The sequence below is a fragment of the Canis aureus genome, chromosome 5 (assembly GCF_053574225.1).
Source record: "Canis aureus isolate CA01 chromosome 5, VMU_Caureus_v.1.0, whole genome shotgun sequence".
In the NCBI taxonomy this organism is placed as follows: domain Eukaryota; kingdom Metazoa; phylum Chordata; class Mammalia; order Carnivora; family Canidae; genus Canis; species Canis aureus.
Window position 1 is genome coordinate 19767158 of NC_135615.1, and position 111116 is coordinate 19878273.

Here is a 111116-nt window from a genome sequence, read left to right on the forward strand (position 1 = left end):
ATTTAGAAACCTAATTCTCAATAACAGTGCCTTTGTTGAATTCTGACTTGAATCAGTGTTACAGAGGAAGATCTGGGAAAATCATGCAAGTCACTATGAGAAAAAATTCATTTTATACCTGGTGTTTTAGTGACATATCTTTTTTCCAAATAGATGGAGGGTTTAAAGAATTCCTCTTGCTGATCATACTGTTTATTTTCAGAGTAAAGTATCAAGTAAATAGATAAATAAGTCACACTTAAAAGAAATTTTACATTTACCAAGATCACCAAGATACAAATATATTAAAAATAGACCTTGTCTTTGATGTTTATTTCACATTATCTAAGTACATTCAGTTATGCAAATTTACATTTTTATGTCACATCTTTGCGTTCCTGATATACATACATATAACAGGACAAAGAACACATTTGCAAGATTCAGCCTGGAAAGCCCTGCTCCGGGCAAACAAGATTCTCAGCTGCCTCATTCTTTCTGCAGGTGTACAAATATAATTCCAAATAACTGAAGTAAAACATCAAAATTGGTAAGAGAAAAAAGTGACTAAATTTTCATGCCCCCTGAGGATATCTGTACTTGATTTTTTCATCAATGGTCTTCTAATTACTGAATTACAAGTCAATAGGTAACATTTCTTTCTTCGGGAGCTCCTTAAACTATTTCAGGAATCTTAGGTATTTGGGGTTCTCCTAATCCACAGGCGGTTGACACTAGCTGCACATCAGTGATGCTTAAATGTTGGCATTCTTGTGCTGTGTATTCACCTAAGATATTTTTTAAAGTGGTAGTCAATATCCTTATTCTTCTTTTGTGAATATACCTTGCCAGGCTAGAAAATGAGCAATTATTTCTTCAATTAGGCAAAGAAAAAGGACAGGTCAGTTCAATACAGTACTAATTTTAAAGGAAACAATCACATTGAATTAAAGACCTTAACATTTTAGTTATCATGTTATAAAATTCAAAAATACCTAAATCACATTATGATACTAGATGCCTGCATGTTCATTCTGTTCAATGTTGCCCACGAGATCTTTTGTGTCACTAGTTCCTGGACTCGATCTGCTGTTAAAATAGAGAGTGTTTTCAAAAGTGTTTTCTTGAGGTAAGTGCACATGTCTTTTCTTATGAAAGAAATATGCAGCGAGGCCAGCACCCGTTATGATTAGGAGGACCACCATCACCACGACTCCTGCCACGCTGGAAGACGGCTTGAAAGGGTCCATCTTCCTTGGGTCAGCTAGAAATAAATAAAACCATGAGGATAAAGGTGGAGGGAGGCAAAAGGTAGAACACTATGGAGAAGAGTACAACTTTCTTTTTTGAAAGGCTAAAATGCATCACTGTCCTTTCATGTCCAATATTCATTGACATTTGTCAGATAGAAATGCAGGGCATGAAAACAAGTCCATGTAAAGGATTATTTTCAATATTAAGATTATTATACAGCTGCAGGAATATTTCATCTATCAATGTTTGTTTTGTTTTTTAAAGTTTTATTGACTTGAGAGAGAGAGTGAGTGTGAGCGAGAGTAGGGGGGGAAAGGGCAGAGAGAATCTCAAACAGACTTTGCACAGAGCACGGAGCCCTGCACAGGGCTCGATCCCACAACTCACGAGATCACAATCCAAACCAAAACCAGGAGTCAGATGCTCAACCAACTGAGCCACCCAGGCACCCCAATTAATCAATGTTTTAAAATATTTACACCTGTTTCAAAACAATTTAAGGCTGTTCACAAATACATCATATGAAGATAAAGAGAATAGTAATTATGATGATTTTTTTAAAAATGCAAGGGAGAAAATTAGGGAAAAGAGAAAACAAGAGTAGTGGGAATCTGAGCTCATGAGTATAACTAGTTAACAAACAGCACCCAGAGGTTAATAAAGAGGTTGAAGACAAACCATAAATCATACTTTGAGTTTTTTTAGCTGCCAACAAAATTGGTGAAATAAGATCAGTTACCTGATTCAAGTTGTCTATAAAAAAAAATTTAAGCTATTGCTTTTAAAAAAGGTAAAAAACCCACAAGGATTCCTGAGAGAAATCTCTCTCGGGGTTTTCACAAGGCACCTCTGTAATGCAGCAATGTCTTCAATAATATCTATGGTAAAAACACCAATCCAGTGCTTGATTTGGCCCCACATATACTAAAAACACCAACCTGACTCTAAGGTCTGCTTTCCTAGAGCATCATTCAAGCAAGACTGATGACGCAATGGCAAAGGCTAAAGTAGCCCAAGCAATTCTACTGAGCGTACAGGGGGTGTAGGAAGGGATCATTATGGTTTTTTAAATGAGCAAACCATATTGATATATTACTAACAGAGAACTTAAAATTTCATATTGGTCTTACCTTTTGTTGCAATTAATGTGTGAGTAGGCTCAGCATCAATAACTGTGAAATAAAAAAATAATTAAATACTTACAAAAACCCATAATAATTGCATGCAGATAGTGACTATTATGTGGTTCACAAATACATGAAATCCTCCATATTTGGTTCATGATGGATGGTATGATATATATGTATAGATAATAGATGATACATAAATAGAATCTACGAGACATATATACATATATATGTATCATCTATCTATCCATCCGTCCATCTGTCCATCCATCCATCCATGCATGCTGCATCAGAATCCTAGAGCTATAGGAGTTTAAATACAATGAAAATTCTGAAAATATAATCCACTGAGTTGCATTTGACCCACTGATACTGACCCTCAAAATTTATCCAATCTATCCAAAAATAATGTATTCTAATCTAGCTGTTTTTGAAGCCTAAAGTACCATAAGGCATTGGGATGAAAAGTAAAATAAGATTCTAACTCTGCACCAAAGTGTCTCAAACAGAGTTTTAAAAGCCTGAAGAACTACACAATTCCAAAATAATAAAATCTACTGAGGATAGACTCTTAATTTATCTAACTCACTTATTTAAATCTATTATCTAATTAATAATTTCATCTTTTGGGAAGGATACTGTGTGAAGTGGAATGGCATAAAAATAGTCTTAACGTCTAGACAGTACCACATCACGGGTATGTAACACTATTAATTCCCCCAATCCCTGTCCTTACATGGTCTGCCACCTAATCTCAGAAGGAGATTTAATTGGTCTTACATGATTTATTCTATACTAAGTTCTGATTCCTCTGCAGAACCCTAATCCCTTCTGGTTTAGTGGAGATGACTATTTTAACCCCTTTTCCTTTTATGCTGTAAGACTTTTAAGCTGGTTCTCCAAACTGCCTGGAACTCCACAGTCTATATGCATGGGCATCCCCTCCCAAATGTACTGATAGACCAAAATCATTACATCAGCTAAGAAGACAGAGTATGCTCACTTGGAGCTGCAGCCAACAGCTGATCACTAGGGCAGATTGGATTTTTCACTTACAAAAGGGGAAAGTTTGCAAAAGACCTATAATCGTATTATAATCCCACACATGACCCCCTAATATCTGAAAGAAATGCTGGCCTGTGAACATGTGTACTGCAAGGAAAATTCTTACTGACTTTTTGGTCTTTTACAAATATATCCTTTGTAGGAAGAACAGTGAATGTTATTCCAAAATCCAGAAGATGCAGACAAAGCCACACAATCATTTCGTTCACCAGAGGGATCTCCTGTGTTCCAGTTGACAAAGGAGACTGGATTGTTGTTTATCCAAAGCCACATTCCTGATGATCAAATAAAGTCAATAAACACAGAAGTTAAAAGCCACTCTAAAATAAATTCAGCCTATTCATGCAAAATTTCTATGCATCTTGTATCATATTATAATCAATAGTTGTTTACAACTAGACTTTTAGTATGCAAGAGCATAATAATGACCAGTTGCTACAGAGAAAACAACAAAAAAGAATATGTTTCTCACATAGCTTTAGTTGAAAATGTATTCCCACTTAGAACAAATAGATATGCTTTATCCTTCCCTAATTTTTTTTTCTGGCAAAAGATAGAAACTATTTTTTCAAGCTTCTTAAACTACCTTAGCTATGGAAAACACTCTTTTAACCAACAACTTTCAAGATAGCGTAACATGTGAGTCATTTAAAATTTCAGTTCTTATTTTTTTTTTTTAATTTTTTATTTATTTATGATAGTCACAGAGAGAGAGCGCGGCAGAGACACAGGCAGAGGGAGAAGCAGGCTCCATGCACCAGGAGCCTGATGTGGGATTCGATCCCGGGTCTCCAGGATCACGCCCTGGGCCAAAGGCAGGCGCCAAACCGCTGCGCCACCCAGGGATCCCTCAGTTCTTATTTTAAATGAAAATATAAGTTTGAATTTTCAAACTCTTCACAAATCAATCATTATTTAAGGCAAGACTTTCTGGAACAGAAAACTGTTTTGCACAGAACATTTTGAAATATTTGTTACTAAATTATTGTTCTGCAAAGTCACCTTCAACATTTCTGAACAATCCTATCCAAAAGTTGGTTTTGCTTTGAAGTGGCTCTACTCGATAGGACAGAAAACTTGATTCAGCAGCACTTTCAATGGAAGCCAAAGAGGAACCTGTAAAGTATAAAAAAAACAATGTGATGGAACTGCATTTAAGGAACGAAAAATATTTTTATAAGGACAGTATTGATAGTAACTAGAGCAACAAAAATCACCCCAACATCTCCACTTAAGGGGAAGGATTTCAAAGAGTGGACATTTGACTTCTCAAAATTTCAGTTTCCCTTCTGAAAATCTGATTTTCAGGGTGTGCCTGGCTGGCTCGGTTGGTTGTCTGACCCGTGGCTGCAGCTCAGGTCATGATCTCAGGGTCGTGAGATTGAGCCCTGCACTGGGCTCCACGCTGCATATGGAGCCTGCTTAAGATTCTCTCTTAAAAAAAATGTTTTTTTTTTAAGCATAATTTTTGTACAAGCATTGAATGAGTTGTGGCAGGATATGCAAAGACCAGTAGGACAATGTGTCTTTTCTTTTTTTTTTCTTTCTGAAAACTGTTTTAATGTTTCATAGGCACTTCAAGCTCCACATGTACAAAAGGAAATGCATAACATTTTTGTCTAGAAATCTTATTTCTCTGTAGCTGTTTGCATGTTAGCGAGCAGCAGCATCTTCCCACTTGCTCAAGCCTGAACGTGAGAGTCATTCTTGATTTCCACCTTTTCTGTTGCCTGTGCCTAAATTCTGTTGATTTTACTATTTAAATATTTGTCACATCTGCCTGCTTCTCTTTGTTTCTATTACTTCTACCTTAAGAATGGCCACTAGCATCTCATACTCAAATTATGGCCAGGACTTTTGGGGTAGACATAATCTAAGATGGCTCACTTTGATCCTTGCCTCCTAATATTTACACATTTATGTAACATGCCTCCTCTTGAGTGTGGGTTTGGGTATAGTGACAGGTGTGTGAGTGATTTCTTTTATTTGAATATATCTGACACACAATGTTTCATTAGCTTCAGGCATACAACTTAGTGACAAGTTTACACATTAATTACGCTATGTTCACCACAAGTGTAGTTCCCATCTGTCCCATCACATCACTATTATAATACCACTGCATTCCTTATGCTCTGCTTTTATTTCCTTTACTTCCTCATTCCATAACTGGAAGCCTGTATCTCTCCCTTCCCCCACCTCACCCACTTTGCCCAAACCTCTACATCCCCTTCCCTTTGGCAACCATCAGTTTGTTCTTTGTATGTAGAGATCTGATTTTGAGTTTTGTTTGTTTATTCTTTTTTATATTCTATTTATGAGTGGACTCATACGGTATTTTTAGGCTTATTTCACTTGCAAAATACCCTCTAGGCTACGCATGTTCTCTCAGAAAAAGCACAAACTTATCCTTTTTATGGCTGTGTAATATTCCATGTTTTCCTTATCCATTCATCTACTGATGTACCCTTAGTTGCTTCCATGTCTTAGCTATTATAAATAATGCTGCCATAAACAGTGGGGTGTGTATATCTTTTTGAGATGGTGTTTTTGTTTTCTCTGGGTAAATACCCAATAGTGGAATTATTAGATAATATGATAGTTCTATTTTTAATTTTTGATACATTTCCATACTGTTTTCCATGGTGGCTGTATCAATTTACATTCCCACTAACAGTGCATTAGGGTTGCTTTTTGGCAACACCTTGCCAACACTTATTATTTATTTTCTTTTTTGATTTTAGCCATTCTGACAGGTGTGAGGTGATACCTCATTGTGGCTTTGATTTTTATTTCCCCAATAGTTAGTGATGTTAAGCATCTTTTCACATGTCTGTTGGCCATTTGGATGTCTTCTTTGGAAAAATGTCTATTCAGGTCATCACAGAGTATGTCCTAACAAGGTTATGTTATCTACACTATACTATCAGGAGATAGATGGATGTATTACAAGAGAAAATAAATACAATATGTAATTGACATGTCAAATAAGGAGATTTGTTTTAGGTGGAACAACTAAAGGGGAACATGGAGAAAACAGAATTTAAGATATTAAGAAGCATAGGATTTCAAGTGGAAAGAATAAAAAATAATTCCAAGAAGAGAAGGAATAAGAGAAGAGACAGAGAGAGGGGAGAATAGAGCTTCTTTAAGAACATGGCATACAGATACATGGATTCCTCCATATCTGTTTTATGATGATATGATACAGACAAATGATGGAAAGATAGATCTGACTATTGCAAGGAACTTAGAGTGTTAAGAGATGTCTGTTTGGCTGGACTAATCTGGTTAACAGGTGAAAAAGGCTTGAGTTAGGCCTCATTGTAGATGGAAAGAGATTGGTATTCAGGGTAGTGATAAAGAACACTTAGTTTTTTTTTAGGCAGCAGAATTAATTATTAATCCTGTTGTTAGGTATAGGACCGTACAGAGTAAAAAGAGAGAGGAAAACTGAAAGCCTGGTTAGATTACTATGGCATCAACATCTCACATTACATTAGGGTTGACTCAGTGTCAGCATTAGAGTTTATAGTAAAATATATAGCTTTATAATAATAACAACTAATATATTTTAAGCACTTCATGCCAGACATTTCACATTGGGCTTTACAAGAATGATCTCACTAGGAATTTACAACCACCTTTTTAAATGAACGCTACTGTTACCCTACTTTATAGATAAGGAATGAAAATTACAGAAGGTAAGTAATTGGTCAAGATCCCAATGATAGGGGATCCCTGGGTGGCGCAGCGGTTTGGCGCCTGCCTTTGGCCCAGGGCGCGATCCTGGAGACCTGGGATCGAATCCCACATCGGGCTCCCGGTGCATGGAGCCTGCTTCTCCCTCTGCCTATGTCTCTGCCTCTCTCTCTCTCTCTCTCTCTGTGACTATCATAAATAAATTTAAAAAATTAAAAAAAAAAAAAAAAAAAGATCCCAATGATAGTAGTGAGCTGAGTCATAGCATGATCCAGGCATTCTGAATCTCAAACCCTACACTTAACCATGTGCCTGCATCCCATGTTACTGCGTCCTGGTTGATCCTCTTGATTATTGCTTTTATTGTATAATTTTATGTTCCATTGTTTAATATATTTCAGAGATAATAATCATTTCAAAATATCTGTGACATGCTTTGATATATGAGAATCATTTATTTTATTTACAGGAAAACATAGTCACCTAAAATTGAAAAAAAATGTTTCCCATATTCATTGCAAGTTTTTTTAAAAAAAACACTTAGCAACATGAAGGAAAAAAAAATTTAATTAAAAAGTTCCAAAGCAGACTTCGGTGACACCATAAAGAATGGCAGAGTAACTATCCATCAAAATCCTCTCCTCTACAAAAGTGGTAAGAACCCTGAAAAATTTCAGACCCCTAAAAATTAAGCAACAGTTGTAACAATACAGGAGGTATTTATATAAAAAATATTCAATCTTTGGATGAAGTGTGAGATTCATGGTGTTTAACTTGTTCTAATTTCATTGCCTTATCTTCAGGTTTCTGTTTACCTTAAAAACAATTGGCACCCAAATCACAGTGAAAACCAGCAGCCCAGAAGCCATTGGAATAGTCAGAATGGGGTTGGAACATTTTCAAAGTCTCAATTCAAAAAATTTCCATTATTTTATCTCTCTGACAGTTCTGTGGAAAGTCTCACTTGCAGAGCTTGGCTTTGCTTGTCCTAATTCAAAACCCAACAGCGTAAACAGCCTTCTTCCTGAGGGAATTTTTCAAAAACTATCAGTGGCAACTGTCTAACATCATAGACACCTGAGGCAGGGATCACAGTTGAGGAAAAGAGGATAACAAAGAATAAAAGCATAAAAGGAAAAATGGGAATAAAATGACCATATTGAGCTCCAAAAAACTTTGATCCATTCTAGGGAATCTAGAAGGCCACAGACATGCACTAGAGTGTGTACACACCCAGGACTACATGCCTGCTTATGAAAAATTTGAGGGATTCCCAAGCTCTCACCCCTGGCTGACCTTGAGGGTCTGCACAAACAGGAAGTGAGGACTAAGACAGAGTTGTAAGCTAGCTGAATGAGTGTAGAAGGCAGTATTTTCAGGCAGAGTCCCTTAGGAAAATCTGGGAAACATATCGGTTTTAAGAATTTAAGAAATCTGTTCCCAATCATTAGCTGACCACTAAACTAGCTAAGCAGTGACTACAGTGACTACCCATGAAAAAGAATACAATCTTTACAGAATTAATGATAGAAAATCACTAAACCAGAAAAAAAAAAGAAAACAGCAACAACAGCATACTCTGGAATGGAAAGAATCTCATCTCCAGAGTTGCCCATATTATTTAAAATGTCTAGTTTTCAACAAAAAATTACAGGAAATGCAAAAAAAAAACCCCAAAAAACAAAAAACAAAAAACAAAAAACCCAAGAAATTATGGGCCATACCCAAGGAAAAAAGCAGTCAATATCAACGGTTTCTGAGAAAGCCACACCTTCAGTTTACCAAAGACTGAATCAGCTATGTTAAAGAAATGAAGGAAAATGTGTAAAAAATGAACAAAAAAGTATGAGATAATGTCTCACCAAATGGAATATTAAGAGAGAGAGAGATAGAAATTATTTCTTAAAATTCAGGAGATGAAAATTATAACAATTGAAAGGAAAATTTACTAGAGTAGCCTAACAGCAGCTTTGGTTAAGCAAAAGAAATAACCAAAAACCATGGAAATAGGTAAATTGAAATTATCCAGTCTGAATGATGGGGGAAAAAAAGAAAAACTTACAGAGCCTCAAAGATTTGTGGGACATAATCAGGTGTATCAAAATATACATAATGGGTGTCTGAGAAGGAGAAGAAAAAGAAAGAAGCAAAAAGAATACTTGAAGAAATAATGGCCAAAAATTCTGAAATTTGATGAAAACCATTAATGCATACATCTAGGAAATTCCACATCTATTTAAGCTCCAAGTGGGATAATTGCAAGGAAATTCATATTGCAAACTGTCAAGATAGAGATTCTTAAAATCAGCAAGAGAGAAGTGACTCATTGTGCACAAGAGATCCTCAAAAAAAACTGGCACTGATTCCTCAACAGAAACCATGGAGGCTAGAGGGCGATGCATAAGATACTCAAAAGGCTGAAAGGAAACAATTATTGACCAACAACTTTCTATCCAGCAAAACTATCCTTCAAAAATGAGGGGAAAATTAAGACATTTCCAGATACAAAAAAAAAATGGAGAGAAATTATCACATGGAGAGAAATTATCATGAGCAGATTTACTCTACAAGAAATACTAAAGAGAGTTCTTAAGGCTGAAATGAGAAGATACTTGACAGAAACTCAAATCCACATGAAGATATAAAAAGCACTAGTAAAGGCACCTATGTAAGTAAGAATATGACATATTAATTTATTTATTGTTTATAACTCATTTTTAAAATCTTACATGATATAAAGACAACTACATAAAGTTAATAATTATAAATCTGTATTGATGGGCATACAATATATAAAATACGTTTGTATGACAATAGTAACAAAGCATTGTGGAGGGAATAGACTTATATAAGTGCAAAAATTTTATGTATTATTAAAATTACATTTATATTAATCTGAACTAGATTGTTGCATATTCAAGTGGTAATTATCAGCCCCAGGTCCACCATTAAGGAAATAAACTATATATATAGTAAATAATTAATAAGAAAATTTAAATGGTATACTAAAGAGCATGAAAATAGAGAAATGCTGGCAAAAGGGTAAAATGTTTCACTTATAAGATAAATAAAGTTTTGGGATAGAAATGGATAACATAGTGACTACAGCTAATAATGCTGTATTGTATAATTGAGATTTACCAAGAGAGTAGAAGTTAACTGTTCTTACCAGGAAAGAAAAAAAAAAGTAAATATGTGATATGATGGATGTGTTAATTAACTTGATGGTGACAATCCCCTCACAATATACACCTATATCAAATCATCATGTTGTAATGATGTAAATCATCATGTTGTACACTAAATATGTGATATGATGGATATGTTAATTAACTTGATGGTGATAATCCCTTCACAATGTACACCTGTATCAAATCATGTTGTAAATGATATAAACATCATGCTGTACACCTTAAATGTCTCATAATTTAATATATTAATTATACCTCAATAAAGCTAAAGAAAAAAAAAACCTAATAGGAAAAAAAACAAAATCCAAGGTTAACTTTTGAATGAATTCTAGGAAATGAGAATAAAGCTCTTGTATGAATATATATATATCACTATTGGATAAAGAACAATGACATACAACATAATCAAAATTTAAAAAAGAATAATTCAACAGTTTTTCAAAAAGTAGGATTTAATTAAGTATTTTTAAATGCAATCTGAAAAATTAATTTTAACATTTTTATTTTGAGAGGAAAATTATCCATCTCTGTCATGTCTTTTTGAGTTTTGTTTTGTCTTTCTTCACATATAAAATAATCAGAACTAAAGGCTTTTCTATTAATGGTAAAGCAAATGACTCTTAGGCATTTGTCGAACCTGAGCTTATAGTGATAAGAGCTGACCACAACACTCTACAACTGAGAATGACAATCCCAACAATTGAGAATATTAGGACAGAAAGTAAGGAAGACTTATCCAGCAGATGATTACTTTCTACTGTAATTCTTTAAAATTTTGAGTCCATGATGTTATAAATTATATTTGTGTGGGACATGATGTTGACTATTCATTCTGTTATAAAATACAGAGAAAAATAAACAGGTATTTTTGCATTCCATATGATTTAAATGTACAGTGTTGTTCATATCATGGTAGTCCAGAATAGGTGATTATGGGATTTTTTAGAGTAAATGTGACACTTACCCATTCGGAGGCATTCCAGAGACGCTTGACCCCAGTTTCTTGTAAATGAAGATTCAATATAGTAGCAGTGACCGTGGAAAGGAATCCATGCTGTGTGCTCGGACTCTGGGCATCTGCCAGGCAGTTGTGGGGGTTCAGTGGCAGGGATTTCTGTTAATAAAATGACATTTATAATAAAATAAAACCTGAGGTTTCTATATTAGCAGCTAAGAAAAATTTCATCGCCAATCATTATTTGTAAAAAGTTCTAATGGTAATCATTTGGATCTGCCATTTTTTGTTATTGGGTGTTCTTTTTACTTTATCTTTTTGTTTTCATTTTAAATATATTTCAATAGACTGTATTCTGGTAGAGTAGAAATCACAGTCATAATGAAGAAGGCAGATCTATAAATACTTACAAAGATGTTACGTTTCTTAAAAAGTCACCTAAATATAATTTGCAAAGCGTGTCCCCCTTCAAGACACTCTTTTCTGGAACCCTAACCCCTATTAATGCTTGTTAGCTATGACTGATGTCTGTGATATAACGAAATGTGACCATGAAAATTCTAGAACTTTATCCCTGTCCACTTCTAAGACTGTATTCTAAGAAAGCTAAAGCCATAAATCACTGATTCTGTTTAATCTATATGGATTCTGATAAAACTATTTTGATATAGTTGTGCTGTCAACATAAAAAGTCATCATAATTTCCTGACAAATCTGACATCAGAGATTCAGAGGATAATCTCAACAATAAAAATTCAAAAATCTACAAAGTGCAAAGAAACCCTAGCAATGAAGAAAATTTTCGACCTCCATTATTTGCCTCTTTATATATTTGTTTATTACCAAATCAGCCTTTCATTAGGTGAAGGGATATGTTCTGTTATCTTACTCTTAAGATACCTAAGACATGTTACGGTTTAATAATGTCAATAATGGTGTATATTAGCTCATTGAGAAAATATCAGATCCCTTGATTGGCTTTGTGTATTTGATTACCATCTGATCTTTTGCAGAGAAAATAAAAACTTTCATTGCAATACGCTGTCTTCCAGTGACCATCAATATCCAGATAAACACATGCTGATTTCAATTTGGGCTCATCAGCAGCCCAATTGGTGTATCTCATCCTCCATTTATCTGTCCAAGCATACTCATTATTGGTCTGCAAAGACAAAAAAAAAAAATTAACATGGAGTCTTGTTTATTTAGAAAACACCAAAAGAACCAAGTGAGGAGTAGAAGTATATTTAAGACTGTGATTTGACAAATCTTCAACATTTGAGAACAAAAAGGACATTATAAATCATTTCTACCAACTTAAATTCAGTTTAATGTCACCTTTCTTTTATAAAGACCCTTGGACTTCTCCATAAAGACATCCTTGAAAGATAATTTGTAAAACATAGACTTAAAAAAACCCTTATGCTGGGGCAGCTGGGTAGCTCAGTGGTTGAGTGTCTGCCTTTGGCTCGGGTCGTGGTCCTGGGGTCCTGGAATTGAGTCTCACATCAGGCTCCTCATGGGAGCCAGCTTCTCCCTCTGCCTATGTCTCTGCTTCTCTCTCTGTCTCTCTCATGAATAAATAAAATCTTATAAAAAATAAAAATAATTATAAATGTCGGTATAGTGGAAATGTTGTTTAATCATTCTAAAAATAAATAAAAGCCTATTTCAAACTCATGAGAGAATTGTGACCATGCCTATAAGAAGAAAATGAGTGAACTATCAAGCAAATTAATTACTAAAATTAGAGTCAACATAGACATAAAAATGTCCTGCCTAAGCTTAATCACAGAAATAATTATGGAACTACTTACTTTTAAATATTCAGTTCCCTACTTAGGAAGTTCTCTGCCCATAAAGTGTACATTTTGATCTCTGTAGCACAGCATTAGAAGCTCTATCAAATCTGACATCAACCTACTTTCCAGTTTTATCTCCTTCTGTCCATTTCTCTCATCTTAGTACTCCTTATGTTCCACCATCCCAGACCGTATCTATAAAGTCCACTTTCCCTAAGAAGCCTTCTTGGCCCTCTTTTCTGACTCAACCAATCCCTTTCCTCTCCTCTTTAAGCACTTTTATAGACTTCTCTTCAACCTTTCTGATCTTGTCTCTCTTAGTTACTTGTAGAAATCTCTATTTCTTCTACTAGGAAGTTTGCTGGCTGACTAGATAAGTGGATGGAGGATGGATGGGTCACAGACCATCAGAGAAGGCTCATTTTAAGAATATTTTGGCAACTCCATCACCACTCTTAGTTCTGTGACCCCACCCCCACCCCAGTTCTCTGCTAACCTGCCTTTTTCTTTTATGGAACACAGAGAATTGACTGCAGTGAAATTCTTCACATAACTTTAGGACTGATAACTCTAGAATGGCTTGCCACAGAAAATAAAAAGTATCCTCATCATCTAGGAACTATGCCTCTGATCTGGTTTCTTAATTTCCATGGCACAGCTATAATTATGACACTAGAGAGAAACAAGTTAATAAAAAAGGCTTAGATGTAGAATCTAAGTTTAACATTCAAAAGCAGAATTAAAGTTAATATAAGTTATATAAATCTTAGTTTGATTTCTGACACATATCACTAGCTTGCTAGATCCTTGAAGGCATTGGATCCTGCAAGATTGGATCTAATTCACATTAGCATCACTCACATTGCCTGGCTCAGCGTCTTGCAGTTATATGTAAGACATAAATAAAGAAATAAAACTTATTTTAATTGATTAATACAATTAATTTAAATTTAAATACATTTTATAGTATATAATTTGATTTATTTAATAAATTGATTTAAATTAAGTTTATTTAAAATAGATTCATGTAAAAGATTTTATGTAAATATTCAACGGAATGAACAGAAAGAGAATCATGCTTAATCACAATTTATCAATCATGTCAAGTCACACATGTTTCCAGTATCTTACCAAGTTACTGTTCAGGGCGATCCACACAGGTTCATTAAATCTTTGCATTTGCATCCATACAAATGCATTGCTATAGGGATCTAGAATGCTAGCAATAAGGGAAGTGTGAAGCTTGCAATACTTCTCTGCTTCATGCCACTCTAACTTTAATCTCACGAGTGAATAATTACTTTCCCCATATTTAATAAAGCCATCTGTTGGAATTGTTGTTGGAGAATTAGGCAAGGAAGAGTCTGGAATAAAAGATTTGTTTTTATTAGCATTATCAATGAACATTACTTTGAGTGTTAATGGTACATTATATCTATTACCATATCTCATATATTATAAAAATAATAAGGGTAGCATAAATCTAAACCATCAGGTGGTAAAAATATTTCCATGAGTCATTTCATACCAAACACCAAAAAAAGCTCTGTTTTTTTAACCAGTATGTCTGGTTGAATGAAATAATTTCCAAACTGTATTTAGATCATTAATATAGATATGTAATCAAGTTTCTAAACTATATAAAAAAAAAAACCCCAAAAGGCTTGCAAATTCAATGAGATCTAGTATCTGAATGAAAGAAACAACACAGTTTAATTCCATCAATTAAAAATATCTATCATCCTGTCATTACTAATCTTTAGTTTTACCATCTTGGGCATATTTCAAGGTTATCAACCATCTTCTTCCCCCTCCTCCATCTGTTGCACCCAATGCATGAATTTGCATCTATTTGTATCTATTTGACTCAACCTGTTCATAAAGTACCTTGAAGAGACTGCTTTAAGTTCTGGCATGAGGCCAGATACCAGCCCTGGATTCATTCAACCTTTATTCCAGCATAAGTCTTTTCTCCTACTGATGATTGTCAATGCCTTTCATCCTGTACCCTCATATCTCAACCAAACTGACTCAGGGACCAGAGTCACTTTGACTTTCTGAACTCTTCCTCAGTCTTCTAGCATGGGTTTCTAAAGGCTGTTTGGGCCCACCCATTGTTTGTGACACTGTCAAGACCCCCCTCCAAAAAAAGACCTTCTTTCTGGGCCCCTTAATAGATGGCCTAGGGTGAGAGGTTAGCAAATGACAACCATAAGGTGAAATCTGTTGTCTGTTTTTGTAGCCAATGAGCCAAGAATGGCTGGACAAAAAAAAAAAAAAAAAAAAAAAAATTCAAAGAAGATTTTGTGACATGTCAACATTGTATGAAATTCAAATTTGTGTCCATAAATTGAGTTTTATTGGAACACAGCCACGGTCACTTATTTAATGTTGTCTGTGATTGCCTAGTATCACAGCAGAGTTGAGTAGTTGCAACAGAGAATGTACATTTACAGCCTAAAATATTTATAATGTGTCTCTCTACAAAAAAAAAAAAAAAAAAAAAAAAAAATTTGCCAATCCCTAGTCTAGGATTCTAGATGTCCTTGCCTACCAATTTTGTCTTGGCTAATTCTCAGACATGCTCCACTATATACGGACCTAATCTACCATCTGCCTTGTTCTGTCACTGTACAATGCCAAACCTGGTTTTGATTATGCCTAGTATGGTAATGACTTTATTTTGGCCGGGGCAGCTTCCCCTTTCTTTTGCTGTTGCTGCCACCTTGTGTTGGTAGAAGAATATCATTAAACCAAGAGACCCAGACCAGCACCCTTCCAATGGTACAGCCTGTAGAGACTGAATAACCACCATTTCCCAGCTTGGGGAGCTCTGAATTTGTCTTAATACCACTGGAAAATTTGGGGAGCACTAAAAATGGCAGAGGAGGCTTGACATAAAGCTTAAAAGTTTCTTGGAAGGCTATATGCAATTAGGAAACAGCTCATCTGTCCAATTTGCTTGTTTATTAAAACATTCATAAACCAATTATAATGAAAAACTAAACTAAAATACTGGGAGGTTTTTTTCAGGTGGTTTGATCATGGGTACTTTTTTCCTTCGTGCTTTTCTGCACTTTCAGAAATGTCAACAAAGAACAGGTGTTATATATTTTTTAAATGATGGGTTTTATATTCATTGATATGAGTAAAAACATGAATGAGTATGTGAATATGGTTACCAATATTTATTTTTTAATAAGTTTTGATGAGTGGCAAATTTCTATCACTTATTGTAAGAGAAAGATTTTCAAAAAGCTTGTAAGTCACTATTCAGTCCTGGAAGGATACTTCTTCCTTTCCTCAAAACAGAGGCACAGATGGCATGTTTGGCATTTCTGGTGGCCTGAGATTCTGGTGCCATAGGACATAGCATAGAGGGAGAAGCAACACGTCCTGTACATAAATTAATGAATTAATGAAATTAATTCTGAATTAATGAAAGTTTAGAATTTCTACAGTACTTTTTAACCATCCAAAAATATCTTGTGATTTCCACTCATTGTTATGAGTTGACTTAGTTCCCTGACTCCCACGAGAATATAGAAAAATCAGTTTGATGCAGAAGAACAAGTACCTTCCAATTCCCACTCTAAGAACTGTGCTCAGGATGAGAGAAGCCCACCCCACCCTACCTCCTCCTCTCTAAACCACCTTTTAATTTCTGGCTCTTTTTGTACAGGAAGACATTTGTATTCTTCTTTCACTGGAGGCTAAAGTACAAACATAATCTTGACTCAGTAACTATGCACATTTTCTGTTTTATTTTTCTGTAACTATAGGGCTTCCTAAGATACGAAAGAAACATAAATCAGATATCTAGGGATACAGAGTTGGCTTAGTCAGTAGAACATGCAATTCTTGATCTCTGGGTTGTGAATTCGAGCCCCGATGTTGGGTAGAGAGATGACCTAAAATCTTAAAAAAAAAAAAAAAGATATCTACATTTTTAAAGGCAGAGAGTACAGAACCAATGGAGCATATATAATGTTCTGTGCCAATGGTTCTCAAATTATGCAAGCAGAACTGTAATATTCTTACTGTGACATTTTTTAAATGGTGTACCATCCTAAACTTCTAATGAGGCTAGAAAAAGTTCCAACCTCAAGTGTAAACTGCACAAAATGTTTGTAACGGATGAGGCGGTACACCCAGGACAAGGTCATAGGTGTCGCCCTTTTTTTCTGTTATAGACACACATGGAATGAGGTGAGAAACAATGTGCAAGGCAATGGCCATTCTTTAAATAAAACTTTATGTTTTTAGAGCAGTTCAAGGTCTACAGCAAAATTGAGAAGGTCGTTTTTTTAGACTGTTAAATAACCTCAGCTCTTTGGGACGGCGAGGTTCAGTACAGCTTACCAGGAAGTGTCTGGCAAATGTAGCCCCGCTTGCTGTCACACGTGTCATCCATCCATTTTCCTGCATCTCTTGACTTCCCTCCAATAATAACAACACAGTCAGCCTGTACATTTGTGGAGAAAGGGGGGGGGGGAGCAGCGTGAATCAACAATTGTTTAAATAAATTAATAAGCCAAAAAAAAAATCCCTCATTCCCAACCACCAAATTTAAAGACATCATCCTAATTCATTGACAGTTCTGGCCAATTCACCCTTACTTTCCACGCAACTGCTCACACTTTCTATGTGGATCTCTCACAATGAACTCTTGCTATTGTTTTTAAAGATTTTATTTATTTATTTGAGAGAGAAAAAGAGAGTGAGGGAGCATAAGCCACAGGGAAAGGCATAGGAGAGGGAAAAGCAGTCTCCCCACTGAGCAAGGACCCCTATGTGGGGGCTCAATCCCAGGACCCTGAGATCATGACCTGAGCCAAAGGCAGATGCTTAACTGACTGAGCCACCCAGGCACCCCTGAACTCTTGCTGTTCTTAATCAAAAGTCAGATAGATTTGGATAATTTTAGAGACAGGTTGGAGAAACTTTGCCATCAGAAATTACTTTAATCCCTATCAAAATTTAGCAATCAAATGTTAGAATACAATGTCTTCTCCATCTTAATTCTCATGATTCAACCCCCCAAACAGGTATCCTACTGTTAAAGGGAAATAAATATAATCTATATTTTTTATTGCTAATTTAATTCATAAAATATCATTATGGATTCAGACCAAATTGTTGGCATGTAGCTAGAAAGCTTCCCATCTTATTTGCAATCTTACAGGGAAGTATGCCAGGCTGCAAAGAGTTTTCTATTTTTTGTTGTGAATATGTTTGCAATATCAAGCTTCCATAGGATAGTCTGAGCCAAAGCAAATAAAAAAGTCATAAGATCTGCACCTGCCAAAGTTTTCATCCAGTGTTTCAGATGAAGATTTTGATTTATTACATGTTGGGCTTCTTTAACCTATCAGTTCTAATAATTATATTTCACACCTATAATATCTGGCATTGTTCTAAGTACCATCTATGTATTAATTCCTATAAACTCACATCCATCCGATGTGGTTGGTATTATGAGTATGCCCATTTCATAGCTGAGAGCTCTGAGGCACAGGTTAATAGAGGCACAGGTTAACTTGCCCAAGGTTGTACAGCTAATAAATAATAGCTAGGATTCAAACTCCAGGCATTCAAGCTCCTAGCACAGGCCTTAGTCACTGCACTACCCAGCTTCTCAACAAGTGAGGAATGCAAAGCATGCTATGAGCAGGAGTGGCCCCCCAGGAAGGGTTTCTTGTTGATAAAGAGCCACAAAGGAAGGAAGATTGGGTGTTTTCTTGACTGGATAGAACGACTGGAACTTCTCTACCATGCAGTAATGAAGAGCTAAACCAACATACCAATGATGTAGAGCAGAAAGATGGAAAGAACCCCAGTTATTAGTTATTAGTTACCCCCTAATCCCTGATCCATAGCTACCACTGCTTGCAATGCTGCACCAACTGCCTTTGTGACCTCCATGCCTCTAGCCTCATTATCCTATGAACCTCAACCCCCAGGAACTCCTGATCCTGCATTTACATGCTCCACTCATTCCCATCTTCCTTCTTAGCTTTTCTTATCTTCCATTACCCTGGCTTACACCCTACGCTCTACTTCAGAAAACCTGTACAGAACAAGTATGTTTCCACTACAAAAGACATATGAAAAGCTCTCTCACACTCTCTTTATCACACCGTGTTTAATCCTCTTCATTTTTCAAGTCCTAGAAATTGTAACAACACAGTATGTGTGTTTTGATTACATTTTTGTGAGATAAACTTTATATTTTTCACATACGAAGAACAAGTCTACAAATAAATTCAACAAAAAATTGTTTTTTCCTGGATGATGAGATTACAGATTTTGCTTTTATTGTTTTTGCTTGTCTTTATGTTCTCAAAACAAATGAACAAAAACCACTTGAGCAATAATTTTTACACAAAATTCATGTCTCATCCAGAAATTTTTCTAAGCAAACCTTGCCTCATTCCATTCTGCTTGAATTTCTTCACTAAGTTTTTAGCCTTCGTGAATGTAATGAAGATTCAAACAATTTCTCCACAGAAAATCACCAACCCATCATCTAAATGTATCTGCCCTACACAGAGCTAACCCAATTAGTTATCGTAAAGGCACCATTGTGATCAGATAATTTTTCTGCTCTAACCTTTTCTTGCTGCCTATCTGACAAAGTCCAATTTAAATGGGGCATTTAAATTTCTCTAAATTCTGCATCAACCTTTCAAAGTTTACTCCTACTTCCTTTCTGTATAAAAGCCTTGTTATATCCAAAGTCATGTACTCCTGCCCAGCCCTACCTGGTGTCTTTTTCCTGAAGACTTTATTCACCTTGCCCAGTTAGCATGGCCTTCCCCACCCCGCACACCCGATCATTGTTTTAAACCTCTTGAGAGATCACTCTATCCCACAGTAAGCTTCTTTCCTCCTAACTACTACAGGGCTTTATAACTGATCCCGCCATCACGCCCTTGCATTTCTCACCATCTTCTTTCCCGTGGAAGACTTGTAGTCTAACAAAAGTGTGGGCTTCTTTAAGACAAGAACAAAATCTTTTGTTTCTTCATGTTTTTCCTCAATGCCTAGTGCGGTGTTTAACACTGATGGGTTGACTGTCCAATGATACAAGATTAAAAGTACTAAAATAAAGAAACAATTATCTGTCTCTTAGGTTAATATATGAGAGCAGCGAGCACAGTGGCACACAGTAAGTGCTCTACAAGTAGTAACTCAATCATGATAATTTCTATCTTTAGAAGTAGTAGTAGCTGGGCATCTGGGTGGCTCAGTGGTTGAGCGTCTGCCTTCGGCTCAGGTCCTGATCCTGGGGTCCTAGCATTGAGTCCCACGTCGGGCTCCCCACAGGAAGCCTGCTTCGCCTTCTGCCTATGTCTCTGCCTATTTCTGTGTCTCTCATGAATAAATAAATAAGAATCTTTTTTTAAAAAAAAAAGTAGCAGTAGCTGCCAGACGTAAACCCCTAATGATACAAGCTTCAAGAGTTTAGAGGCAGTTGATACAGCTAAAATTGATAACTCTGGGTTCAAGTGTACATACTGACTGCAACATAGGCCCAGATTGGAGCTGGCTTTCCCATCCATTGAGGCCGCCACCACCTACCCCACAAGCTGAAGAGTCCATAACTGAATTTACACCCCTTCCCTCGAGGTTGGCTCAATCTAAAACACTTAAGATCCGCAAGAATGAACCAGATCAAGGAGAACTCTGGTAGATTTTTCACAGATTAATCACTAATATGATGACTCTAAGTAGGCTGACGGTGCATGGAGAGGTGACCTGAAACTGATATTTACATCTTCATAGGAAAGACTGCTCCTTCTTCCACCAGGGTAACCTTTCCCCCAGTTTGTAAAATGAACTCCTCGCCCATCCGTCCAAAGGAATGTGTGCTCTGAATTCACATCATTCAGCCCAATCCAGGCATTAAAAGTGGAGTCCTTCATATGATAGGTAAGAAATGCTGAAAGAAAGTTCCACAGGGTAATTTTAAACTTTGGTGGGGGAGGGGAGGAAGATACTCAAACTACGGAAAATATTCAAAATACGTAATTTTAAAACATTGAGTACATGATTCATGTCTTTATTATGATTTCAAAGCACTTACCATGAAAACAAACACATTCTAACCTAACATCACGTTATCACTTCACTTTGTACTTTGGAAAGTTTCGTATAATAAAAGTCTGGGTATTTATCCGGGCCGCTGCAGATAGTTGTGCAGGCCGTGCCCTGCCCAAGGGCAGTGGGGAACTGGGACAGGGTGGCTGAAATCCATCCCAGGCCCTGTGCTCCATTTCATACAGCCCAATCTGGGTTGTGGCTGCCTGCCATCCTGCAGGAAGAGGCACTGTTTCTAATTCATACGCAGTCATCCCATGAGTTTGCAGGTGTCCTGATTCTTTAAATAAGACAATCTGATTATAATAATGAGGGGGCAAACAGGGTGCTTCATCCAGAAAACTTCTAAAAATGAAACCTACTTGTCAAAACAAGAAGCATTAGGCTGTCACATTATCACTACTTTGGATTTCCAAACCAAAAGAGCCACCCAATTAGAACTTCTCCCGGGGAGCAACTGTCAGGGGTTGGTGGCCGTCCACCAGGTGTGCTTGGACCAAGGGGGCATCATGATGCTAAGCACTCCCCTCAGTAGGAGAGAAGATTTGGAAAAATGCACAGAATGTAGAACAAGTGTGGCCTCTTGCTTCCTTGCCAGTTCTGCACAGAGAGGTTGGTGGCAAATATTCAGATGCTGTAAGGGGCTTAAGTGAAGACATGCCCCATCCCCTGTCCATTTGCCCTTCTGCACGCCTCCCACACCACACGCTGCCTTCCATGGCTAGTGACCTCATCTGCCAGCAGCCACGGACACCTAGGTGAATGAACATCAACTCTACAGAATATTTTCCAAACATGCTTAAATCCGACTCCCAAATGCAAATAGGATACTGAATGACTAAGCATTTGGGTTATTAAAAAGAAAATGCAAAATAGAAAGAAGCCTGAAGAGATACAATTATCTGTTTATTCATGAACAAACATTCCACAGAAGGGTCACTGTTACGTGTTTATTCTCCTGCCAGACTAGCAGACGCAGTGACCACTGTGCTCAGGGATTTGCTTATTTCTCAATCAAAGGTGAAAAAAATAAATAAATAAAAATTAAAATTAAAAAAACAAATTCTTTCAACATTTTTTAGAGCGAGAAGAACACAGCTAGATATTTATTTTGGTTTTGTTTTATTTCCTAAATAAGATCAGAACTTTCCCCATCCCCAACTTGAGATGAATGTGGAAAAGCACTACCTGCCAGGATTTCAGCACTGACTTTGTTTCTGCCAACAACCACAATAAGAATTCAACAACGTGTGTCTGTTTTGCCAGGAATAATGTTATTTTATCTGAAAATTGTTTCCTTCTGCACATCTCTATTACCCAGGTTCTAATTTTGTGATGCCAGGAATCAGCACTTTGTGGTTAAGAGAAGAAATCAATTATTATGTTTCTCTGCTGGGTAGCTAGGTCCAAAATGTGGTAGGCCAGTTAGAGAAATATGAATATTATATTCTTAAAACGTTTCTATTGTGTGCTATGGTTTGACCCTTCTCTTTCAATGTCTGGCAAGCTGCTGAACTTGACAAAGGCTCTCAGTGAAACTTTGTTTGATTTATTGTATCATGTGTTCCAAGAGAGCACATGGCGGCATTTACAGAGTAAACATTTGAGACAGTGCCACAGAGGGTTTTCCTGTGTCTTTCTTCTTTTGTATATTTTGTACCATGTTTTCTAGTAAATGATTCTGGAAGTCAAAGAATCTCAGAACCAAAAGGGAACTTAGAAATTATGCAGTTCCTCAGCTCCCCCTTAACATCTCACATAAACTCATTCGTACAAACACTCGTTGTAGATCTTTCGTGCTTTGTACCAGTCAGCATGTGTGACTCTATGACATCCCGTTGAGAACTTCCCAGTGTAAGCATTTCACAGCCCCGTAGAGAGCTCACAGAACAACTTATTTAATCAGTTCTAATTGTTAGAATGGCTTCCCAATTTTGAGCCTAAACCTATTTCTTTGCAACTGCCATCCATTGCTTCCTTCTGGAACTATACAGGTTTACATCTTCTCTTTTCAAAGCCCACAGCCTCTCTTTCTGGGGCTGTGAAAGCTGAGGTTCCTTCAAACAAGCCTCACTCAATGCCTGCTGTGGCTTCCAAAACTTCCATGAATTTAGTTACTTCATCTGGCTGGTCTGTAGGTGGGCAGCATCCTTCTTAAAATGACAGGTCAATAATATACTGTAAAATCTATTTCAGGTAAGGTGGCCATGAAAAGACCATTGCCAAATTGGTCAACTATCTTTCTCTTGACAGTATAATAAATTTTCCAATCTGTTCTATAGATATGGTGAGTTTTCTCCTTCAATATTTTCTTCAAAGCTCTGGTTTATCCTTACATTTTATGGGGGGGGTGTCTCCATTTGCTCAAAGTTCATATTTAAAAATTAGTTTTATTGCATTTTAAGGTATGTGATCAACCAGTTAGAGGCACAATAAATGGAAAACAAACAATTTTTCCGTTTTACTTCTAGAACTACTCTACTTCTTTGACTGCTTGTAGGGTGAGGATAACCTGCTTCACACAGTTGTCCTAACAATGAAAAGGGACTTTTTCAATCGGAGAAGGATAAACATTATATGTTCTCATTCATTTGGGGAATATAAATAATAGTGAAAGGGAATAGAAGGGAAGGGAGAAGAAATGGGTAGGAAATATCAGAAAGGGAGACAGAACATAAAGACTCCTAACTCTGGGAAATGAACTAGGGGTGGTGGAAGGGGAGGAGGGCGGGGGGTGGGGGTGAATGGGTGACAGGCACTGAGGGGGGCACGGGATGAGCACTGGGTGTTATTCTGTATGTTGGCAAATTGAACACCAATAAAAATAAATTTATTATTAAAAAATAAAAATAAAAAAAAATAAAAGAGATACCACCTCACACCAGAGAGAGTGGTGAAAATTAACAAGACAGGAAACAACAAATTTTGGAGAGGATGTGGAGAAAGGGGAACCCTCCTGCACTCTTGGTGGGAATGTGAACTGGTGCAGCCACTCTGGAAAACTGTGTGGAGGTTCCTCAAAGAGTTAAAAATAGAGCTACCCTATGACTGAGCAATTGCACTACTGGGGATTCAACCAAAAGATACAGATGCAGTGAAAGGGCAGGACACCTGCACCCTGATGTTTATAGCAGCAATGTCCTCAATAGCCAAACTGTGGAAGGAGCCTCGGTGTCCATAGAAATATGGAAAAAGAAGCTGTGGTCTATGTATACAATGGAATATTACTCAGCCATCAGAAATGACACCCACCATTGGGTTCAATGTGGATGAAACTGGAGGGTATTATGCTGAGTGAAGCAAGTCAATCAGAGAAGGACAAACATTATATGGTCACATTCATATGAGGAATATAAATAATAGTGAAAGGGAATAAAGGGCAAAGGAGACAAAATGAGTGGGAAATATCAGTGAGGGAGACAGAACATGAGAGACTCCTAACTCTGGGAAACGAACAAGGGGTAGTGGAAAGGGAGGTGGGTGGGGGGTTGGGGTGACTGGGTGACGGGCATTGAGGGGGGCACTTGATGGGATGAGCACGCACTGGATGTTATGCTATGTTGGCAAATCAAACTCCAATAAAAAATATGCAAAATAGAAAAAAAAAGAAAAAAAAAAGGGACTTTTGTGTTAAATGCCCAGCACAGTGCCTACAACTGAATAAAATAGTTCTCCACGTGTGTTTGGGTTTTCTTCCCTGCCTAATGTTTACTCTGGAAAACCAAAATATCATTTACTATCAGCAGGAGAAAAGAATTACATATTTAAGGGCATCACTGATTATACAATGGTTGCATACCTTGTTCTTTCTCATTGTGGATTGATACCAGATTTCCCCCAAATCCTATGCAAGCTTTTCGCGCCTCTTGCCAATTTTTTCTTTCTTCTTCAACAAATCCAAAGATTTTGAAACACTTGGATGAAAGAAAAAAAAAAGGAACTAAGTAAAGATAATAGTGTTTGCTTTAAAGAAATTAAAATTCTTCATGAAGATTATAGCTAAATATAATTTTTTTTCCAACCAAACAGAGATCCAAAAGGCTAAGTTAGTTTTATCACCCACAAACTTCCTTTGCAAAGTTGTTTTCTTCCTCAGAACAAAGGACACATCCATTTGGAGAGTATCTTCAAGTATACTCTCAATTTCCATAGAGAACTTGAAATAGCAACCTCTATCCTTGCCTAAAATTTTCTAAAGTCACTAGAGAAGCAAAAGTTACCACCATACTGAAAGATTCGCATTGTCAATCCACACACTGATCAATGCCACAGCTACAACTAATTTTTTTAGTACCTTGTTATTGTAAAAATGCCAGCCCTCCTTACAACCTCCTGGGACAGAAGGCACTGTAGGAACAACTGTGGCATTGATGCTGCTGTTGTGTCTCTGGCAAATGAAGGCATTTGGATAACCACAATTAATGTCATTCCAAAACCCTGGCAAAGAACAAAATAGCTAAGTTAGACTTACATATTTGCATTTAAAAACACTCTTTTTTTAAAAAAATGCATTTTTTTATAGATTTTATTTATTTATTCATGAGAGACACAGAGAGAGAGGCAGAGATACAGGCAGAGGAAGAGGCAGGCTCCCTGTGGGGAGCCCAATGTGGGACTCAATCCCAGGACTCTGAGATCACAACCTGAGCCAAAGGCAGATGCTCAACCACTGAGCCACCCAGGTGCCCCAGTGCATTTATGTTTTATAAGGAGTCTCAGAAAATGGCTTAGACTACAACCATCATTTTTACACAAGTAACTAGAAAGATCCATGCCATATTCTTTTGTTCTTTCACTTAAACTGATAATAGTTCAACTTTATAGATAGCTTCCTATGAGCCCAGAATAAACTTAGTGTTGCAGATGTATTTTTTTTTTAAAGATTTATTTATTTATTCATGATAGACATAGAAAGAGAGAGAGAGAGAGAAGGGGCAGTGACACAGGAGGAGGGAGAAGCAGGCTCCATGCCGGGAGCCTGACGTGGGACTCGATCCTGGGACTCGATCCTGGGACTCCAGGATCGCGCCCTGGGCCAAAGGCAGGCGCCAAACCGCTGAGCCACACAGGGATCCCCTGCAGATGTATTATCTATATCACTATTAAGAACTAATAATAGTAATCTAATAATATCTAAACTTATATATACGAAGCATTTGTTTAGTGTTTTAGATATATTACATCTTTAATCTTCTCAACAATAGGTAAATTCTATCATTATTCTCATTTTACAGATAAAGATGTGGAGAGAGAGAAGGGAGATAGATAAACATTCTGGATATTTTGCTCAAATCAAAACATAAAGAAATGTTTCATAAAATGAGAAACGACACAATTGTGTCATGTATTAGAGCAAATGTTAAGCATCCATTCTCACAAACAGTTAACACTGCTGAAATTAAACTTCTTTATTTTCTCTGCTTTTCTTGCCTGATTTAAGTGCACGACTTGCTACTTTTAGCCTAGGGATGTAGCAGATGACACATCATACGACAAGGCAAATTCACGAAGATTTTTATATTGTCTACCTGAATTTGAATACATGGTCACGCAGTTTTCATCGTCATTTGCAAAATTAGGTTCACCTGTGGCCCAAGCCACGTAATCCACTTTGCTTCCATCCATCCAACTGGAAAAGAAAATTCAGGCATTTAGCAGTAATAATACAAACATTAGGATAACTGGCTGCAGTTTGGTGTGGGAAACAGATTAGTCAATGAAGATGAAGAGAGTATGGAATTTTAAGCAAACAGAAGAGAGGAGTCTACAGAGACTAGCAGGAAAAAGCCCAAGAAGTTGCTGCTTCCCGTGGCACTGGGCTCCTCTGCAGCAACCTGATGCCTTGGCTAGTCTGTCTTCTTTTCCTTCCCTGGAAGAAGCTACCTTTAGTCTTGAAGTGAGAGAGATAATGGAGATCCCAGTTTCTCTGGAAGTGGGTCAGAAGCAAACAGCCTCTCACAGTACTTATTAGACATGATTCCCACAAAACAAAACCACCCATAGAGAGAGACCAAGAATTCAGAGTTTCTCATTAAGCCCATACTCTGATTTTTATGTTTATTCTAGGTTTCTCCTAAGGTATGTGGGTCAATACTTATTTTCATAAATTATAGAAATTCAGAGACTGTTAGCTGGAAAGAGAGCAAGAGATCATCAAATTCAACCCTCTTATTTTAGAGATGATTAAAATGGGTGCTTGTCCAAAGAAGCATCAAACATTTCTGATCTTTAAAAATAATGAGTGTGAGTTTTGTTCTCTATTGCTCAAAAATGGCAATTAATGGCCAAGCAGAACATATGTGGCTAAAACATCCGTGCCTGAGCCAGGAAGACATATCTGCTCTTCAAGCTTAGGAGAACATTGTATTAATGAACAAGGAAAGAAACCCCAAAAATGTACTAATTTCCTCCCTCCCACAGCTTTTCCTGGCCCCTGTATCTAATGGAAAACAGTACAGTCATTCCTTTGAAGGGAAAGCATTTCGTGCAGTTGAAAGGGGATTTCAAAGTAGTGCTGTGAAAGCAGTAAGTGGGGCATCTTAAAGGCCCCTTTAATCCTGTGCACCAAGGATGGTCTAAATGGGAATCATAATTTTTAAAATAAGTTCAGTATTCATATATGTATAATATATCTTCTTCGTAGATCATTGGCTAACATGTGACAAAACCCTAAAACAAAGACAGGTGGAGTTTTGCAAGATTAAATCAGACTTTGAGTTATCTGTTTGAGAATTATGATGCTGAAAATATGAAACAGGATTTTTAAAAATTCCTTTTGTTTTTTTAAAGACGCATTTTAGATTGAGAATTCAGTAGGATTTTTAAAAATGTATTCAGCAAAACTAAAGTCTTAAAAATAACTCTTAGATATTTATCAGATTAGTCTCTGAAGCAAAGTTGTTTTATTTTGATGTACTTACATAAACTTTTTATCCAAGCTGATCATTAAGCCAATAAAATATGCTGGCTGTGCATCATTCCTGTTTACCTAAAGGATGGAAGTTTACATATAGTTCAATCCATACTTATATGATAGGAAAATTCTTTTTTTTAGAATATTTATTTATTTGTGAGAGAGAGGGCAAGTGGGGTGAGGGACAGATGGGGAGAGAAAGAGAATCTCAAGTAGACTTCATGCTGAGCACAGAGCTGGGGCTGACATGGGGCTGGATCTTAGGACCTCAAGATTATGACCAAAGCCAAAACTAAGGGTTGATGCTCAATCAACTGAACCACCCAGGCACCCCTATAATAAGAAAATTCTTAAACAAAATGTACTTATTAATGAGGCAGCCCATTTGGAACCTTTTCTAAGAACAGATTCATGCAGAGATTTTGTTGTAAAAGTTATGTTTTTCATAAAAATTAAAAGAAAAATATTGGGGTGCTTAGCTGGCTGAGTCAGAAGATCATGCAACTCTTTATCTTAGGATTGTCAGTTCAAGCCCCACATTGGGTGTAGAAACAAAGAAATAAGCTTTAAAAAAGAAAACTATGCACACTATATAAGAATGTGAAGTTATAAAACAAATACCTTAAATCATTCTCTATAATACCAAATGGCTACAGTAATTATTAGGTTGTTGGAAGATATTCTTGAAAACAAAGTAACCACATGGTATTTTGTTTCTGAAGAAAGACTTCATCCACATATATATTTGTGCAAATTAGGAAATATCCTCAAAATTTCAAACCAAAATATATCCACAAAGATGAAGGTAAGTCAGACTATACTCTAATCCCTTTGTCAGCAAATGAATTTTTATTTTTTCATTACGTTAACTTTATTTTTTTCTGCTCTCCCTCTTACCTCCCTTCTGATAAGCAACAAGGATGTCATGAAGATTTTTAAAAAGAAATACTAAGCCAAGTGCCTTTGGAAAAAAAAAACCCTATACTTTCTATGTTATGTGACAATTTCTGTACAACCAAGAAAGATTTTTTTAAAAGATTTACTTATTTATTCATTCATGATAGACAGAGAGAGAGAGAAAGAGAGAGAGGCAGAGACATAGGCAGAGGGAAAAACAGGCTTCATGCAGGGAGCCTGATGTGGGACTTGATCCCGGGTCTCCAGGATCACTCCCTGGGCTGAAGGCAGACGCTCAACTGCTGAGCCACCCAGGCATCCCAACCAAGAAAGATTTTTATGTGAATAATCAAGCTTTTTTTTTTTTTTTTTTAATAATCAAGCTTTTAACCAACAATTTGGTCGAAATAAGATAGGTTTTTAAATAATCAACCTACACTGTACACCAAGAGTCCAGGATTGATATATAACAACGAGTTAAGAATTATGATATTTGAAAATCAAATTAGTGAACTCAAAGCCATCATGTGTAGGTCTTCACAAAGCCTCGACTAAAAGCTTTCTGGGTTCTGTGACTCTGCATTGAATATTTAAGCAATCAGGTCACTTGTTTCTGTTACGGCCACCACTTGCCTGTCCTCCTCTGGCATTCACATCTTCCCCAACCTTAGAAAATTCAAATACAGCACATAACTTGAAATTGCACCATGGGGTACCAATAGTAGGCATTATCTTTGCTTATCACATCACTGTTTCATTCTTAAATTAATCAAATTCTTACATATTTCCATAGAAACTTCTTTTTACTTTCACTTTGAATAGAAACAAGATCGCCAAAGTTCTTCTTGCAAAATTCTCTGGCTTTGTCCATGGTTTCCTTCTCTTTGCTAAAATAATACTGGTAGTCTTTGTAAATAACCCACCCATCTTCAGTGACTGGCGGATCTGAAAAATTAATGAAAAAGGGTGATGAATTTTACTTAGACAAATTCAAGAATCTGGTATGTGTGGTTCACAAAAGTGAAAAGGACAGAGTCGCTTTATCAGAGGTATCTGAAACTCTGAGAACCCAAATAAGCAAGATATTTAAGCCAAATACAGACTGCATTGCCTAAGGCCAGATATCCACCTTGCATCAACTCTGGAACTTTTTCTTCTCAATTAAATTCCATGTATCATCATTGGGTAAAGGAACTCTTAGCGTTATTTTTATCAATAGGATCACAGAGCTGGCAGGAGTTACATACCTGCACCCATGATGTTCTGAGTTCAAGAAGTGGAAGCTGGGAGAAATCAGCTTTCATCTCAATATAACAAAGAGCCTGTAACAGATGGACTTGGGTGCTTCAGTGTATACCTGGAGAATCAAGGAATTCACATACCAGGAGGGCTCCTAAGCCTTCTTCCAAACCATGGTATTCTACAATTCTGTGCTATTGTAGGCTGAATAAGAGTCCCCAAAGATATCCATGTCCTAATCTCTGGAATCCATAAATGTTACCTTATGTAGAAAAAGATACTCTGTGCATGTGATTAATTTAAGGGTTTTGAGATGGGGGTGAGATTATCCTAGATTATCCAGCGGGCCCTAATATAATCACAAATATCCTTAAAGAGGGAGATCTGACTACAGAAGAAGAATAGAATGTGATAAATGAAGCAAGATGCTACAGTGCTGGTTTTGCAAGATGGAGAAGGGAGCCACCAACTAACAAGTGCAAGAAATGAAGTTCTAGAAGTTAATAAAGGCAAGGAATCAGATTCTCCCTTAGAGCCTCGGGAGGAAGCATGATCCTGCCAATTTTGACCCAGTGAAACAGAGTTCATATTTCTGAATAAGTGTGTGTTGCTTTAAGCCACGGGGTTTGTGGTAATTTGTTACAGGAATCATTGGAAACTAACACAGTACTAAAGAGGCGATCCAGCCCCTTGGATTTGATTCAAGTGCCCTTGAGATATTGTATTAAAACTCCTTGTGTTTGTGCATGTGAGCATCTAGAGGAAAAGGTCCAGACTTCCACAAGATTCTCAAAGATATTAAGAACTCTGCTCTTCCCAGGTTAAGTATGTCTCATAGAGAAAGGAAAGAGAAGAAAAAAAGGCTACCGATATGGAGTTCACAAAATATGAAAACACCTACTGTCTTGAGGAGCTGGCGTTGGCTCAGGTTTTGGTGTTTTTCCTGGAAAACAAAAGAAAATCAAATCATAAAGTATGCTGGAACTTCTGCAATCACATGTCCTTCTAATTTTACTATTTTCACTGGGTCAAAATAGCTAAAAATATAACTGCTCTCTCTGTCTCCTCCTCTTCCACTCCCTAATTCTCTTACCATGTCGTAGAGTTAGAGAATGAAGGACAGCAGAATTAGGTAAGTAACAGCCACCAGAAATTGGAAGACACTTTTCAGGCCCAACAAATAGTGTCATATAAAGAAAAAAAAGGAACACAAGTTTTGGATTCAGAAAGCCTAGGTTCAAATCCCAGACTAGGGCTTAAATTGCCTACCTTCAATTCTTTCAACTGCAAAAAGGAGTTAGTAGTATGTGTAGAGAGGTAGGGTAAAATATGTGTGCTATTGGTATGTAGAAGGTACTCAATAGATGATAATTAGCTGTGAAATTACTTAAAATTTTATTATTTGAAACCATTAAAGATGAACTATTTGTTTATAAAATGTTTTCTTCAAAAGAATCTCATTTTTATTAAATGTATATTTTACTAAAAGTTAAATAAACTTTCTGTCCAAGTAGTTAATGATGTATCTGGACTTTGTTGGAACCTGATAAAAGGACTCAGGTTACCCAGCTTGACTTAATGTATTTAACATCTGTTAAGAATAGAGCTACTAACAATACACAAAGAAACTAGTCATTGGGAGTTAGGAGACCTCTAAAGAAAAACTGGTCACCATTTATTCCTCCATTTGAAAAACTTTGAAAACACTAATCTATGCAGAAGTAGGGAAAATAAGCAGACAGACAGTGGGAGAGCAACAGGGTTGTGTCTCTATCTAAGCAGTGGCGTTGGGACAGTAGCCAAGGTCCCCAACAGCAGAGGGCAATGTGGTTCCACTTAACTGTTTACAAAGGAGGAAGATTATGTAAAGTGTGGTTCCAGGGAAGATCTGTTTATTCCTTTATCTGAACATAAGAACCTGGATCCTCTGACTTCAATGCCTGACTCGGATATGCGGAACTTTCTGAGTCCCAAATCATAACTGATAGCATGCAGTGATATTTTTTGACCACCAATAGCATGGTGGGTGTAGTAGTACCAAGCACCTCAAAATGGTGCTTGTGCTTTGTGCTGAACATTTATTTAAGAAATCAATATTTAGAATATTTGGGAAATTTTCACCTACTGGATGGCTGACATAGGTCAGGGGGTAAATATCCCCAAAAGAAATGGTATTTGCATTACACCCACTCCTACCCCTGTAGAACGTGAGCCAGAATCACAGCTCGTGGGAACTCTTTTAGAGGACGTGACTCTTGTCCAGGATTCCCGGGTGGCCTTTTGATCTCCTGTTCCTTTGGAACATTTATCTGTACTCAGTGACTTCATTCTTATCCTGTGAATTGATGGACCCTGCCAGTTCCCTTATTTTGTTATTTTGTTTGTTTGGTTCTTCTAATAAAGGGAAAATATTAGGATATCAGGAGGTTAGTTCTCCAATCTAGGATAAAATAAAGCACAGGTTATCATACCTTTTTGTATCTGGCATATCCAGTTGTTAAGATGTTCACAGTTAATATCATTCCAGGACATACCAGAGTCACCTTTCAACTCACCACAGTATTCAACATTTTGATAATTGTTAGGTTCTCCATAAGCCCAATTTTCATATGAAACCTATGTTAGAGACATTACATTGTAACCATTAATCATTTATATCAGGCCACTGCCTATCATTTATCCAAACAGGAAAAGAAAGGTATATTAACATTTTTTAAATCCTTTTACTTTTTTTTGCAGTACTTTGTTTTGAAAGCAAGGTTGATGAAAATGGGTAGGAAAGAAATAGCACCCATTACATAGAAAGTTTCAAAGTTTAATAGAATATGCTATTAATTATTATAAAATTTTCTGTGGTCTGGGGATCCCTGGGTGGCTCAGCAGTTTGGCACCTGCTTTTGGCCCAAGGGATGATCCTGGAGACCCGGGATCGAGTCCCACATCAGGCTCCCTGCATGGAGCCTGCTTCTCCCTCTGCTTGAGTCTCTGCCTCTCTCTCTCTCTCTCTCTCTCACGAATAAATGAATAAAATCTTTAAAAAAATTTTTTTTCTGTGGTCTTATTAATAAAATGGATCCAGGGCTGCAAAAGTGGGATTTAGGGATCCCTGGGTGGTGCAGCAGTTTAGTGCCTGCCTTTGGCCCAGGGCGCGATCCTGGAGACCCGGGATCGAATCCCACATCGGGCTCCTGGTGCATGGAGCCTGCTTCTCCCTCTGCCTATGTCTCTGCCTCTCTCTCTCTCTGTGTGTGACTATCATAAATAAATAAAAAAAAATTTTAAAAAGTGGGATTTATATATATAGGGAAAACTTAGCAAAAAAAGCCCCATTTCTCAGTATTGGGAATCCCTAAATCTGTCATATCCCTACTGCTTAAAGGATAGTATTTCACTGTGATGTTGGAAACTTTCTCTTTTTAGCTAGGCAGGATAGAGAAGTGCAATTAAAAAAAATTTTTAAAAAAAGAGAAGTACAATTAGTTCTTCTTATAAAAGAAAAGGACTTATGAAATACTCCTAACAAAGCTACCACACTTCACCTAAATTAACAGTGAAAATCAATGAAGGGGATGGGTTCAGGTTCCCTTTGCAGTTTTCAGTGTGGAATCAGAGCCAAGAGAGTTTTAGATGAAGCATTTTCCAAAAATATCAATATGAAATCCAAGTGCCAATGGAGCTATGAATTAAATCACTTTACTTCAGTGCCTTGAAAAATTGCTGATGGTTTATAAGAGGAGGTAGAACTGAAATTACACAAAATCACTTCCTGGGATGACTGGAACACTAAATGCCGCCAGCATGTGTCCTAGCCTCTCACTTCTCCATTCCCGAGAATGGGGAAGGCTGACAAGGCCTAGTGGTTACTAATGGATTCTTGAAATTTGTTCCCAGATCTCCTGGTCTATAAAAGGCTGTAAACACTCAATTTTTCATATAAGTTTTTAATTTTAATTCCAGTATAATTAACATACAGGGTTATATTAGTTTCAGGTGTACAATGTAGTGATTCAACAATTCCACACATTACTCAGCACTCATCATGGTAAGTGTACTCTACACCTCCTTCACCTCTTTTACACATCTTCCCACCCTCCTCCCTCTGGTGACCACCAGTTTGTCCTCTATAGTCAAGAGTCTGTTTCTTGGTTTGTCTCTCTTTTTTTCCTTTACTCATTTGTTTTGTTTCTTAAATTCCACATATGACTGCAATCATACAGTATTGTATGACTGACTGGCTTATTTTACTGAACTTATACTTGCTAGCTCCATCTATGTTGTTGCAAACGGCAAATTTTCATTCCTTTCATGGCTGAATAATATTCCATTATATATAGTAATTTACACCCCACATCTTCTTTAGCCATTCATCTATCAACGGACACTTGGGCTGCTTCCATAGTTTAGCTATTGTAAATAATGCTGCAATAAACACAGGGGTGCATGTACCCTTTGAATTAGAGTTTCTATATTTTTGTTGTAAATACCCAGTAGTGCAATTACTAGATTATATGGAAATTCAATTTTAACTTTTTGAGGGACCTCCATACTGTTTTTCAGGGTGGCTATATTAGTTTGTATTCCCATCAATGGTGCACAAGGGTTTCTTTTTCTCTACATCCTCGCCAACACTTGTTTGAAACTCAATTTTTAAGAAGTTGAACTACTCGCACAAAATTTTGCATGATAGAATGAAAACATTATTTTATTTAAACTAGCAAAATGAGTTTTCTAATTTTTTTTCATCCAGTCCACTATGCTTATAACCTTGGGTGAACAGGAAAACTATATTAAGGCAGGAGCAGAATAAAGATCCAAAATAGCATTTACTTCTGCATAGAAAAATGTTTCTAGTTATTAATAATAATCTGTTTTATGAAAAACTTGGATTAAGCCATAGGATAGCATGAAAATAAATACATGATAAACCAAGAAAATGGTATATAATTAAATTACTCACAGGAGAACCATCACTCCAAGTAAAGCCCTCTGAAGGACTGCCATATGTCAATCCCAACCAAAACAGTTCATGGTAGCTTCCACTAGCCCTGTAATTTACAAGACACCAAGAGAGCTTATACTATTGGATAAAACAAGTCTAGTTACCTAGAAGAGCTAATCAAATTTAAACTACCTTCCAAACTTAAATTAGTATACAGGGAAAGAGATTCAATGAATAAATAAAAGCATTATGCAATTGCTGTGCAATTTGGTACACCTCATAAATATATTGAAAAGGAGCCACCGATTGAGAATATTTAATTATAAAGCACTGAAAGATATTAATTTATTGATTTAATAACATGTATTGAGTGTCTGGTACTTTTATAGAGCAATTTGTCACAGGATTTATACCTACAAAATTAAAGCATTTGGAAGTGAAGCCAGATCAAAAAGGTCCTATGGATTTGGTATACAGTATAGGCACTCAAAGTAGCATTATGAGCCAAAAATTTCAGAAATATAAGAATTTTCTCAACATCATTAGCATCAGATAGGTAAAAGAAAGGAGTATTATATAAAAGACACTTACGTTATTAATCGCCATATTGCTTGCTGTTCTTCTTTATTATTGATACTAGCTAGATCACCACCCAGAGCTCTACAAAAATCTCGAGATTCAAACCATGTTTTCTTCTCATGTTTTCCTTTTGCAAATAGCTAAAGATGATATAGTTTCAAAAGTTATTTTTCACTTCATTGCTTACCAAATCAAGAGAATTAATTATTTACTTTTGATGAGATTTCACTTTAGAGAAATAAGACACCTCTATGGTGCAAAACAATGTAATTCTCTTGGTTGAAAATCAATTTAGAAGTAAGTATTTGGGTAACAAAATGTGCGAGATGATTTTGTTGAGAAAACCTTAAAAAATAAAAGCATGTTATGGCACAAGAGAAATTAGATTAAAATCTTAGAAGTTTCAGAAATATGGGAAAGCATACAGCTCACTGTAGAAGGCAGGCTTAATTTGGTTAGGTGTAGAAAGCAGCACTGAGATGGGAAAGAAAGAAAAACTTTTGTCTCTCTCTCTCTCTCTCTCTTTTTTTTTTTTTTTTTTTTTTTTGAGAGAGAGAGAGAAAGCTTGTGCAAGCAGGGGGAGTGGAGGAGCAGAGTGAGAGGAAGAAAGAGAATTTTAAGCAGACTCCACACTCAGCCTGGATCCTGACTCAAGGCTTGATCTCATGACCCTGATATCATGACCTAGTCCAAAATCAAGAGTCAGACACTTAACTGACTTAGCCACCCAGGTGCCCCCAAAAACTTTTGAGAGATAGCAACAAAACACAAATAAGGAAAACTTCAAAAACAACAAAAAATGTGCCATAGTTTGTTATCCTGTTTAGCTTAAACAATGAATAACCTGGCAGTATTCCAATACTCTGTAGCTGGTGTCCTTTACAATGGTCTTGTCTTTTTTTTTTCTTATCATTGCCTGTTTTAACAACTTTTAAAGCACATGCCACAAAAGACATGTATTTGGTAAAGCATCTAAAAAGGTTATGAGCTGAACTAAATTTAATAGATCATATAAATTAGGGAATATCTCCTATTATCCAGAAGCCTACAGTGAAATGGAATCCCAGACTGGGAAATACCTGTCTGTATGCAAATATTGTAGGAGTCCATTGTATCCCCCAACTTTTCTAATTTTCATTCATTGTTTCTCATGAGTCATGGTCCCTACTATCATAGGCCTGTGGGAAATAGGATTTGCTCACAACTGACTATGGCTGCCCAGATGTCACCACATAACTCAAGGCAATCTTCACCCTGACCCTAACTTGAGCTATCTAGACAAAAAGTACCCTGAGCAACTTTCCACATCAATAACTCCCAAGATTCCTGTGAGCACCTCAACCTGCTCAACTGTGATATAAGATTTTGTTTTTTCTTAAAGATTTTACTTATTTATTCATGAGAGATACAGAGAGTGAGGCAGAGACACAAACAGAAGGAGAAGTAGGCTCCCTGCAGGGAGCCTAATGCAGGACTCAATCTCAGGACCCTGGGATCATGACCTGAGCTGAAGGCAGACGCTCAACCACTGAGCCACCCAGGCACCCTAAGATTTTCTTAAATAAATTTACTATCACCTAAATTTTATTAATAACTCCTATATCTTAATATGTACAAAGATGGTCCATATATTTCCAAACAAATCCTATCTAAGCACCTCTAAAGCCATATAATTTTCTAACGAAGCACATATTCTAATTTGTTGAATATCCATCTGGATAACATCTCTACCAGAACCCTTGTTCACTTCCCAGCTCTGAAGAATTCTACCACTTTTCTCAAAATCCTGCAACAAATCTCCACAGCCTACCACCCTCCAGTGAATGGCCATGTATAGGATGAAATTGGCCTTTGTGTACTTAATTCAAAAGTTTCCAGATGCCACAATAAACACCTGATTTGCTTTATGTTCATCTTCAATTAACTCATTTACAAAATCCTCTTCTATCTTGGCCCCAAATGGTCCCTTCTAGGCAAATTATGCATTTAGCCCAGACTGTACTGAACAGGTTAGCAGTCTCCATGGCTAGTAGTGGGAGTGGCTAATCCAACTAGTCATGCCCCATGAGTTCCAGAAGACTAACCAGCCTCATTCTGATACATGTTAGTAATTCAAGTTTTCCCTTAGCCTTGCCTAAGTGTGTACCAAGGCATGCCATGGCCATATGCCACTCAAGGGACTCAGTAAAAGAGGTCCTGAGAGTGGGACATTAGAGAATAGTATCATTAAGCAGTAGATAAACACTTTTCTGTATTTGACTAAGTCTAATTTTCTCAAGAAAGGATGAAAGAGTGAAAAAAAAAGACACAAATGCGTAATTCACTGAAGTTTTTATCTCATTCATTTTAGTCAACTTGACTCCCTAAGTAGAAAATGGATGGTGTGATCTTGGAATGGATAAAATGATAGCAGAATAACAAATTGTCATCGAAAGGGCACGGAATGCCTTCACATCCCATCAGGTGTAACAACCAGGCACTAAACCAGAAAAATGGACCATTACCTCTAAGATGTCCATTTGGCATTATCAGTGCACTTACCTAAAAGCTTGGGCTCTAAGAACAGGGGTAAATGAGATGCAGTGGGATCACATGAAGTGAAACAGAAATTTTCATTTGAGATGCAGACAAGTGAGAGCTCAGACTAGGGCAAGGAAGCCTGGGAGCAAGGAGACACAGAGGGGGGATCCCTGGGTGGCGCAGCGGTTTAGCGCCTGCCTTTGGACCAGGGCGTGATCCTGGAGACCCGGGATCGAATCCCACGTCAGGCTCCCGGCATGGAGCCTGCTTCTCCCTCTGCCTATGTCTCTGCCTCTCTCTCTCTCTCTCTCTGTGATGACTATCATAAATAAAAAAAAAAAAAAAAAGGAGACACAGAGGGAGGGTGATGAAGGCAAAGCACGTGAAGAAAGCTTCTGTGAGTTGGGTTTGTTAGCTGAAATGCAATTGGTCATTGACATGCACTCAAGGAGAGCTTTTTTAAAAACTGAAGCCCAGCTCCCTTTCCAAATTAATAAAATTAGAATTTTCACGGGTAGAGCCTGAGCACTGTGGTTTTTGGTCCTGTTTGAATTCCTCACATGATTCTTTATTAGCTTAGCAATCGATACTCACCTTGAAACACAAGCTTGTTTTACTGTTGGTGCCCCAATCCTCTGGACATTTGGGTTCAGGGGTTGTTGTGGGCTCCGGCGGGCGAGTTACTCCTTCTGCCCAGTGTTTGCACACAAATTTAGCCTTTTCTTCACATCTCAAAACATCCCACAAGCCCCCTGCAAGTCCCGTTCTCATGGCAACACATCCTGTTTTTCTGCCTGTATTAAATACATAACAGAATTCACTTAACAGGTGCTATTAACGGTAGACCACGCTCACAGAAGAGAGTGCAAACCCGAGTGTCAAACGACATGGTAAAGTCTGTATGTGAAGACAACATATAGGTGAGAAATCCAGCAGCATTTTGCAATTCATTTACACTATTTTGAACTGCTATTTACCTTTTATTTCTGTGGCCTAAATCCCTGAGCAGAACTTTGATATCATATGTCAAGGTTTTGATAACATTTTGTATTTCTAACGTCTGACAAGGTGCCCCGCATATAGATATTTAACGATACAATACTTTTGGTATGATGAAATTTACCATCATGGTAAAAATAGTGGTTTAAGGTGAGTTATTTAAGGGTTTTTTTAAGAACCCCTTTTTTTTCCATAGGTCTCTCAAAACAGAAATTCTTCACACACTTCAAAATGAAATACAACTGAGAGAGAGATTTTAGTTATTCATAGATAATGTAACTATGTTGAACTGGTTTCCTCACCTTAAAAGGCAAATATCCCTACCTACCTTACAGAGTTATAATGAGGGCCAGCTTTAGTGGATAAAAAGGCACATAAAATAAAATAAAATCTGTTTTACAGTTGTGATTATTTCCAAATAGTAATTCATTAAGATGGAACATTGAAACCAGCAGGAGTCTTTGCTGCTAGAATGAGATAATCTTTTATTGCTATTCTTTTAATGGACTTCAAGCTTTTAGAGGTAACTCTCAAAGTTCTGGGGAGGCATATCTTTTCCAAAACATTTTCTCTAAGATCTCTCCTTCTCCATGGCTCTGATTTCATCCATTTTTATTTCCAGCACATTCCAGGATGAATCTCTCGAGGTCCCCTGCTGAATGAGCAACACCCGTGAAAATAAGGAGTTTGGCCTAGAGAGTAAGAATTACCACTCCTACTGATGTTTTTTTTTTTTTCCTACTGATGTTTAAAAAAAAGTCTATACTTAGTTTTTAATATCCTGTCCAGTTAATAATTTAAAAATAAACTGGTTGTACTGCCTTTCAGAACATTCAACAATTAACCAAGAATCACACTATCCAAATTACTCATCTATTTTTTTGTCAATAATTTGTGAATACAAATTAAAAGAACTTTTGAAGATTGGGACTTATTAGGGACGCCTGGGTGGCTCAGTGGTTGAGCGTCTGCCTTCGGTTCAGGGTGTGATCCTGGGGTTGCAGGATGGAGTCCCACATGGGGCCCCCTGCAGGGAGCCTGCTTCTCCCTCTGACTCTCTGTGTCATGGATAAATGGATAAATAAATAAAATCTTTAAAAAAAAAAGATTAGGACTTATTAGGCCAAATAGCAAATTCATGAACTTAAGCTAAGGGTCTTGCTTTAGCTTTTAGCCCAGACACAGTGAAACATTTGCTATAAAGGATGTGGAATTTCTGGGCGGTGTTACACTGAATAATGTCACATGCTATAGCAGTATATAAAGAAGGCAAACAATCTTTCAGAGGCTATTTCCAAAACTACTTCCCAGGGAAGGCAAATCAAAATTGATAGGGAGTCATGGCAGTATTAGTGCAAGTAGTACCGATCTGGGAATTACATAGGCTAGTCTAAATCCATGCTTGCAATATTTCTAGTCACATAAATTTTCTGAGTTCTAGTTTCCACATCTTTAAAATAAAGATACTTAAATTTACCTTGCAGGTTTCTTATAAGGATAAAATAAAATCCAGGATATATAAAAGGCTAAGGGCAGTACATACAAGACAGTAGAATAATGAGTCCCATGTAAGCACAATTCCTTGCCCCACCACTGAAGCACAAGAATAGTTCCATTCATCGCTGCACTGAAAAGTTTAAATCCCTTTAATATAATTTTAAGGTTACAGAAATAAGTTAACCATTTGGAACATCTGTGGCCATTTAGGATTTCCTAAATATTTTTCAAACAAGGTCATACCAGACAACCAGTAGTTTTTCCTTCCCTGTTTTTACACCACTGTAAACGAATTAGAAAATTAGAAAGAAACAGAGAATGAAATATAAAATGCTGAAAGCATAATTAGTGCACACAGTCTATCTGGAAAGGCACATGGAAGGATAATAAGCTTTGCCCAATCGATTTGGAGGTTGAATGAAAACCGCAGCCCCAAGTACTGAACATACCTGGCATATCTGAATTCCAGTGGGTGAACAGAACCTTTTCCTCAATGGTCCACTGAAAGGTCCCTTTGTTTTGCACATCTGAAAGTCCTGTCCAAAAATATCTTTCAGGCCTCAATCCAACCAGACTAGTCAGAAAAGCTTGTTCATATCTTTAAAAAAAAAATTTAACTAAATTTTAGAAATGTGAATTTTTCTAATTAGCCACATGAAAAGTATCTCAATTGTATGTTTGAGTTAATGATTTAGTTGGTAATTCAAACATAGTGTGTCATGTTGATATGTCATTTAGATTATGCAAACTTGAGGTGCCTAAGTGGCTTGATCGGTTATGTGTCTGCCTTCCACTCAGGTCATGATCTCAGGGTCCTGGGATGGAGCCCCACAGCTGAATTTCTGCCCAGCAGGGAGCCTGCTTCTCCCTCTCCCTCTGCCTGCTGCTCTCCCTGTTTGTGCTCGTGCTCTCTCTCCCTCTGTCAAATAAATAAATAAATCTTTAAGAATAAATAAATAAATAAATTACACAAATTTCTAATAAGGAAATGAGGGAAAATACCATAGGGCTGAGTGAATAAAATCATTCATATATATACAAACCATTTATCCCTATTCCTCACCAGTCCCTATGCCCATCCTCAAAATGTAAGAGAATTCTGAAAACGCAAAGTAGTTCTTTAGCCTCTTTGAAATACATTGTTTAAAAAAATTAGTTCTTTAGCTATAAAGAGTTCTATAGCCTCTTTGAAATACGTTGTTTAAAAAAATTAGTCCACTTTTCAAATATTTCAAATGCTCTACACAGTTCTTAGTTAAGTAAATCGTGAGGCTGTAACATTATCAAGGATGATACAGATGGAAAAATCTGTGAGGATTTCCCCTTCAATTTTATTCTCTTATCTCAGGTCTGAAACAAAAGAGGAAATTATTGAGAAAAACAGAGAAGCAGAGATTCAATGTCTAGAAAGAACTGGGAGCAGAGTCACAAATTTCCCCATTTTCTCTCCCTTTAGATCTTATCCACCACGTATTTGACATAATCTGGTAATGACACAATTTGGTTAGTAAAGCAACCAAAGTTTGTCTTCACTGACAAACATTACACAATGAACCAGAAACATGGGCAAAAATCTTTCTTTGGAGCAAAAGAAAAGTGAAGGGATCCCTGGGTGGCTCAGTGGTTTAGCGCCTGCCTTCAGCCCAGGGTGTGATCCTGGAGTCCCGGGATTGAATCCCACATCAGGCTACCTGCATGGAGCCTGCTTCTCTCTCTGCCTGTGTCTCTGCCTCTCTCTCTCTCTCTCTCTCTCTCTTTTGGTGTCTCTCATGAATAAAGAAAATCTTTAAAAAAAAAAAAAAAGAAAAGAAAAGAAAAGAAAGAAAAGAAAAGAAAAGAAAAGAAAAGAAAAGAAAAGAAAAGAAAAGAAAAGAGAAGTGAAGCTCAAAGTTTCCAGCAATGAAGAGAGGTGATGGCTCCAGAGAGAGCAGAGACGGAAATGTGGAGGTTACCATAACAGAACATTGATATGACCCTAATCTGAGTAATTTCATTCCCTACATTGAAAAAACAAAAAAATGTCAAAGTCCTAAACTCAATTTTTCTCAAATGTCTAGAAATCAAATTTAACCACAGAGTTAGGGAGCTCCTGAATATAAATATCATAGAAAACACAAAGGAAAACAAACCCAAAATATAAAATATAGGGAAATCTCTGCTCTGATGAACCAAAAGATCAATTACAATGCAGATCAGAATATATTCCCATAACACTTAAAGATGTAAAGTTCATCTTGTCATAAGATAAAAAAGGATCTATGTTCAGATTTTCAGGCATTAGCATTATATGAGTATGCAACAATATATTAGGTATTTAACTGCACATGAAAAAAAGAATATGGTTGAAATACAAGCTCTTTTACAAAGACTATACAAATTCTATGATATCTCTTTTTTGTTTTTATCAAAGAATTTTTTAAAATATCAATAGCATTCTCTACATTTTATTGGGTGTGCCTTAAAAGGCCAATGGATATAACTTCTTGCATTAAAACACAACTTGTTTTTATCTTTTTATTATAAATCAAATGCACATTTTAAAATTTCTTTTAAGTTTCTTCAGTGCCTAATCCAGTGCTTTGTAAAGATTATGGGCAAGATAAATAAAAACTAAAACCTCAAAGATGGTTGGGACGCTAGAAGTCAAAAGTTATATAAAATATCCTCTATGTCTATGTTATTTTTCTGGACCTAACAGTCTAGCAAGCATAGCAAAGCAAAAAAGAAAGCACAGAAGGATATAAGGGAATAATAAAAAATTTATATTCATTAAATCTCTCTATCACCTTTTTTGGTGCAGATAGTGGTAAGATAGAAAGCAGCATTTTTTGAACTAATAAGTTTTACTCAGTTTCCTTGCCTTAAAAAATTTGACATATACTAGATCAGAAAAAAGTCAGACCCACAAACTATGTTTACTAGAATATTAATAAACTGTCCTGAATATTGCTTTATAGTTCTAAAAGAAGCAAAATACTTTATAGTATTTACAAGTGAATAATTCCAAAAAGAATATGATTTTTTTAATGCTCCTACTTCTGCAAGCCATACCTCAGGATAGATCACATGTAACTTCCAGAAATTTAGAGCATGTTGATATTTAGGCTTCTCTGAAAACATTTCATTATTTGACATACGTTCAAATAAAATTAAAGTAGTTGCATACCTGTCTTCAATAGTTGTTAAGTAAGCCTTCTCATTTATACAGGTTTGGTTAGCTTCTGTAAATGTTGAAAGTGTGTGTCCAATCAAATAGCAGTAAAAGCCATGTCTTTTCCAGCCCTGTTAATGTTATCAAGCAGATTATCATGGATACTGATTAAATAATATTATTTCAGTAATTCCTATACCATGAAACATAAATTGATAAATAATAGGAGTATGTGGAGAACACAAATCTGGAAAATTTGAAATGCAATGAAAAATATTTATATGAATAAAGAAAACAGTAGTACATTGTTCCTCTTAGGACAAATTATGCCACAAAACTAGAGGCAGGACATTTACTCTCACCACTCCTGTTACATCTTCCAACAAAAGTGATTTTTGAAATGCTTACTGAGGACCCTGAACAGAATGGTGAAGATTTCAGTGTTAGAATAAGTAACCACAGGAAATAATTTGCTGAGTAGCAAGCCTAGTTGCCTACTGAAGCCAAAAGTAGGTAGTGACTGTAAAGCTGTATCATCTGGTCCTAGGAGAATAATTATCACACTTATGGCAACATGATTCTGCATGGTTCTTCTCCCATACTTCAAACACACAGAAATGCTAAATAAAAACATAACAATAAAAAAAACCCATGCCTGAGGAAACCTTCAGGAACCAAAAACATATAGAAAACTAAAATGGTAGAATGGGAAATGCTCAAGCTGAGACTGTAGTTGTCCTGTCATGTACTAGACCTAGACTAGGGTCCTAGGGTCTCAGGGTAGGGGTACTAAATGTCCGTATAAATGAGGGTATTTGGCTATCAGACCACCTGAGGCAGGGAAATGGAACTGAAGTCCTTACATAAAGATCATACTGACTGGGGTGCCTGGGTGGCTCAGATATGTGGCTGACTCCTAATTTCAGCTCAAGCCATGATCTCAGGGCCCTGGGATCAAGCTCCCTGTTGGGTTCTGCACTCAGTGGGGAGTCTTTTTGAGAATTCTCTCTCCCTCTGCCCCTCCCCCCACCCACTTGAGCGCTCTCTTCCTCTCTCTCTCAAATAAATGATTTTTTTTTAAAAAGATGATACCCACTAAGGGGAGCCCCTCCAGGAAAGTAGAGTGAGAAAACTATATTCACAGAACCAGGCAGTGGCAGATTCTTGTCATCTGCTTGGGCTTCTAGGTACAGGAAAAATAATTCTTCAGTTAAAAATAAATAGTGATTATGTGTCAGAGATGGGTGCTGGTCCCCAACTTGACATTGTTCACGTTGTATTAGAATCCACAGCCAAGGCATAAAATAAATCTTGGTTTACAAAAGGAGAAATTCCTCGGTACTCAGGTAAGTAAAATGCAGAACACAACTGAAATATTTCTGCAATACAGGTCATGTATGACTATGACATTTGAGGTGTAGGGTGGAGATGAGATGGGAACTAATCACAGTTGAAAATTATCAATCATGTGAGGCTCATTTTAAGGGAAAGTCAGCAATGTAACATAATAAAACAATTTGGAAAGAATATAAAAATAAGCATGTTTCTGATGATTTAACAAAAGAAGGCAAAAAGAAGCAGAACCAATAATGAAAGATCAAAATGCTATGAACAAAGAACAAAGAACACAAGTATCTGAACACACAAAAAATAGAATTTCTAGAAAAGAAAAAATATAAAGTTAGAAACACAATGACCAGATTAAATATAGAAAATGTGGCTTAGTCAATCAAATGAATGCATCAGAGAGATGAACAAATGAAAAGAGATTTTAAAAGCATGAAGAGAAAACAAAATAATACAATGAGAAGTTTCAAAATCAACCCAAGAAAAGTTTCTGAATCACCGAATAAAATTAATGACTGATGACTTTCAAGAATTAAAAGAAAGAGACAAATTCCAAAAATGAAGAAGCACATGGAGTACCAAACAGAAGAAAATAAATCCAAATTTCAACATATTGTACTAAAAGCCTGCATATTGACAAAGACAATGAGGAGATCTTAAAATCAGAGAGAAGATACAGAGTTCCCACTTTAAAAAAAGAAGAATTAGTCAAATAACAGGAATTCCAATGGCAAAAATAAAGGCCAGGAGAGGGGATCCCTGGGTGGCGCAGCGGTTTGGCGCCTGCCTTTGGCCCAGGGCGCGATCCTAGAGACCCGGGATCGAATCCCACATTGGGCTCCCGGTGCATGGAGCCTGCTTCTTTCTCCCTCTGCCTGTGTCTCTGCCTCTCTCTCTCTCTCTCTCTGTGACTATCATAAATAAATAAAAAAAATAAAGGCCAGGAGAAAATGAAATGATATATACACAGCACTCTATGAAAACTACTGTCAACCTAGCATTTAGTTATTATGTAAGATGAAGATGGATCAAAACATTTTCAGATAAAGACAGAGAGTTTTCTACTCCCATATCATTGGTGAAAAAAAATCACTAAAAGATTTACTTTGGCAAGAAGGAGTTTATTAAATCAGGAGGAAGTGGGCTAAAAGTCTACACTGATCAAAGAAACCAATAGATGCCTTAGTGAATCCAGGTCTAAATGCTTGTAGGAATAGCAAAGATAACTAATTGCAGGTGGGAGGTTAAAGAATGAGAAATTAACAAGATGTATAGTTTAGTTAACATATTGAATCCCTGTCAGTTACCTAGCTGTGATCCTGTACTCTAATTACATAAGGGGTTCTCACTGGAGGGAGCAGAGTAGATGGCACAGGGGAATTTTCTGTACTCTCTTTTACAGTTCCTTGGGAGTGTAACATTAATTCCAAGTTAAAAAAAATTTTATGTTTACGTGGAATAATAAACTTCATTTTGTTCAGGAAGCTGAGAGAGATGCTGCTTAACTTCAAGTCAGAAATGTGTGTTAAAAACAGAAGGTTAACCATTAAAAAAAATTAGAAGTGGAATATGATTCCCATACGTGTAGAGAAGGAAAAGGTGATAAAAACATTCCATAGAACCAGTGGAATGTAAGAAAGGACGCACCAGAAAGGAAAGAAAACAGAATGGTAAACAAAATAAAGCCAAAATAAGATGCTTAATTAGTCAAATAACAGGAATTCCAAATACATGAGTATACAGAAACAAATACATGAGTGTGCAAAAAAAAAAAAAAAATCTAAACTCATGTTTGCCAGGAAAAAGCCAGAGTTCCTCCAATTAGATTTTAAAAAATTAAAATGCAGATACATATTTACAAGAGCCATTCCATGACATAGAACGATTAAAAAGAACTAGTTGGAAAAAAGAGATTCTAAGAAAATACCAAGCAAAAGATAGCTTCTGTGGGCATATTAATATTATTTAAAATTGATTTTACGGTTAAAAGAGCATTATAAATAGGGAAAGTAATTGCATAATTAAAGGATGGATGTATCAGGAAGATACAACATAGACTAAAGTATATAAAATAAAAACTGACAGAATTGCAAGGAGAATATTTTGTCGAACAGACAAAATATTAGGAATATAGAACATCTGAATAATATAAATTAGCTTTTTATCTAGTCAATATCTATAGACCCCTGAAGCCAACAATCAAAGATCATCCTGTTCAAATACACTGAATATGTACAAAAACTATGAATTAGATCATAAAGTCTCAACAAGTAATAACCAAACCTTTATATGATCACAATGCAGTGAAATTAAAATCAACAGTTTCTAATTATTTAGAAACTAAAAACCAAAATTCCCATCCCTACCACCAAACTGCCATCAATATCAACACACACATAAACACTTCTAAATAATTCAAGGATCAAAGAAATCTTAATGGAAATCAAAAATATTTGGAAGTGAATCATAATGAAAGCACTAGACAAGAAAATTTGGTTGAATGGTCCACGGTTCCAAGTTCATCTCTCATTTCTGTGAGAATTCAAAAACACATTCATTTGAATGTCACATCCATTAATCCCACCATTTAAAGTTCCTGATATAATTTCAGATTTCATACTCATCTGTAAGATTCCTTGTCAGCCTGGCAGAGGGAACGTCTGCATAAAATGGCTTAACATTTGTATCTGTCAGATATCCTGAAATATCAGAGACTCAGGACCACTTTGCCCCGGATGTCTCACAAAGGTAGCAATGAATTGAAAACTGATCCCAGATCTGTAGAACACATCTGCGGTTTTGAATTCTCACAAAGATCCCCACACCATGAAGTGCCCAGGCACAGATTAGAAAATAAATAAATTAATTTTTAAAAAATCTTATCTTCCTTTGCTAGTGAGTGGATTTTTTGCTGTTATTGTTGTTGTTCCAGTCTTCTCAGCTCTCTAAGGAAGCTACCTATCACAGGTATTTTTAATCTGGTCAAATTATTTAATGTCTCTGAGCTTCACTTTCCTCTTCTGTCTAACTAGGAATATAATATTTATCCTTTAAGATAATTAACTGTACTCAGCAAACAGTTGTGGATATTTTCTTATTTTTCTTATTACCACCTTAATGATTAAATTGGATTTTATCAGACATTGTAGATATGACAATTACTAGACTATACATATAACTTTTATTATACATAGAAACTGTTACATGTATACAGACTTTGATCCATTGTACAGAAGTAATAACATCTAAGGATTTTTTATTATTTATAGAAAATTACAACAATATACACAATCCTGTATATCCATCCCTATGATTAGACAAAGAATATGTAAGTACACTGGTAGTGAAACCAGTAATCTCAGTGTAGAGACATAGGGTTGGGAGACCAGAGTTCTAGCCTTGCTTCTGTCACTCTAATAAAGTCATGGCTTCCCTGGGCTGAATTCCCAGAGCATAATAATTAAAGGGGGGATTTTGATTATCACAGAGATATCGTGAACTAGCTCTGATTTTCTGTTTCTGCTCATTGTTTCTTTATGATTTATTTGGACAGTTCTAAATTATGTTTCATGAACTCTCAGCCTTCTGGTGTTTGTTTATAAGATGATCTGATCACAACATGACATGCTTGGAAAGAAAATTAGTTTCTACTTTATTTTTATCCAAGAGAAGTGAGAAAGGTAAAAAAGGGGAAGACAAGACAAAGGAAAAAAAGGGGAAGACAAAAAGGAAAATGATAACCATACACCCTGTATTTTGTAGTTTCTGGATGCTTTTAGAAATTGTTTCACAGAGATCATTTACTTCAACCTCAAAGAATTATAAGAGCTGCAGAGAGGTAGTATTAGCTGACATACAAGTGGGGACAAAGCATAATAACTTGGCATGGCTTTATAACCGGCTATTACCAGCTAATCTGATCCCCTGCTTCCCACTGCAGGGATCTACGGGAAGAATCCCTATCAGAAGCAGCACCCTCAGAAATATTATAAATGGAGAAAATGACAGGACAGTTTGCTATCCAAAACTTGCAGTTATCTATGGGAAATGTTTCTACAAACCATAGGATCACTGACTACCAATGCCTCAATGACCCTTCTTCCATGACTATAACTCACTATAGTCTCATTGCCCTCACCAGGCTCCATAGAAGTGTGGTTTTATTTTCTGTTCTCATTCCCCCATTTGGGGCAGGAGAATTGCCATGATGTTCTTTAAGCTGCTACTGACCACATGCACCCGTATTACCTGTAGAAGACACCCAAAGATGCTTTTGGGGAGAACAATGATACCAAACACTAATGATAACCCATTGGATGGTTAAACAGTTAGAACACATGGCTGGCTACCTAAACAATAATAAAGCACTTTCACAGCCAAAAAATAAAGCCAAGGCATCACATAATATTTTCTACTCTGAAGTTATTGTGCATGTTCTATACTCACTTTCTGGCAGCCTGTTTCTGCTTTCACTGTTCCTGTGGGCTGGGTTTGAGATTTCATCTTACAGATGTAGTCAAGAGGTCTCTCGCAGGCTCGATCTGCCCAGTACCCATCCTGCAGAAAGCAAAGAGAAAAACAATGAATGATTATCAGTTGTTTGGCTCTGAGGCTGTTTCCTTACAATCAGGCCTCAGGAAAAAAAATAAATAAAAAGGTTCTTAAGAGAAAAATGGTATCTCTGAAAGGAAAGGTAAATTGACATTTAATAAGTGAATAGCAAATTTGATTCTGGCTGCAAAGATGTGAAAAGAGATTGCAGCCCCAATGTGTTTTTCTATTTTGGCTGTCCATGCCACTGTAGAGTAGGGATCTAAAGAGAAACTAAGAAAAGCTTGTAAGTTCTTAAGTGATGGTGTCAAAAGAAGGTCTATACACAGCCTCTTCTATCAGCTGCTTTCAAGTGGTTTCAAGTGGTTTCCTCTTCCTAGGACCCACTTCTTCCTATCCTTTCAATAGTTAACACCTACTCTTTTCTTTAGCTTTCAATTAATCACAATGAAAACAACCCCAATGATGAAATAGCCTCTAATACTTACTGAACAGTAGGTTTGGGCCAGTCACTGTGCTTGTTCTATGCATCAACCCATTTAATCCTTTGCCCATCATTAAGTTGGGTACAATTATTATGCCTATCTTATAAATGAGAAAAATAAGCCATGCATCAAAACCCAGCCTCTTGCCACCATGTTCATCATCCATTAGCAAAAGATAATTTGATGATATTCTTTAGTCACTAAAGTCGTATTTAAGGACATGGAAGCAATCTTCTCATACATCTCCATGTAACCTAAAAGAACAAATGTAGCTCTCCAAGTACAGACTGCAGACCACATGTGGTATGTGGATGTACTTAACTCAGAGCAACCAGTCAGAAATAGAACCAAGCTCTCATTTGACCAATCAAATCTACTCAGAGCAACCAGTCAGAAATAGAACCAAGCTCTCATTTGACCAGTCAAGCTCTATATATTGCCATTTAGAACCCAGCACAGGAACAATATGAATATGGGTTATTGGTTAATTTCACCCTTGAACTGAATGTTTCTGTCTCTTGCTTTTTTTGTCCCCTTAGAAATTTGACCTTGCTAAACAACTGAAATGTAGATAGATCACCTAGACTAGAAACAATCTAAATGATTATATGAGTGAGTGAGGCAGGAGGGAAAATACCCTCAGGCTTTTGCTAGGTATCAGCAAATACAGTTGCCTTACCTTGCCTTTCATGACGACACAATCTTCCTGCCTGTTGTTTTCATGGCTTGGTTCCCCACGAAGCCATTTAGTAAATGTTACAGGGGTCCCATCACTCCATTCAAAATACATTTGAATCTTGATGTCATTTAAGCCAATCCATAACTCATCATTTGGCTCTAAACAGGAAGAAAAACAGAAAAGTAACATACACATATTTTCTTTCCAAAAATCAGGTTATCAGGAAAGAAAGGTCCCTGTTTTATTAGCAGAGGTCTATTCCCTTAATATTATAACAGATAAAAGAGCATCCTCTTGAGTGTTAATCTGAGTTGCCTACTACATTTTATGTTGTCAATATTAGTTTACACAATGTATTCTTTATATTATGAATACAACTTTATTCTTTTATTGTGTGAGTATAACTTATATCTCATGGCAGTTGCTAAAATGAAGCTGAAATTGATCCATCATTACTCCCTATTTTGTGAAGTTACTTTTTTGGTTATAAATAACTTTCCATATCTACTGCACACTCTCAGTGTTGGATATATGATAACTTCCTTATATATTAATCTATTCGACTGTTATTAAACTCATGAATGTTTTAAAGTACTATTAAAAACCACTTCTAGGGATGCCTGGGTGGCTCAGCAGTTTGGCGCCTGCCTTCGGCCCAGGGCATGATCCTGGAGTCCCGGGATCAAGTTCCACGTCGGGCTCCCTGCATGGAAGTTGCTTCTCCCTCTGCCTATGTCTCTGCCTCTCTCTCTCTCTCTCTGTATATCTCTCATGAATAAATAAATAAAATCTGTAAAAAAAAAAAACAAAAAAAAAACACTTCTATTTTATTACTATGCTATTTTGAAGAACATACTGGGTGTTCCCATTAAAGCTCAATATCTATAATAGGAGTGAGAAGATATATAAACTGAGGGGTTGAACTGTCTCTCCTGACATTTGGGACTTATTTATTCGTCTATAAATATAAATGAATATGAAGTCATTTTCACTATAAAATACCAGAAAAAATTCAAACAAGTAAAGGTTAAAACAAAAACAACCAGGTACAGATATAAGATGTGACCATTTTGTTTTATTCTATGAAGAACATTGATGATCTTATCTGTAGTTAGAATTCTAAAAATTCTAAATGTTTTAACTAAAATGGGATAAAATTTAAGGCCTAAACTTTCATGGCTAGAAACATATATATTTGCAAATTCAAAAAAAAGAAAGAATAGACAATGTCTATTTAGTTTGTACTACTGGAAATGTCATTATGAATGTCTGACTTATGTTCTTTACATGGTAAAAATAAAATTACTCGCCAAAGGATTACAAACATGATGTTGCAGTAGAAAATGAGAAAAATGCCATACCATATAGGAATTTCCCTAAATGGTTTCATCTCTTCCTCCTAAAAGTTGTCAGTCAACTTTGCTTTTGGAGAAGTCTCTATTGGCCCATTGCCAGCCCCTGCAGATGTTTCCAGTACCATGAAGCATGAATGACATCGCCAGGATGATCCCCTTTTCCTTTCACTTAATTTGGCAGATCATGATCTTTTGGGCAGAAAATATAAGCTTCAAAATGACCTCATGTGCCCTTCTAGGATTTAGGTTGAAGACTAATAAAAATGTAAACTCTCAAGTCCCACAATTAAAGTATTAAGAGTTCCCTATAAACATTTTTTCTCACTAAATTGTGCACCTCCCTCTAGTTTTTATAATTCCTAAGCACAATCTAGATTCTATAAAAATACACAATACACAAGTTTAAAAAGTTGTTAGACCAATTGTTATGAATCAGTTAGGGAAGCTGTCTTAGTTGATGTAGTCATAACATGTGGGCAAGTGTCAATTTCTCCATTGCGTTTCCACAATTAATATAAAAATATTTTTTAAAAAGAGATATTGTCTCAACTACTTAAAGAGTTTTCTAGGCTTTAGATTTAGAAACAATAATTTTGTTTACCTTTACTTTTATTTGTTTTTATCTATATTATTGTTACTGTTTTAAATAAATCAGCCTATCAACAATAAAGAAGGGAAGATTTCCCAGTGAAAAAGTATTAATTCCTAATCTGAATTGTAGAACAACCTTTGCCAGAGGCAGCTCCAAACAGCAGCAGCATATGAAGATCCTGAACTCAACTCCTCCAACGGGTACAACAAATCTATAGCTACCTATGGAACAATTCCTCTGAAAGGAACCTGACAGCTAGCTGAACCACTATTCTACAACAAAAGATAAAAAGGCCATGTTGAGATGGCTAGGAGAAGCAGAGACTTAGTCCTGCCAAAAACCCACAAGGGTGTAGTGACCCACCATCAGGAGGGGTCTCACAAATATGGAACTCCTTCCTAAAGAGCAAAGAATTTGTGTCTCACATCAGGCACCCCAACTCTCAGGATGTGTACTAGAAATGAGACCCTAAAACATCTGGTTTTGAAAACCAATGGGGCTCAAATCCAAGAGAACCATAGGGTTGTCAGAACAGAGGTTTCACATGCAGTGGCACTCAACCCAAAGCCCAAGGCAAAAGCAGCAGTTTGAAAAGATCCTAGACCATGTTCAAAAGAGATTCATTTGCTAATCTTAAAAATTGCTGGGGGTGGGGGGGGGGTGGCAAAAGTCTGTTGGAAATCTCTCCAGAGAAAACAGTGCAGAAAGGCACCATTCTTACATTCTTCCTCTACTTTGCTAGTGTGGGGACTTAATAGGTGCTATTTTTGTACTATCAATCTAATCAGGTAATGCCATTCCATCACACTGATGCTGTAGCCCTGCCAGAGGCAGTAGGTGAGGGCCCCACACCTCCTTCCACTACTACAGCCCCCTCCCAAAAACAGCAAGCAGCACTTTGCCTCCCTACATCCCTTCAATGCACAGCCCACACAAAGGATGCCCCTTGAGTCCTGGGCTTTGGTAGCCAGAGTTGGGGGACAGTTTCTGGGCCCCGTAAGTCTGAAACATTGGAGAGACAATTCAAGAAACAGCTAATGATTAAAGCAAAGTTAGATGGTAAGGATCATCACCATCCTGTGTAAACACAGGGCCACCACTTTAAGACAGAGAGGTAGCTGATTCCTGACACACAGAATCCAACAGAGAGTTAAACAAATTGTAGAAACAGAGGAATATGTTCCAAGTTTTTTTTAAATGAAACTCCAGAAAAAACTTAAAGAAATAGAAATAAATAATTTACATATACAGAACATTCCATTCCCAAACAGCTGAATATATAGTCTTCTCAAGTACACAGGAATCTGCTCAAAGATAGGTCACATGTGAGGCCACAAAATAAGTCTCAATAAATTTAAGAATACTGAATCATATCAAGCATTTTTTCAACCACAATGGTATAAAACTAGAAATCAACTACAAAAAGGATACAGGAAAAAATCAGGAATAAATTGAGATTTTAAAAAATGCTACTGAAAAATCAATAAGGTAGTAAAAAGATCAAAGGAGATATAAAAAAATACCCTCAGACAAATGAAATGTAAATAAACATACCAAAATCTATGGGATACAGCAAAAACATTCTAAGAAGGAAGTTCACAGCAATACAAAGTTTCTACCTCAAGAAAAAAGAAAAATCTCAAATAAATGATCTAACTCTACACCTAAAGGAACTAGAAAAAGAAGAAAAAAATGAAGTCCAAATTTAGTAGAAGGAAGGAAATAATAAAGATCAGAACAAAAATAAATGAGAAACTAAAAAGGCAACAAAAAGACCAATGAAACTAAGAGTTAGTTCTTTGAAAAGATAAACAAAAATGACAAACTTTTAGTTAGATTCAATCAGATAAAAAGAAAGGTGCAAATAAATAAAAATAGAAATGAAAGAGGAAAAATTACAACTGATACCAAAGAAATACAAAGTATCATAAGAGACTACTGTGAGTAATTATATTCCTACAAATTAGACAACTCAGAAGAAGTGGATAATTCCTAGATATATACAATCTTCTAAGACTGGACATGAAGAAATAGAAAATAGAAAATCTGAACAGACCAATTACTAGTAAAAAGACTGAATCAGTAATCAAAAGAAAAAAAAAAAAAACAGCAAACTGAAGTCCAAGATCAGATGGCTTCACCAGTGAATTCTACCAAACATTCAAAGAAGACTTAAAACTTATTTTTCTCAACTCTTCCAAAAAATTGAATAGGAAAGAAAACTCTCAAACTTATTTTATGAGACCTGTATTACCTTGATACCAAAATCAAAGGCATCACAAAAAACAAAAAAAAAGAATCCCTGATGAACACAGAAGCAAAATCCTCAACAAAATGTTAGCAAACAGAAATCAACAATGCCTTAAAAGGATCAAATACCACGATCAAATGGGATTTATTTCAGGCATGTGAGGATGGTTCAGTATCTGCAAGTCAGTCAATGTAATACACCATCATTAACAAAATGAAAATCGTATTATCATCTTGAGGCATCTGGGTGGCTCAATTAGTTAAGCATTAAACTATTGACTTTGGCTCAGTGTTTTGAGCTATTGGGCTCCATGCTGGGTGTGGAACCTGCCTAAGATTGTCTCCCTTTCCTTCTGCCTCTCCCTCCACTCATGCTTGCTCTCTAAAAGAATTTTTAATTTAATTTTAAAAATAATATCAATAGAGGCAGAAAAAGCAACTGAAAAATCAATATTTATTTATGATAAAATCTCTCAATCAATTGGAAATAGACAGAATGTACCTTAACATAATAACACCATATATGGTGTGCCCACAACTAAGGTACTCAATAATAAAAAGCTGAAGGCTTTTCCCTTAAAACAAGAAAAAGAGGGGCATCTGGGAGCCTCAGCGGTTGAGCATCTGCCTTTGGCTCAGGTCATGATCCTGGAGTCCCAGGATCAAGTCCTTAATCAGGCTCCCCATGGGAGCCTGTAATTTTTCCTCTTTCATTTCTATTTTTATTTATTTGCACCTTTCTTTTTATCTGATTGAATCTAACTAAAGGTTTGTCAGTTTTGTTTATCTTTTCAAAAAACTAATTCTTAGTTTCATTGGTCTTTTTGTTGCCTTTTTAGTTTCTCCCTCTGCCTATGTCTCTGTCTCTTTCTCTGTGTCTCTCATAAATAAATAAAATCTTTATTTAAAAAAAAAAAAAGAAAAAGAAAAGGATGCTTGCCCATTTTCCCCAGTTTTACTCAACATTATATTAGAAGTCTAGCCAGAGCAATTAGGCAGGAATAAGAAATAAAAGGTATCTAAATTAGAAAGGAAGAAGTAAAATTATCACTATTTGCAGCTGACATGATTTCATAGACAACTCTAAAGACTCCACCAAAAAAATTGTTAAAATTAATAAACAAATTCAATAAAATTGCAGGATACAAATTAATACATAAAACTTTGTTGCCTTTTTATATGCTAACAATGAACTATAAGAAAGAGAAATTAAGAAAACAATTCCATTTTCAATTGCATCAAAAAGAATAAAATACCTAGGAATAATTTAACCAAAAAGGTAAAAGCCTTGTACACTGAAAATTATAAAACTTGATGAATGAAATTGAGGAAGAAACAAATAAATATAAAGATAGTCCATGTTCATGGATTGGAGAATTAATATTATAAAAATGTCCCTATTACCCAAAGTAATATATAGATTCAATGCAATCCCTATCAAAATATCAATGTCGTTTTTCACAGAAATATAATGAACCTAAAATTTGTATGGAACCACAAAAGATCCCAAACAACAAAAGCAATCTTGAGAAAGAACAAATGTAGAGGTATCACACTCCTAGATTTCAAACAATATTACAAAGCCAAAGTAATCAAAACAGCATGGTTTCAGCATAAAAGCAGACACACATCAATGGAACAGAATAATGAGCCTGGAAATAAACCAATGTATATATGGTCAATTAATTTACAACAAAGATGGTAAGAATATACTTTGAGGAAAGGACAGTCTCTTCAGTAAATTATGTTAGGAAAACTGGAAGCCACTTACAAAAGAATGAAACAGGACCACTATCTTACACCATAAACACAAATTCATTTAAAATAAAGACTTAAAAATAAGCCCAGAAACCATAAAACTCCTAGAAAAAAAAAAACATAAGCAGTAAGCTCCTTAACATTGTTTTTGGCAGTATTTTTTAGCTCTGACTCAAAAGGCAATGGCAACAAAAGTAAAAATAGTCAAATGGGACTACATCAAACCAAAAAGCTTCTGCTCAGCATAAGAAAGCATCAACAAAATGAAAAGGCAACCTACTGAATGGAAGAAGATATTTGCAGACCAAATGTTCATTAAGGGTTTATATCTAAACTATATGAAGAATTCATACAATTCAATAACAAAAAAAAATCTGATTTAAAAATAGGTAGATAACGTGAATTGACATTTTTTCAAACAGTACATAAAGATGGCAAACAGATACATGAAAAGATGCTCAAAACCGCCAGCCATCAGGGAAGTGCAAATTAAAACCATAATGAGATATTACCCAATGTGTGTCAGGATGACTATTATCAAAAGGACAAGAAATAACAAGTGTCGGCAATAATGGAGAGAAAAGGGAAACTTTGTGGGCTGTGGTCGGAGTATAAATCGGTGCAGCCACTATAGAAAACAATGTTGAGGTTCCTCAACAAGTTAAAAATAGGTCTACCATATGATACAGTGATTCCGCTTCTGGGTATTTACCCAAAGAAAACACTAACTCAAAAAGACACATGCACCTCCAATATTCCTTGCAGCATTATGTACAATAACCAAGATATAGAAGTAGTCTAAGTGTCTGTCAATGGATGAATAAATGAAGAATACATTTCATATATATATTCCATTGTAAAAAAAAAATATATATATATATATATTCCATTGTGTATACACACACACACACTGGAATACTACAAAACCATAAAAAAAGATTAAAATCTTTCCATTTACAACAACATGGATGGATGGAGCTTGAAGGCATTATACTAAATGAAATCAGAGACAAATACCCTTTAATATCACTTATATGTGAAATCTAAAAAAGTAAAACAAATGAATAAATAAAATAAAACTCATAGATACAGAGACTGGATTTGTGGTGGCCAGACATCATGGTGGGCGGTTGTTGGGGGAAGATGGGTGAGAGGGTCTAGAAGTACAAATTTCAGGAGCACCTGGGTGGCTCAGTCAGTTAAGGACCAGGTCATGAGCTCTAGGTCCAGGGATCGAGCCCTGTGTTAGGCTCCCCCACTCAGCAAGGAGCCGGCTTGTCCCTCTGCCCCTCCTCTCACTCATACTCTCTCCCTCTCTCAAATAAATAAATAAAATCTTTTTTTTACAAAAAATATGAACTTCCAACTATAAAATTAAAAAGTTATGGAGATGTAATGCACAGCATGGTGACCACAGTCAAAATTGGTAAATAGGTTTATTGTGGTGATCACTTTGGAATGAATACAAATGTGGCATCATTATGTTAGATATCTGAAACTAATAAAATGTCAGCTATACTTCAATAAAAAAATAAATGAAAGCAACCTTTGTCAGTCAACTTCCCTACATAACTACAGTAATAAACATAAGCTGCTTCTTTTACTATATCATGTTATATAAAGTAGAGAAAGATTTGCACTTTGGGTCTGTGGTATCTTAACTAATCTGTTTTCCAGATTCATTTGCAAACTTTATTACCTGCTGTAAGTATGATGACTTGGATACTATGATATTATTCAGACATATCAGTCTTGATTACATTATTATCTTCTAGTCTGAATTCTCCAGAATGCGTAATTAGAGAATATGAAGAAGTTGTTTACAGGCTGCAGCAGGCTATTATCAGGGCCTATTAAATGGAGTCAAGTAGACAGAGGGGAAAGAATTCCGTTTGGCACAGGTGCTAGGAGCCCTGGTGTTTTGGGGTCTTTGCAAAGGTTCTCTGTGACTACTCTGCTAATTCCCATCTTTTGTCAACTGCTGAAAAAGCCCTCCTTCACTCCCCCTGACTCCTATCAATTTTCAGGCAATAAGTGTCAGGAAGCCTCCCCCACCATTGCCACCATCCATTTCCTCTTGTTTTGCTGGCTGGAAATGAACAGCTGTCGCTAGTCAGTAGGCTCGAGGGGGAAGCACAAAATGAGCATCACTGAACCAGCAGGTACCCAAGTGTCAGTTAGCATTCAGTTCCTCCTCTCTTGCCTCCTCTTTGGGATAAGTGTTACCAGTTCATTTTTCTTTGTTTTCTGATAGAATCAATTTTTGAAAACCTTCCAGTATTTTGTTTAGTACATTCTCTGTATAATCTTTAAATTACATACCTAAAATCGAGGCATACCTTTCTTTAAGTTTAGGCCACCACCTAACCACCCCAATAAAATATCCTGTTTCTTTCACTGCTCAACACTGTAGCAGTACTAGCTAGGTCAATAAAGAAAATAAAATCCACAGTACACTATGGCTCATTTAGAGATATTTCTGGTGAGAGAAACTATGGGTGTCAAAAAAGAAAATACGTACACACCAGTACTTCCAATAAATGAAATATTAATGACAAATTTAAGGTAGACTGTTCTGCATGCAGATTATATAGAAAAAATAATATTTTAAAAACTATATGTCAGTTGATTATGTATTAAAAGAAAAATAAGTCAAATTATCTTCTTGATAAAAGTTTTTAAAATTTTGGGTGCCTGAGTGGCACAGTAAGTTGGGTGTCCAACTCTTGATTTGAGATCAGGTCATGATCTTGGGTCCTGGAATCAAACCCCGAGTTGGGCTCCCTGTTCAGCACGCAGGCTGTTTGGGGTTCTCTCTCCCTCTTCCCCTGCCTCTGCTCATGCACTCTCTTTCTCTCTCTGTCTCTCTCTCTCAAATAAATAAAATCTTTTAAAAAAATTCTTTAAATTTCTAAATAATTTCTACTATGCATGATTCATATTTATTATATTTATCAAATAATCTCACTATTAATCTTCAATTATTAAATTAAATTTAACATTTATGATTAAATTTTCCAAGAGATGGGTGGAGAGTGGGGGAGAGCCAAGCATATTACTGCTATAAGGTTTCTCACCATATCCGAGCTGGGAAATGATAAAGTCAAATTCCTCGATGCTGTGGACACTGGCTAGATCACCACCTTCCTTCCGACATGCAGTTAAGGCATCTCTTTGAATTTTCTTCTCTTTTCTATCAATCTTATAGCAGTGACCTGCATATGGCCACCACTGACTTGGACAGTTAGTAGGCACATCACTTTCTAGAGAAAAAAAAAAAGAGTTTGGAAAACATTTAAAAGGGAAGATGTTTTTAAAAGTATAACAAAATTTTCTAAGCATTTAAAGGTAATGTTTACTTTTCCTTTTTGGCACACATCCTCACAAATGATAACTAGGTGGAGACAGAAGCGCCACCAATGAGCCACAGAAACCACAAGAGCATAAGCCGGCCACTGGTGCCTCTACACTGACCCACTGGCTCTGGCTTGTTTCAATGAGATGGCATATGACACTGTAGTGACCACAAAGCTTTAGATTCAGAAGTCTTTCAGGCCAAACCCGAATGTGCCACAAGTTGTGTGATCTTGGGCAAGTCATAGCACATGAACTAAAGCATCCATATATGTAAAAATATTTCAATAATGTCAATAACAATACTAATATGAAGCTATTCATCTTCACTGTGTTCTTCTGAACTAGAAAACACTTGGGATAATGTCACTATAGATGACAAATATCATACAATTATTATTTAAATCAAGAGTAACAGTGGCCAACATCCTAATTATTGCTACTAAGAGTTATGGTCAAATTTCATAAATCTTGATTTCGCATTGCAAAATGAACTAATCGTAAAGAGCTGGGGAAATGGAAAGGAAGGATGTTTGAAGACAGAAACTCAAGTTATCCATCCTTGTATGTCCCAGAATTGGCATGGGGCCTGGTACATGGCAGGTGTAATGAATGTCGGTTGAGAAAATATATTTGATATATAGCAGCTCATCAGTTCTCTTCACAGATACTATTTCAAACTGCAATTTCGCAATAGACCTTGCTTAAAAAGGGACTATATTACCAAATGAATGTTAATTTATACATTTGTTTGGTAGTGAATGTTCTCAAATGTGCTGCCTTAGTAAATGCTCAATATAGTAAATGTTTGCTATTCATTTAATGAATGCTGTACAGCCATTATCCCGAGAGACCAGGACTGTTTGCCGTATCTTCAAGTTACAGGATTGTGTTTACACAGTCATATAAGTAAACAGTCACTCATGATGACCAAATGCTCTGTTATTGTCATAGAAAAAATGCATATACTTAAAAATTCTGGCCCCTCAATACAATTTAGATGTTCAACATTGCCACGTTACAAAATAAATAAATAAATAAGTTAGTATAGCTCTGGAGCCCTCTGGTGGGATATTTTGACTTTGCTACCTAGGAAGCTAAAAATAATGTCAGCAAATGCTGAGGACTTCAAAATGTGCAGATGACCTTTAAAAATGTTTAAAACAATCAATGAAATGGCATTCCATGGGACAGACACAAAACATCACTTGTTCCTGTAGAGCAACACTGTCTATTAGAGATACAATGTAAGCCACAAACAAGAGTTCCATACATAGTTTTAAATTTGCTAGCAGCTATGATAAATTCTCAGAGGGGGAAAAACAGGTATTAATATTTCCCTTTACGGATGAGGAACACAAAACTGGGGGTTAAGTATCAAGGCCAAGTTCTAGAATTCTACTTCCCATACCAGGGAAGCTGTAAAACAACCATTTTTCTCTTCCCCTAAGTGGCAATTCCAAATCTTCCAAAGGAGAATTGTATGAGCTTTTCCAAGGAGAAAGAATGATACTATTTCTCCTATGGGAGGAATAGAGGAGATGAAGTACTGAGGCCTCCTGCACATGTGCTTATAATCATCATGGTGTCTCTGGAAATATCACTGAACCCAAGAACCAGGACCCTCATCTGTACCCACTGGACATCTTGACCATATCTGTATCTATTAAATTTGCAAAGGTACCTACTCTTTGGTCTGGCAACTCCACTTCTAGGAATGATCACTCGCATGAAATGACACGTGTATAAAGTTATTCATGATAGGAATGTTTCTGATAATAAAAAAAATTGGAAGTAAACTGAAGGTCATATGGTGACTGGTCAAAAAGTATACATGGTCTCTCTCTGTAATGGCTATCATGCAGCCATAAAAGTAAACCAAGAGGCTATTTGTGTACTGTATGGAAAGATGTCCAAAATTTTTATCTGAAAAAAGTGAAGAATATACATAGAGTATGCTTCCATTTGCATACTAAAACAGACAAAAATGATTATAGACATATTTGTTTATATATTTATACAATAACTACATAAGGATAAATATCCAGAAACAGTTTACCCAGGAGGAGAACTGGATGTTAGAGGTTAAGAGGTGGAAGGAAAATACTATTGCTTCCTATCATTTTTATACCTTTTGACTTCCCAGGCATGGAAAAAGTCAAAGAGAAAAGCCAAGAATGCCACAGTGTCAGATTTCTCAAGCAGAATACATACATACATACAACTAGAGAATTTCTGCAAAAACAGCCGATAGTGAAAAAAGTGTAGGTTGCTTGCTTTTTGCCAGTTTGAAGAAAAAAAGGTGCATTCTTGTGTAACTTAATTCTTCTCAAAATTATAAGAGGGAGCATAATTGAATTCTTTCCCCAGAGTCTAGCCTATATATAAAATTCATTGAGTACTTTTTGGATGTTTTATCTCATTTCTGTGTAGACTGCCATTGAAGATACTAAACTTACAGCACTAGAGCCAGATGGATCCTTAAATAGCAAGAATATAATAAAAAAAAGTCCCTTGCAGAAATCTATTTCCTAGCTTGGATTCCAGTTTTGTCACATGTGCAAGTTTTATAGATCCTCCGAATATCCTCTTCCTCGTCTAGAATGTGTGAATAATAATGCCTAGCTCACAGAGCTCCTATGAGGATAAATTCTTATTTATGTTCTTTCAAAGGCTTTGTACATGCCTGAGCACCATAGCACACTAGTTGGTTACTAGTAACCAACAAAAAGAAATTCCATAGGGATATCATTACGTTTACTCCATAAATTATCAACAAAACCTGTCATTTCACACAGTTATGGCTAGACTATAAGTTTTCTTCTTTAAAATACAATATTTTATACACTTCAGATCAAATAGATCACTTACCTGAGGGAATCACAAAAGAATTCAAAGTTGTGTTGCCCTTTTTACAAATATAGCCTAGTCTCTGAACACATTCCAGATTTTCCCATTTAGCATTTTTCCCAGGATTTAGGGACACACAGCTTTTTCCAGGTTCTGCTGATGGACTTCCTTTGGGGAAAAGGAAAAATCAAAGTGGATTATCATAGGTTTTACAAGCAGATAGCCCCCACAATGGCACGGCTTCATCCTTGGTATTTAATGGATCCCATTCTGTCACTGGCTTCACATTCACCAAGAAATCTTTACTGACTGCAGAGAAAAGACATGTTGGGTGTCTATTTCTTTTCTTGTCATTGGATCATTCCAATGTTTAAAATGTTGATTATACAAATTTACTTCTTTGAAACAACTTTTTTCACAATATCAACAATAAAGCTAGACCATATAATCTTGAACAATCTTCATGTTGGGTTTCGTGATGTATAACCAAGAGATATCTAACAAAATGCAAAACACATGATGTTCCAAACCAGTCATATTGAACACTGTCAATACCTACCAAAAATCTAAGTAATGCTAACTGTGAGGAGCAAACTAGAGAATTTCTGAAAGTGGGAATCTTTCTCCAACAAGAGAGAGAAAGACAGCAATGAGGAGAAAGACAAGGGGAAAGGGAGCTTGAGGTGCAACATGACATGGGAAATGCTGATAAGATACACCCCCAAACTAAGACTCTTCCTCAAGATTTTCTACCCAGCCTACTGAAGATTTTTAACGACTAACCCTTCATCCCATATCTTACAGAAAAGTGATAAAAGAACCAGATAAAGTCAACTTCAGGGATGCAATGGATACATGCATTGATGCCCATATTTCTCATGCTTTTTCACTAGTTAATATTCTGCAAACTAGCACTCCATCTCTCACCTGAAGACAGGGTGATGAGCCACATTGTGTTAATGGCTCTGTTTTGTGACCTCTGACATGTGTATAACCTGGACCTGGACCTCACTTTGCCTTCTTTCTAGATGGGAATCATATCACCTGCTCCATAAAGCTTTTGTCAAAATTTTTTGAAAGTTGTGGAAGAGCACACAAAGAAAGACATTGTTAGTGATGAGGACTTTAACATATCAATCAGTAGTGATGAGGACTTTAACATATCAATCAGTTGTCTTTCAATGGCTACCACAGTTCTATATTTGAATTCACACTTCTACATCATTTGTGTAAAATATCCTCACTTAAACTGTGAATGTATTTCAATAGACACATTATTACTTGGTAAGTACTCAATTGAATGCTTGATCAAATAATTCATGCAATGACAGCTTCTACTATTCCAAAAGATTTCTGGTTTTAGTTTGAAGAAACTCTCATTATTTCAGAAGGGATTTAACCTTGCAGCTACTACTTCTCAGGAATTTGGTTTAACAAAGAGAGAATTTTTCTTTTCCTTTCTCAACCATATTCCAATTTCATTCCTTACTTTCACTGAAGTTAACCTCTCAATTTTCTTACTGAACTCTTGGAATGCAAGTGGTTAAATATTACAATAATTATTCCAAAATTGCACAATAAAGTGACTTGCCTAAGATGCAATAATAAGCAGCAAAGAATATACTCTAGTTCCTTAAAAAAAGAAAAAAAGATTGGGGCACCTGGGTGGCTCAGTGGTTGAGTGTCTGCCTTTGGCTCAGGTAGTGATCCCAGGGTCCTGGGATCCAGTCCCGCACAAAGCCAGGAGACTGCTTCTCCCCCTGCCTATGTCTCTGCTTCTCTCTGTGTATCTCTCATGAATAAACAAAATCTTTATTTAAAAAAAATCATTATTATCTAAAGATCTGATTGAGCCTAATTGGCATTCTCCAATTTAATCTGAGTAGGCAGGCAAATCAAATCCTCATCCACAAAAAGGACATTTTATATTCCCTTGCAGTAATGTTTAGTTCCCACATTGTAAAGGAAAATAAAGCCAATTCTAGGACAGCCCTGTAAATATGCACTGAAGGAATGCACTGGAAGTGGAATTTCATAGTAAAAGCCAGTCAATTTAAACCAAAATGTATCCTCTAAAATTTCCCTCTTGTGTTTTAGCATCTATTCTGAATATCCTTCCTTCCTTCTTTTCTTTCTTTCTTTCAAGTTTTCATTTTCTCTAAATACCATAAATCAGTAATACAGAAGAGTTTAATTTCCTAAGCCAAATGCAAAAACCATTCAGTGGCTTTTAAGAAAGCAGTCTGACCATATGAAGGAACACTGTATCATTACTTTCTCATAGCAGAACTAGTAAATGAAAATGTGACTCATCCTTTCCCACATCCATGGCATTCAGTAATCATTAATTATTGTACTTTTTGCTAATAAACCAACATTAATTAGTACAGGGGTATGGGTGGAGAGTTCTGAATCACACTTGATAGAGCACCTCAAGCAGCTACTAATGGTTGGCATTTGTGAATAAGATAAAAGTTTTTTTTGTCATCATTGGTCCTTTTTTATTTTCTCTGAATGATTGCCATGTATGTAAAACACATTTATTATTTAGCCTCCTTTATGTTCTGTTACCTGTATGTTATGAAAATGTAGACATAATTAGTTCACAGCATTTTCTGTCCTCCAAAAAATTTGACAGCTGTTGAAGTCTTGGTCATCCCCCAATAGCATTTCTTTATAATTAAACCACAAATTGCCAACGAAACTGGTAATGAATTATTATATTACCTTGGAATATTATCATCTGTCTGAAATATTATTTTAATGCAGCTCTATTAGATTAACAACAGGAAACAATGAAGTTAAGATCATTATAACAATGACAATCAGAGCAAATATCACAAATATCTCAGGGCTCAAGATAATGAGAAATTTTCCAGCCCCAAATAATCCACACTCACTTAAATATGTGTGTGTAAATATAAATAAATACATATAAAGTCTTTGAATATATAATATAGCATTATATAGTATATATCTCATAAATATACATTTTATATATAAGCATTTTCAACTGGAACATTGTAAAATTAGAAAATTTGATTTTGAATATAATACCTAGCCAATGAAGAATACTCAGAGAATATATATACACTTTAACAGTGTCCTGTATTGATTGGTGTCACAATCCTTCCAGACAAATCCATATCCCAGGAGCCATAAAAACTTTATGGTTTTAGTATACACAAATCTAGTTGGCAGATTTCAAAGCAACATGAGAAATGGACTATATTCGGTAAAGTTTCCCAATTCTTTTCTTTGAGCTCTACATGTGAGATGATGAAGATCCCCATGGTATCCAGATAAATTAAATTTAGATGAATTTATTCCCAGGCAAGCTGAACCCTACCTGGTAGCCAGTTCAAATATCGGAATGGACTGCCACCACTCCACTGCCACCCACTGTTGAAACTCAGGCTGTTAAGTCCAATCCAGAGTCCTGAGGTCAAGGAAGTAGTTAATCCTATACAAGAAAAGCAAAAACAAAACTGACATTTGGAAAAGACAATGGAATCGCATTTAGAATTAAGTGCTTGAATCAAAATGTATTTGAGAGAAATGATTAAAACACCATGCCCAACATTTCTCCTTGCATTCTCTTGAGGTAAGTACAACTACTACCTCCACTGGCTGATAAACAGAGGTGAGAGCCTAAGTAAGATTCTTAGTAAGATTCTTGGTAAGCTTCTAACCCAGATCTGACCAGGCTTTACTCTATTGTCTTGAATACTCCTATAGAATGGTATGAGTGTGCTTTTTTAATTTGGATAACACTCTATCATCAAATAATAACATTCTTACTTCACTTTTGAGTACAAATAAGTTTTTTTTTTAAAGATTTTACTTATTTATTTGAGAGAGAGAGATAGAGAGAGAGAGCAGGGGGAGGAGCAGAGAAGGATGAGGAGACTCCATGCCAAGCGCAGAGCCAGAATACGAATGTGGGGCTGGATCTCACGACCCTGAGATAATGACCTGAGCCAAAATCAAGAGTCAGATGCTTAACTGACTGAGCCATCCAGGTGCCCCAAGTGTACAAATAACATTTATTATGAATAAAATTCAAAATATTCTATCATAAAAATGTTTACTAAACATTTTGATCTATCATGCCCACAAATTATTACCTAACCTTACATTCTAGAACTTATTCTAAGAATTTTATTTTATAAAAAAAAAAAAATTTATTTTATGGCATCTTTTAAGATCCATTTTTCTCTCATTAATATTTTGCTTAAAGTCTAAGCAAAAATCTTTGGCTAACATGAACAACATTTTGTTTAGGCACTTCATAAATTGTAATTACAATGTTCCAAACTGTGTGAGGTTGGCGGGTGCTGATGTAGACTTAAAAAACAAGCCACAGGCAGCTCAGCCCTCTGGTGTTAAACACTCTCATTTGTTACTATTTATACTTTCTAAAAACCACACAGATTCTCTGTTCTCTTCACATTCTTTTTAGTTGATTACAAAGAGTTCATAAAAAATAAAACTATCCTCTGTCTTTAATAAAGTACTAAACTTAAGTTGGTATTCTTGTCAATGGCAAGAATTAGCACTTATTCTATTCAGAGCACTGCCTGTGTTCATTTAATCCTCACTAGCTATGCTAGGTGTCTCGTGACACCAAAGTGCAGACACTCCAGTTCTCCAACTGAGCTACCTCAAAGTCATTAACATTTTCCCCAATTTTTCATCAAATCATGTATGCATGCACACATTCAAGTCACCAATTCAAGTGAATAGGGGTCAAAGTGACTCAGTGCCAAATAATCAGATCTCACATTTATTGCATCCACTTCCATAAAAGTGAAGACAATGGTTTTAGAGATAATGTGACCTCATGTTGCACTCAGATTATTCAGCATCTGGCAGAGAGGCACTAGCAAAGGGCAGTCCAAATATCCACTTGAAGATATGATTAGGTTGATATTGATTAGGTAGGCTGATTGCTTAATAAACTGAACTGAATTCAATGCAGGAATTACTTACTGAAAAGTAAACTTGACTTTACTTTTCAGGAAGTAAAATAAACTCTACTGTGTGATTTTTTTAAATAAAGTGATAAAATAACAATGGGATGAAATAAAATACTGGAATGTAAAAATGGGTGAAAATGAATTCAGACTCACTCATTTTTATCAAATGTTCAAGAAAAAATGTTTGAGTTAGCACAGCTCTTACAGGCAGGTACTTTAAGTACCTTGGGAGGCATCTAGTTCAATCTCTTCATTTTACAGAAAAAGAAACCAAAGACAGAGAGATTAAGGAACTTTTAAAGTGAAGGAGATTAGCAGATCAGGATTGGAACCCAGGGTTCAATGTGGTTTCTCCAGTGGCTTCAATTCCTGCTTAAATTAATCTTGCCTGTGAGTTACTACTAATACCTTTTCTAGATAACTTTAAACATTAGAGCACCTTAAATAAACAACAGTGAACTAGACAGATATTTCCAATACATGCCCTTCCTCTCCAAACAATAGCACATGCCAGAACTCATTCCTATCACCTGCAAAGATGCAGCTTTTGGTTCTCCAAAGTTGGAATTTTACCAAAAAATAGAAATGTTTATTGTAAACTACCAAGGAGATGAGATTATCAAAAGGACAAGTCTTGAAATTTCTTTAGCCTTAAATCTCTGGGATGAGCATCATCAAGTATGATTGCAATCATCTGAAAAAATAATAATGTGATAAAAATTCATTCATATTAAATCAATTTCATAATTATTCATCTTATCAATGGTTTCTTTTTAGTTTGTTAATTATTTTTTACATGTAGTTATTTAAACTATTTTGAGTACTATTTTATTACTTAGGTCACTTTTGGATAAATGAAAGAAATCAACTTAAAAGTTCTGTCCTCCCTCATTTATGTAATAGGTAATTTGTGTCAAGAGGAAATACTTGCTTACTGGTCTGTGCATTAGAAATGTTATTCTGGGATCAACGTCATACCGACACTACACTTTATGTTAGTAATTACTTTGTTAAATACTATTGGGCACTGAATGATTTTTTTCCATAAATTATTTAAAGTTGTAGTAACCTGGAAAATAATTATCTCTATACTTACAGAGGGGTATACTACAGAAAATGATGCTGAAAGTAGCATTTCACAAATGTTAAATATAGCTATTTATTCCCTCAAATCAAATACTCTGGTATTTTTTTAATTGTTATTAAGAAAATAAGCATTTCTAAGCTTTTAAAACTATAAGTAATTCATGGACCATAGGAAGAATTAAAGTAGATTTTGTCTGAGATGGCTTAAATTACTGTGTTTGGCAAAATGAGAAAAGAAGATAGCTTCTTATAGGAATTATCTATCCTCTGATAGCCTGAGTCTGCTCTGTGTACTTCTAGGCTTGTTTTAAAGTATTAAATTAGTAAATACTTCTTAAATCAGGGCCTAACACATAATATGTACCCAATAAATGTAAGCTGCTATTGTTATCAGTATTAGTACTCTATCTAGAATCAGGGTTGGCAAAACCTGTGATTAGAAACAAAATTCAAATTTTGTGTTAAATATATCATCACCACTTAAAGCAGATGAGCATTGTCTACAAATTTCTTTCTCTAATGTGCTTTTGTAATATCATAGAGAGACCTAGGGTTGTTTTTTGTTGTTGTTGTTGTTTTTAGCATTACTATACAAAGTATCGATTCCACACACTGAACTTTTTAATGCTTTATTTTTCTGCATGTGCATTGTCTGAAATGGTTATGCACCTATTTTTGAACCTAGTTATAACAGAAGATGCATTCACGTCCAATGTTATCCTTCCCTTTCATCTTTCCTGTACTGTGGTCCAATTCACTTTCCAACCAGCACCAAGAACAATCAGGGAAACAAGCCAACTTTCACTTCCTACAGCTTATTTCAGTTCTGTAAACCCTAACCTGGCACATATGCTGTTATAACTCTGATTCAGAAATTGAAGGATAAATAGCTTTCCAGCAGAAGTTGAGGATGATGCAATGATCATAAATGATATAAGAAGTTGCCGGTGGGCAGACGCAATAAGCCCTGCACACAAGGGGAAATCAGATCACCATTTTAAACTAAATTCACCAGAATGATTTGTTGATACTTAAATTAAGGATTCTCTTTAGTGATTTGGAAATCACCAGATCCTGGCTCATTTCATGAGTAGGACCGGGACAGAGCAAATGGAAAGATAGTGGGCAGCTCCAATCCAACTGTTTTCTTAACAGGAGGTATTAGGCAAATTTCTAGCTTCTTCCTTTTATTTCATCTATAATATGGAGACATTTAAAAGTTTGGTATGAGCTTTAGAAATAAAGCCCAGTGTCTGGCACACAGCAGCTGATCAATACATGACAGCTCAATGGATCTGAGTCATAAAAACGGTTTACACCTTTTAAAAAAAATGTTATTTACACTGCTTACAGTCCTCACATGGAATAAATCTTATTTTGAAAGTATAACTATTTATGGGTATACATTTTTTTCCTTTTAGTGGCATATTACCTCAAATGGAGTAGATCTACAATTCTTCACTCACACCATTATTTTCCAGATTCTTTCCTACTACCTCCCAATGAGTCCTGAATGCCATGACTATCTTCCCTTCAAAAAACAAAGTTCTGTTTTACTTTATGAATTCCCCTTTAGACCTTCCCCCCCATCTGTGATATTTCTGACTTAAAGAAAAGCAGGAAATGCTACAAATCTCACTAGTGAAATCATTCTCATCCAGATTTCAGTTAAAATTTGCTGACTAAAATTCCGGAGGCTTGGATAAGATTCAAACAAGTATCTGAGGTGAACTCGGCCTCTGAGCCTCTTAGCGCCTGTCTGCGCTCCTGAGGGACCCAAGAATAGCACTGGCTGATTAGGAAAGCATTTCCTGATGCCGGAGCTGGAGCCGCTGCACTCATATCACCCCTTGCCTCCATGCAGCTGGTAAGGCAGGTAAAAAGTCACCTGCATTCTGTACCTTGGCTTCCAGAAAGCCAGAAACCAAGTAAAACTTGGTAGAGTCTAGATAATACAACGCAGAGTCCCTTAAAAAAAAAAAAAAAGCCAGCTCAAATCATTTCAACTTTTTTTTTAAGTTTTTATTTTAATTCCATACATCACCCTCTGCTCATCACCACGAGTGCCCTTCTTAACCCCCATCACTCATTCTCCCCATAACTCCCATCCTCTGGCCACTGGTACCTAGCAGTGCGTTCTCTGTGATTGAGGCTGTTCCTTGGTTTGCCTCTCTCTCTCTCTCTCTCTCTCAATCTCTCCTCTTTGCCCTTTGCTCATCTGTCTTGTTTCTTAAACTCCACATATGAATGAAATCATTTGGTATTCATCATTCTCTGACTGACAGAAACCACTTCACCTCTGATAGTTTTCTCTCACCCAGGCCAGCTCACACAGAAAACACCTGACTTGTCTGATGTCATCTTTTCTCTTCCTTGATCATCTACATGAATTTAGTTTTGTCTCCGTCCATGCTTTCTGCCCTGATTTTTATACATGGTCGTAAATATTAATCACTCTGATACTCTGCCCTGATACTAGGAAGGCCTCCCAGACCAACATGAAACAGAATAACTGAGGAGACATGAGGCATAATTCTTTCTCTGAGTTTATGAACACACAGGTCAGGTTGCTTTTCTACTATTGGTCTCGGTCATAATAACAGAAATAAAATGGTCAATTGCTGTCTGTACTGAAAAGAGACCATTAATAAATGCTAAGCTTGGCACCCCACTATTATTGCAAGAAAGATTCTATTACAGTGGAGCAGCTCATGATTCAGTTCTCAGGAATGGAGGAAGAGTAGAAAAATGCATTTCATGGGGCTCCTGGGAAGCTCAGTCAGTTAAGTATCTGCCTTCAGCTCAGGTCATGATTCTGGGTCCGGGGATCCAGCGGGCTCAGCGGGGAGTCTGAGTCTCCCCTGCTTATATTCTCTCTCTCTCTCTGTCAAATAAATAAAATCTTTTTTAAAAAAATGCATTTCACAAGGCTGTGCTAAATAAATGTGTGTTACCTCTTTTCTCCAAAAAGAGAATGGAATAAACATCTTCTAATTCAATTAAAAATAATAATAACTTACAGGGGAAATGTGTTCCAGTCATTGAAGACCTATCATCCAAAAAGAGAAAAAAAGGCCAAGCTGGGGACATGTTCCATCCCTTGTATTGGTTTACACATACTCCCCCCTTTAACAGATGATGTGACTGAGGCCCAGAAGCTTCAAAGCTTCGAAGAGCTGAGACCCAGGCTGTCTGGCTCCAGAGTTTACTCTCTCTCTCTCTACTCCTACCTTCTGCTGCCTGGTGGCTAGTCAACTAGACTGTGTAGGCATTGCTGACACAGCAGGCACTAACACAGTGGTCCCTCAACCACTTGCCCCAGAAGTACCTGGAAGGTTGACAATATGTAGACTCCTGGGCCCCACATAACAGCTACTGATCTAGCATCCCTGGCATTCATGCCCATGTATCTTCATTTTAACAAAGTGGCCCAATGATTCATATGCAACTTTACATTTATGAACCACTGCATTAACCATCTTCTTGCCATAAACTGACCACCTGTCCACACATGAGGCTGAATTTCTAAATAATTACTCTTATTGTGTGACACCATCAATTGTCATTTAGCAAACATTCTTTGAGACTCTCTTCCTTGGACGTTTCTATGTGAATCTCTATGGGGGCTGAGGGACATCACTATTCATAAGACATTCCTCATTTTCAGCGATTTGCTCCTATAATCCATCCTTCACATGTCTTTAAGTTTTCTTTTTTCATGGCACTCACTAAAATTTGTATTTATCTATTTGTCTTCTGGTTCATGCTGGTTTTCCCCACTGGACTTTAAGCAACATGGAGACAGGACATGACTGGCTCTGGTCACCCTCATGTCTCTAGGACCTATCATAATACCTCACACACAGATACCAGCCACCTGGTTGAATAAATGAATAAGAAATAACAAATGAATGTATTTATAGTCTTGTAGGGGAAGTGAGGCATATACATACACAGCTATTATAAAAGTAGTAAACAAATAAGAGAAATGCAGATAGAAATGAATAAAATTGCATTTCACCTGTATGAAATTTGGGGATTCCAGGTATAAAACAGCATGGGAAAAGATATGGCAATGAGAAAGTATTAGATAAAGATGAGAGACCCAAAATTCTTCTGTCAAGACTGCAAAATACCTAAAGGAGAACAGCAGTCAGGGAAGAGCCGTCAGCCTCTAAATGCCAGGCAAAGGTGTTAATTATTTGATAGGAAATAAACAGCCATGATGGCTTTTTTGAACACGATAGGCATAGGATTAGAGATATATTAATCTGGTAGCAGTGTCAGGGTGAACTAGAACTGCTCCTAATCTCTCGGCTCCCCAAGTGTGGACTTCAGAAGCTAAAACAAATAGTTTGATCTCAAGCAAACACTGGTTCTCTTCCCATCTTCACAATCCTATAAGAACAAATGCTTAAAAAACAAACACATTGTGGGATAATGTGTAAATAAGGCCTGAAAAATCAGTAGAGTCTGGGAGTTTGAGAGGCAGGAAGTAAAAAGGACTCCAAGTTTCAGAGCTGCTCTTGACTCATCCCTGCTTGTGGCAAGAACATATGATATACTTCCTTCTCTCCTTTTGAATTCCGTGATGCTGATGGAAAATCTTTGGCTTCAGGTTAGATCTGGAATGCTTGACCAGCATAGTACCCCTGCCATGTCCAAGAACATCACTGACTGATTGTGATGCCTTCTACTCTGAGCCCAGGTCAATTCTCAGAATCCTTCTCAACACAGGTTCTTGAAACTGTCATAATTGATGGAAGAAAGTTTGCTCCTGAGACAAAACCTACTTGCCATTCCGGGGGGCAAATCTATCCTACCCTTGTAATACCTGCTCAGGACTGGCTCTCTCCTGATGTCTATAATCAGATGCACCATCTGCTTTTAAGCTAAACTAGATAGAAATAAAATCAGCATGATCTTACAACTTTCTTTTCTTTACCCGTCATTACCTGTCAGGTATGTTTGCTCATGTATCTCCGTGATACTCAAGAGTTCAGCACTCTGTTGTTGGCAGCTCCTCCTCGCCTGATGCCAAGTTAAAGCAGATTTGGAGTTTATCTGGTAGGAAATGCCAGTCAGCGGGTCTTTATTCCATAAGCTTTCACTGCCCTCAACTGTAAGAGAAGTCAATGGAATTGGCTGCATTAGGCATAAAAAGACTTTCAGAAAACAATATTTTTAAACAATTCTAATAGCATTTTTGTCTGAAATATATTTATTTTCTTTTCTCTTACTTATTTTAAAAGCACCTGTGAGATTTTCTTCACGCCTTTGATAGAGAAGGAGAGTTTTCAAAAGATCAACCACACCTAATTTTTTTTCATCTGCCTAAGAAAGGAAAGAGAGGTATTGTCTCCCTATTTTTGTGTCAAGATGTTTGGGATCAATTGAGTTGAGAAGTGAGCCAATGCAAAAACTAAGAATAGAGATGCCAGCCCAAACTCCTGGGGAAATGTGGGGAAAGAGAATATATGTATCTTCTCTCAGGAGGTGAATATTTTGCCTGGACATTCTATTTGGGTCTTCTCAGACCAAAGGCATGGGTGTTAGAAGGCAAAGTCGTGGACTCTACCTGTATCCAGGCAGTGGCACTCACTAGTTTGTCCTTAGTTTTAAAGTCTTTTTCCCATCTCTAGAATATATTAAATTTATGTAGCCCCAGCCAGTAGTAGATGGTTAGTTTTCCTTCCTTTAGAGTAAAAAATAATTCTTTGAGCTTATTTCTGCCTTTGCTGTTTTACAATTCCCAATATACTCTATAAACTTAGTTATACTTTATGAAAGGCCAAGAGTAGAGACTGATAAATATTATTTGTAGTGTGTTACCTACAAGATGTTTGGCAAATTAGTCAACAAATGAAATATTTCTGTGTGCTTCATGTTATGAAAATGTCCCTTTTTTCTCTCTCTCTCTCTTTAAAAGATTATATTTATTTGAGAGAAAGAGAGCAAGAGAGGGAGAGCATAAGCATGGGGGGAGGGGCAGAGGCAGAGAGAGAAGCAGACTCTGCTGTGGAGCAGGAAGGAAACCTGATGTAGGGCTCAATACCAGGACTGCAAGATCATAACCTGAGCTGAAGGCAGATACTCAATGGACTGAGCCACCCAGGTACCTCCCTCTTCTCTTTTTAATAATATAAAATTCTATTTACAAATCCTAGGGAGTAATAATTTCTTCACTTATTCCTAAGGAAGAGGAGGAATCATGTAACTTCCCAAATTTTCTGAGAAGTGTTCAACCTGCCAAGAAGTTGGCCAGTTTCCCATAAGCATATAACCTACGCTGCCATGAATCTTTGTATGTGACAAGGAAGTAACCTTTTTCATACACATACCACATAATGTGATATGAAACTTGTGGTTCTATGAAACATCAAAGAGGAAGAAAAACAGATAAAACTTCATTTGGGCAACAACATAGAAATTTCTATGTTGGGGATCCCTGGGTGGCTCAGTCATTTAACATCTGCCTTCGGCCCAGGGTGTGATCCTGGAGTCCTGGGATCGAGTCCTACATCAGGTTCCCTTTGCCTGTGTCTCTGCCTCTCTTTCTCTATCTCTGTCTCTCATGAATAAATAAATAAAATCTTTAAAAAAAAGAAATTTCTAAGATGTTTTCATTATAAAATGACTATATATTTACATAAAGATAAATTTGAATTGATAATGTTAAACTTAAATGATCAATGATCATGATGTGGGGCACCCGGGTGGCTCAGTCAGTTAAGCATCTGCCTTCAGCTCAGGTCATGATCCTGGGTACATACCCTGTACCCAGATTCCTGCTCAGTGGGGAGTCTGCTTCTCCCTCTCCTTTTGCCCTTCCCCCTGCTTGTGCTTCTCTGTCAAATAAACACATAAAATCTTAGAAAATATAAAACAAATGATCATGATCTGAGATCTTACTAGTTCTCAGATTCTTCTCCACTAAGTGAGACCATCCATTCACATGAGACTGGTTTAAGGGTTATTTGAAGATGGAGATGTTTTAAATACATATTTTTAGAAATTTGGAGATCTAATACGGTAAACAATGTGAGACTTCTTTTTAAAAAGAAGGGATTATTTTCTTGCCCAGAAATGGAAGTAAGAGATATACATGATCAAAGAAGGAAATGTGATTTGACTCTTCTCTTCATTTAAAGAGTATATTTTGCACTGTAGATCAAGGAATTAAAATCTATTTCCCAATGAATATATAGGTTTGCTGACTCTACACCTCCCCATATCGTTCAAATTCCCACAGTAAACCAGTACAACTGATGTGGAAAGCTAAAGTTGCAAGCTCTGGAGAACTGAGAGAAAGGGTCTTTTCCTTTTCCTGTTCTCATGATACTTTAAAATAAATGTCTAAACAGAAGGAAAACATTACAATAAACAACACAAAGGACAATGAAGATTAGGTCAATAACTGGTACCTTATCTTCCTGTATTAAACCTGCTAGTTGAAGGCTAATATTTACAAAAAAAATGCTCTTTTGAAAGGAACACAAAGTAAGGAAAAAAAGTAGATTGGGAAATCACAAAGCCCTTTAAGAAAGGCATGAATGTATTAAATGTGCTTTAAATTTTTAATGCACACTAAAGTCAAACAATTTTTTAAATTTCCTATAGTTATTTTACTTTTACATTTACCAACTACACACACACACACACACACACACACACACACACACACTGGTTTTGAAGACATAAATTAGAAGTAACAAGACTAAAAGATTATTCAAGAAAATACTCAGGATACCCCTCCAACACACATGGATCCCAAGGTCGTGAGGTTTTTTGTGTTGTTTTTTTTTGTTTTATGATTAGTGACTAGTCATTTGTCTTCCATTTAATGATTGACTAAATCATACATACATCCAACAACTAACTCCTTCATCAATATCACTTAAGTGCAAGATGCTGTAGACTCATGAAATCCACACCTCCAAGAAATTCCTTGATAACAGATTTATAAAATACCATTTCTACTAAGTAAAGGTGAAAGACACTCCTCAATCATTGGAATACAAGCATTACTTTATCTTAGGGGAAAAATATCTCAATTCCAACAAAAAAAGACATCTAATACAGAGGTCAGACATCTATTAACTTTTCGTGGGAATCAAACTTCTGAAAATTGTTATAAGAGGCAGATACAATTACTTCACCCAAGAACAAGTTAGCAGCATCGCCATAAATGGGAAGCCTATGAGTTTTTGCAGATATTAGCCCAGAACATGGGAACTGCACACAGAAGAAAATTATAATACTATATGGGGCTGAAAAATAAAATTTATTTTAAGTGGGATTATAAATCTAAAAAGAGAAATAAGCATGATTCTTAGGATTCTGGCTTTAATGTGAGACACTAAAACATTTTTAGCATTATTAATTTATTTGTTATTATTTTTATTAATATTACATTCATAATTAATTATTAATTCACAATAATGCTTGTGTGTAGTTCCCAAAATTCAGTGGTAAGTGATGCTATTGCAATTCAGGTGGCCTTACAATCATCCCAGACTGCATCTGCACCTAACTCCTCTCCTGCACCCATCCCTCTGCAGGCCAGCAGGAGAAAGCTCAGGAGAATAGCACAAACAGGAGTTGCTGTGCTCTATAAAGTCTGAGGGAGCAAGAGCAAGGGTGAAGTTTAGGGGGTAGAAAAGGAAGAGGATAGCTGGCAGGAGGCTGAGGAGGGGGGGTGATAGCCCTGCCTCCTTCTTCAGTCTCAGCCTTGGCTTCCAAGGCTCTTCCACTCCCTTCTCTCCTGTACCTCAACCAGCTACACTGTTTCCTTACAGATTCTTGAGTGTGGAGAAAACACAGGAGAATTCTTATGTTCTGGCTGCTTCCTATCAATTCCATGCAATGCCACTTATTTTGTATTACTGCGTAATACGTTTTCATTTTAAAAATCCTTCAAGCATAAAAATAATCTACTTCCATTTGATTCATAGCAAGGTTAAATTAAACGACACTGTTCTTAAATTAAATTTACTGTCATTACTATTCATTACTATCACTTTCACAGGAAGGCGCCCTTTTCATTACATTGGCAAAACATCAGGAGTCCCTCACATCTCTCTAGCCCCATCAAACCACATGCTTATGGCATTGTTTAAATTTTGGTTTTGAGGAACTCCTGGGTGGCTCAGTGGTTGAGCATCTGCCTTTGGTTCAGGGTGTGATCCCGGGTCTGGGGATCGAGTCCCGCATCAAGCTCCCTGCATGGAACCTGCTTCTCCCTCTGCCTGTGTCTCTGCCTCTCTTTCTATGTCTCTCACGAATAAATAAAATCTTAAAAAAAAAAATCTGGTTTTGATCTATGGTTTAATAAAGGTAAGTCCCAACGGTGACAGTATTCAGTATATATAGCATCAGCATAATTTGCCCTAAAGTCTTAAAAAATAACAGATAGAACAGTAATAGTTGAAGGAAAGAAGCAGTTGATGGAAATAAAGGAGTCATGTATGCAGCCCAGGGCTGAGAAGTCAGAAGATCTGTGTCCTGGTCTTCAGCCAATATGGATCACTTTCTCCATTAGAAAGTGGGGACAATGATATCTGTACAGGGTTGCAGTGGAGTGTGACAAGATGATAAGTGGGAAATAACTTTGAGAGAGAACGTAGTCCCAATAAACACAAGGTCTTATCGCCATGTTGCTGTACTAAATGTGGCAAATTTTCTTGACGACAACACTACTTACATTTCAATGGACAATATCCAAATAGCTTGTCTGCGTCATAATCTGCGGTGGTTCCACACCAGAGCCATCCATCTGATCGCCCAGCACTTGTGCAATCTGCATACCACTTGTTCTCAAACTTGAATGGAAATGCACATGCTGCCCCATTGGCATTGCCCAGCAGTGTGTACATGTCTAGAAGAGACACATTGACCACACTTAGAATGTAAGTCAATCTTCTGAACGGTGGCTTTGCAATAAGAAAAATGCCGAGGATGGGTCTTACTCTTCTGATCACATTTAATGTTCCCACACAGGGAATTCATTTCTCTTTCCCTTCTCTCTGTACCCCAGTCCCTTTCTGAGTACACACAGCTGTCTGTGTTAGGAACAACTCTAGTTCCACTTCATTTCTGCTGTCTTTTAGGACAGATTTTCCTCTTTCCTCATGTTAGGCAAAAGTAGTCAGCTCTAGTGACACCTGCCTTGACTTCTGCATTTTCCCTCAAACAGAGAAGAGGCTATCCTTCCTCTTGCTTGGTATCACAGAATTACTGAATCTCTACATTGAAAAATAACATTCTAGCTGTGTAACTCTAACGCACAAATCCCCTCCTACCACTTCCTGTCAAGCCAGCCTCTACTGGAGTCCCTCAACAATGACTATGAGGAAGGGTCAGAATTTGAACATAACTCTCTAATCCACATCATAGAAAGAAAGCACTCAAAACCATTGGATACCATTTATAATCAATATTTGTCCTTCTTAAAACTGAATTCAAACAGAGCAAAATGGGAAGCTCTGAGCTTACCTAGAAAAGAATACTGAAATAAAAAAATCATTGTTGATTATGGTTTGGCTTAAGCCAAAGAATTAGAGAAGCTCATATCTCCACTGACAACCACACCACTCCTCTAACTGCATTCTTCAAAATGTTTACTGTCTCTGTCCCTGTAAAGACACCGCCCCCCCCCCCCCCCGCCCCGGGAAAACAATAACCCTCTATAGGGTAGTATTTTGCCTATTGCCACCTGATGATACTCAGAATTTGTCCTAAATAAAAATACTCTTTTCTTCATTAAGTTTTGTAGATTCATGACTTTAAAAGGAGTCCCTAAAAGATATCTCAAAATCCGATTTAGACAATATAAAATGTATAAAACGTAGCACAACACCTAACAAATATTAAAATTGTAATTCATGCTAAGTTCCTTACTCTCTTTCCTTTCTCTTCAGTCACTGAGAAAAAAACATGGGAATTAAGGGTTGCCAGATTTGGCAAGTAAAAACAGGATGCCCAGTAAAATTTGAATTCCAGATAAATACTGAATAATTTAATACCATTATATCCTAAGTTTAGTAAGCTGTGCGACCTTTGGGATATACGTACACTAAAAAGGTATTTGTTGCTTATTTCTTTCTTTTTTTTTTTTTTTTGCTTATTTCAAACTCAAGTTGAACTGGCCTAGATTTTATCTGATAACTCTTGAAGGGTTGGTGCATGAGCCTCCTGGGGACACACATGTGTGCTCCTCAGACCAGTCCATCTGGTCTCAAGTGAGTGGGGTTACTCACTGGGAGTATTCAATGTGTGGACAAAGGTCTAGTGTGACCCAGACTAGAAGCAGGGGCTGTAGCATCCCAGGGACCTAATGGCCTTGTCCTCCACACCCAGCTGGGTGAGAACCCCATGAGAGAGGGGCCATCACCCATGACCCTGTACTCATCCAATCCTCCTGACAAACTAGGCTTATTTTCATTTACTAAAAAATTAACTTTTTTGTCAATTAGCTAGTTGTTAGGAACTTCAAAATACAGTCCTACCTTTGGTTCCACTATATTACAGGACCAGTTCTCCAACTCATATATTGTATAAGGAACATGCTGGATTTAGATATAATTGTGCCACCCTTAATCACTGGGTATCCTGTTCCTTCATATGAAGAAAGCCTGTTAAAACCACTTCAAGACCAGCTGTACTCTTAATTAAATTAGCCAAGAAATTTTCAGGGCTGGGTTTAGAGCTCTCAATCAGAAATGGCATTTTCAGAACTAACCCTATTTATTTAAACATAGCCCTGATGAGGCCAAAAGAACCAAATTCCATTCTAGCCACTTCACTGACAAATCATAACTACCGTCAATTTTTCTTCCTATTTGGTCCAAACTCCCAGATAACAGTTTGATTCTACTAAGTCTACAATTCTGATTCTCTTATTCTAAAATAATTCTTGGCCTCAGCCAGTTATCTTCCTCAAGTGTTCTTTTAGAGAGACAGATTCTATGTATACCCTCTCTACATTATCTTCAGATCAAATGTGTATACCAATGAGTAGATTCCAAGATCCCTTTGAAAGGCTAGATCTTCTAGTAGGAATAGCTTAAGCTCTGAGAGAGACATGAAGAGCAGACAAAATGTGGTCAATGGACCATCTTCATCCAACCACCGAGGTGCTCATCAAGATAATTCAATAGATTCTTAGATCTTACCCCCTATATGCTAATTTAGCTTCTGGGTAGGAGGGGAACCTTGGTATCTGCACTATTAACAAGCTTTCCTGGTGATTTGTAAACATATTACAGTTTGAGAACCACTATCCCAAACCCTGTGCATCTTTTTCTCAAATAAGCAGGAGAACACAAAGGATGATTGGATTTGGGGATTGGGGTCTATGTAACTTCAGTGATATATTTTTAAATAAGAAGTCTGATGTCTTAGCACCAATCTTCCTTGTTTTGAATCCCTCAATTAGGATTATTGTGTCATCTGTAGAATTTGACTCCATCAAGTTTGGTTCACTCTTGTCTTGCTGAAGTTTTCTATTGAGTTTCTCCTGAAAGGTTATACTACTTAGGTTGCCTCACCTATAATTTCTAAAACTTCATTATGTTCATTAAGTGGCTCAGGAGAGCCTCTTTCTGAACCCTTCTTCTCATTCTTCTACAATGCCTACCCTCCCTCCTCTTTATAAAAAAGGAAAATGGAAAGCTTATGGCCTTAGAAAGAGCTGAACTTCCCAGCTCTGATTAGCTACGGCAACTAGCTAATCAACCAATCTTTGTAGCCTCAGGAACATAGTAATTTTGGAAACAGGTAATCTCTCATCCCAAAAGGCAGGCTATTCCTCTGACTCTGAGGTTGTTCTAGATAACACTTCCAAATAACCAAGTGTCCAAACCTGGAATGTGGTTATCATATCATCCGACACAAGAAGGTTTTGTAAAAGGTTTCAGTTCTGTTTTATTTGTGTTATGTTGTTTCTGTGCAGCCACCAGAGAATGAAATTTGGCCAAGATAAAACTAAATACTCTGGTTTTATTTAACCTTCAAGAGCTTAAGGAACCAACTTCATATAAAATTATTTTCTACCCCACAGGTGCTATCACTTTCTAAAATAGCTGACTAAATATGTTACATGTAATTTGCAAGCTAATTCCTTAGATGTTCTAATCTTGTGATTATTATATTTTTTAATGCTCATAAGGGGACAGAGAAACATTTAGAAATTTAAGAGATCAAGAAATGCCAAGCTTTCGTTTTAGGCAATTTGACTCGAGAAAGAATGTTGTTCCATGTGTCATTCTCTAGGGAAACATAAACCAAAGGAAAAGAAACATCTGGTTAGATTCATTTATCACAATAACCAAATAATGTCAAATGGGAAGCTTCTGGTCAAAGACTACAGTGCAAATTCATTTCTAAGAATTGCAATCCATAACTTAAAAAATATTTTAAAAAGTTAAAAAAACACAAAATAGTCATTCCATTAATTATAAATAGCTAAAGTATCATTCACTGTCATTTATTTATAGAACGTAGAATAGTCTAAAACACAACCAATTAATAATTCTAGCACAGACTAAACAATAATATACTTATTTTCTTGAATTAGATTCCAGCTATAAAGATGAGAAAAACTTGACAGAAAGGCAAGACATTCCATGCTTCTTACCTTCATAACCTCTGGAGCATAAGTCATCTGTAGTTCCATAGACTTTCCATCTGCTCCATAAACCAGAACCCTTGTAAAGCATAATATTCTTTTCTTGTTTATTGCCATAATTAAAAAATAAATCTTCTCCCTTGATGCCCAAAAGTGTGTCATTTTTGCACTCCCATTTCTGAAATTCGCTCTTCGGGTCACAGGCATACAGAGTGACAGCAACCCAATCAGTTTTTGATGGCACCCCCAAACATAATTTAAAAGCAATACTCATAATCCGGGATTCAGACACCCATCGAAATTTCTGTGCTTCATTGTCCTGGTTGCAAGTAGCTGTTTGGACTGCACTGGGACTTACTGCTTCCACACAGCGCTTGTGATCTTCATTGTATATTAAAAATTGCCTAGTGTCTGTTTAAAAAAAGTAATAAGAAAACATGCTTAAGTGGATACATATGACAAATAATATTTTTGGTCAAGATTCCCAACGTTTTTATTTCCATAAAACTCATGATCCCAGGAGAAGGGGAGAAGTGGACTCTACCTGGGCCAGCTCTGCTCCCTCTGCTCCAGGCGGGGAGGAGGGTGGTGCAGGAGACCCAGAGCGGGAGTGTCCTTGAGGCTAGGGGAGAGACTAGGGGGAGAGGCTCTCCCTGGAGAACACAGGGCCCCCAGCAATCGGCTGGAAATCCTGAAGACTTCCTAGTTCATTACAGGGAGCATTACAAAAAGGTTTGCCTTAAATGCACACAAATTATAGTAGAGTAAGCATAAAAGGAAGATAACAGAGAAAGAAATAACATGCATTTGAGAAAAGACAATTTAGAAATATATCCAGGGGATCCCTGGGTAGCTCAGCAGTTTAGCACCTGCCTTCGGCCCAGGGCATGATCCTGGAGACCTGGGATTGAGTCCCACATCAGGCTCCCTGCATGCTTCTCCCTCTGCCTGCCTGCCTGTCTGTCTGTCTGTCTCTCTCTCTCATGAATAAATAAAATCTTTTAAAAAAGAAAAGAAATAAATCCAAAAAGCAGTAAAATTAAATATATGTGTACCCTGGAATAGAATTTTGAAGTCTGATTCAACCCTACTCTCTTTGAGATAAAGGAAATACACACATAATTATTCTAATTACAACATTAATGAAGCTTTTCTGTAACTTAAAAAGTAATTTTATTTTAGGAAATGTTACTTTTATGTCCAGCCAATCTTTGAACTAAGTGCTTTCTGGATAGCCCTACAAGAGCAGTGTTTTGTTTTGTTTTCCCTTGCAACAATAGGTAACTTAGAGATATAGCACTGAGATAGAAGTTAGTATCTGTTATATAATTTTAACTTTCATTTTATTGGCATACTCAAGCTAGCCTTTGTATAACAAAAAGAAACAATGAATTTGTCAAATTCACAGTAAAGTTTAATTAAGTATATACATCCTTACTTCATTTGAGGTAATATTTTTTAGAATAACTACAAATAACAGTGTTGTTTTATACTTACAACTTGGGACTGGTAATGTAAATAAATATATGTGGATGGCTTATACTTATCGTACAAAGCTGCTAGCTGGCAAAACTGAACTTCCATTTTGCAAAAAGAAAAAAGAAAAGAAAAGAAAAAAGAAAAGAAAAAAGAAAGAAGAAAGAAAGAAGAAAGAAAGAAAGAAAGAAGAAAGAAAGAAAGAAAGAAAGAAAGAAAGAAAGAAAGAAAGAAAGAAAGAAAAGAAAGAAGAAAGAAAGAAAGAGAAAGAACGAAAGAAAAAGGAAGGAAAGATGGAAGGAAGGGAAGAAGAAGGAAGAAAGAAAAGAAAAAAGAAAAGAAAGAAAAGAAAAAAGAAAAAAGAAAAGAAAAGAAAAGAAAAGAAAAGAGAAAAGAAAAGGATCTGGCAAGTTTCCCCGCCCCCCCCTTAAATCAAAACTGAATTCATGGAAAGGTTTTTTTCTTTTCTGTTTATTTTTTTTTTAAGAATAGACAAATGAAAAGAACTGACTTTTCATTTTATGACATAACTATCAAACATTACTTCTGAGAATTTACTAAATTCCTTCTAAGTAAGTGTTCTTTCAAAATGAGCTGCCAGTATTGCAGATATTTGAGGGTCTGACTAAATTAATTCTTTATTTTTAATCAAATCATCCCAGTGAAATGTCTTAAAGTAATAAAAGTACCACTAGCAGAGTGTACATTTACAGAACCTTTTCACAAGCCATATTCTTTTTACTGTCTCAACACTCCTGTCAGGTTAGAACCACTTACATCCTGAGATCAGTTATTGGACCATTAATTTGCCTTGAAAGTTTATTTTTCCCTGCCCTGCTCCTGCATCTGCTCTTGCCCCACACTTGTTAGAGACCTCCTGCCTCTAATCCATCTGGGTTCCTAATTTGGTGCTACTTTGAACCTTAGCCGGGCGTCCTCGGCTGGGTTTCTCATTTCTGCTGGTTTGATTTCTTGGAATTGGGACTCAATAGTCTCAATTCAGAACACCTGCTTCTGTTTGCTTCTCTGGAGTTGACATCTGTCAACTGAGTATGCAATGCCTGGCTGAAGCTCCTCCCATTTAGCTGAACTCCTTCCCAGACTTGATCTCATCTTGTTGCTGCCCATGTCCTGGTGTGACAAGATGAGTAACTTTCTGTGTTGGCAATAAAATTAAAATATTAATAATATCATGTTCTGTTTATAATAAAACACAGGACATAGGAGAGAAAAGCTTACTATGATAATTCGCCACACACAAATGTAAGTCTATGCTTTTCTATCTAAATGGTAATGAAGTCTGAAATTTTTCATATATATCTGTGAACTCAACTATATTGTCCTTTACATTTAATTTGTATGCTATTCCACCTATTGTTTTCCTATCTAGACTTATCTTCAGACAGTTTTGCTCAGTAACACCTCATAAACAGTAATATTTTCCACCCCATACTTCAGCATCATCAAACAGCCAACATTTATTAATCACAAATTCAGTCGTTCAACTAGTTGGTAACCAGATATTTAAGGTAAGGTGCTTGAAAGTCTTTATGCACAAGTAGTGTTGTTCTTCTTTTAGAGATTTTTATACTTATTTGATTTTTATTTCATGCAATTTTCATCTGCAGTTCCATCTTGATTTTTCTCTAAATATTATGGCATTTAATAAGCAAACCTCCAATCTTCCGTTTTTCATTAATGGTATCATCATCCACTAATATCCATAAGCTAAAACCCTAGGACATCCTGGATTCCCTGATTTCCTTCACTTTCTAGAACAAAAGCAGAATCTATTGGCTCTATCCAAAAATATACTGTGATAGTTAATTTTATGTGTCAGCTTGGCTAGGTCACAGTTTCCAGATATTTGGTCAAACACTGGATGCTGCTGTGAAGGTTTGTTTGATGAGATTAACATTTGAAGCTAGACTTTAAGTAGATTATCCTCAGTACTGTGGGTGGGCTTCATCCAGTCAGTGGAAGGCCTGCAAGATAACAGACTGAGGTCCCTAAAGAGAAAAAGAATTTTACCTCCAGACTGCCTTTGAACTTGGACTGCAATATCAACTCTTTCTTGAGTTTCCAGCCTGCCAGCCTACCCCTATTTTGGACTTGCCAGCCTTCACAACTGCATGAGCCAATTCCTTAAATATTCTCAAAAGATAGAAGATGATTGATAGATGGGTAGACGGATGGATGGATGGATGGATGGATGGATGGATGGATGGACGGACAGATATAGAGATACATACACATACAAACACACCCACATAACCTATTGGTTCTGTTTCCCTGGAGAACCCTGACAGATACATATACTCTAATCCATTCTTTTCTGTCTCCACAGCTACCATCCTAGACCAAGCCACCATAGTCTTACTCTGGTCTTCCTCTTAAAAATGCAAGCATCAAAGAATATAACACTTGATTCTCCCAGTTTCCTGGGTGAGATGGGCCTACTTTGCCACCTGACTCCAAACCACAAAACCTACCTCATGTAATAGGTTGTTTCTATTTAACTACATAGATTAGTCTGATTTTTTCCCCCTTTTTGCAGTCTTTTTAGTAGATTGCCTGTGATGTGCATCCCATTCTGGTTGAATGCTTATTCAACCATGAAACTGTTTTCTTTTTCTTCTAGCTTTGTGAGAGGTTTTCTAAGCTGGGAGGAGATTTTGTTTTTAACTATATCTTCCCCAAAATTTAAAACCTTCAAGAGTACACTATTGTACATAGGACAAAAATATCAGCCTCCACATCCTAGCTCCCTAGGGAGGACATGATCCTGTCTGGCTATCTCTTAGGATACCACCTTCCAGCCACAGGCCTTTCTGTTCCTCAAACACTTAATTTCCACTTTAGAAATTTCATATTTCAAGTTCCTGTCTGGCTATCTCCTAGGCTACCACCTTCCAGCCACAGGCCTTTCTGTTCCTCAAACACTTAATTTCCACTTTAGAAATTTCATATTTCAAGTTCTCTCTTCTTGGGATGCTCTTTAAGGCCCTAGTTCAAGTGTCAACTCCTTAGTGAGCAGACTATCCCAATTTTGCTCTTTTATTTTCTATATAGCATTCACAACCATCTTAAAATATATTCTCTTCAAGAAATCACTTAGTTATCTTTTGCCTGTATCCCTCCACTGGAATGTAAATTCCACAAGTAGACTTCATTTTTCTGGTTCAGTACTCTATCCTCTCTTTTTGGAGCATTATAGTCTGTCGACAAATACTAGTTGAATGAATGAAAGAATATTAATTAAATCTGAAGCACCTTGACTAGACACCCAGACACATTATTTTATTTAATAACTGATTAATGATGATGAGTACGTTTAATGTTAGCTTCTTTCCCTGAAAGTTTATTTTTACCAAAGAACAATCTATAAATGTTTATACAAGGAGTACTTGGAAATGAAAAGCTCTATTTCAATTCACCCTTATCTATTCTGGCTTCCTTTATTTATCTTTGACATTAGGGAGCAGTGCAAGTTTGATATTGCCTTTGCCAGACAATATAAGGAAATGTAAAATTATCATTTTATGATTCCACAGTCATACATAATTCCTCTCCCCCACTAGTCAACACTGAGTTTTACTTTTATCATGGTATCTGTGTAGTGTCTCTGATTTAAAAGGTCATATTTCTTCCTCTGAAAATGATCCAAGGCCTTGACTAAAAGTCATCTTGTGGTATTTTTGCCACTATCAACCACACCAATGTTTTCTGTTCTTTTTCTATACTAACTATGTTATTGTAATAGAAATATTACAAAGCTAACAAAAGAGGATGGTGGAATTTCTATATTCATTTCCCTGCCATCTCAATTATGGAATTAATTGTGTTTTAATTTTTGCTTATTAAATACTTACACATCAGATATTTATTTACAGGATTGAAGAGACCCTTCTTCCATCCTTAACTCTATTTTTCTAACCTCATATTAATTTTTCAACAAATATGTGCCAGGCACTGTGCAAGTAACCTTGCAAGGACAAACCAGAGACAACTTTTGTGCCACATTGAGCTCACACCACCTGCAGTTAATTTAAAGGCAGAAACCTCAAAGGTCAAAATACACACATGAAAGAAGCAGTAAGTTCCAGATGAATATTTCAAGTCAAAATAACTGAAGACTAGATACCCAATAACATGAGTGTGAATATTCTTTTTTTTTTTTTTTAATAGGCTCCATGCCTACCAAGGAGCCCAAGGCAAGGCCCAAACCCACAACCTCAAGATCAAGACCCGAACTGAGATCAAAAGTCAGACGCCTAACCAACTGAGCCACCCAGGTGCCCCATGAATATTCTCTTAAGCATGTTTTAACAGATTTAAATTTTTCCATTGTCATTGGGTTAATTTTTCCATTGACATTGGGTTAATAAATTTCTAAATTGATTAGCAAAGAAAATTAGGTGATTAAATTTGACTATCTAGAGATATAAGTATTATATGCTGTATTTCCTTATACATTTATAGACTTTCCCTGCTGGCAAATAAAATGCTGAGCTGCAAACATCTTTATCTTTTGCAAGACAGTGAAGCTGGGTAAGAGGAAAATAAGTGGATACTTTGTACCAGATACTGCCAGAATCCTACTTATCTCTTCTTGCCTTTTGCCATTTCAGTGCACATGAGCCCCACTCCCCAAGGTCAGCATAGCATCTCTGGGCCTGGGGGGCATCTGAGTCCCCTGTGCCTACACACTGTGAAGACAAAAAAGGCCAGAGAAGCCCCTGAGTAGTAGCCTTTTACCAGTGACTGATAGCAATTGATGAATGAACACCCAAGTCCCTGGCACGTTGGGAGGGATAACTCTGAGGCACATATCCTACATTGTCACCCAGAGCACTCTAGCAGGGCTGAACCCCAGGTGTTCCCAGTGGTCACTGGCTCCTTCCCTTCCAGTCCCACCTCCTTACTCCTTTGCCAGGGTTTCCTGGGACTGTCTCCCAAGAAAACTATTCGCTCAAATCATTGTCAGAGAGACAGCATCTTAAGCAGCCCAAACTAAGAAATCTGTCCATTAGCCTCAGTAAATGAATCTAAAAACCTTCATTTGTGTCCTCTAAGAACCGAAGTTAAGTGAAAAGCAGTTATTTATCATTCACCTAGTACATGCAAAAAACACAAAACCAAAAACTATGCCAAGTACTGGGGGCATGGGGAAGACTAAGGATCACAGTGTTAGGTTTGGCAAAATTGAACAAAAGAATAAAGGAAAAATTAAGAATTATTTTGGTTGTCACTTTGATCTTTCATTCATTCACCAAATATTCAGAGAGCCTAATAATTTTAAGTCACTGCATTTGGCCATTTGGGGAGGTACAAGTGTGAATCCAATAAGGGTTATGACCTCAAGGAGAAAGGAGAGGCCAGGCATAAGACATTTATCCAACTTCCTGTCTTCCTTCCTAAAGATATGAAGAACTACGCCCTTCCTGGGTTTGTTCATTTCCATCTCAGTAGGTCTCCCTCGGTCTGCTGATTTCTTTACCTATGTCCTGGACTCTACCCCTCTCTGCCTCTCCACTTGTTCTCCTTTTCTTTCTCTCCTAGAACTTCAACCTCAGAATGCCAGCCTCTCCCCTCGTTCTAGGACAAAATCTATAGGTAAGAATTTGACACTACACCAATCTTCTTCTCTTCGCAGCCATGCTCACTAATTAGTTCATCTTTATGGGGACACCTGGGTGGCTTAATAGTTGAGCGTCTGCCTTTGGCTCAGGGCGTGATCCTGGGGTCCTGGGATGGAGTCTCACATTGGGATCCCTGCTTCTCCCTCTGCCTGTGTCTCTGCCTCTCTCTCTGTGTGTCTCTCATGAATAAATAAATAGAATCTTTAAAAAATTAATCCTTATGTATCATGTCCATTTGACCATGGCATAATCAGAACTCTTGTCACTCACTGGGTGTGTGACTTTGGTGAAGTTTCTAAACTACTCTGTGCTTCCTTTTCACCATCTGAAAAATGAGGGGAAAATCTTAGGACTTGCTGGTTGTCGTGAGGCTTCAATGAGATCACCCAAATAAAGCACTGAGAACAGTTCCTGACACACAGAAATCGCTATATACATGTTAATTATTATCATTAACTTAGGAAAATCAGTTTTGAAGACAGCGTGAAATGGTTCAGAACAGGATGAGACCAGAGAAAATAGAGCTGTTGCAGCAGACCAGAGAAAGGAACAGAGATGATGGAGACTCCAGTTTCCAAACTCAAGAGACAGATGATGTGGTGGAGAAGGGTATATTCTTTGAGGTCAGCAAACTTGTGATCAAATTCTGACTCCATCATTCGCTTGTGGTATTGCCTCAGTTAAAGTAATCACTCCAGCCTCGATTTCCTCATCTGTAAAATAGGGATAATAATGCTCCTTGATAGACTTACCACAAACTTCTAAATGAGATAATTTATGTAAAAACACCCAGCATGTCATTTTGCATAAAGCATACATCCCAGTATTAATAACCTCTTTCCCTTCCCCGAGTGAAAAGTCTAAACAGTTGATATAAATAGAGGGACTAAGTCCTTCTTTGACATACTGTTGTTTTGAGCACATTTTATGTCTTTCCTGATCTATATCTTCCCTGGTCTACACACCCCAGCTGGTAAATTCTTAGCCTCGGAGCCAGAAGACAATAGTCAAGAATCAGCTCTGGTCCTTATTGGCTAGCTGACTTCTGAGCCTGTTTTCTCCTGTAATAAAAGGTGGATGGTAACACCGACCCTTCTTACATCATGCGGCTGTTGTTAAGGATCTGAAAATGATTAATGAATGTGACTAAGGTTCTGAAAGTGCTCTGTGACTTTAACTTGGTTTGTAAGTGGACAAAGTTGTCTTAGAAGGTTTTTTTTTTCTTAAAATTCCTTTTTATAAATAAAATTTATTTTTTTGGTGTTCAATTTGCCAACATATAGAATAACACCCAGTGCTCATCCCATCAAGTGCCCCCCTCAGTGCCCATCACTCAGTCACCACCACCTCCTGTCCACCTCCCCTTCCACCACCCCTAGTTCATTTCCCAGAGTTAGGAGTCTCTCATGTTCTGTCTCCCTTTCTGATATTTCCCACTCATTTTTTCTCCTTTCCCCTTTATTCCCTTTCACTATTCATTTGGGGAATATAAAAAATAGTGTTTTCTCCTATGTCAGATTCAATTCTTTTTAAAAGGGTATTGCTTTCTTACCTCTTTTATTCTTACTTTTGTCCTGATTTTCACTAGTTTCCTCTAAGGACCAAACTAACCCCATGATGTTTCCATCCAACAATGCATGATGGTAGCCAAGAAACAAGAGGACACTAATATTCTCATTATGACGTCAGTTTCATTCCCTCTCTGCTATGGAGGTAAGCTACTTCAGAGGCTACTTTCCTTTTGTTCAACTCCTTTCGTGGCCTCTGTGACCTCCTAGCTCTGATCCTTAGCTGCTCATGTTCCAGTCCCAGAGGACAGATCTGAGTGTTGAAGGTCTTCAGCTCCTTTCTGAAGACAAGGGTTCTTGTCTTTAACTGATGTTGAGCATATTTGACTCTGTAAAGTTGACATTTAACCAATGATGACTCCTTCTACTGAGAAATTAGGTTCAGCACCCCCTAAGGCACTGAATTGTCATGTGACAAGGCAACTGTCATCTTACCTTTGTAATATCCTACATACACAGATCTCCATCTCTCAATTTCAGAAAAGTCAGATGAAGTTTGGAACAGTAACAGGAAAAATAGACAAATATAAGAACAGTGGAAAAAAGAAAATGACAAGAACTTGGTTTTGCTCAGTAACTTTAGAAAGAATGTCTTAAATCCGGTGTCTAAAAGAAGTCACATGTAAAGGAAGAAATGAAGAGATTAGAGATAAAATTAGAAATCTTTTTTTTTTAATTTTTTTTTAAATTTTTATTTATTTATGATAGTTACAGAGAGAGAGAGAGGCAGAGACACAGGCAGAGGGAGAAGCAGGCTCCATGCACCGGGAGCCCGATGTGGGATTCGATCCCGGGTCTCCAGAATCGCGCCCTGGGCCAAAGGCAGGCGCCAAACCGCTGCGCCACCCAGGGATCCCTAAAATTAGAAATCTTATAAAGAAAATTTTATGAAAATTAAAATGACTAAGGGAATGGCAAAGGGGAATTATTTCTTGAAGAAATTCTAGATTGGTATTAACCAATAATTCATATACCAAAAAAATGCATTGCTTCTGTTTATTTTTTAATTTTTAATTTATTCATGAGAGACCCAGAGACATAGGCATAGGGAGTCTGATGCGTGACTCAATCCCAGGACCCCAGGATCATTCCCTGAGCCAAAGGCAGATGGTCAACCACTGAGTCACCCAGGTACCCTGCATTGCCTTGGGAGTCAGGAGCTCTGAGCACTAAATTGGTTGTGCCATTAACTAGTTGTGAGACTCTGGAAAGATCACTTAACCTGTCAGGACTTCAATTTTCTTATCTATCAAACAAGGACGGTGGATGCAGCATGGGACTGTGCCAGAGATCAAATTCACTGTATCTTTTTTTTTTAAATAATCACTGGCTAGTGAGGTCCTACTGTTGGCATCCTTTCCAAGTCTGCCTCCAGTACCATTACATTGGTAGTTTGAAATCAGCTGTGACAGGAACGTTACACCATGAAAATCAGTAAATGCCACAAATCAGTGCTTTTTTTTTTTTTTTTCTTCTCTGGGAACTAATTGTTAAGTTTACCAACATACTATTGCTTATGCACCAAACCATCCCATTTTAAGCTATGTTCCTCTGCTGAGGTCCAACCTCTGAGTCTGAGCATCTCTCACTGTATCATGACTATGACTATATCACCACTGAGGTCTAAACATTGGTGCTGAATGCTATTCTTTCAGCTAAACAGCAGGGCAAGAAGAAAGCTAAGAATTACCCCCCCGTCCCCCAACCACATGCCTGGCCTCCTAGGACCTCAAGGTAGGACATGGATGCTCACAGTGCTGATGACGTGGAGTGCGCTGGGTTCTGAATTGAAAGAAAAATAAACCACAGAAAGTAGGGAGACCTTTCTGTGGGTTTTCTTTATGGGTAGGGAGCCAGGGCAGGGGGTGCAGGGGTAAAGGAATTCATATACCCTTTGTTCTACTGCTAACTGAGCAGTAACTAACCTCTGTTCATGTGCTGTTTGAACCAAGAAAAGGTAAAATCAGAATTATAGGCTCTCAAGTTAAAGAAAAAAATTCTGTAAGAAGCTCCCTTACCCATGTTTCTGTTTGTTTTTTATTCTCTGAGTAAACAGATCTTCAGCAACTCCCTGCTTCCCCCATATTTGTGCCTATGAAGAGGAAGACATTCATCAGAGTAAAGGCATTCTGCTGTCTCAAGGAGGAAAACTCTCCTAAGCAAATCGAGAAACATTTCTTGTCCCAAAGCATTAAGAGTCAATTTAGAGAAAATTAGTATCTATGGGACCCAATATGGTAGCCATTAGCCATAGCCATTGCATTCAGCACCAAGTCTCTGGTACACTTGAAATGAGGCCAGTCTGAATTGAGAAGTGCTCTAAGTACAAAATACATTCTGGATTTTGAAAATCTAACTTTTAAAAGATGAATATAAAAATATCCCAATACATTTCTTTACTAAAAATATTTTAGACATATCAGGTTAAATAAAAGATATTCATAAAATCAATGTTTTTTAGTGTGGCTATATAATGTAGCTAATAAGGTTTCTTTTTTTTTTTCTTTTAAAGATTTATTTATTTATGATAGAGAGAGAGAGAGAGGCAGAGACACAGGAGGAGGGAGAAGCAAGCTCCATGCTGGGAGCCCAACGCGGGACTCCATCCTGGGTCTACAGGATCACGCCCTGGGCCAAAGGCAGGCGCTAAACTGCTGATCTACCCAGGGATCCCCGCTAATAATGTTTCTATTGGACTTCCTGCGTTAGGCTCCAGGTCACATACAGAGAGCCCTTGAACTGTTCACCTAGATTCTGCCTGAAGACTTTCAGTGACAAGGAACTTAATCCTATGCAGATGATTCTATGTGGGACAGCACAAGTCTTAGAAGATTTTCATTGGTCTTGGTTTCACCTCTTCCACTTGCAGACTTGCAAGATGAACACTTGAAAATGTGGTTTTCTCCCACTTGGGTTAAGCATCTCCTCCTCCAGCACCCCTTACTCAATCAGAGATATGCTTTGTAGCCAGAAATAAGGCAAAATATCTTCTCAGGCTCTAAATTTTTCCTCAGCATAGTTTCTTGGGAAATCTCTCCTTTAAATCTACTGCTTTTATTGGATAATTAGTTACTACTGTGGGAACAAGAACTCACTACTTCTAATTGTCAGCACTTAGGGAGCAATTCCTATGGCCCATACTATGTTCCAAACATTTCATATTTTGTAACTCATTGAATCCTTGCAAAAGCATGGGGCAGGTAACATTAAGCTCCCTGTTAGAGCAGGGAACTAATACATAGAGTAATTCCGTAGCTTCCCTGCAGGGGCAGGAGGCCTTCACTTGTATAATCACTGCTACTTTTTTTTTTTTTTTTTTTAAGTAGGCTCCACACCCAGAATGGAGCCCAATTTGGGGCTTGAATTCACCACCCTAAGATCAAGCTCTGAGCTGAGACCAAAAGCCCAATGCTTAAGTGACTGAGCCACCCAGGTGCCCCATATAATCACTGCTACTTAATGCTTAATGATTTAACGTTTTCTGTGGTCAGCACCCTCTCTGAAGTCTCCTGATGGTTGGAGTTTCTGTGTTATTAATATGCTCCCATTCCTGCTCTCACCATTACATGGAAGGTATGGAATGCCATTGGCAGAGGTGGCCTGTGCTGATGTAGGAGAAAAGGGGGATCAGGAACCAAAAGTTCAAAGTTGAGATCCTTTCAATCTCATTTCAAAAGGGAACTGGGAATGAAAATTCTAACAGGCACTCTCATTCTGAAGTTTAAGCAGTTTGCATCTAGAGAACGAGAAAAGACAGACTCGACAATGTGTTTGAGAATTGAAAAGTTATATAAAAAAAAAAAAAAAGTTCCTCATGAGCAATCACCAGTCTCCAGAAAGAAAAAAAAAAAAAGAAGAGAAAGAAAGTGTAAGTCAGTTTGAACAACTTAGAATACTGATAAAGATGAACTTTGTAGCTATAAAAACCATGAATAATTAAAAGATTTGTTCACAGAAAAACACGCATTGTAAAAATCTCATGGAATCCCTCTTTGGAGGATGATCTATGATCCTGTCCTTAGACCCACCATGAGGAAAGACACCAGTGCCTTCCTCCTTTTGGCCAAAACATTCCAGAAGATATTTCTTGGTGGTTAGACAGGATTATTGTGAATTGAAAACCAGAACGCAGAAACCACAAAGGAAATCCCTCTAAGAACAGAGCAGAGAAAGAATGATGGGACGTGGGAGAAGTCAGGAGGAGACAGGGGTTCTGTGGGGCTCAAGGCCAGGTGGCACCTCTGGCTGGAGAAGCAGCCTTGCTTCTCCAGGCCCCGGGCTTCTAGGCCTGGCAGCCAGGAGGAGGCAACCGGTTTCCCACAGAGCTGATGGGGCGCGGGACTTTGGCTTTCCTCCTCACCACAGATATTAAAAGGAATCCATCCATTAACCTTGACCCCAAAGGAAATGTGGCATAGCCCCCAGGCCCCAAGTCTGAAAGCTTCTGCTTCAGTCAACTTACCCAACAGCTGTACAGCAACCGGAATAAGAGAGAGGAAAACCAGGAGTAGGGACAGCTTCATGGCCCAGAGTTTATCCTTCGCTTCCACTGATGGAGACGAGGGGGTAAGAAGGAGCCAAAACAATGCAGGCACCCGCTCACCCCTTCCCCTACTCTGTTCTCAGAGCTGCCCTGCTGAAAAGAGGTATGGAGGAAGCTGTCACTTTTAAAGGGCTTCTGAAATTAGGGAAAACCTCCAATAAGGAGATATCCTGTCACATGAGGGTAGTTGGAAAAACAGGAATTCAAAGTTACAACTTTGCTTTGTAAGCTAACTTCTGAGAAGAGCAGACACAGAGGAAGGGAAGAAAGGGACACATGTGGGAGAGGGGTGAGGAAGGGGGGTGGTGAAAGGGTGATCGTGAGAAACCCGGAGCCAGGCTGGCCTGCAGAGAAGGGGAGAAGTGAAACAGCTGTGTGCCCGAGAGCTGGCTCGGAAGGGGCTGTGTGACAGGAGGCCATTACCTGGGCCAGAAAGCTGGGGTTCCCTCTGGGAAGCAGCTGAACCAATGGTCCCTCAGCAGACAACCCACCCCAGACACAGAAATAGCAGGCAATGAAAATGCTTCATGCTGGAAACATTTTCTGATGTGCTGAAACTGATCCCCCTCATTCTCTATATTCAGTGCTTGGAGTGTTTTTTTTTTTTTTTTCTTAGATTCAAAAGACACAGTTCTCACAGAGCTCTGTTCCTTTAGCCAGAAGAAAAGTGAGAGGCTAGACATAAGAAGAAATCTCCTCGAGGCCGGGAAGCAGAAAGTTCTAGAAGGCTTTCTCTAGAAAGTTCTCCAGAAAAAGAGAGAAAAGAGTGACAAAAGATTTGTAATAAAGCCTTGATGCCCAGCCTCAACCATACTGGTTGTCTTCAAAGTCGGAAAGTTCCTCTCAGAGGAGAAAATCTGCTAGTTCGTTCACAGGATGCATATTCCTTACATGATGGGTGGATTTCTTTCTTTAAAAGCAAAAATAGGGGATCCCTGGGTGGCGCAGCGGTTTGGCGCCTGCCTTTGGCCCAGGGCGCGATCCTGGAGACCCAGGATCGAATCCCACGTCAGGCTCCCAGTGCATGGAGCCTGCTTCTCCCTCTGCCTGTGTCTCTGCCTCTCTCTCTCTCTCACTGTGTGCCTATCATAAAAAAAAAAAAAAAAAAAAAAAAGCAAAAATAGGAGCACCTAGATGGCTCAGTTGGTTAAGCATCCAACTCTAGATCTCAGCTCAGGTCTTGATCTCAGGGTTGTGAGTTCAAGCCCTGAGCTGGGCTCCATGTTGGGCATAGAGCCTACATAAAAAATGATAATTTTAAAAAGAAAATACAAACAAAAATGTTTATAAAACACAATATTAGCCCCTAAACACCTATTTTATTATTTTTCAGAAGTAAAACATGGATTAATATTTTGATGCAGATATCAGTAATTAGATAGCCAGCCCACATGTGGAATGTTGGTAAAGATAAGCAATTCAAAATGAAGCTGCTGGAAACATTGCATTTTTTTTTTTTTAATTTTAAATGAGTAGTTTATCATCAAGTGGAAAGCCCCAAGACTGACCATTTTTGTTAGAATTATAAAAGTTATAAACTGCTACCTAATAAGAAATGTGATATAGTCCTCTCATTGATTTTTTAAAACATTCTAAATTTAAGGTTATTCAGGCAGGATGCAAAAGGTGGTAAAAATATAGGACAAAGGTCTTTTGTTTTTTTCATTAAGCCAAGACTTGACTGACAAAAATAAGTTGGTTATGAAACAGATGAAACAAAATGTTTGTTTCTTAAACACTTTTACTGATTTATCGCACACAAAAAAAGATATTTTAAATGAGTCATTCATGACTTTTAAATGTACATAATTTACATAAATTCAAAAAATTTGGCCTGATTTGGATTTGTATCAATTTCAGAAGCAAAGAAAAGGTAATTATATTTTCTCACACTCACCCTCAAGGTTTTTTGAATTACATAAATGTGTCACATGGCCAACCAGGATTAGTGGTAAATCTGACTTTGAAACAAAAGGAGGCCAACTGTTCCACAAAGAATTTACCCAAGACCTTGACCTTATTGAAACAAAAATATATCAGGCTAGCAGGATAGGCAAACTCTCCCAAAAGCTGGACAGTCAACTTTTGTGAGAGTGACATCACAGAAGATGGTGGGAATAGGAGACTCTAGGAATCCATCATTTCATCTAAACAACTATTGAAATGGTGGGAACTGTCCGAGGTAATTATTTGGGAACTCTGGACTCTAGTAGAAGTCTTAGAACACACAGTGGAGATCTAGTAAATTTCAATGAATTTCAACCTTTCCCTTATGGTAGTCGCTACCATATTCCCCAATCTTTGTGGCTGACAGCACAAGGGCCACAGACTGAGTTTCTAGTGCAGCTTGCTAGGGCCAGGGTGGATAGAAAGGACCTTGCCCTTCAAACTATCAGAGTTGTGGGTTTTGAAGGCTGACTGCTGCTTTTAATTGCTTTCAACATAGTACTAGAAGTTTTAGCTGAATTAAAGAAAAAAAAACAAAAGTATCCAACTCGAAAAGAAGTAAAACTGTCAAAGAGAAGTAAAATAATCTCTTTTCACAGATGGCATGATTTTATATGTAGAAAAACCTAAAGCTTCCACCAAAAAAAAAAAAAAAAGAGCTAATAAACAAATGATACAAAATCAAAATCCAAAAATCAGTTGCATTTCTACATGCTATTAATGAAAAATCTGAAAAGGAAATTAAGAAAACATTTCCATTTACAATAGCATTAAAAAGAATAAAATACTTAGGAATAAATTTAACCAAAGAGGCAAAAGACTTATACAATGGAAGCTACAAAACATTGCTGAATGAAATTAAAGAAGACCTAAATAAATGGGAAGATATCCCATATTCATAGAATGGAAGACTTAATATCTTTAAGATGATGGTACTATCCAAAGAATTCCATAGATTCAATGTAATTTCTATAAAAATCCCAATGACATTTTTGCAGAAATTTAAAAAAAACTCATGATGGTACTATCCAAAGAATTCCATAGATTCAATGTAATTTCTATAAAAATCCCAATGACATTTTTGCAGAAATTTAAAAAAAACTCATCATAAAAATCACATGAAATTTCAAGAGATTTCATAAAGGCAAAACACTCTCGAAAAAGAATGAAGTTGGAGAACTCAATTCATATTTTCTGATTTCAAAATTTACCACAAAGTTACAGTAATCAAAATAGTATGGTGCTGGCATAAGGGAAACATAAAGACTAATAGAATAGAGTAGAAAGGCCAGAAATAAATTCTCACATATGTGGTCAATTGATTCTTTTCACAAGGGTGCCCAGATCATTCAATGAAGAAAGAATTGTCTTTTCAACAAATGGTTTCAGGAAAACTGAATACCCATATACAAAAGAATGAAACTTTCACCTTATACCATATATAAAAATTAACTCAAAATGGATCAAAAACCTTAAAGCCATAAAACTTGTAGAAGAAAACATCAGGAAAAAATCTTCATGCCATTAGACTCAACAATGAAAGAAAAAATAGATAAATTGGGCTTCACCAAAATTTTGAAAATTTTTTATATCAAAAGACACAGTCAAAAGAGTGAAAAGACAGTCTACAGGAGAAAATATTTACAAATCATATATCTGATAAGGGATTAATATCCATAATATATAAAGAAGTACAACTCAATAGCACCACAACACAATCAATTTTAAAAATGACAATGAGCTTGAGCAGACTTTTCGCCAAAGAAGACACACAAATAGCCAATAAGCACATGAATTCAATATCACTAGTCATTAGGGAAGTACAAACAAAACCACCATGGCATATTACTTCACTCCCTCTGGGGTGGCATCTATCAGAAAACAAAAACAGAAAATAACAAATGTTTGTGAGGATGTGGAGAAATTGGACCCCTCGTGTACTGCTGGAGGGAATGTAAAAGCCACTATGGAAAATAGTCTGGCCATTTCTCAAAAAGCTAAACATGTAATTGTCATTTGATCTAGAAATCCCACTTCTAGTTATATACCCAAAGAACTGAAAATAAAGACTAAAACATTATTTGTACACCAATGTTCATAGCAGCATTATTCATAGTAGCCAAAGGATAGAAGCAACCCAACTGTCCATCAGCAGATGAATGGATAAACAAAATGTAGTGTTGGTCACACACACACACTGGAATATTATGTAAAAAGGAATCTGATACTTGCTACAACACGTACAACCTTGAAAATGTTATGCTAAATGAAATAATCCAGGCACAAAAGGGCACGTAATGCATGATTCCACTAATATGATGTATGTGGAATAGGTAAACTCAATAGAGACAGAAAGAATAGAGGTTCCAGGGACTGGTGAGGAAGGGAAAGTGGTTATTATTGTTTAGTGGGTAGAGAGTTTCTGTTTGAGATGATGAAATGTTCTAAAAATAGTGGTGGTAATCACACAACATTGTGAATCTACTAAAGCTACTGAATTGTACATATAAAAACAGTTAAAGTGGGAAATTTTATGTTACGTATATTTTACAGCATTAAAATCTGTTATATTCTTCTACTAAGCTTTGGTTCTGGTTTTTGCTTAGCTGTTAATGATGGTGGCAGCTTTTAACTAGCACTTCCTTCAAGTTAATGATGTATTTCTCTAAAATGAAGAAAATCCTTACTTTTTTAATTGGCAAGATAATTGCTGAACTATTTTATTTCCTCCTAGACATTCTCTTTCTCAAGCATAACATAATTGACACCCACTCAGTTCCATAAAAGATGAACTTGGTGACTCTTTTGCCCTGGAAGTTCCAAGAAAATAGCTCAACAGATTTTTTGTAACCTGTTCTATCATTTCTCATGGTTAATACTGGCAACTGATTCAGAAGTTCGTTTTGTTTAAGCAAGCCAATCTTTTGATGGGCAAATTTCCTCAAATGGTATCACGATAATTATGGCCCAGAAAGAAAAAATAAGATATAATGATGCAGTTGGGTACAAACTTAAATATTTAAAGGATGGAACGCTGTTTATTCATATTCTTATTCCTCACACTTTCCACTCCTTACCAAAATACGTCAAAGCACAATAATTGCCTTACTGCAATTAAAAAAAAATTGTATTGGCTTGTCTAAAATTTGACTTTGTGATTCTCTCCAGACAAAATATTTAGATTGACTATAATTTACCATATATATATATATACACACACACACATACATATACATACACACACAGAGACACACACACACACACACACACACACACACAATTTGAGGGGCCTGTGAGTTTTCCAGTTCTCTAATTGGTGTTTTGTTTTGTTTGGTACCACACACGTCTTTATAACACATTTATTTAACTTTGCAAAATAACTTAATTAGAAGGTCATTTGACCCATTTAATATTTGAGAAAAATTTTTTAAATAAAATTAAAAATGTACTTTAGGGTCAAAGGAAAAGCACCGAGACTTTATAGATGGAAGCCAAGACACAAAAACATTAGATTTCTTCTCCTGAACTACACAAATATGTAATGTTACCTATAATATTTAGCAATTCAGAATGTAAATGTTATATCTATTCACTGAAATATTCTAGAAACCCTATTCTCTAAGGTACCTAAATCTTAAAAGAAAGAAAGAGAAAGAAAGAAAGAAGAAAGAAAGAAAGAAAGAAAGAAAGAAAGAAAGAAAGGAAGGAAGGAAGGAAGGAAGGAAGGAAGGAAGGAAGGAAGGAAGGAAGGAAGGAAGGAAGGAAGAAGAGAAAGGAAGGAAGGAAGGAAGGAAGGAAGGAAGGAAGGAAGGAAGGAAGAAAGAAAGAAAGAAAGAAAGAAAGAAAGAAAGAAAGAAAGAAAAAGAAAGAAAGAAAGGAAGAAAAGAAATACATTGTAGGGGAAGAAGGCATTGCTGAAAACTCCATTAATATTTTATTTCAAGGGCAGCCCGGGTGACTCAGCAGTTTAGCGCCACCTTCAGCCCAGGGTGTAATCCTGGAGTCCTGGAATCGAGTCCCACATCAGGTTCCCTGTATGGAGCCTGCTTCTCCCTCTGCCTGTGTCTCTGCCTCTCTCTCTGTTTCTCTCATGAATAAATAAATAAAATTAAAAAAAAAAATTTATTTCAATACATGAGAAATAATGACATTTTTAATAGGAACATCCTGAAAAATTAATATTTGTGTATATAAATGCAAACTTTCACAGAAAATATTACTATAGTAAATATTATGCCCAACACATATAAAATCATTTTTGATATATTTAAGACTACCCTATTTTTTTAAGATTATTTTTTAAGACACTTAGTTTACAATACATTTGAGAGGAAATTTCCCATATACTCCTCTTACCCCTCATGTGCATACTCTCCTCCATTATAATCTTCTGTACTTTACTTGTTCATCTTTTTTTATTGTATCTGTAGTTTTGCCTTTTCTAGAATATCATATAGTTTGAATCATACAGCATGCAAGCTTCTCAAACTGACTTCTTATATTAGTAATATTCAGGTAAGTTTCCTTCATGTCTTTTCATGTCTTGCTAACTCATTTCTTTTTAGTGCTTAATAATATCCTATTATCAGAATTACCATAATTTATTGAACTATTTTACCTACCTAATTACCTACAGAAGGACATCTTTCTTGCTTCCAAGTTTTGACAATTACGAATACAAGCTACTAAAAATACCCATATTCAAGCTTTTGTGTTGATATAAGTTTCCAACTCCTTTGGGAAAATGCCAAGAAGCATGATTGTTGGATGGTATGGTAAGAGTATGTTTAGTTTTGTAAGAAACTGTCTTTTTATCTTCCAAAGTGTCTGTACCTTTGCATTCCCACCAGCACTGAACAACAATTTCTTCTGTTCCACATCCTCCCCAGCATTTGGTGTTGCCAGTGCTTTGATTTTGGCCATTCTAAATGATGTGTAGTAGTATCTCAATGTTTTAATTTGCATTTCCTTGATGGCATATGATCTGGAACATCTCTTTATATGTTAATTTGCCATTTGTGAGGTGTCTATTCATTTGGTGGGGTCCTTTTGTCCATTTTTAGGTTAGGATGCTTGTTTTCCTAGTGTTGGGTTTTGAGAGTTCTTTGTATATTTTGGATAAGAGTCTTTATTAGATATCTCTGCAATTTTCTCCCAGTCTGTGGTTTGTCTTCTAATTTTGATATTGTCTTTCACAAAGCAGAAGGCTCTTTAATTTAATGAAGTAAAGTTTATCAACTATTTCTGTATGGATCATGTCTTTGGGTGTTATACCTAAAAAGACATCACTGTACCCAAGGTCATATAGGTTTTCTCCTATGTTATCTTTTAGTTTACAGTTTTCTATTTACCTTTTGGATCTATGATACATCTTGATTTAATTGTTGTGAAGGGGGTAAGGTCTACATACAGATTTATATTTTTTGCATGTGGATGTAGTAGTTCCAACACCATTTATTGAAAAGACTGTCTTTTCTGAATTTTACTAATTTTGTTCTTTCTCCAAAGATCAGTTGACTATTTTTATGTGGGTTTATTTTGTCTCTATTCTGTTCTATTGACCTATTTGTCTATTGTTTTGTCAATACCATATTGTAAAGCTACAAGTAAGTCTTCAAGTCAGGCACTATCAATTCTCCAACATTGCTCTTCTCCTGCAATATTGTGTTGTCTGTTCTGGACATTTTATCTCTCCATATAAACTTTAGAATTAGTTTGTCAATATTATTTTTTTTCTTTCTTTTTTTTTTTTTTTAAGATTTTATTTATTCATGAGAGTTACAGAGAGAGAGGCAGAGACATAGGCAGAGAGAGAAGCAGGCTCCATGCAGGGAGCCCGATGTGGGACTCCATCCCAGTATTCCAGGATCATGCCCTGGGCCAAAGGCAGACAGTCAACCACTGAGGCAGCCGGGTGCCCAATCTCTGTCTTTTAAATGGTGTATTTATATCATTGTCATTCAGAGTGATTATTGATAAAGTTGAATTCATATCTATCATATGCATTACTGTCTTCTTTTTTGCCATTTTTGCCTTTCAGTCTTTTTTCCTGCCTCTTATGGTATTGAGCATTTTATATGACTCCATTTTGTCTCCTTTCCCAGCATATCTGTTTACTTCCTTTTTTAAATTTTTTTTAGAAACTGCCCTAATGTTTGCAACATACTTTTACAGCTCATCCAAGTAGTTTCAAATAATGCTATACCACTAGCATGAATGTATCTTGAAATTAAAAAAAAATCCTAATTCCTTCCTATCACTTCTATCATTGCTGTCATTTGTCTTACTTACATATAGTTGTACAAACCATGTATGTATACACTATATACATAAGCATACATAGATGAAAACATTGTTCCTATTATTATTTTGAACAAACTGTTACCAATTAGGTCAGTTAAGGATTTTTTTATAGTTTTTATCATCTGTTCATTTTCAAAATGATATGCTGAGGTATAATTCTTTTGCCATTTATCCGGTCTGGTGTTTTTGGAACTTCCTTGATCTGTGGGTTTGGTGTCTTACATTAATTTGGGGGAAATTCTTAGTCATTATTGTTTCAAATATTTCTTCTGTTCCTTTTTATCTTTCTTCTGTTCTAGTATTTCTATTACTCATAACTTATGCCTTCTGCAGCTGTCCCACAGTTCTTGGGTATTCTGTTCTATTTTTTTTTTCAGATTTTCTTTGTTTTCAAACATTCTATTGCTATATTCTTTAGTGCAGATATTTCTTCCTCAGCTGTATCCAGTCTACTAATAAACCCACTAAATTCAGTCTTCATTTCTGCTACACTGTTTTTTGTTTCTAGCATTTCTTTTTTTGTTCCTTCTTGGGAGTTCCATTTCTCTGGTTAAAATGTGCATCTGTTCTTGCATGCTGTCTACTTTATCCAGTTGAGCCCTTATTATTAACCCTACTTGTCTTAAATTCTTGGTTTGATAATTCCAACATCCCTGACATGTCTGGTTTTGACACTTGTTCTATCTCTTCAAATCATATATTTTTGCCTTTTGGTATGCCTTGTAATTTTTTCTTGATAGCTGGACATAGTATGTAAAAGGTAAAAGGAACTTCTGTAAATAGGCCTTAATAATGTGGAGGCAAAGTATGTGGTGGGGGGGAGCATTTTATAATTTATGACCAGATCTCAGTCTTTAGGGAATCTATGCCCTGAGACTGTGAACTGCACAAGAGTTTCTCTGGTTTTCTTTTTTTTTTTTTTTTCTCCACTTATCCTAAGGTCGACAATATAGCAGAGTGGGCTGGAATTGGGTATTTCCCTTTCCTCAAGTCAGCTAGGCTCTGATGATTACCCCAACATATTAGGCTCTGGTTAGCTAGTTTTCCCCTGAGGGCAGGCTTTATTAAGAAGAACAGAGTGGTCTGGCTTATTTCAAAAAGGTTTCTTTTCCCCTCCCCTGGTAGAAGCATGAGGGGATTTTTCTCCAATATTTACTATGGAAACTTGGTCAAGCTCCTGGAGGTTAATCTTACAGTGTTATAGGGAGCCCCTATGACATGGTCCTTCTGGAGGTTTTAACTCAGTTATTAACACAGAGCCTCCAACAATTCATCAATTACAGTTGAGGTTTTCCTACCTGGTGCTGGTGAGTATCTCCTTCAGGCAGCTGCGACTTCCTATCTGTCTCTCCAATCTTGGAAATATCCCTGATGTTATTCTTACTTGTTGAAGGTGAAACCCTTCCGTTTCCTATTCTTTCACTTGATTGTATCTTTTGGCTCAACACTGACCAAGAGGGGAACCCATTTTGGAGTAAGTTTCTTTTTTTGAAGGCCACTGCATAAAGATGTTCAGATTGTTCATTGTTAAACCGAAAGGGATGCCCTTCCGATTGGCTACCCCAGTCATACATGGCAGTTCTGAAAAATACATGAAGCAGCATGATTTAGAGTTCATGAATTAATGTCTCTTAGTGAGACACTGAAACACCTTCCCAATGCAGGTACAGCAGAGGGACCCACCCACCAATATGTCCCCAATAGTTGCAGCTGGATCTTGCAGACAGCTGTACCATGGACTAGCTTCAAACACAAGCATACCCATGGTAGCCACAGTTGGCCTCTTAATCAACCACAATGGGCCAGTTCTGCCCACCAGTCACAGCATAGCCATAACAGAAGGGCACACACAAACCACACAGGGGATACCTCTGGAGCACTTAGTTCTGGTGACTGGAGGATTATACTTCTGAGACTCACAGGATATCTGCATAAAGGCCACTTCTTCAAAGCCAGGAGATGAGGCTGACCTACCGAACACATAGAAACAAACACAGCAAGCAGGCAAAATGAGGAAATAGAGGAATATGTTCCAAAAAAAAAAAAAAAAAAGACAAAGCTACAGGAAAAGTAAAATGAAGATAAGCAATCTACCTGATAAAGAATTGGAGGTAATGGTCATAAACATGGTCATTGAACTCAGGAGAAAATGAATGAACACGTGAAAATGTCAATGAAGAGATAAAAAATGCAAAAAGGAACCAATCAAAGCTGAAGAATATAATAACTGAAATGAAAAATACACTAAAGGGAATCAACATTAGAGAATACAGAAAAAAAGATCAGTAATCTAGAAGACAAGATAGTTAAAATCCAAAGTGAACAGCAAAAAGAAAAAAATAAGAATGAGGATAGTTTCAGTAACCTCTGGAACAACATCAACCATACTAACATTTTATTATAGGGATTTTGGAAAAAAGAAGAGAGAAAGATTAGAAAACTCTTTTGAAGAAATAGTAGCTGAAAACTTCCCAAATATGGGAAAGGAAACAGATATCCAAGTCCATAGAGCACAGGGAGTTACAAACAAGATGAACCCAAAGAAGTTCACACCAAGACACATAATAATTAAGGGGACAACTGGGTGGCTCAGCAGTTAAGCATCTGCCTTTGGCTCAGGAAGTGATCCTGAGATATAGTCTTGCATTGGGCTCCCTTTGAGGAGCCTGCTTCTCCCTCTGTCTATGTCTCTGCCTCTGTGTGTCTCTCATGAATAAATAAAATCTTAAAAAAAAGACACATAATAATCAAAATGTCAAAAGTTAAGGATAAAGAAAGACTCTTAAAAACAGCAAGAGAAAAACATCTTGTCATGTATAAAGGAACCCATATAAGACTATCAGTTGATATTTCAGCAGAAACTTTACAGTCCAAAAGGGACTGACATGATATAGTCAAAGTTCTGAAAAGGAAAAAAAAATAGACAACCAAAACTACTTTACCCAGTAAGGTTATCATTCAGAATTGAAAGAAAGATAAAGGGTTCCAAAGAAACAAAAGTTAAAGTTTATCACCACTGGACTTTCAAGTAATGTTAAAGGAAATTCTTTAGATGGAAAAGAAAAGGCCATAACTACAAATAAGAAAACTATGAAAGGAAAAATCTTGCTGGTTAAAGCAAACACATAGTTAAGGTAGTGGATAAACCACTTATAAAACTGGTATGAATGTTAAAAGACCCAAAGTAATAAAACCAACTATAGTTATAGTAATTAGTTAAGGGATACACAAAATAAAAAGATATAAAGTACACCATCAAATCATAAAACATTGGGGAAAGCATAAAAATGTAGCTCCTTTAGAACATGCTCAAACTTAAGTGTCCATCAACTTAAATAGACTTGTACATACAAAGGGTGCTAAATATAAATTTCATGATAACAATAAACCAAAACCCCATAATAGGTATGATACCAAAAATAAAATAAAGAGAAAGAATTTCAAATATAACACCATAGAAAATCATCAAAACAAAGAGAAAAGATTAAGCAAGAACAGAGACTAACTACAAACACAGCCAGGAACAATTTTGAAAATGGCAATAATTACTTTAATGGTAAATGGACTGAATATTCCAATCAAAAGACACAGGGTGACTGATCAAATAAAAAATAAATAAAAAAGACCAGAGCTTATTTTTTGAGTGGCTCAGTTGATTAGGCCATTTGACTCTTGATCTCATCTCAGATCTTGATCTCAGGGTCGTGATTTCAAGCTCCACATTGGACTCCATGCTGTGCAGTAAGTAAGTAAGCAAATAAATAAATAAAACCCATCAATATACTACCTATAAGAGACTCATTCAGACCAACAGACACATATAGACTAAAGTGAAGGGACAGGAAAAGATTCCATGCAAATAAAACCAAAAGAAAGCTGGAGTAACAATACTTGTATCAGACAAAATAAACTTTAAAAGAAAGACTGTATCAAGAGATAAAGATGGACACTTACATAATGACAAAGAGATCAGCCCAACAAGATGATATAACACTTACCAATATGTATACTCCTCCAAGTTGGAGCACTAAAATATACAAAAGCAAATGGTAACAGATCAAAAGGAGACATTAATACAATAATAGTAAAAAAATTTAACACCCCATTTATATCAATGAATAGTTCATCTGGACAAAAAAATCATTAAGAAAACAGTGGCCTTAAATGACACATTAGACCAGATGACACATTAGACCATACTTACCAGATAAATACAGAACAATCCATCCAAAAACATCAAAATACATCATGTGTACATTCTCTTTAGGTACACATGAAACATTTTTCCAGGATAGATCACATGTTAGGCCATCACATGTTAGGCTTCTCCAAGTAGGAGCACTAAAATATATAAAAGTAAATATAAAAAGGAGACATTAATACAATAATAGTAAAAAAATTTAACACCCCATTTACATCAATGAATAGTTCATCTGGACAAAAAAAAAATCATTAAGAAAACAGTGACCTTACGGCAGCCCAGTGGCTCAGCGGTTTAGTGATGCCTTCGGCCCAGGACATGATCCTGGAGACCCGGGGTCGAGTCCCACGTCAGGCTCCCTCTATGGAGCCTGCTTCTCTCTCTGCCTTGTCTCTGCCTCTCTCTCTCTCTCTTTCTCTCTGTGTCTCTCATGAATAAATAAATAAAATCTTAAAAAAAAAAGAAATAAAGAAAGAAAACAGCATCCTTAAATGACACATTAGATCAAATGACACATTAGACACATTTGACCATACTTACCAGATAAATACAGAACAATCCATCCAAAAACATCAGAATACGCATTCTCTTTAGGTACACATGAAACATTTTCCAGGATATATTACATATTAGGCCACAACACAAATCTCAATATATTTAAAATGATTATAATCATATCAGCATCTTTGTGATCACAATGGTATGGAATTAAAAATCAATTACAAGAGAATAAACCAGCAAAACACAAGCACATGAAAACTAAACAACATGTTGCTAAACAACCGATGGGTCAATTAAGAAGTCAAGGAGGAAATAAAAAAATACCTTGAAACAAATGAAAATAAAATGTACCAACATCCATGGGATACAGCAAAAGCAGTTCTAAGAGGAAGTTTACAGTGACAGGGGCCTACCTCAAAAATCTCAAATAAACAATCTAACCTTAAACCTAAAGGAACTGGATAAAGAAAAACAAACAAAGCCAAAGTTAGCAGAATAAAGACAAGAGCAACAATAAATGAAACAGAGACTAAATAACAATAGAAAAGATTAATGAAACAAGAGTTGGTTCTTTGAAAAGATAAATAAAATTGATAAACATTTAGCCAGACTCATAAAAAAAAAGGACTCAAATAAAAATCAGAAAGAGAAGTTACAACAGACACCACAGAAATACAAAAGATTATAAGAGAAAAATATGAGCAACTAGGGTAAAACAAATTGGACAATACAGAGAAAATGAATGAATCCCTAGAAATATACAATTTTTCAAGACTGAATCAGAAGGAAATAGAAAATCTGAAAGATACTGAGTACTAATAAGGAAATTGAATTAATAATAAAAAAATAACTCCCAACAAATCAAAATCCAGGACCAGATGGCTTAATAGATGAATTCTACTGAACATTGAAAGAGGAATTGACATCTTCCTGAAACTGCTACAAAAAATTGAAGAGAAAGGAATGCTTCCACATTCAGGAGTCCAGCATCACCCTGATATCAAAACTAGGCAAAGATGTTACAAAATAATTACAGGCCAAATATTCCAAATGAATGTAGATGCAAACATCCTCAACAAAATATTAGCACACTGAATTCAAGAATAAATTAAAAGGATTCTATACCATGATCAGGTGGTATTTTTCCCAAGATGCAAGGATAGGTCAATATTTGCAAGTCAATCAACATGATATACCATATTAACAAAATGAAGATAAAAATCATATCATCTCAGGACATCTGGGTGGCTCAGGGGTTGAGCATCTGCCTTTGGCTCAGGGTATGATCCTGGGGTTCTCGGATCGAGTCCTACTTTGGGCTCCCTGTAGGGAGCCTGCTTCTCCCTCTGCCTATGTCTCTATGAATAAATGGATAGAAACTTTTTAAAAAATCATATCATCTCAATAATACTTAAAAAACATTTGACAAAATTCAACATCCATTTATGTGGAGAACATATCTCAACATAATAGAGGCCATATATGACAAACCCATGGTTAAAACATCATATTCTATAGTGAAAAGTTGCAGCTTGTCCTCTAAGATTAGAAACAAGACAAGGATGCCCACTTTTGGAACTTATATTCAATATTAGCACTAGAAGTCCTAGTCACAGCAATCAGACAAGAAAAGAAATAAAAGGCATCCAAACTGGTAAGAAGTATAATTGTCACTATTTGCAGATGACATAATTGTATATATATATATATAAAATGCTAAAGACTCTACCAAAAAAATTGCTAGAATAAGTGAATTGCAGTCAAGATGCAGGATATAAAATTAATATACACATATCTGTTGCATTTCTATACTCTAATAATGAATTGTCAGAAAGAGAAATTAAGAAAACAATCCCATTTACAATTGCACCAAGAAGAATAAAATACCTAGGAAAAGATATTTTAAAATACCTATTTAACCAAGGAAGTGAAATACTTGTACACTGGAAACTATATGATATTGATGAAAGCAACTGGATAACACAAATAGAAAGATATGCCATGCTTATGAATTGGAACAAGTAATATTGTTAAGATATCCATACTACCCGAAGCAGTCTATAGATTCAATATAATCCTATCAAAATACCAAAGCCATTTTTCAAAGAAC

General features: G+C 36.6%; 1 protein-coding gene across 3 annotated transcripts; it reads right to left on the minus strand.

The window, feature by feature from the left end:
• Window positions 1-284: 284 nt before the first annotated feature.
• On the minus strand, window positions 285-96224 carry MRC1 (mannose receptor C-type 1). Of its 3 annotated transcripts, none has more exons than XM_077897042.1 (31): window positions 95974-96224; window positions 90482-90656; window positions 82835-83236; window positions 78902-79075; window positions 74154-74318; window positions 66483-66596; window positions 63155-63301; window positions 60007-60192; window positions 50975-51132; window positions 49706-49816; window positions 43928-44043; window positions 41211-41359; window positions 38860-39059; window positions 35758-35885; window positions 35185-35272; window positions 32699-32843; window positions 31129-31170; window positions 29770-29933; window positions 28099-28166; window positions 26707-26807; window positions 25473-25615; window positions 24978-25092; window positions 20854-21020; window positions 17438-17540; window positions 14207-14439; window positions 12270-12435; window positions 11283-11432; window positions 4428-4541; window positions 3536-3700; window positions 2364-2405; window positions 285-1243 (listed from the first exon to the last, which is right to left on the minus strand). In XM_077897042.1, exons 2-31 carry the CDS (start codon window positions 90600-90602, stop codon window positions 993-995), a joined length of 4428 nt encoding a protein of 1475 aa, XP_077753168.1. In that variant the 5' UTR covers window positions 90603-90656; window positions 95974-96224; the 3' UTR covers window positions 285-992. The 3 variants fall into 3 exon arrangements, with proteins under 3 accessions (XP_077753168.1, XP_077753167.1, XP_077753169.1); XM_077897041.1 differs by lacking the exon at window positions 95974-96224 and adding an exon at window positions 91496-91620; XM_077897043.1 differs by lacking the exon at window positions 90482-90656 and having other exon boundaries at window positions 95974-96220.
• Window positions 96225-111116: the final 14892 nt, after the last annotated feature.

Bases quoted from the DNA above. Each gene is read 5' to 3' on its own strand.
- MRC1 (XM_077897042.1), bottom strand. From the start codon at position 90,602: ATGATGGAGTCAGAATTTGATCACAAGTTTGCTGACCTCAAAGAATAT. The intron at 44,044-49,705 runs GTGAGTATAGAA...TAACATTAACAG, and splicing joins CAGAAACAGGCTGCCAGAAA to GGCTGGAAAAGACATGGCTT. The intron at 39,060-41,210 runs GTATGTTCAGTA...TATTTAATACAG, and splicing joins CTGGAATTCAGATATGCCAG to GCAGAAAAACAGGATGTGTT.